At 41.7% G+C, this 144,179-nt stretch overlaps 6 protein-coding genes across 18 annotated transcripts; 2 read left to right on the forward strand and 4 right to left on the reverse strand.

Moving 5' to 3' along the window:
* Positions 1 to 32,083: 32,083 nt before the first annotated feature.
* On the reverse strand, positions 32,084 to 85,809 carry galt (galactose-1-phosphate uridylyltransferase). 3 transcript variants are annotated; one of them, XM_010899068.4, is made up of 10 exons: positions 85,448 to 85,809; positions 84,972 to 85,162; positions 84,164 to 84,288; positions 82,543 to 82,672; positions 82,324 to 82,380; positions 65,958 to 66,080; positions 57,990 to 58,122; positions 55,987 to 56,070; positions 39,139 to 39,293; positions 32,086 to 33,430 (listed from the first exon to the last, which is right to left on the reverse strand). In XM_010899068.4, exons 1-10 carry the CDS (start codon positions 85,482 to 85,484, stop codon positions 33,344 to 33,346), a joined length of 1,122 nt encoding a protein of 373 aa, XP_010897370.2. In that variant the 5' UTR covers positions 85,485 to 85,809; the 3' UTR covers positions 32,086 to 33,343. The 3 variants fall into 3 exon arrangements, with proteins under 3 accessions (XP_019898538.2, XP_010897370.2, XP_010897371.2); XM_010899069.5 differs by having other exon boundaries at positions 32,088 to 33,430; positions 84,972 to 85,141; positions 85,448 to 85,807; XM_020042979.3 differs by lacking the exon at positions 85,448 to 85,809 and having other exon boundaries at positions 32,084 to 33,430; positions 84,956 to 85,128.
* A 105-nt stretch (positions 85,810 to 85,914) lies between these two features.
* Positions 85,915 to 88,783, forward strand: sigmar1 (sigma non-opioid intracellular receptor 1). The gene is made up of 4 exons (XM_010899070.5): positions 85,915 to 86,226; positions 86,739 to 86,939; positions 87,178 to 87,270; positions 87,649 to 88,783. The coding sequence occupies exons 1-4, from the start codon at positions 86,082 to 86,084 to the stop codon at positions 87,876 to 87,878; spliced, it is 669 nt and encodes a 222-aa protein (XP_010897372.1). The 5' UTR covers positions 85,915 to 86,081; the 3' UTR covers positions 87,879 to 88,783.
* A 1,325-nt stretch (positions 88,784 to 90,108) lies between these two features.
* Positions 90,109 to 101,463, forward strand: katnal2 (katanin p60 subunit A-like 2). Of its 4 annotated transcripts, XR_003777873.2 has the most exons (18): positions 90,109 to 90,530; positions 90,819 to 90,889; positions 92,892 to 93,058; positions 93,155 to 93,191; positions 93,291 to 93,420; positions 93,598 to 93,699; positions 93,788 to 93,871; positions 93,961 to 94,038; positions 94,620 to 94,718; positions 95,224 to 95,287; positions 95,377 to 95,495; positions 96,586 to 96,677; positions 98,162 to 98,272; positions 100,115 to 100,277; positions 100,404 to 100,506; positions 100,648 to 100,728; positions 100,857 to 101,002; positions 101,223 to 101,309. XR_003777873.2 is itself a non-coding variant. In XM_029117159.2 (16 exons), exons 1-16 carry the CDS (start codon positions 90,480 to 90,482, stop codon positions 101,360 to 101,362), a joined length of 1,611 nt encoding a protein of 536 aa, XP_028972992.1. In that variant the 5' UTR covers positions 90,112 to 90,479; the 3' UTR covers positions 101,363 to 101,463. The 4 variants fall into 4 exon arrangements, 2 of the variants coding, with proteins under 2 accessions (XP_028972993.1, XP_028972992.1); XR_004575242.1 differs by having other exon boundaries at positions 100,648 to 101,002; XM_029117159.2 differs by lacking the exons at positions 100,648 to 100,728; positions 100,857 to 101,002 and having other exon boundaries at positions 90,112 to 90,530; positions 101,223 to 101,463.
* Positions 101,464 to 101,567: 104 nt separating this feature from the next.
* On the reverse strand, positions 101,568 to 108,268 carry hdhd2 (haloacid dehalogenase-like hydrolase domain containing 2). 6 transcript variants are annotated; one of them, XR_004575243.1, is made up of 8 exons: positions 108,108 to 108,262; positions 107,039 to 107,151; positions 105,071 to 105,279; positions 104,885 to 104,969; positions 103,906 to 104,122; positions 103,439 to 103,502; positions 101,828 to 102,193; positions 101,568 to 101,768 (listed from the first exon to the last, which is right to left on the reverse strand). XR_004575243.1 is itself a non-coding variant. In XM_034290160.1 (8 exons), exons 2-8 carry the CDS (start codon positions 107,137 to 107,139, stop codon positions 102,025 to 102,027), a joined length of 786 nt encoding a protein of 261 aa, XP_034146051.1. In that variant the 5' UTR covers positions 107,140 to 107,151; positions 108,108 to 108,264; the 3' UTR covers positions 101,568 to 102,024. The 6 variants fall into 6 exon arrangements, 5 of the variants coding, with proteins under 5 accessions (XP_034146051.1, XP_028972995.2, XP_010897366.4 ...); XM_034290160.1 differs by having other exon boundaries at positions 101,568 to 102,063; positions 102,123 to 102,193; positions 108,108 to 108,264; XM_029117162.2 differs by having other exon boundaries at positions 101,568 to 102,193.
* A 2,213-nt stretch (positions 108,269 to 110,481) lies between these two features.
* On the reverse strand, positions 110,482 to 113,446 carry ier3ip1 (immediate early response 3 interacting protein 1). Its single transcript, XM_010899061.4, has 3 exons — positions 113,089 to 113,446; positions 111,222 to 111,323; positions 110,482 to 111,126 (listed from the first exon to the last, which is right to left on the reverse strand). The coding sequence occupies exons 1-3, from the start codon at positions 113,177 to 113,179 to the stop codon at positions 111,071 to 111,073; spliced, it is 249 nt and encodes an 82-aa protein (XP_010897363.1). The 5' UTR covers positions 113,180 to 113,446; the 3' UTR covers positions 110,482 to 111,070.
* Positions 113,447 to 113,931: 485 nt separating this feature from the next.
* On the reverse strand, positions 113,932 to 128,543 carry skor2 (SKI family transcriptional corepressor 2). Of its 3 annotated transcripts, XM_020042699.2 has the most exons (9): positions 128,364 to 128,543; positions 127,266 to 127,360; positions 120,010 to 121,876; positions 118,868 to 118,931; positions 118,668 to 118,742; positions 116,732 to 116,896; positions 116,495 to 116,562; positions 114,891 to 114,953; positions 113,932 to 114,577 (listed from the first exon to the last, which is right to left on the reverse strand). In XM_020042699.2, the coding sequence occupies exons 3-8, from the start codon at positions 121,792 to 121,794 to the stop codon at positions 114,894 to 114,896; spliced, it is 2,217 nt and encodes a 738-aa protein (XP_019898258.2). In that variant the 5' UTR covers positions 121,795 to 121,876; positions 127,266 to 127,360; positions 128,364 to 128,543; the 3' UTR covers positions 113,932 to 114,577; positions 114,891 to 114,893. The 3 variants fall into 3 exon arrangements, with proteins under 3 accessions (XP_019898258.2, XP_034145898.1, XP_010897373.2); XM_034290007.1 differs by lacking the exons at positions 127,266 to 127,360; positions 128,364 to 128,543 and adding an exon at positions 123,135 to 123,402 and having other exon boundaries at positions 120,010 to 121,873; XM_010899071.3 differs by lacking the exons at positions 127,266 to 127,360; positions 128,364 to 128,543 and adding an exon at positions 123,135 to 123,402.
* Between the last annotated feature and the right edge of the window lie 15,636 nt (positions 128,544 to 144,179).

Below are 144,179 nucleotides of genomic sequence, written 5' to 3' on the forward strand. Positions count from 1 at the left end.
ATTTCTCTCATGAGATTCACTGTCAGGGCCCGAGTCTGACATAATTGGTGCAGAATATTTAGGTGCTGCTAGAGGACCTCCCATCGGGACAAGTTCAGTATTATAAGAGCACAGCAATCAAATGCATTTTAGAAAGCCCTTTTAATATCCCTTATTACATCAGCAGTTGGATATCTGTAAATCATAAAGTACTTTTACAGATACTCAGCCTGAAACCTCAAAGAGCAAGCAACAACAGAGTTGATGCAAAGTGCCCAGGAAAAACAACCTAGTCTGGTCAGAAATGAAGGGGTGACTAGTCCTCTGCTGGCTGTGCCAGATGATGATTACAACTTTTGGACCACATTAATTTATTTTAATCATCACATGACCAGCAGAACTTTTAATACAGGTGGGCTGTGTACACAATCTATAGGTATAATCCAGATAAGCTGCACAACCAGGGGGACAGGAGCCGAGTAACAGCCCACAAGTCCACAGTAAGAGTCCACTACCTCAACTGCAGACTTTTCATTGAAATACATCAGCTCAATCAGAATCCCCAACTCACTTTGACCATGTAGGGGAAAATCTGTCTTTGCGCCAAACTGTAACAACACTTAGATTATTGTTTGTTTACAAATTATATTATTCCATGTTTTCCCCTGAAAACAGCTATCTATTCACCTGCACAGCAGACCTTCAATAAAGCATGAGAAGACCTTACTTTTGTTTTGTTGGGTTGTCATTAGTGTGTCCAGGGTGTATACATGGCCTGTGGTATTTTGGTAAGATGACAGATTGAAATTTGTTCAGGATATTGTTTTCAGTCTTGGAGTCTGCTGTTGATGATACTGGAAATGATTTTCCAGAGATTATGGTTCATGCAGATTCCCCGGTTTACGCGGTTTTATTTTTTGTGGATTGGGACGATGAGACCATGATTCCAAATGTTAGTGAAAGATGCAAGAGCTGAGAATCACGGAGAATTCAGGAATGGCCATCTGAATGTGATCTACAGTATATTCCAAAGTTCATTTGATCTATATTCCCAATATTCATTTGTGCCACTGTATTCATGTACACAAGACAAAATAATGAATGACAAGAACTGTTCCTATGAATTCTGGAAAAGTGACTATAGAATAAAAATTTACTGTCTATCAATAATGACAAGCTACCTGGTACTGGAGCCACCGGAGAGCTACTGAGGATGGTAGCGGACCACAATGCCACTCCAACCTGCACAGCACTCACACAGATGACTGATGATTGGCCAGAATATATTGATCAACAAAAAAATGGTGGGAGCAGTTCTATTAGATTTTACTGCTGCCTTGGATACCATTGATCATAGTTTGCTATTAGGGAAACTTAAGTGTTTTGGCTTTACTCCATCTGATTTAGCAGGGATAGAAAGCTATTTAACTGATAGAATACAGAAGGTTTCCTTTAATGGAAGCATCTCATATGCAAGACATTCCAAAATGCTTTCTAAGGTGTTACGCTGCTATATTATTGTGCTGGGGGATATGAGGAATGCACTTCCTAACTTTTCTCAGTCTCCTCCAGTTTTACATTTTAGGAGGAGATGAGGTCCTGGTCCACACCTGCGGAGTACCTGGTTTGGGGGGCCCGTTGCTGTCCCTGTCCTTGTCCACTTGATCATACTTTTGACCTAGTCTAGAATCAAATAGACTCTGGATTTAGCCCAGAGAAATGTATTTATTATTCCAATTGGACTCTTAATATCTCACCCGGCACAGCCAGAAGAGGACTGGTCACCCCTCTGAGCCTGGGTCCTCTCTAGGTTTCTTCCTAAAATTCGGCCTTCTTAGGGAGTTTTTCCTAGCCACTGAAATCCAACAATCCTGTTGTTTGCTCCTTGGGGTTTAAGGCCGGGTGTCTCTGTAAAGCACTTTGTGACAACTGCTGTTGTAAAAAGGGCTTTATAAATACATTTGATTGATTGATTGATTTCTAAGGTTAGGGTTAGGTTAGGAATAAATGCTAGTTAAGGTTTGGGTTAGAAATAAGCATTAGAGAAATGATTTAAGGGTTAAGATGCGGGATATGATAGTTACCCGAAAGTAAATGCTGGTTAAAGCTAAGGTTAGGGCAAGGTATAGAATAGGTGTTAGGGAAACGGTTTGGGTCAGGGTGAGGTTAAAATTAAGGGTTTTTGTTAGTACTGTTGGAGGAATTTTAGGGACTTTATTAAATAAATACACACCATGAAATAATTAAATAAAAAGGGAAATACATTTAAATGAAAAATAAAAAAATGCATAGAAAACATGTAACATATTTAATGGTGTATTGCTATATTTAATGACTATGAATATATTTAATTATATCACAATTTCATATCTCACAATTTATTTATTTCATGTTTGCACACTATGGAGGAATTTGAGGGACTTTTTAAAATAAATATGTACACCATGAAATAATTAAATAAAAAAAGAAATATATCATTTAAATGATAAGAATTAATACAAAACATGTAACATTCTATGGTTTATTTCAACATTTAATGATTTATTTCACAAGTTCATATTTCATATTTATTTCATGGTTGCAGTCATTGTGAAATCTGTTATTATTGTATCCATCAATGAATCTGTCACTTTCAAAGTTGGAATGGCAGACTCTACCGAATTCCACAGTACTGTAGATGGTAATTAAAATGGTATTGATTAAGGAGTCTCTACAGACTATCCAAAAAAAAAGTGTTCATTATTTCTGTAGAGTTAGTGTTGCCCCACAGTAAATGCAAGCATTCAGGTATCCTGGGTCTCTGTGCTTTTGGTTGGTGGATTGTGAAAGAAACCATTTTGAACTTCTGAAGAAAGAAACTTCTTATGACGTTACCCATGAATGAACTGTATGCACAATATACATGAAATGTAAGTGCTAAAGTAGACAATCAGATATATGTAGTAGTATAGGAGAAGGAGAAATAGAAACAGAGAGGGGGCACCAGCCTGGGATCAGAGAGGAACTGGTCTGTACTAGCAATTTGTTTTGTTCCCGTACGAATGATTAGAAATGTGAAGACTTTTGTAGAATGACTAGAAATGTGAAGACTTTTGTAGAATGACTAGAAATGTGAAGACTTTTGTAGAATGACTAGAAATGTGAAGACTTTTGTAGAATGACTAGAAATGTGAGGACTTTTGTAGAATGACTAGAAATGTGAAGACTTTTGTAGAATGATTAGACAGGTGAAGATTTTTGTAGAATGATTAGACAGGTGAAGACTTTTGTAGAATGATTAGACAGAAGGGTTGCTCGATATAGACATTTTTAGAAAATAAATTATATTGTGATATTGATCATGAATATTGCAATACCTATATTAATTTCAATATTGTAAAAACTTTGCACTTGCATTTGCCTTCATTGCACATCTAGGAAAACCAACCATTTCATTGCTGTAACTTGTTATTGCAAATGACAAATTAATCTTTTGAATTTGAACTTCAACCCACTTGTACATTATACTTATCAATTTCAGCCCTCTTCTGTTTGTACTTCTGGTTATACACTAACTGAATTTTGTTGTCCTGCAGTTGTAGACTATGCCTCCAAGTTTAGTCTCTACAGTAGAGGAACGCTTGTCAATTCTCAAACAGGGCTAATCACAGGTACTGGATTTTTAGACACGGTACTTAATCACCACTAAAAGAAAAATATTTTTGAAAACATAAAACAAATGATCGCATGGATACAGACTGCAAACAAGCTACACAAAGCTTGTCCGTCTTCACTCACACACTGTTGAAGTATGCTCCATAGAGCATGTTCGTGTAGTAGACCTATGCGCTCACACTTGCATGTGAACACTGAAACGTGGTCATTATATAGCGGTTTCAAACGGGCTCTAACTCAACTAAGCCACACAGCCAAAGGATGTGTCTCTCCACAAAATAAACGGAATATCGAATACTTTCCACAACATTTTCGATATGATATTGCGATAACTGTCAGTATTTAATGCACCCCTATCAGACGGTTCCTCGTCTGTTTTCCAGGGTCTGTGTCTGTATGTGTGATGATACAGACCTGGTGAGATCTGTTATAGTGCACCTCATCCTTTTACCTTTCACTCAGTTGTTACTTTATTCACCTAATCGTCAACCAATCAATAGGTTTCCAAATTACATTTTTTTTTTTTTAAATTTTTTTTACAATCCTTGTCCAACCATTTGATGTGTTAGCTGACAGGTCCAACATACTGTTCAGGTTTTCAGGTTGTCTTTATTGTAGTCATATATTAAGGAGGTTAGTAAGGGCAGCTGTCTATGGGCAGTGAACACATTGTCCTCTCCCCAAGTCCAGGTCCTCCCCCAGCTCCTCTCTCCAAGTCCAGGTCCTCCACCAGGTCCTTTCTCCAGGACACGGTCCTCTCTCCAGGACCAGGTCCCGGTCCTCTCTCCAAGGTCCTCTCTCAAGGACCAGGTCCCGGTCCTGTCTCCAAGGTCCTCTCCCCAGGACCAGGTCCTCTCTCCAGCCCCCCTGTCCTCACCCCCCTGTCCCCCCTCTCTCCCTGGTCCTCTCTCCAGGACCAGGTCCCGGTCCTCTCTCCAAGGTCCTCTCTCCAGGACCAGGTCCTCTCTCCAAGGTCCTCTCTCCAGGAACAGGTCCTTTCTCCAGCCCCCCTGTCCCCCCTCTCTCCCCACCCCCCTGTCCCCCCTCTATCCCCACCCCCCTGTCCCCACCCCCCTGTCCCCCCTCTCTCCCCACCCCCCTGTCCCCCCTCTCTCCCCTCCCCCCTGTCTCCCTCTCTTCCCTTCTCTCTTTCCATGTCCCTTTCCCTCCCTCTTTAGCAATATACATTCATTAAATCCACTTACTTGATTGGTGGGTTTAGAAATCTGGTGACTAACCAAAAATGTTGAAAATAAAGTCAGATGTTTCTGGAATCTAATTGTTTATACTATTTTCAGATGATTCACAAGCATAGTCTACGCTTCAGTCATCAGCTCAATGCACGACTTGGGCCGTGTGCCCGGTAAATAGGAAAAGCTGATTGTCTGTCACTGAGAAGCGTCCAACATTGCCCTAGGTCTACCACAACACTCAATCCCAGGATTAACATGAGTGAAAGGTATTCCAAATGGTTCAAATAATTTAAGCATCAAAATGTGTAGAATTACATCTTGCATTAGAAAGATAGACCAGGACGAATATTAACTCCGCACATATCCCCAGTGAATGGGACGAATATTAACTCCGCACATATCCCCAGTGAATGGGACGAATATTAACTCCGCACATATCCCCAGCGAATGGGCACATATTTACTGAATATCATTGGGTTAGTCAGCGTCACTAAAAAGTTTAGGACAATTATTTCCTCCTCTAGTTGAAAAGCATGTCATATTCTACAATATGCGGCTCCCCTATTCGTAAGCCCAGATTAAATGGTTGTATTCAAGACCTGGTTATTTTTATTGTCAGTGTCGGCCTATTCTGTCAAGACTATGGTAATATCTCCAGACACAGAGCCTTATAGAATTGTATGAATTGAATTTATAAAAAGGCCAACTTTTTTCCTAATCCTCCTCAAATTAATTCTCTAGCTTGGCTTGAGCTACATTTCCAAACATGAATCTCTTATGCTGCTTTGTTGCGGTTTTTAAGGTTGAAACGTGAACACTTTTCTATTGGTCTACAGTAACAATTTCTAATAATAACAATAATAATAATAATAACAGTCTGTAGGTCGAATAACAGTCTGTAGGTCTAATATAGTTTTATTATGTAGGTATATTTTTTATGAACAGTTGTAACGTCTGACAAGAGCTCACATCTCTGAAATGACTTCCTATTTAGTTATGTGGGTTCCAGTTGGTTGTATACCCTTCTAAATTGAAGTCCCCAGACCTCATAAAGCACATCAACACATTTGAACCAATCACTGGAGAGAACACAAAACTGTTAGCATTAGTCCTGCATTCCAAATTACACACTCAATGACATCGAAATACATAATGCAACCCTACTGGCTATGCCCAGAGAATCAAGGCCAAGGGACCAGGGCCAAGGGATCTGGAACCTTCTCCTCATGGTTGGACTGAATCCACAGGATGTTACTGACACCAGACCCACCAAAGATCTGTTTTTTGATGCTGAGGGGGTCAGGGACACAGGGCTACAGTTACCTTGACTTTATTTCGGCACGTGGTAAACAGTGAGAGCTGGCCCAACCAGACTGGAACTGACTGGCCTAAAGGACCAGAACCAACCATGACCAGAACCAACCAGCCCACAAGACTAGATAAGGACAGACAGGAGTAAAAGACAGACAGGAGTAAAAGACAGACAAGAAATGTGTCATGTGAATCATCAGTTCTCACCACACATCAGGTCAGACTAAGGTCAGGTCAGACTAAGGTCAGGTCCTTAGCATGTGAAACACACAACAGAGGATTGATTGATCCCTCCTCCCCTTGAAAATCATTGCAGCCTGTAGGGCCTCTGATCACAGCCCTATAAGAAAAACACCAGCCCAGTGACTCATTTGGGTAATCATGAAGTGCTTTAACAGGTTTGTAAAGGACCACATTACCTCTATCATACTGGACCAAAAGCAACTCAGACGATGCCGCCACGACCCAATGCAGCGCGACCCAACGCAGCGCGACCCAACGCAGCGCGACCCAACGCAGCGCGACCCAACGCAGCGCGACCCAACGCAGCGCGACCCAACGCAGCGCGACCCTACAGGCCAAAATAACTGAATCCTTGTCTACTAGGTTGATTGCCATTGCTGATATCATCAATCAAATGTATCTTAAAAATACCTTTTTACATCCGCTATTGTCACAAAGTGATTATAAAGAAACCCAGCCTAGAAATCCAAAAGAGCAAGGGACAACAAGAGTTGATGTACAGTGGTTCAGAAAAACTCCTTAGTCGGGTCTTAATCTGAGAACTAAAAAGGGGCTGGACCCTGAGAGGAGGTTCTCTTCTGGCGGTGCCGGGTGAGATCATAACAGACCTTTTTGGGCCAACCACATTTTGCTGTAAAGAATCATCAGTCCAAATACCTTTGGGACCTGAAAATGGAAGGACTATGTACAAAACAAGCAGGAATTTGTAAATGGTTCATTCCATATGGATAAACAACACATTCATTGTATCATTTCAAATCAAAAGAGCTGGAACGCAGAGCCAACTAGAACTAAAAATATTCACTGTAGATATTAAAACAAAAATATCATGCTATATTTTGGTTTACCAAAACACTGATTATATATACAGGGTTCAGCTGAAACAGAGAACCTGTTACCCATGTGTTTCAAATTACAAAAAAGATGTGCTGAGTTTGAAAATTCCTGAACTTGGCTTCAACAGCAGAAATCAAAGTGAAATCTTTTTGCCTGATTTGCTCTCCCCTTGCAACGCTGTTTAAGCACACTGCCTGCTGGGGCTGTGCCTTCCTTTCATCTGCAGACCCTGATGACACGGTTACAACTCTTTGTGACACTGATCCATGTCATCAAGGTCTTCTTCATGGCCAAATGTTTTTCTCCACATTCTCACTCCCCTGTTGTTAGAAGCCTTTGATTGTTACCAGCATTGCTAAGGGGAAACAGTATTGGCTGTAGCATTTATTCTCTCATTGGGGTTTGTACCGGTGTGTGAGAGGGAGAAAATGCTACAGAAACACCAAAATCATCAAGCTGAAGGAAACCAAACTCTTAAACTAACTACCCCCAGGCAGTCAGACTGTTATACCAACTACCACCAGGCAGTCAGACTGTTATACTAACTACCACCAGGCAGTCAGACTGTTATACTAACTACCACCAGGCAGTCAGACTGTTATACTAACTACCACCAGGCAGTCAGACAGGTAAACTAAATACGCCCAGGCAGTTAGACTGTTAAACTAACTACCCCCAGGCAGTCAGACAGGTAAACTAAATACCCCCAGGATGTTATACTGTTAAACTACCTACCAATCTACCCTCAAAGCCACCAGACTGATCAAAATGAACTACCTACCTATCCCCAGGCCAACAGCCTGTTAAACCACACACGTATTAACTCACACACAATTAAACATTCAGTCTACGCTCCAGGCCCATGTTAATTGTACAATATTATTGTCATACTGTTGCTCATCAACAGATAGTAATATTATCCACAAACTATCAATAGAACATCTACAGATGGATACTGTGACTCTCAAAATAAAGTATACCCAATGTTTATATTTGTACACAGTTCTACTCGGACTGATATTATGTATAAGCACAGTCTACTATTTGAATAAATAATTTGTACGTTTTATATTTGCCTATTTGTTCTTGTGCAGACTTTCCTGTTTAATGTTAGATATTAGAGTTACTTTATTTAGCCAACTTCTGCTGAAAGTCTGCTGAATCTGCAAAAGAAAACAGACATTACAAAAAGCTGTGAATTCAAATATAACCTGTAGAGTCCTTGGCCCCTACCGTCTATGTAGGGACACTCAAAGAGATGAAGTCAAAGAGATGTGTAACTGACTTGTCAAAGCAGACGCAGCCACATTCCAAGTAGTTTTCCGTAAAGTTCACCAAAGTGACAGCAGCAGAGGCCACTGCCACGTTCTAAAGTAACAATAAGACAAAACCAGTAATTATACAAAAATGCAAATAAACTGCATCGTAAACATTGCTGCTAAATCTGGGTCTTGCTGCTGGTGTGCTGTAAAAGTGACTGCAGCTACGCCCCAAAAGACTCCCTGTGTGCTGGGTAGTACACTACTTCAGACCAGGCCTCATACACCTCTATATTTGGACACAGTCTGTGTGATTATCTGAGTAGCACAGCCCCTCTAAACCAGCCTGTCTATAAAGTCTGTTTCATCTGCTTGCCCAATGTTGGTCAATAAGTGGCACCTCTTCTGACCAGCTCTGTTCAAGGCTTTCCACTTTATTTTACAACATACAATTATTCAGCAATGCTAATGATAAGCATTCGTTTTCCAGACACTTATTTGGACAGAGAACAAGTGTTTAATTGTTTAAAACCCCCAGAATGAGAACTTGCTCTGAAAGTAACTAGAAAATGTTCTGCCTCCTGCCACACAGTGGTGGTGCCAGCCTCTCAGCGCTAAGTCAATACACGTTAGCATAGTGTTTACAAAGGGATTTCCCCTGAGTGTCTGATTAGCAATATTAGCATCAAAGCTGCAGTGATTCCAGACGGAGCCAAAGACCCACAAGAAAACAAACTACGTTTCTCATTAAGAAAGAGAAAATTGGCAAGATTTAACAAGGTCACGAGGGTGTTCAATTCGCATTCAGATAAATCAATATTTTAATAACAAAGACTTAACACTACATGTCATGATCCTAATAAGAGTTCAGGGCTGATTGAAGATCAAGGAGCTTCTCTAAAAATAGGGTGCTTTTAACCTGAAGACTCAGCAACACCGAACACCACTAAACAGAATGCGTTTATCAGGGATCCCCATGCCAGGTCTCCAATCCACATGGCTTTAAACTAAAGTTCCATAATGCTTTGGTCTAAAGAAAACCATTATTTAGGAAATATCTTGGGAAACAGTTATTAATTTAACTTTTTTTTTTGACTTGACAGCGGTTTGGTTTGACTATAACATGACTACATAATACTGTACTACAACAGGACTATAGATTGTACTGTAATACTGCTCTATCCCAAGGCTATGTAATTCTGTAACTATAACACAGATGTCATATTCTTTTGGAGGTCTCAGGTAGAGATGTTGAGTTCCCATGTAAAGATGTGCAGGTCCTATGTAATGATATGGAGGTCCTGGGTGGATGTCCCATGTAAAGATGTGGGGGTCCTATGTAATGATGTGGAGGTCCTGGGTGGATGTCCCATGTAAAGATGTGGGGGTCCTATGTAATGATGTGGAGGTCCTGGGTGGATGTCCCATGTAAAGATGTGCAGGTCCTATGTAATGATATGGAGGTCCTGGGTGGACGTCCCATGTAAAGATGTGAAGGTCCTATGTAATGATATGGAGGTCATGGGTGTATGTCCCATGTAAAGATGTAGAGGTCCCATGTAAAGATGTGCAGGTCCCATGTAAAGATGTGCAGGTCATGGGTGGATGTCCCATGTAAAGATGTGCAGGTCCCATGTAAATATGTGGAGGTCCTGGGTGTATGTCCCATGTTAAGATGTGGTGGTCCCATGTAAATATGTGGTGGTCCCATGTAAATATGTGGTGGTCCCATGTAAAGATGTGCAGGTCCCATGTAAAGATGTGCAGGTCCCATGTAAAGATGTGCAGGTCCCATGTAAAGATGTGCAGGTCCCATGTAAAGATGTGCAGGTCCCATGTAAAGATGTGCAGGTCCTGGATAATTGGAAGCTCACAGCCTGAGATCCAAATAGCACCTTATTCGTTTTGTAGTGCACTATTATTCCCAAAGTAGTGCATTATTCCTCTATGTAGAGACTAATGTGCCATTTGGGACAAAACCCAGATTCTTGTGAAAAATAGAGAGCTTATGTTCTAGTGTTGCTGTGAAAACCATGAACCCAGGGCTAATTGATATGTGATCTGAGGGGGGCTTCTTCTGAGCTGCTTCTCCCAATTGAAAGTGATCTTTCTTCACTGTGAGCTCCAGTCACAGAGGAGTAGTATTGGACCTGTAGTGTTGAATCTCTGCCAGGCCGCAGCATCACACAGCCCACTAAACAACCCACCATGACAATAAAACACAAAAACCCAACACACTAAGCTGCATAGATGACAATTTTGTGCCTTTTTGTTCCATCAAAAGGCTAATATATATAATAATAATAATATTAGGAATAGAATGTTTTGATAAAGCTTTTCTCAAGACAGCCAGTCCTTCACATAGTAACGAGGGAAGCTCACCTGATCAATCAATGATTTGAAGAACTGAGCTGGCAACCAACTTGGGCCAGATAATCTCCCATCAGCTACGGGTTAGAGAGGTTTAAAGGTAAATACGAGTTAGAGAGGTTTGAAGGTAAATACGAGTTAGAGAGGAGAGAAGGTGTACAGGCCAATAGGAATGATTAGGTGTTCATAATGGAATATGGCCATGTTGGGAATTTTCCACGACACCAGGGTTACACAGCAATCTTTTAAATAAATGCAATTGCCCTACGTAGGCCCATGCCCCCTCTGCCCTTACCGGCCCCTCAAACATCTCTCATCCCTGCTTAGATGACAGCCAACAGTGGGATGCAGGTGGCTTTTAACATCAACATTGTACAGTTACGATAAATCTCAGCAGGAGATTAGGCCAATCAGTTATGGGATTGAATATGGCAGGACGGAGATTAGGCCAATAAATTATAAATTATACCACTGTGGCAGGGAGGAGACAATAAATAATTTCCCAAAATGTATTGGGGTGGGGGGACCTCTTGATTTGGGAAGAAAAAAACATTTAAAAAAAAAATGAATTATGATGTTTATATTATTAATTTTATAATTCAAAGAGCTAAATATAAACAAAATTATAAAAAATACACAGGAGTGTTTTTTTCATCTCTATGACTTTCAGAAGCTGTACTGTGTCGTGGCTGTTGTTAAGTTACAGTGAAGTGCAGAACATTTGCTTCAAAACAACATCAATATTCCTAGTTCTCTTAAATTAAACAAAATCAAGGTACTGGTGGGTTAAAAATAATGCATATTAGGTTGAGAACCCCGGCCCTAGATTATATTTCCCAGCCTTTTTTCAGGTTATTGCCTCATTGAGATCTGTTCTTTTGCAAGGTAAACCTTAAATCCTGTTGGGATATTTTACCACCTTCTCATTCAGAAAACCTGTTAGGTATGAGACTTGGGTGGAATATGCCTAGAGCCAACCAGTATTTACATTTTCTCTGCAGACAAACATATAGAAGTAGGTAATGTTACAGTATCTGGGCTGTTTGATACAGACTTATAATGCCAACATGATCAAGCAATAAACAGAGGAAAACTCTGATTGACAAGTGTTGGAGGATTTAAAATACTGCGCTCACTGACAGGATCCGGTAATAAATAAATGCGTAATTAATTTTCATTAACTGTTTTACATGCAACCAGAATCCAGCCATCCTAAGGAAGTGTCACTGAATATAAAATAAAGTTAGTCACTCCCAGCAATTCCCTTTTATGAGAAACGATTGTCATTTCCTCTCACAAGTCAAAATGAAACGACAGTTACCAGCCTGGAAAATTGACAAGGAGGGATGCAAAAACACACCACAGAATATAAAGCATAGTAATGTCACAGTCTGTATTTCTATCTTCAGTTAAACTCCTCAGCATCAGCCCTCCGCCCCTCCTCCCCTCACTCGCTCCTGTTCTCTTACTCTCCCCTTCCAATAAAACAGCCAATATGAAATTCAATAAATCTTCACTTGTGGCAGGGGGCGTCCAGAGCACATTTTGGAAATGTGGAATAGATTGGTTGTCCAGTATTTATTTGATGAATGAGGGCTGCCTGTAAGGTCAGAGCAGAGCCATCTGTTACACAGCAGTCCAGTGTCACTATCAACAGCAGGAGAACCAATCAACAGAACACCGCTAGCTACAAGCGCTACACACTAACACTTACAGACTGGTCTTGACTAACCGGTGTTAACTAACTGGCTGACTGCCAGGTCCTGTGTGACTGGTTTTGACTGACTGGTTCTTACTGGCATGTTTTGAATGGCTGTAACTGACTAGTGGCTGAGTCAAACTAGTCAGTCAGAATTAGTCAGTAAACCCAGTGATTAAATAGTAACTAGTTTCTATTTACCTCTTTCTAAATGAGCCGGTAGATGCGTGTTTGGATGTGTACCCCTGTGAGCCGGTAGATGCGTGTTCGGATGTGTACCCCAGTGAGCCGGTAGATGCGTGTTTGGATGTGTACCCCTGTGAGCCGGTAGATGCGTGTTTGGATGTGTACCCCTGTGAGCCGGTAGATGCGTGTTTGGATGTGTACCCCTGTGAGCCGGTAGATGCGTGTTTGGATGTGTACCCCAGTGAGCCGGTAGATGCATGTTCGGATGTGTACCCCAGTGAGCTGGTAGATGCGTGTTCGGCAGCCATGAGTGGTGTATCTGCTTCTCCTCAATCAATGAGAAATGTCTGTGCTATGGCCAAATTAATCCTATGGTGGTGACGGTTTTAGCACCATCTTGTTTCCTGGCACCTTGTGCTGGTATCAGAATAAAAACCGATGATGCCAATTAGATGAGCCAATTTCCAGGATAGGGTCGGCTAGAGAACAATCAGAAAACAAGAGGAAATGCTTCAGGTTTCTTTTCTTGGTAAGCCCCTGCTGGGTAGATCCAGTCAACTTCCAAGCATTGTATGGCTAAGAGGGATCATTTAAGAGGGAGCATGATGTTGTTTTGATGTTTTCATTTGAGTATTTGTTTTTATGCTATTGTGTTTTTAGATTTTTTCTTTGCAAAAGCACATTGAATTGTTTCTATGTATGAATGGTGCTATATAAATAAACATGCTTGCTTGTTTTAATAAACCGGACCCCACATATGTTGGTCTTTTACCAGCCTTCCTGGAGCCAGGCCAATCCTGCTCATCAGGTGTGGTGTAGAGCTGTACCCCCTACATCGGTGTGGAGTCATGGCTAATTCAACAAACCTGTTGAGACACATCAACTATCTGGAGTTCCTGGTGATTTTCCTGCAGACTGAGGACCAACAAAGGTTTCACACCCAGCACCTTGGGCTTCCTAAGCTGAAACGGTCTCACTGGGTTAGGAAAACTCTCCAAGACAAGTGACAGAAAAAGGCTACAGATACCTCTGTGTTTGCAGGGTTATTGACAGGGCTGGGTAAGCAAAAATGTAATCGGTTACAGTTTCAAGTTACTTTTCCAGTAACGTAACTTTTGGATTACTCAAACGCAGTAAAGTAATCTGTTACATTTTAAGAGACATTAGAAGATAAATACTAACACAACCAATTGAACAACACCTATGTAAGATATTAGCCTTTAGTAAGAACATAGTCGAAAATCACGGGAGCAAGATAAGCTTTTATTAGTTATCGATCTATCTCTACCAAACTTCCGGTTTCACCCCAATTTATAGACATGGCTACCCAGAATTTCACAAAGCAGTAAAGTGACTTCCTGTGAACGAATACAAACAGATGTTCTATTTGTTATTAATTCCAATAATTTTATCTAAACACATTCATACCACTATTCTACATCGGATTAATCAATTTTAAAGTTTACATACCAGGCCATTCATGGATTTTACCATTTTACCTTATGGGTTATTAGTGGCGAACCGTGACAATTGGAGCTAGGCCCTCTTTAGCGGAAACAGATCTAACGTCATACATATAGACAGAGAACTCTGATGCCGGTGTATTCAGAGCATGACTTGAGACCTTTCCTTTGCAGATCTATGTAAGAGACACAATTCTTTGAAGACAGAGTCAAATAGGCCTAAGCCACGCCTCGGCTGTGGCTCACAGAAGAAGCAGATGACTAAACCATATGATCTATGGGTAGACTACTATTAACTCTGTTTTTACCAGCCAGACCCGGAGAAAATTAAACAGGTGTTCCATTGGTCAATAATCGGGTCATGCGCGCCCAACTTTGCTTGTGCGATCACACATACAACCCCTAAAATAAATAAATCATCCAACCTCATACATTCCGCACAGTTATTCTTTTGTTTTATTAAATGGTAATCATAATTTATTTTTTGATGTATCTGTAATGTGATTACAACTTAATGATAACAATAATATTTACTGTTTTTTGTAATCTGTTATTCACCAAGACAAGTTATAGACATAACCTGAAGTTCTCACAACATCCCAAAGACACCCGAATACCCAAGATTCTCGCAAGCGCCATTCAATTTAAACCAGATTATAAGGGTCAAAGTAAAGATGTCTTCACCATAAATATTTGCCAAATAATTGTCCAATTAGCAAGCTGGAGATAGTAAGAGGACTTTAAGCCCATTTTAATTTCAACGTTTTCAATATTGTTTGGGTCAGATTTGAATGTTGAATATTTCCAACAGAGCCAGAGGTGAACTGCCAGCAGCCTGGAGAAATACACTGTATGATAAATCCAATTAGACATTAGAATCTTTTGGAGGAAAGTAGGATCTGTGGTGTGGGCCAAGAATTTAGGCATCAGCAAATAACTTAAGCAGCCTGATGCATCAGTAACAAAAGCAGTGGGAGCCAAGACAGACATGAGAGGGTATTACTTGCCTTGGCATGCAAGCAATTACATTTTATGGTGAATTTGCTTTAGTGTTTCTGAATGACTAGCCCTTCGGACTTCAGTTTTCTTATTCTCTCTATTTCACATGAATTTGTTAGGATGAGCTGGTTGAGACAGAGGCTGCAGTGGGTTCAGGACCATGGACAGAGCTGTGGCTGGTACCAATGTCAGCTACCCATTGCCCACAGCAGCTTGAATCAACGAATGGGCAGCTAGCAGGTTTAAATGGCAACAGAGCAAATGGACGGCATGATGAGCAGGCTAAGGCAGCAACATCTGATTCATTTTGTTGCAGAAGAAATTTGGTTTTTTTATTATAAATTTTTTTCATAAATGTCACTTGGTTATTTTATCACATGGAAGTTTAGAGAACAAATAAATGTTTAACAAGTAATCTGTAGCTAATAACGTTGATATACAGTATACAATACAAATGTAATGATATTAAAACAAACAGGTTAGGAAAAAATAAACATTGGGAAAGCAAAGCTTTAAAATAACTCCTTATGCATGGGGGTGATTCATGGGTAGGATGGTAGGTACATGACCCAACAACAACTGTGATGAGCCTGAATGTATTTCATCATCGTTTCCATATTCCCAGTCACCAACAGGAGATCCATGTTGGCCCCCTATTGGATATCGGGGAGGTAAGTGATCTCAGGATTGTGTTTGAGGGAGCAATGCGAGTCACTGAAGGGAAGTCAAATTTAGGTTGAAGCTCAACTGGGTTAACAAGCAAACTAGCTAGCTGAAACATGATGTTTCAATATAATAAATCCTGGTTCTACAACTACTGATGTAGATATGGAATTGGGAAGCCCTGGATCTGCAGAGGGATCTGAGGAAAGCTACTCTGGTGTTTATGAGCTGTAGCCACATGTGAGGAGAAGGAGGATGTGGTTTTAACTGCAGCACTATGGGTGATATACACCAGCGGGATGTGATATACACCAGCGGGATGTGATATACACCAGCGGGATGTGATATACACCAGCGGGATGTGATATACACCAGCGGGATGTGATATACACTAGCATGATGTGATATACACTAGCATGATGTGATATACACTAGCATGATGTGATATACACCAGCGGGAAGAGTGATGTCAATCTTGCGGCTGAGTAGCTTAGCAACAACTTTAAACAATTTCAAGTCTTTTAAGAGAATTATGTGGTGAAGAGGGAGAAATGGTTGTAAAATAGTTACATCTAATTTATAAACGACCACTAGGTTTGAACGTATAGATTTATGATGTTAACCAGTGTCACTTCCCCATCTGGAGGTAATCAACAGGCCCCTGGAATTCAAACAACCAAATCTGCTTAAATGCAACAGTTACCACAGCAATAAAACTGCCATTGATGACTACATAAAGGAAAGGCAGGCAGAGTGTTGGGAGGTCAGGAATGGCTGCATTCACAGAAGGTTGGACTCATTCCACAGACATCTGAATCAGGTTAGCTTGTAAGGAGCAGATCCTATTAAAAAGAAGAAAAGACAGCCTCCTACTATGATGAAGCTACATTTGATAAAGCCTCCTAGAATATTAATACATTTATAAAGAGGACAAAGGGGAGGAAGCTTCCAACAATTTGACTCTGTGTTCCATAATGCTCTACTGTTTTATTCCAGAATCAAATACTCTTTTACAGAAGGTTTTAATGTTCTATTCTTTTAATGTTCTAGTTTTTAATGTTTTATTCTAGAATGTTCGACTGTTCCATTTTAGAATGTTGCACTATTTTAATGCAGATTGTTCTACTGTTGCATTGCTCTATTCAAGCCAGAAGTCAATGGGTTTTTTTATATATTTTTTTTTAAAGGAGCAAAGTGTAACTCCATATTTATTATTCACAGAGCCTTCCTGCCTGTTGAGATTCAGTTTGTCTATTTATCTAACAGTTCAGTCAGTTGAGCAGCCAATCCAAACAGGGCTACCCATCCATGTAATACTATGAGAATGACTTCTGAACATCTTCTCTCATCTCCTCTGATCCAGTCATTTAGGGAAGAAAACAGGAAATAAGCTATACTTCTGAAGTTTGACTCCAGTGAGTGGAATGAAAGCCTGGGGGGGGGGGTTCTGGGGAGGTCATGGCTGCAGGGGAGTTCATTTTTATAATGTCAGATCTTCATTAAATATTCAGAAGTTTAAAAAACCAACAGGATTAATTCAGATTACCAAAGATCTCTGAATTTATCACCTCGGTCACAACTGAGAGGGTGACCAAATAAAATTATTCATTACATTTATTTTATAAAGCATTTTATATCAACAGTTGTCTCAAAGTGCTTATACAAATACCCAGCCTGAAACTACAAAGAGCAAGAAACAACAAGAATGTATGCAATTTATCTAGGAAAAAAACCCTAGTCGGGTTGTAACCCAGGAAGACAACCAGACAGAGGGGTGGCCAGTTTTCCTCTGGCTGTGCCGGTTGAACTTTAAAAGAGTACATTACATTTTTTGGCGCACATCAATATTTTGCATGTTCAGATAAAAAGTGGGTCAATAAATGGAGATGGGCTGTGACCAGTATCCATAAGCTGCACGACCATGTGGACGAGGACAGGGACGACTAGGTGGACGAGGACAGGGACGACTAGGTGGACGAGGACAGGGACGACCATGTGGACGAGGACAGGGACGACCATGTGGACGAGGACAGGGACGACCAGGTGGACGAGGACAGGGACGACCAGGTGGACGAGGACAGGGACGACCAGGTGGACGAGGACAGGGACGACTAGGTGGACTGTTGGTAGTGACAACAGGAATCATATGACAGTAAATAGATCAGCTACACAAGGAGCGGTCAAGCCAGGTACCCCTGAAGGGAGGTTCAAGGCCTTGGGCCCTCCTACGATCCAACAGGGGACCAGCAAATCTAGAGCTTTCCTACGATCAATCAATAAAATGTATTTATAAAGCCCTTTTTACAACAGCAGTTGTCACAAAGTGCTTTTACAGAGACATCCGGCCTTAAACCGCATGGAGCAAACAACAGTAGTGTTGAATTTCCAATAGGAGACTAGCAAATCTAGAGAGCTTTCCTACGATCCAATAGGAGACTAGAAAATACAGAGAGCTTCCCTACGATCCAATAGGAGACTAGCAAATCTAGAGAGCTTTCCTATGATCCAATAGGAGACTAGAAAATACAGAGCTTTCCTACGATCCAATGGGAGACTAGCAATTTTAGAGAGCTTTCCTACGATCCAATAGGAGACTAGCAAATTTAGAGAGCTTTCCTATGATCCAATAAGAGACTAGCAAATAAAGAGAGCTTTCCTATGATCCAATAGGTGACTCGGCATATGATTCATTGTCTCAAACTAATGCAGAGTAAACAAGTGGGATCTAAGACAGGACAGACTCACCACAGTCCCCCAGTACAGTAACATAGCAGCTTAAAACCTGTTAGTGCCAATGCAATAATTTAATAACTTTAATGTAAAACATCTGTAAATAGTGATTTGTAATAGAATGCTCTGCTTTCATGGTAATAGAGGTCTTCCCCACGTCATAATCAGTGTCTGAGGGTCACCGAAAGGATGTTACAGACACACATACAGACAAGACCGGGTCTCTGTTAGAAACAGACAGAGAGGAAGAGACACAGACTGGACCAGTGGTCTGTTATGTTAGAGAAAGCAGAAACAGTGTCAGGAATGGGAGTCTGTTATGTAATAAACAGTCGGAAACACAGACAAGAAGGCAGATTTGAATAAAGAAATGCCCATTAAGGTATTGGCTGTGTGTCAGTAGTCATTGCAGGTAGAGTATGTTGCCATTAGATGCGGATAACTTCAAGAAAAACATTGCAGATACTTAAGCTCAAGAAACAGAAGCAGTTCAAGACAGCTTTGTGTATAGTTTTGTTTAACAGTGTCTGTAATGGAATACCATAAAAGAGGTCTGTCTGCAGTGGTATAACATTACAGAGGTCTGTCTGTAGTGGTATAACATTACAGAGGTCTGTCTGTAGTGGTATAACATTACAGAGGTCTGTCTGTAGTGGTATAACATTACAGAGGTCTGTCTGTAGTGGTATAACATTACAGAGGTCTGTCTGTAGTGGTATAACATTACAGAGGTCTGTCTGTAGTGGTATAACATTACAGAGGTCTGTCTGTAGAATAGCAATGCTCCCTATTATGACTGTTAAAATGCTCCAAGTTCATCACGTCTATGTTGCATCAAAAGTGTGTACTACTACTCAGGGTTAATGGGTTACAGTAGTCCAGAACACCTTGAATTGGTTATTAAAGTCATGAAGCCAGTTTGGATTCTAGAAATAGAGAGCAACTTCCTGACTGCTGACACTGGCTGGGCTGGCTTTACAAAGATAGTGTCACAGACTGCAGACATAGGTAGGTGTGAGTGTGTATGTGTGTGTGTGTGTATGTGTGTGTGTGTGTATGTGTATGTGTATGTGTATGTGTGTGTGTGTGTATGTGTATGTGTATGTGTGTGTGTGTGTGTGTGTGTATATGTGTGTGTATGTGTGTGTATATGTGTGTGTATATGTGTGTGTATATGTGTGTGTATATGTGTGTGTATGTGTGTGTGTGTGTGTATGTGTGTGTGTGTGTTAGGCTGTTTGGGTTGGCAACATCATTCCATTATCATATTTCATCCTCTCATTGTCTCCATGCCACATCTGCTACCAGATTGCTTCAGGAGAAATATGATGGTGTCACTGGAAGGAATAAAGACATGTTTATAATAGAGACTGACGTTAGACTGGGTCCATATCACAACAAACACACACAAAACACACAAAATTAACACAAACAGAAAGAACGGTTCCAAAGACAAGACAGTGAAATTACAGAGCTTTTTAACCACTCTGACATTCTTTGATGTCAGGTTAATGTCTTGGTGAGAACCAAATATAACCATAAACAAATTTAACCACACCATGAAAACACACACACGCACACACACACCTGAAGAATGCTTCCCAAGAAACTGGCCAGTCAAATTATTCTGCTTTTAACAACTGTGACATTCTTTGAAGTCAGGCTAATGTGTTGGTGAGAAGAAAGCAGATTGGTGAAGTGAATGTGGTCACGTTTTGTACAGGGCCTGGCGTTGACAGGCTGGAGCCTTGGGGAGAGAATGAAATGAAATGCAAATCACCTTTTTATGAGAAAAAATGAAGTACACACAGTGTTTGGTTAGGGATGGTAGTTAGAAAAGCTTTAAATCAGAGGAAGGGAAAGTCAAAGAGAGAACAAGCAAGAGATGGGGAGCAGGAGATGGGGAGCAGGAGATGGGGAGCAGGAGATGGGGAGCAGAAGATGGGTAGAAGAAGAAGACGCAAAAAAGAAAGCCCATATTCTCTTGGATCCAGTCCCAACGACGACCCCACAGCCCATATTCTCTTGGATCCAGGCCCAACGACGACCCCACAGACCATATTCTCTTGGATCAAATCCCAATGACCCCACAGCCCATATAGTTCAGATGGATGTTTCCCATTTATTAAATACACGTGTCAAGTAATGTTTGGAATCTCAAATGCTGATTTGCAAACACTGGAACATAATGAAGGGCCAGCAGTATTTTCTGGCCTTTAAGAAAGTGCTTGACTGGGATTCCATTTGATTGTGACTTAAATCATACACACAAAGCCTCAATACCTCAATACCCAAAATAAAACACATTCCTTCAACTGTACCAGGAGATATCTTTTGTATTAACTGTCCAATCACAACTTACTCCTTTTAAAACCAGTGCTTTGTCAAATCTAACCTATTAAAGCAGGCATTAAATACAAGTCTAAGCAGTTTCAATGGGGTTTTCAGGCAGAAACTAAAGACAGGTTGAAGAAGACTATTGCTAGGAACTGACTTTTTGTTTTCTGGAAACTCTAGAGAAGATGTCCTATCACAGCCAACCTCCCAACATTCTGTCCCATCACAGCCAACCTCCCAACATTCTGTCCCATCACAGCCAACCTCCCAACATTCTGTCCCATCACAGCCAACCTCCCAACATTCTGTCCCATCACAGCCAACCTCCCAACATTCTGTCCTATCACAGCCAACACCCAGCATTTTGTCCAATCCGAACTAAACCCCAGTATTCTGTTCAATCCCATGAAACCTTCCCAGCATTTTGTCCAATCACAGTCAGCGCCCACCAGCATGCTGTTCAATCCCAGGCATCATACAACCTTCTTTCCTGTCCACCAAAGACAATTCTGTCCGACTTACAAGTATAATGTGTGTTTTCTCACGAGACGTAAAGACCTTTACCAAAACTGTGAGACTACCAAGGGGTGAAGAGTGGAGTTCCTCCCCAGAGAGAAGATTGCACTAAGATAGCAGTATTCAGGGAGATAAATGACCCGCAGCAACCAAAGGATCACATTGCAGTATTACTTGCAATCCTAGTCCATCACAGTGTTAATTCCCAGGCAATCATCCACCACAGTGTTAGTCTGGCACAATGCCTAATAATGAGCAATGATCCCAGCCAGACTGTCCCTCTGTCCCACAATCTCTTGCAATCGCACTGCTCTTTCTCCTTTAACTTACACTCAGTTAGAGGGGACATAAAGCCCTGTTAGAAACATTTGACTCATTTTGGCACAAGCAATTTCATCGTCCTTATCCAAATTCAAACAATTTAACCAGGTCTCAGATGAAACAAAAAATGCCAAAGTTTGTTTCATCATGGAATCAAGAAATTCAATATTTGTCATCAAACTTTGCACATTTATATACGACATAACAAGTATTCTGAACAGCAAGGGTTGGCATACGGATTTGCACTGTGCACATCTTTGTTTGTCATCATTGTATTATCCTCTTTGTCATTACTGTAATATTGTCTGTGTTTGTCATTACTGTATTATCCTCTGTCATTACTGTATTATTCTCTTTGTTTGTCATCATTGTATTATCCTCTTTGTCATTACTGTATTATTGTCTGTGTTTGTCATTACTGTATTATCCTCTTTGTCATTACTGTATTATTGTCTGTGTTTGTCATTACTGTATTATCCTCTTTGTCATCACTGTATTATCCTCTTTGTCATCACTGTATTATCCTCTTTGTTTGTCATCACTGTATTATCCTCTTTGTTTGTCATCACTGTATTATCCTCTTTGTCATCACTGTATTATCCTCTTTGTCATCACTGTATTATCCTCTTTGTTTGTCATTACTGTATTATCCTCTTTGTTTGTCATCACTGTATTATCCTCTTTGTCATCACTGTATTATCCTCTTTGTTTGTCATCACTATATTATCCTCTTTGTCATCACTGTATTATCCTCTTTGTTTGTCATCACTGTATTATCCTCTTTGTCATCACTGTATTATCCTCTTTGTCATCACTGTATTATCCTCTTTGTTAGTCATCACTATATTATCCTCTTTGTCATCACTGTATTATCCTCTTTGTTTGTCATCACTGTATTATCCTCTTTGTCTGCGATCAATATTTGCTGTGATTGATTCTGTTGACTCAAGGTCCCTGGACAGACTGGTGACAACAGACTATGTATTTGTTTGTTTTCTTTCACGTTGCTGGTGACAGGGGCTACGATGGGAATATTTATTCAGTTATATAGCTAAATAACTGAATGTGAATTCAGTTAAAATATTCATCAGGTGGTCTGTAGGATGACAGATGTACTGTCTGTACTCTATACTGCATCATTATTAACTTCAAAATGATGATAAATCACCCGGACACACTGGTGCACCAACTGACAGCAAGATCATCAACATGCACAAACACCACAGCCCAATTCTGGAACACGTCTGTCTAACAATTGTAATGGATCAAAATGTGCTGGAGTTCGGAATCTCTGTAAATACAAATAATATAAATATGAGAGACGATAACTAGGTAAATTACTTTGGGAAAAGTTCTAAAGGTTCCTTTATAAACGTGTCTAATAACTGTTGTCGTGGTATAGGGGACGATAGTGCTTAGTCAACCGATTTACCAGGACAGGACACTTCATCCATACCTGATCAATGCTACACTGCAGTGGGGTCTGTCCGTCTCCCTGATCTATGATATACTGCTGAACAGGGAGGAGAGCCCCTCAGACACCCACATGGACGGGCCTCTCTACACTCGCTTTGAATGGATGGATTTCTTCTTCCTCAGTTTGTTAACAAAACACCCTCAACACTTGCTTTGTGTCTGTTCCATGTCTGTTCAACAGATAGCTACCTCATTAAGGTGTGCTGTGCTACCTCACTGTGTTAATGACTGTTTTCTCTTTGGACTAAATAAACAAGCAGTAAAGAAACACAAAATTAAAGCATTCCAAATAATATAAAAATAAACTAAATAAATTGTCTAAAGTAGTATACTTAATAGGGAATAGTGCCATGTGTTCCTGTGAATGTGGGGTTAGAAATGTGTAAATGTGATTTTTGAATACATGAAGCATGAAATGGTTTCTCCAAATCTTATCCCTCCCCTGTTGTCCTAAAGGGTGTGTTTTTCTGAGTGATGGATGGATATGACCACTCTCACTGCTCTGGGTGTGCGTCTGTTTTGGGGTGTGTTTGCAGTATTACATTTGCTGGCTCATTGACCACAGGTGTGTCCATGTGGGGAGAAGGCAGAGAAGGAGGGAGAGATAAACAGAGAACCTGAGTGGTCTCTCCCCCTTACTGTTTCAAAGACACTGTCAAGGACAGCCAGCACCACTACTTAGGACACATTTCACAACTAACATAACCACTACCAGGGACAGCTAATACCACTAACACACATTACCACTACCAGGGACAGCTAATACCACTAACACACATTACCACTACCAGGGACAGCTAATACCACTAACACACATTACCACTACCAGGGACAGCTAATACCACTAACACACATTACCACTACCAGGGACAGCTAATACCACTAACACACATTACCACTACCAGGGACATCTAATACCACTAACACACATTACCACTACCAGGGACAGCTAATACCACTAACACACATTACCACTACCAGGGACAGCTAATACCACTAACACACATTACCACTACCAGGGACAGCTAATACCACTAACACACATTACCACTACCAGGGACAGCTAATACCACTAACACACATTACCACTACCAGGGACAGCTAATACCACTAACACACATTACCACTACCAGGGACAGCTAATACCACTAACACACATTACCACTACCAGGGACAGCTAATACCACTAACACACATTACCACTACCAGGGACAGCTAATACCACTAACACACATTACCACTACCAGGGACAGCTAATACCACTAACACACATTACCACTACCAGGGACAGCTAACAGGACAGCTAACAGATGACCAAATAACTAAACTAACAATAAACAACCACACAATAAATAAATAACCACACAATAACAAACAGGCGGTGAACAAGGGGGCAAGGTCGAGGAGGCGAGGGGGCGGGGGCAGGACCAAGAGGGCTTTCCGCGCAGACGTTAGTGTACTTCAGTCACACCAAACATGAGAAGCGCAGGTGGTTGCATATTACATTTGTTGTAGATTGCATTTATGAATGCTCTGACAGGTAAACAGACTACGCATATAAAGGTTTGTTTACACTTCAGGTCTTAATGCTTAAGTCTGTTTTACTGTTTGAATATCGATTTTCATAACACTGAATGTTCAAAGATAATTTACAAGTGACCAATGAGATTTGTCTACATTCAGTGATGACAGAGCCAACACAGACGTGTCAGAGGTTCATGGAAATGTCACAGCAACGTGAGGGGAAAGATCTCATTAACACCCAACTAATTTGGCCTGCTTTTGACACTTCATGCAAGTACATGTGAGTACCATGCTTTAATGGACGTCAACCCCAATATCTGTTCAGGTCATCATCAACAATTCAGCTAAAAATAACTTTCACTACACCAAAAGATTTCTTTCAGCTAGCTTGCTACCGGCTGCTATGAATGGCATGTAGCTGTTAGCACTCACTTCTTCTCATCCTGAAAAATAAGTTCAGTAAATGTAGTGAAAACAATGAACCATAACAAAATTGAGTAACAATTACTAACAAAAATGAGTAATTACATAATGTGCCTATTTTATTAAGAAAATAATGAAGAATTTGACAAATATTCACTTTGTTGGATCAGAGCTTCTGTAATTCAGTCAGCTTTCCATGGTTGTTGTCATAATTAGGAGACTCCACAAACGGTCTTGTTTTCGACCAGTGATCAAGTTGAACAACAATGTTACATAGCGACAGACAAAAAAAAAAACTTAACACCAAATAAATCTGATGAGACATCAGATAGTTATACCATTTAATACCACCCAATGTGGTGAGAAAAATGGCTTGACATCAAATTTCATGAAGTTTACCTGTTCAGACTACAGGAAATTAAACTGATTGCAAAGTTATATGGGGTAAACATTTTAGTCAATTCAAACTGCCAGTGTGAACAAGAATTGTATTTCGTATACTCTGACATGGACTAACAATCCGACAGATGCTCAAGCTCATGTACTTAGTATGGTGTTTTGTTACCTGCGACTGGAGACGCACACACAGAGACACAGACAGACAGACACAGAGCACCGCTCTACTGACGACAGTCACACAGAGCACCGCTCTACTGACGACAGTCACACAGAGCACCGCTCTACTGACGACAGTCACACAGAGCACCGCTCTACTGACGACAGACACACAGAGCACCGCTCCACTGACAAAAGACACAGAGCACCACTCCACTGACAAAAGACACAGAGCACCGCTCCACTGACGACAGTCACACAGAGCACCGCTCTACTGACGACAGACACACAGAGCACCGCTCCACTGACAAAAGACACAGAGCACCGCTCCACTGACAAAAGACACAGAGCACCACTCCACTGACAAAAGACACAGAGCACCACTCCACTGACAAAAGACACAGAGCACCACTCCACTGACTGACAAAAGACACAGAGCACCACTCCACTGACAAAAGACACAGAGCACCACTCCACTGACGACAAAGAGCTGCACTCCACTGACGACAAAGAGCAGCACTCTACTGACGACAAAGAGCAGCACTCTACTGACGACAAAGAGCAGCACTCTACTGACGACAAAGAGCAGCACTCTACTGACGACAAAGAGCAGCACTCTACTGACGACAGACAAAGAGCAGCACTCTACTGACGACAGACAAAGAGCAGCACTCTACTGACGACAGACAAAGAGCAGCACTCTACTGACGACAGACAAAGAGCAGCACTCTACTGACGACAGACAAAGAGCAGCACTCTACTGACGACAGACAAAGAGCAGCACTCTACTGACGACAGACAAAGAGCAGCACTCTACTGACGACAGACAAAGAGCAGCACTCTACTGACGACAGACAAAGAGCAGCACTCTACTGACGACAGACAAAGAGCAGCACTCTACTGACGACAGACAAAGAGCAGCACTCTACTGACGACAGACAAAGAGCAGCACTCTACTGACGACAGACAAAGAGCAGCACAAAACCACTCTACTGAAACAGGAGATGATAACAGAAACAGAGAATTAGAGAAAAAACAGGAGAGGAGAGTTGAATGCTGAGACATGGCAGCTAGAGCAGTCCTCACCAGTGACAGGAGATCAGAATGATCGATCAGTATCAATACTCAACCTCAGAGGGCATCATCCATGACACAAGCACGCACGCACGCACGCACACAATCTCTACTGCAGTATTTTAATGAGAAAAAGGTCCCCGTTCAATAACTCTGAGTTGAGTGATAAAGGCAGACTAAAGTCATCAGGTCTCTGACTGAAAGGTTAGATCTGTCCGAAGACCACAAGGACCTTGACAGCGATACTGTGCATGGTGAATGAATACACCCAACCCTGACTACTACACCACCTTACAATGGAGACATAGCAGGCACAATGCAAATTAAACTATTGTATAACGATACACAGCAGATCTAGAAACAGGGATAATCCATTACACCACACATGACAAGCCGAAAGACATGGGCCACACAAAAGCATCCTGGAGTTTGACATCCAAACAAACTAACTGGGCAAGAAAGGCCTTGTGCAGAGAGAAGACCAAAAACACAAAGGTCTCCCTTACAGTGTCAGAATTTACACCTGGATTCTTAGGTTAAATGTCAATGTGGTCAGCAGCCAATGATAACCAATTATCTAACTTTTCTGAGGTCCAGAACAGAATAACATGGCCTACCTGTCCGCAGTTGAGGTGGAGGCATCAAACAGAAATCATGACTCGTCATCCATGGGCAGAGTGCTTGCGGAAACACCTTTCCTCCTCAAGTATCGTGATAAATTCCATGTTGTTTAATCTTGAAGGAAGCGCCATGTTACAGATAGCTGTTGACAGATAATAGCCTAATCACGTAAACTTAAACTCTAATCTTAAAACAGTAAAAAAATAAAACACTAGGTATCGCCCACTATTGTTTTGAGGCGTCCATAATAGAATACTGAATCACAATTTGAATGGGTAATCTAATATTAACGTTGGCATACTCTGGTTTTACCAGCCAAAACCAAGGAAAATTAAACAGGTATTTTCTTCGTCACTATATCCGGTTATGCGCGTCCACCTTTACGCGCACGATAATCGCGGTGGACACCTGAGGCTCACAATTTCTTGGTTTGAATAATAATGTTTTAAAACCAAACATTTTTTATATGCAACGTGTGATAATATTTCGCGCACTTAAAGGTTTTTAATTAAATAATAAAAAGTCAGTGTAACCCGATTACATTTTTCTGCTAATGTTACAGAAAACACTTATTTTTTAATCCGTTACTCGCTAAACTACCGCACTAATCCGATGAAGACATACAGCACTAATCTACTGCAGACATACGGTTTGAGTCTTCGTCTGACCCTGTTTTCTGTGTATATTAATGATGTTGGGCTGGCTGCTCTCAACACCTAACATAAACCATAGCTACTCACTGAACACTGTGAAGTCTACCCCACAAAAATAACCAGTAAGCTTTCTTTGCCCCATCTACTTCTTAATACTAACAAACCTTAATGTGTGCTCTTCAGTTGGAGCCTACCTCAACCACAGAGCCCCTTCAACACACAACTGTCTTTTGATCTCTGGTCACTTGGCCCTGTCCCCATACACAACACCACTGACTTATACTAGACTCACTGTGCCAAATTGTTGGTAAGTAATTAGCCTCTTTGACTTGCTATAAATAGAACAGTGTAATTTAATGATTATTTCCTTTTTATGTAGTTATATTTGTAGAAATATTTGCACATTAGTATTTGGTTCTGTGTGTTGCACTATTGCAGTTCTTGCCTTTCATTTAATCAAACACTAAAATGTATTTTATAAAGACCTTTTAACATGAGCAGTTGTCACCAAGTGCTTTTACAGACACCCAGCCTGAAACCCCAGAGAGCAACTGGGTTGTTGCACTGTGGCTACAAAAATACTCCCTAATTGATCAGGACTTAGAGGAAGAAACCTAGAGAGGAACCGGATTCTAAGGGATAGCCAGTCCTCATCTGGCAGTGTTACGTAAAGATTATGAAAGTACAAGATTATAATAATTAATAAATGCACATGAGCTGTGTCCAGAGTCTATGAATCCAAGTCAGCTGCATGACCAGATGGACAAAGACCGGAACAACCAGGTGGACAAAGACTGGAACAACCAGGTGGGATGAGAACAGTAGCAGCCGGAATCGACAGGCAGCAACTTGGCCCACTGAAAATGACTCTCAAATACCTTACCTGGTAAATAAGTGTAAAATAATTAACAATGAAATACTACTGAGACCAAGACCTCTTTTCAAATGGAGCCCAGGATGTACACAAAAGAGAAAAACTAACCATACAGTATTTAAATTAAATTTAAGAGAAGAAATAACATTTCAACATAAAATCTGATTTTTCAAATGCAGGCCAATTCTGATATTTTCTTTGACTTGGTGCATATTTCCTTAATTCCATAGTGATAAATATGTCCACTACTGTTAACCATCAGTATGAGTCTAGACAGTTCAATGTCTATAATAAGACATCTTCTAACTTACAACATACTGGTTGGTTTTATAACAGACTGTTTCCCAAAACAAACAATATTTATAGAGCACATTTCTTAGGGCTTAAACAAATAAAATACGAATAATAAAAACATTCATTTGTATAAATTATTATTTGAACAGTTACATATCAGGTACAATTCATAGTCAAACATTTTTGGTAAATGTGAAGAACATAACAGCCCAGAAACTCTTGATGGTTGAGTTCCACTGCCCTGATAGTGCCCTTACACAGTCTGAACAGATGGGCCACACCATGACACACACACACACACACACAGTACTGCTAGTGCCAATCAGCCCCTCTGAAACCTTGTCTGTGGCATAAATGGCCCCTACCCACTATGAGCACAGAGCAGATGTAGCACCCTGTTCCAACTCTTGAGACAAAATGTCTCAAGAGTTGCTTATTTTCATCTTTGAAACATTGCAAAAATCTAAAACTAATGCAGAAAAACTAGTCAATGCTTTTGTTACTTCTAGATTAGATTATTGCAATGCTCTTCTTTCCGGTTACCCTGACAAATCAATAAAAAAACTTCAATTAGTGATGCACACAGCTGCTAGAATCCTAACTTGAACAAAAAAATGTGAACACTACTCCAGTACTAGCCTCTTTACATTGGCTGCCTGTTAGGGTTAGGGATTTTAAGGTTTTATTGGTAACCTATAAATCAATACATGGACTTGCTCCTACTTACTTTGCTGAAATGATCCAGCCATACATACCTACACATGAACTTAGATTGCAAGATGCAGACCTTTTAATTGTACCTAGAATTTAGAAAAGAAACTGCCGGAGGCAGGGCCTTCTCTCACAGAGCTCCACTACTGTGGAATGATCTGCCAATTAAGATTAGAAATGCAAACTCAGCGCAAACTTAAGTGTCTACTTAAGACTCATCCCTACAGCATGGTCTATGATTAGGTGTAGTCTGGCCCAGGGGTGTGAAGGTGACCAGAAAGGCTTGATACTGTCCACCCTTGCTGTCTTGCCAGGTGGGTTCTCATTGCCACTGGGATGCCATCTCTTCAATGCCATTTGGGGGCGGAGTCACTGGCTTGTTGTTCTCTCTCTGTTGCACACTTGTGCAATTGGGCTGTACTTAGCTGGCAATACTCGGCCCTCATTCAGGGTGGTTGCGGTTGGTGGGTATCCCTTTGGTTGATGCTTGGCAATGTGGGTGGATTGATTTCCTGCCTGTTAGGCCTTGTCCGGCACCTCCCTTGGATAGGGCCACAGTGTCGCCGGACCCCCCCATCTCAGCCCCAAGGTTTTACGCTGCTATATTATTGTACTGGGGGAGTAGGGTCAGTTCTCCTTCTCCACTATAAATCCTTGTAGATATAAAGAATGCATTTTCAAAATGTACCCTGTCTCCTGCCATATTAAACTTAGGAGGACATGAGGACACCTGAGGAGTACCTGGCTTGAAAGACCCGTTGCTGTCCCTGTCCAAAGTCCTCCTGGTTGTGTTGCAAATCGAGACAATGCCTGACGATTTCAGCTGCCACTGTGCTGACACCTCCCCCCTCCCCCGTGTTGTCCCTGTCCTTGTCCATCTGGTCATGCTTCTGACCTGGACTAGGTTTAAATAGACTCTGGACTCAGCCCACATGCAATTATTAATTATTACAATTTGTACTCTTAATATGTTCACCCAGCACAGCCAGAAGAGGACTGGTCACCCCTCTGAGCCTGGGTCCTCTCTAGGTTTCTTCCTACATTTTGGCCTTCTTAGGGAGTTTTTCCTAGCCACTGAAATTCATAATTACTGTTGTTTCCTCCTTGGGGTTTAAGGCCAGTTGTTTTGTAAAAGCACTTTGTGACAACTGCTGATGTAAAAAGGGCTTTATAAATTTGATTGATTGATTGATTGATAGATAGGACGTCTGCTTTCCAGACTGAAGGAACACATATTTTTTGTTCTACTGGACGTTCTGTACTGGACAGGTGCCTCTGAAGCTTTCTGTCCACTAGTGAAGGGTGCATTCATACTGGAATCAGGGAGCAGGAATCCAGGATCCTCCAATCAGGATTTCTGGAAAACCAGCAGGTTTTCATTTCAGGAACGTTCCCAGATTTGTACGATGCAAAAGAAGTTTGACCTCTAAAATTAACCGTTATATAAGATAACTGAAATATAAAAAAATTTGCAGTTAGTTAGCTGCACCCAGAGGTAACTATTCAGGAATTACCAGTGGGTTAATTTTCCCATCATCTTGTCAACACATACCACAAAATGGAGCCTAGGGTTCCCACCCAAGGAACAATAGTAACTTAAAATGCATGTCTCATGATATCCCAGTAACCTGGTGGTTCCTAGAGGAGAAGCCAAGAAAGCATCCAATATTCAATACATTGCAACATCCCAATTAAAAAGGTAAAATATTCCTTAGGCCCTATTATTTCAATTACTTAGGACTTTGCGTTTAATGGGAAATTATTGCAAGTACACCATTAGCATCGCCTCTATATATCACTTCTTTGTAATCATGGCCTCCTCTTGGGAACCTGACCAATATAATTTCCTGCATGGAGGGAGGGATCCATGTTCTTTTTGATATTGTGGATGACTTCACCCTACGACCTGGTTCTTTTTTTTCTATTTGCAATCGTTCTGCACTGTGTGCTTATGAAGTCCGCTGGGGCCCTGAGTCAGTTTGTCATCCAATCCACAAGATAATGACATCAAGGAGAGGTAAGGCCAGTCTCAACATTATACATTTACTTAAAATCAACACTACAATGACTACCAATTCCTTTAAATTGGAAAAACAGTCCAACATTACATTATCATCAAGAAACCCAAATCACCAAATGACATATTATAATTTCATACGACTTACCTTACCTCCCAAAAAACTATTTCAGATGAACATAAACACAACCTCTGCTTGTATGCTTTGCACCCAGCGTATTCCTGGAACTATTATTCACATGGTTTGGAATTGCCCAGAGGTTTTGTCCTTTTGGTGCTTTGTGACATCTTCATTGACTAGTATCTTGACTAAATGCATCCCAAATCTGCCTTATGTAGTCTTGCTTAATGATGATTCCTCATTTAATTTAACATTCAAAGAAACAAGGATCTAAAAAATGCATGTTTCTGCAAATCTACACATGAACATATCAATGTTTTGTCATTTGACCACAGATAAGACAGTTAAAAAAACACTATGGATATTCACTACCAATAAGAGTTTAGGTATTCATGCCATGCTGGTCTCATACATACTAAGACATCATTACAACACAACAATTGACCAGAGAATAACAGACTGTAGGCCTGCAGTATAATAAACATGCTGTAATACAGAGCACAATGATAAATATTACACTAAACATAATAGGGCTTTAGGAATGCATACTGCAGATAACAAAGCGCAGAAGGCAGGGTCTGGTATATGCCTAAATACAAGTGGAGCACTGTAAAGGACACAGTGTGCTATTTGGGACAATATATCACTATGATACCATAAGAAAAGGCAGAGACAGAAAGATTGACAACATGATATATACACAGACTAGAGGTGAAAATAGATTTTTGTTGTAAATGTAAAAATTTACATTATACATGCTTTGTCAACTTCTTGGGTAGCCTAAAGTAATGTAAAAATAAGTAATTAAACCTGAAACCACTTGAAGACATAAGACATTGTTATATACATGATTTTTTTATTATTTCAGAAACATTTCATTAATGAAGAAAAGCTATTATTCTGGAAGTCCCCCGTGGAGAAGTTGTGTAGCAGAAAAAGTCAGGCTAGCATTAAAAATGAATAATTACATTTCCCCTTCAGATTTTCTCCATCAAATGTTATTATACTGAAAGCCACTCAGTTATTCATACATTCAGGTGTCGATGTCACAGGCAACTTAAATAATCATCATGTGATCAAATTCAAATGTAAGGTTGCTTTCCTGGATTCACTGGATGGCAGGATACTCATCCCTTCTCTCCTCACTCATCTTCTCATCCCTTCTCTCCATTCTTCTCTCCTCATCCCTTCTCTCCTCCTCCTTCATTTCCTCTTCATACTTTTCCCTTTTCTTTAATTTCTACTTCTCCCCAACCGTCTCCACATCTCCTCCCATCGCTTGGGTCTTGTAGTGTTCTTCTGGGAGGTCCCGGAGTCGTTGAGCTGCCTGAGAATAGGATCCCCAAACACAAACTTTTAAGGGGACATCAGAGTTGATTGCCATTTAAAAATCTAACTTTTACTTAACTTAACATAAACCTAACCTTAACTTAAACCTCACCTCAATAACATAAAATGTATGCCTAAACTTAAATTTGTCCTTTCAACTGTAAGTCCCCATTATATACAGTACAGGCCAAAAGTTTGGACACACCTTCTCATTCAATGCGTTTCCTTTATTTTCATGACTATTTACATTGTAGATTCTCACTGAAGGCATCAAAACTATGTGGAATTATGTACTTAACATAAAAGTGTGAAATAACTGAAAACATGTCTTTCCAACAGCCTTGAAGGAGTTCCCAGAGATGCTTAGCACTTGTTGGCCCTTTTGCCTTCACTCTGCGGTCCAGCTCACCCCAAACCATCTCGATTGGGTTCAGGTCCGGTGACTGTGGAAGCCAGGTCATCTGGTGCAGCACTCCATCACTCTCCTTCTTGGCCAAATAGCCCTTACACAGCTTGGAGGTGTGTTTGGTGTCATTGTCCTGTTGAAAAATAAATGATGGTCCAACTAAACGCAAACTGGATGGGATGGCATGTCACTGCAGGATGCTGTGGTAGCCATGCTGGTTCAGTATGCCTTCAATTTTGAAGAAATCCCCAACAGTGTCACCAGCAAAGCACCCCCATACCATCACACATCTCCTCCTCCATGCTTCACAGTGGGAACCAGGCATGTAGAATCCATCCGTTCACCTTTTCTGCATCGCATAAAGACAAGGTGGGTGGAACCAAAGATCTCAAATTTGGACTCATCAGCCCAAAGAAATCTCTTCTGCTTGTTGCCTCTCCTTAGCAGTGGTTTCCGAGCAGCTACTTGACCATGAAGGCCTGATTTGCGCAGTCTCCTCTTAACAGTTGTTCTAGAGATGTGTCTGCTGCTAGAACTCTGTGTGGCATTCAGCTGGTCTCTAATCTGAGCTGCTGTTAACCTGCGATTTCTGAGGCTGGTGACTCAGACTTATCCTCAGCAGCAGAGGTGACTCTTGGTCTTCCTTTCCTGGGGCGGTCCTCATGTGAGCCAGTTTCGTTGTAGCCCTTGATGGTTTTTGCGACTACACTTGGGGACATATTCAAAGTTTTTGCAATTTTCCGGACTGACTGACCTTCATTTGTTAAAGTAATAATGGCCACTCGTTTCTCTTTACTTAGCTGATTGGTTCTTGCCATAATATTAATTCTAACAGTTGTCCAATAGGGCAGTCGGCTGTGTATCAACCTGACTTCTGCACAACACAACTGATGGTCCCAACCCCATTAATAAGGGAAAAAATTCCACTAATTAACCCTGACAAGGCACACCTGTGAAGTGAAAACCATTTCAGGTGACTACCTCATGGAGCTCTTTGAGAGAAAACCAAGGGTTTGCAGTGCTATCAAAAAAGCAAAGAGTGGCTACTTTGAGGAATCTAAAATATAAGATATGTTTTCAGTTATTTCACACTTTTTTGTTAAGTACATAATTCCATATGTGTTCATTCATAGTTTTGATGCCTTCAGTGAGAATCTACAATGTAAATAGTAATGAAAATAAAGAAAACGCATTGAATGAGAAGGTGTGTCCAAACCTTTGGCCTGTACTGTAGTTAAGTCAGAAACACACACACAAACAAAAACATGTAGTAATATAGCTATGAGGACCAACATGTTAACCAATAAAAACTAAATTCCCCAACCTCTTAACCCTTTATCCTAACCTGCATCTATCATGTCAAGACAGAAGAGGCCCCCAGAAGTTGCCCTGTCACCTCAAATATCAACCTTAAAGAAATGTTACAGTGTTAATACTAGCAAAATATTTAGAAGAAAACCATACATAAAAAGAGTAGTCTGAACAATACTCTCATGTCTGCTGTATTCCAAAATTGTTTAGGTAAAGTGTCATTTGAGTTAATATGGGCTGTCTAGAAAACAGCAGCATATTTTAACCTGTCAAACCTGTCAGACCGTCCTACTGAGTGTCTAAATGTAAAACATGTTTTCATTCACTCCAGGAAATAGTCTATGAAATAATTGTGCTGCACTATAAAACTAAGATGAAATACACCACTATGTTGACTGTAGAAGAGGAGGTTGACAACATGAGGAGGTCATTTGATGTCCAGTGTGTAGAAGGAGGAGGGTTCATGACCCATGAAAATGTGACTTGGTGAATAGACAGAAAAGGGTTTAGAACTGGGCTTTCTGGTTTCTCAACCAGATTGTGTCTGTTCTCTCAGTTCTGAGACTCAGCCACAGAGTAAGTGTGTTTAATAACCAGACAGAGGGGGTAGGAAAATGGACAGTTTCAGTAATATGATGGGAAGGTGGGGGCTTATAATTACTATAATTTGTTTTTCTCCCACCTAGCTATCAGTAGGAAGTATTTAGCAGAAGAGACCAATGATAGTACAAAAGTAGATAGCACAGTGGGAGAGAGGGCAATGACTGAATTGAGAGTGTGAGGGGACTGGGAAATAGTGAGGTCCAAAGAGGAGAGGAGCGGAAAGAAAGAAATTAATCTACGGCAGACATCGGGAAGTCCTCTTGTACTATGAGTGGTTTGCTATTGTCAGGAAATTAGCTTATCAAGGTGCCAAGCTCATTGAGGAACTCTTCAAGAATCCCTGGTGGGTGACAGAAAAAAACAATGTTCAGCTAAGTGGACAAATGACGGCATGGAATTTAAGAGACAGACAGGTGGGACTAAACAGCCCGGAGCCACCACCAGGACAGATGACGAAACAGGGAACTGGAACAACAGTAGCTGGGGTAATCCAGGTCTCAAAAAGTCAAAGGATTGAAGGGCTGCAAAATGAGGTAAACTCTGCCTTGTTAACAGCAGTTTGACAGTTCTAATCTGTGCCGAAGACCAGCAATCAAATGGGTTATCCAAACAGGGACCTCATCAAGTGTTGTAGCTACGGTCTGGGGAGAATTTGGGAGGGGAGTGATCAGGAAGAGAAAACACACAGATTTTGGTCCATTCGATATTTTGATCTATTCTTGATTTTGGTCCATTTGTCTTGGCCGATTGGCTCCAGATCATTCAGGGGGGTTGGTCAACAGCATTTTGTAAATAGTGCCGCAGATTCTCAATTGAATGGAGATCAGGACTATGATTGCGACACTATATGATATTCAAACTTTTGTAATTGAGGCAAATAATATTGTTTTAGCAAGTATCAGCATTTTAGTGGATGGAAGAAAGTTCCCTTGCAAGATGCCCAGTCCATCCTGATGAAAAGCATCCCCTCAGGATGGTACTACAGACTGTACTTCACTTCACGTCTGCAGACATGGGGACGGTGTGTCTGCAGACATGGGGACGGTGTGTCTGCAGACATGGGGACGGTGTGTCTGCAGACATGGGGACGGTGTGTCTGCAGACATGGGGACGGTGTGTCTGCAGACATGGGGACGGTGTGTCTGCAGACATGGGGACGGTGTGTCTGCAGACATGGGGACGGTGTGTCTGCAGACATGGGGACGGTGTGTCTGCAGACATGGGGACGGTGTGTCTGCAGACATGGGGACGGTGTGTCTACAGACATGGGGACGGTGTGTCTACAGACATGGGGACGGTGTGTCTACAGACATGGGGATGGTGTGTCTACAGACATAGGCGGTGGTAGGATCGCTTGACACTGTTTTTTTGCCTGAAAACCTTGATCTCATCCAAACAGCACAGCTGTCACTTTCATGCTTTCTGTCATACTCCAGAAGATGTCACACTTAAGATGTTACTTAAGTAATGGAAAATGTCATGCCACCCTCCCATACAGGCCAGTGGTATGCAGAACTCTTGATATGGTTGACTGGTGTACCATTACGCCACTACAGTGACTGAACTCTGTAGCTCCTTGAAAGTGATTGTTGGACCCTGAGGCTTCTCTCACGTCTCCTTGGTGTTTCTGTTTTAATGGACTAAGGGTTTTTGGTAGTACTTGGGAAGTGTGATTCAGCTTCCACTTGATCAATGTTTTTGATCCAGCTGGGCTTTTGGTATTATTATTAAAGCATGTTTCTGAGATTGATGTCTCTTCTAGATCATGCAGCAGGTGTGCAGTAGCAGACAGATCAGCTCACACATACGCTTAAACTCACACACATACATGTGCTCTCTCTTCCCCACACACACACACACACACACACACACACACACACACACACACAGTTCAGCTCCCAGCAGTAGCCTGACAGGTCCAGGATGGAAGAGGAGAACTTGATCAAGCTATCAATCAATATCTCATCCACAACCACAATCAAGAATGGAAGGCTAGGAGAGAGAGACAGAAGGAGTAAGGGAGAGAGAGACAGAAGGAGTAAGGGAGAGAGAGACAGAAGGAGTAAGGGAGAGAGAGACAGAAAGAGTAAGGGAGGGAGAGACAGAAAGAGTAAGGGAGGGAGAGACAGAAGGAGTAAGGGAGAGAGAGACAGAAGGAGTAAGGGAGAGAGAGACAGAAGGAGTAAGGGAGAGAGAGACAGAAGGAGTAAGGGAGAGAGAGACAGAAGGAGTAAGGGAGAGAGAGACAGAAGGAGTAAGGGAGGGAGAGACAGAAGGAGTAAGGGAGGGAGAGACAGAAGGAGTAAGGGAGAGAGAGACAGAAGGAGTAAGGGAGGGAGAGACAGAAGGAGTAAGGGAGGGAGAGACAGAAGGAGGAAGGGAGAGAGAGATTTCAATATGGCTGTGAATGAGCTGAGAGACAAGGCTAGGAGGGCTTTTTATGCCATAAAAAGATCTGTCCAATTTGCCATACCACCTAAAACATGGTTTAAAATATAGTAAATCATAGAACCAATAGCACTGTACAACAGAGAGGTGTGGGGTCCCCTTATCAATCAAGACTTTGACAAATGGGATAAACACCCTATAGAAACGTTACATACTGAACTGACCTTGAATGCTATTTGGATCTAAATCGACAGTACACAGTGGCAGACTACCTGAACACTGTGTCTGATCAAACCAAAGAAAGACATTGATGAGGTACAGACACAGTGAGCACAACCATAGAAACAGGCAGACACAGACAGAACTGGCTGCCCAGGGACGAGAGGGTATGCCCACTGTGCCCTCAGAGAGAGGTGGAGACAGAGCTGCACTTTCTATTACATTGTGACCAATATAAAGAAATGATTCCCCAAAATGCATAAGAAATACAAATAATTTGAGAGCCGACCAGATAAAGAAAAAATGCAATTAGGAGAAAAACCCAACTGCTCACTTTTAGCAGCCAAATATGTGACAACCTGCCACAACCTCAGGGACAGCCAGCTCACTTAGGGGTGTACTCACTTTTGTTGCCAGCAGTTTAGACATTAAAGACTGCGTGTTGAGTTATTTTGAGGGGACAGAAAATGTACACTGTTAAACAAGCTGTACACACACTACTTTACATTGTAGAAAAGTGTTATTTCTTCAGTGTTGTCGCATGAAAAGGTATATATGTATAAAACATAATATTTTTCGAAGCTGTATATTATTAAGGGACCACTGCACCTTTTTCTTTCCTTTATAAAAAAGTTGAAAAGAAATGTTTTGAGTGAGGAACAGAAGCGTTCAATTTGCAGTGGCCTCTTAATTTTAACCCTTTTTAATCCTCACCCAAAACCTTCCTTTTGACTTTTTTGGAAAAGAAAGAAAAATGTGCAGTGTAGGGGTGTAGTTACCTGTTCAGGTGTGAGGTCCCTCTGCTCCTGGGCCAGCATCTCATAACCCACCATGAACTTGCGGATGGTTCCGGAGCGCAGCAGGGGGGGGTAGTAGTGAGCATGGAGCTGCCAGTGAGACTGGTCCTCTTGAAGGTGGGGCCCAGTAGGGGCACCTGTAGAAAAAACCCACAACATAACGTCAACATTATCTAGTCTAATTAAATCCAGTCTAATGAAAACCACTGGTTTAATGAAGACCAGTTTAATGTAAGCAACTGGTTTAATGAAGATACTAGGTAGAATTTTAATAGGAAGCTAATGTGAACTACTGGGTTAATGAAAACTAGTCCAATGAAAACTACTGGCTTAATGAAGATTAGATAATGTGACCTACTGGGTTAATGAAGATTAGATAATGTGACCTACTGGCTTAATGAAGATTAGATAATGTGACCTACTGGGTTAATGAAAACCACAGGCTTATATATTTATATATGCACTAGGCAGGATTCAGTAAAAAAGTTTTTCAGCATCACAGACATTTCTGTGTCAGTGGAATGTCAATTTATATTTTTTGGAGCATGCCGCTACTTTCCAGACAGTTCTGTTTCAGCAATCCCGTTCCAGCCAATTGCCTTCTGCGAGGCGGGCCTTCCTCCTTGGCTTATTCTGAGAAAGCACACCTTACCTTGAAGATATATATAGCATAAGTACGCCATAGTTTGCTTACTATAAGACACTACAATGGAAGCTTAGAGACCAGGATGACAAACCGCCAATTCCTCCCTTGTCTACTACAGCATACACTACGAAAACTGCAAAGAAACAAAAGAAGAGTAGCTCTCTAGCAAGCAGGAACCCTAAAAATAACTGAACTCTTAGTTTTTCTTTGAACAGTTAATTCTATTTTTCATATTATGATTTAAACTTATTTCCCTATCGGCACTGGTGTGGAACCGCTTCAGCAGTAAAAACATTAAGACAGCTTCAGCAGAGGAAACATTAAGACAGAGGTAAAACATTAAGACAGAGGTTCTGCAATAGAAACATAAAGACAGAGGTTCAGCAGAGGAAACATTAAAAAAGAAGTAAAACATTAAGACAGAGGTTCTGCAATAGAAACAATGACAGAGGTTCAGCAGTAGAAACAAAGACAGAGGTTCAGCAGTAGAAACAGTAAGACAGGTTCTGCAATAGAAACATTAAGACAGAGGTTCAGCAGTAGAAATATTAAGACAGAGCTTCAGCAGAGGAAACATTAAGACAGAGCTTCAGCAGAGGAAACATTAAGACAGAAGTAAAACATTAAGACAGAGGTTCTGCAATAGAAACATAAAGACAGAGGTTCAGCAGAGGAAACATTAAAGGTCCCATGACATGCTACTTTTTGTAGGCCATAGTGGTCCCTAGTACTGTATCTGAAATCTTTTTTCAAAAATTCAGCCTTGCTGCAGAATTATAGCCACTACAATACAGTCACAGAATGAGCTTCCTTCAAACGGCCCGTATTGGTGTCTGTGACTTTAAATTTTAATGAGGATGAAAAAGGCGGGGAAAGGTGGTGGGTGGGCGTGGCCTTTACTATCTTGCGGCAAATGTAACGTGCATGTTTACCGGTATGTCTGGATCATATTGCAATGGCACGAAGACACATTGAAGCATTTCAGTTTGACCCAGAATCCGATCCAGATGGAGAAGCAACGGATGAAGAAGTTGCAACTCAGCGCCTCCAGAAGGATGTTTCCGAATGGTTAGTTAAAAATATTATGTCTATATGATACTTTGTTAGGATGTCTGATTATCATGTAAGTTAAAGCTAAAGCTAATCTGCTTTTGCCTTTTCATGTTTCTCTGATTTGTGATGATTTTAAAGCTGTGTTTGCATCTATATCAGTAAATATTCTAGTTTAGAGAAGAGGGTTTTTTTAAATGTAAAAATTCTCCCTTCATATCATGAAGTCACGTTACACAAGATATATAAAGCCTATATATTTATGTGCGCGCAGGAGTAAATCATTTTGTTGTGTAACATTATGTACATAGTCGTCGGTGAAATGTTTGCCACAGACATGCAAAACTTTGGGAAGCTGTGTCGGCGCTTTTCCGGAGAAAATGAAATCATTCCACTGGTTCTTCTGTGGCATGTACGAAGGAAGTAAAAAAAGGCTTCATTGCTCATCTCTACATCCTATTACAGAGCAATTATTGTGTTTCCTTCGCTCAAAAGCCATGATGCCCCTCCTCGTCGCGTAGACAAATTGAAGTCGCGCTCACACACGTGTGCCTCACACCTGGCTCTATTTAAATTCTTTCTCTGGGCGGGCAAGCAGAAAAAGGGGAGTTACCATGGGAGTTAACAATTTCTCCTTGCGACGTCACAAAGAGACGGGTCCAGATCAGCCTGTTTGATTCTCCGTTTTCTCCAAGTCAGAGAAAGATAGAAAATGCTCAATTTACACCGAATGGAATTTTTAGAAAATTTGGGACCATATATAGGTTAGGTGAACTCATATTAATGTTAGAAAACCTCACAAAATGAAAATTTCATGTCAGGGGACCTTTAAGACAGAAGTAAAACATTAAGACAGGGGTTCTGCAATAGAAACATAAAGACAGAGGTTCAGCAGAGGAAACATTAAGACAGAGGTTCAGCAGAGGAAACATTAAGACAGAAGTAAAACATTAAGACAGAGGTTCAGCAATAACATTTTAGTGGAAGGACAAGCATCAACTAAGTTATGAGAATTAATAAATGTGCTTCTGGATCTTTAGAATTAATCTATACCCAAGCAAGTCCAGAATGACAACAGATACAGAAACACACAAAAATTAGGTGTGTATGCTGGGTTTTTAAAACAAATGAACAACCACAAAAGACTGAAGAAAATGAGTAAAGTTGATATATTTGATACAGGGTTAGCTATATAATGTAAAATGCTATTATGGAGACATACCATTTAGAATGTATTTGTTATTATAATGTGCTTTATGCTGTGTGGTATAAAGGCTTGGGCAAGAGGCTCCATGGATATAAATACCAATTGGAGAGTGAATTTTTCTGGACGAAATATGCAAAGAAAATACAACTGTATTATAATGAAAAAGTCATTGATTTTAGGTTTATTGGAACGAAAACCAAAATGTTTTGTTTGGCCAAATGAATACACCCCAGGCTCAACAGTTGTTACTTAATTTACTTTTATAAAGTCCAGACACATGGAACATAATGACCTAATTCTGTGTCCAAATCCAGGAGGCGACTGCTCTAAACTCTCCCAAATGTTACTGAACTCCACTTAACAGAACTGTACTGATCTCAATGAGAGGAAGGCTTCACTTTGTGTTTACAGCCCTGGCAAATAAAGGCTCTAAAATGAAATAGCCACTGACACTTCTCACCTTTAAACAGCACTAATTAAGGATTAGTTCACTGTCCCTAACAAGCACACCAGCTCTATCCTGGGTACTGAGCCTCCCTCCCCGTAAAGCTGTTAAGCCGCAAACGAGACGGACCTGTGATAATTAACACTCGGGACATTAACCAATAACTCACCGCTGTAGACATCAACACTGGCACATACAACATTACAGAGAGATTAGAGCTGCCAATTAACAGAGGATGAAAAGGTCAACTGGCTCAAACAACAATCCTACCTAAAATGTGCATTTGATCAGTGGTGAACCATGTGGCTGTTGGATCTAAGCCTTCTGTAAGTATGAAAGACCTCCAAATGTTTATACTGACCAGCTATAATGGGAGCCAATCAAACAAGACTATGCATTGACCAACCATTCAGAGAGACAACAGTATCTGTATAATGTGCCCAGCAGAAACAACCAGTCATCACAGTCCCTATGGGGGCTGATATCACCAGTCATCACAGTCCCTGTGGGGGCTGATATCACCAGTCCTTATGGAGGGCTGATATCACCAGTCATCACAGTCCCTATGGGGGGCTGGTATCACCAGTCATCACAGTCCCTATGGGGGGCTGATATCACCAGTCATCACAGTCCCTATGGGGGGCTGATATCACCAGTTATCGCAGTCCCTATGGAGGGCTGATATCACCAGTCATCACAGTCCCTGTGGGGGCTGATATCACCAGTCCTTATGGAGGGCTGATATCACCAGTCATCGCAGTCCCTATGGGGGGCTGGTATCACCAGTCATCACAGTCCCTATGGGGGGCTGGTATCACCAGTCATCACAGTCCCTATGGGGGGCTGGTATCACCAGTCATCACAGTCCCTATGGGGGGCTGATATCACCAGTCATCACAGTCCCTATGGGGGGCTGATATCACCAGTTATCGCAGTCCCTATGGGGGGCTGATATCACCAGTTATCGCAGTCCCTATGGAGGGCTGATATCACCAGTCATCACAGTCCCTATGGGGGGCTGATATCACCAGTCATCACAGTCCCTATGGGGGGCTGATATCACCAGTTATCGCAGTCCCTATGGGGGGCTGATATCACCAGTTATCGCAGTCTCTATGGGGGGCTGATATCACTAGTCATCAGTCCCTATGGGGGGCTGATATCACCAGCTTCTGCACGGACCAAGGTGAGTTACAACAATGACAAACCCTGGTTCACAGCTAAACTTGTTTGGAAGAGTAGGCGTTCAGAGACAGGTTCGGAGAGGATAAATCCAGCTTTGGTAAGTCAGTGAATGAAGCCAGATGCCAGTATGGACAGAAATTAAAACACAGTTCTCAGCCAACGACTCAGCTTCTGTTTGGAGAGGCCTCCAACAGATGACCAACTACAAGCCAAAACCTCCACTCCATTAATGAACTACAACTTCCCAAGGACTTGAATGAGTTCAACTGCAGATTTGAAAAACAAAAGGGCAGTCCTCAACAACATACCTTCTCCCTGTGTCCAGCCATCCACACCAACCTCCCCCCACCACTGGGGCCCATTCATATTCACCCATCCCAATCATCTTCAACACCTCACTGGAGACATGCTGCATCCCGGCTTGTTTTAAGTCCTCCATCACCAGTCTCCAAGAAGTCAAGGATCACATGACTTAACGACTACAGACCCAGCCCTGACCTCTGTGGTTATGAAGTCATTTGAGCACCTTGTGCCGTTCCACCTCAAGACCATCACCAAACCTCTACTAGATCCACTAAAGTTTGTTAACTGAGCCAACAGGAAGACACGGTCAACATGGCTCTTCACTTCATCCTCCAGCATCTGGACTCCCCTGGAACCACAAGAACAGTTTCTTTGCTACAGCAGTAGGCCTCATGAACATACCCCTGGGAACCAAACTGAAAACAGCCCGCTACTCACATACATACACGACCCTCAAGCAGACAAATCTATAACCCCTCCCCACATACACACACAACCCTCAACTGGACAAATCTATAACCCCTCTCCACATACATACACAACCCTCAACTGGACAAAATCTTGCACCTTACATCTTTAGTAATTTATTAAGGCTCAATCTGCTGTTTTTATGCTCAGTCTTAAGGTCTTTTTTGTTTTTATTAGTTTTTTATAAATTGTTGAACCAACAGCCAGAAAGAAATTCCTTGTTTGTTGTGAAACTTGGCATAGAGACTCTTTCTGATTCTGATACATTACAGAATGACATGGTAGAAAATGTCTTTTAAACAAGCTCCCACACAACAACACTTTTTTTTTTTTAAACGTTGTGACTACAGTACCACAGAGTGACACATCACAGAATGTAAGTCTTAACGACTTCAACAGAACGCAGGAGAGAAAAGCTGCTCCACTATCTCCTCAGTAACAGTGTTGGGTTCATCCTGTTGCTGCAGTCTTCATTATGAGTCAGGAGCATCATTTATAAAGAGGCTGTAAAGCGCTGTCAAGAACCAGAGAACCCTACTCCCTTAACGAGCTTACAAAAGGTCCTTAATTTTGCAGATATTTAGGCATTAGACCAGGAACGCTCCCAGTCTCCCCTCAGAATGACAGGGTTTCATTTAGACCAGGAACGCTCCCAGTCTCCCTACAGAATGACATGGTTTCATTTAGACCAGGAACGCTCCCAGTCTCCCCTCAGAATGACATGGTTTCATTTAGACCAGGAACGCTCCCAGTCTCCCTACAGAATGACATGGTTTCATTTAGACCAGGAACGCTCCCAGTCTCCCTACAGAATGACATGGTTTCATTTAGACCAGGAACGCTCCCAGTCTCCCTACAGAATGACATGGTTTCATTTAGACCAGGAACGCTCCCAGTCTCCCTACAGAATGACATGGTTTCATTTAGACCAGGAACGCTCCCAGACTACGGATGATAAACAGCCACAATGAGATGTGATGCAACCAGTGTTTAACATGCTGCAGCTGACGGTGCATCGGACATCAATAAGAAACCCTGGTGTCCCATGCTTCATCATCAACACTGCAGCAGGTTCCTATGAAAACATCTATTCCCTGTCTTCAAGTGCTTGTCCTGCTGGCCACCAACGTCCCAGCATTGTGCTTCCATTATTGATCGGGCTGATCACTTGGACACAGGGCTGCCAATAACACATCCAGACCTCTATCCCTATGCCAGCCTTAGACAAACATATTACCCACCACAAATAACCATTTGAAACATATTTAGTATGACAGGTTTCACATTAGCTGTTCCAGGGCTCTACATTGGGGACGGTAATTCCTGAAACAAAATAACTTGTTAATTTCAAAATATACACAAGCACTACCTAGTATTCCACCAAGTCACAGTTCCAGAAAGTTAGTGTTCCAGAGAGTCACGGTTCCAGAGGTGAAGAAGAGACAGGTGAAGTGGAGACTCAGGAGTGAAGGCTGGAGAGGAAAAGCGGAGACAGGTGAAGGGCGGAGACAGGTGAAGAGAAGAGTGATGACGGGTGGAGACAGGTGAAGTGAGGAGACAGGTAAAGAGGAGACGGATGATGGGTGAAGACAGGTGCAGAGTGAAGACAGGTGCAGGGTGGAGACAGGTGCAGGGTGTTGACAGGTGCAGGGTGGAGACAGGTGCAGGGTGGAGACAGGTGCAGGGTGGAGACAGGTATGGAACTCTGGTTTCAGAGGGAGAGCTACATGTGTGTATGGGGACAGAGTGTTTCCACTCCCTCCTTTGCATTTTATGGTCTGTAGAAAATGCTAATTTGAAAAAAGTTATTCTTCAATTCACTAACAGAGTAATTATAACATTATACACCATTACATCGGATTGTGTCCTCTAGGATCCGCTTAGGCAGTATTTATTGCTACCTGGACGGATGATGAACCAACATCTCTCAGAGGAGCATTTTCTAGACCAGGTGTTTGGAAAGAAATTGGAAAAAAAGTGCAATTACCACTAATAAATGAAGTTAAGACAGTACATTTTGTTTGATGTAAAATGTATTTGTTTTCTGCCTAAAAATGTGCCTTATACATTTTAACGGTATAAACTATAACATATCATATAACCCTAACCCATCTACTGACAGATAAGACTCAAAATAACATGCCTTATGTTTCCCTCAGAACAGAACCAGATGGTAAATCCGGCTGGGGACAAAAACCATCCTCAATAACGGAGTTCTTGAACACAGAATATTATAAACAGTGACAGCCAAAATACTTTACTTTAGAAAAAAATATTAATAGTAATCAGTCTAAAACCATTTTTAAACAGACTGCCATAACTCATGATCAGAAAGTAAATTTTTTTTTTTTTTTATACATTTGTTTTTATGAAAAGGCAATGAAAAAAATGAAACAACTGTTTATCAGCTTATTTTACATTGAAAATGAGAAACAGCTAACCTTTCATGTAAAACTGATAAAAGAAAAAAGAAATTGTTTTCTCAAAAACATCCACTCCTGAATTAATTGAAATGATTGGACGTGACTATTGGCATCCCTGCATTTACTACTTCACACATCCTCCCCTCGCCAGGACAGTAACACTGAGTCTTCTATTATTTAACATGCAATTGGAAAACACAACTGATCAGAGACCAGTCCTCCATGCAGAATCGTCCCGGACACAGTCCTTGGTCCTCGCCTGTGGACTCTCTTCTTATGCTCACTACACAGAGTAAACTTGTATTTCATCTTCCAAATAAACACCATAATAATGGAGATGGGTATTTCTTGGTCCCTCATTACCATAGATGATAAAGGGAGTTTGGGGTGTGTGGAACATTTATTTTTCTAAAGAACATTTATTTTAGTACTGTGATTAGTCCTTGAGAGTCCCTGTTATTCTGTTTACCTAATGCACTATGAATGCATTGCCATGTATTCCATGGTCAATGACTTTTCCTTCTCTGTATCCAGGCACATTGTAATGAATGGAATGTCAGCTGAGCAAGGCTTCTAGTCTCCATCTGTGTGTGGAAGGCTTGGCCTTGGGCCTGTCAGAAACCACTAAATGTCTCCATCTACAGTGGGGAGAGCAAGTATTTGAGAACCTGCAAAATCGACAATGTTTGCCACTTACAAAGCATGTAGAAGTCTGTACTTTTTATCATAGGTACTCTTCAACTGTGAGTGACAGTATTTCACATTGTATGATTTTTAAGAAATTAATTTGCATTTTATTGCATGACATAAGTATTTGATACATCAGAAAAGCAGAACTAAATATTTGGTACAGAAACCTTTGTTTGCAAGTACAGAGATCATACATTTCCTGTAGTTCTTGACCAGGTTTGCACTGCAGCAGGGATTTTGGCCCACTCCTCCATACAGACCTTCTCCAGATCCTTCAGGTTCCGGGGCTGTCGCTGGGCAATGCAGACTTTCAGCTCCCTCCAAAGATTTTCTATTGGGTTCTGGTCTGGAGACTGGCTAAGCCACTCCAGGACCTTGAGATGCTTCTTACGGAGCCAATCCTTAGTTGCCCTGGCTGTGTGTTTCGGGTCGTGGTCATGCTGGAAGACTCACTCACGACCCATCTTCAATGCTCCTACTGAGGGAAGGAGGTTGTTGGCCAAGATCTCACGATACATGGCCCCATCCATCCTCCCCTCAATACGGTGCAGTTGTCCTGTCCCCTTTGCAGAAAAGCATCCCCAAATAATGATGTTTCCACCTCCATGCTTCACGTTTGGGATGGTGTTCTTGAGGGTGTACTCATCCTTCTTCTTCCTCCAAACACGGCGAGTGGAGTTTAGACCTAAAAGCTCTATTTTTGTCTCATCAGACCACATGACCTTCTCCCATTCCTCCTCTGGATCATCCAGATGGTCATTGGCAAACTTCAGATGGGCCTGGACATGTGCTGCAGGATTTTAATCCATGGCGGCGTAGTGTGTTACTAATGGTTTTCTTTGAGACTGTGGTCCCAGCTCTCTTCAGGTCATTGACCAGGTCCTGCCGTGTAGTTCTGGGCTGATCCCTCACCTTCCTCATGATCATTGATGCCCCACAAGGTGAGATCTTGCTTGGAGCCCCTGACCGAGGGAAACTGACAGTGATCTTGAACTTCTTCCATTTTCTAATAATTGCGCCAACAGTTGTTGCCTTCATACCAAGCTGCTTGTCTATTGTCCTGTAGCCCATCCCAGCCTTGTGCAGGTCTACAATTGTATCCCTGATGTCCTTACACAGCTCTCTGTTCTTGGGCATTGTGGAGAGGTTGGAGTCTGTTTGATTGAGTGTGTGGACAGGTGTCTTTTATACAGGTAACGAGTTCAAACAGGTGCAGTTAATAAAGTTAATGAGTGGAGAACAGGAGGGCTTCTTAAAGAAAAACTAATTCTTACTGGTTGGTAGGTGATTAAATACTTATGTCATGCAATAAAATGCTAATTAATTATTAAAAAATCATTCAATGTGATTTTCTGGATTTCAAAGTTGCAGTGTACCCATGTTAAAAATGACAGACCTCTACATGCTTTGTAAGTAGGAAAACCTACAAAATCGGCAGTGTATCAAATACTTGTTCTCCCCACTGTATGTGTGGAAGACTGGGCCTTGGGCCTAACAGAAACCACTAGAAGTCTCCATCTGTGTGTGGAGGACTGGGCCTTGGGCCTAACAGAAACCACTAGAAGTCTCCATCTCTTAACAGTTACTAATGAATCAGAAGAATTTTAAAAAATATATTGTGGGAAGATACTGCTTAGATTTTATTCATAAGCATTTCTTAGGGTGCCAATAATCGTGGCAATAATTTTGAGTTGATAAAAGTTAGATTTCTGTCATTACATCAAGTTGATAAACAATCTCTTATAACAACAATGATTCTTTTCAGATGTTTTTGTTCATTTTTACCAATGAGTCCAATAGTTCTGAAGGGCAGTGTCTATAAAAATAGGGAAACAAAACAAAAACATTTGAAAGCCCTCCTGTAGTGTGTTTTCTGCAGAGCTCTCTGGTTTCATTTCATTCAATAACATAGTAATGTAATGCATGGAAAAAGACAATCAGATTGCAGGTGTACTTTTAGGACAGTAATCTATCACCTATTACATATGCCAGATCCCATATGCCCTACATTTGAAGCCTGCTGCTGGTAATAAAAGGCCAATAACCGCAACAACAGAAGTCAGTGCTCAGGCAGAATGAATCGATAAATGTTAACATTCCCATCATATGGTCTAATACCTGCATCTCTTTATTCATGATCAACCTTGAGCCCAACAAGGTGATCATTATCATAATGCACATGAGGTTTTCTTCACACCTATCTACATTACATTATCATCCTGCACATAAAGTTCTAATCCAAACTATATTACCGGACTGCATGACTTTCACCTTCCACCCACCCACAATTCATTATCATCCTACATGTGACTCACCTCAAACCATCTACAATACATTATAATTCTGAATGACATAACACGACTTAAATATTGTTGCAATTCTGTTACAAAATTGTAAACGAAAAAATATGTAAAAATGAAATGTATGTTCTAATAACTCCCAGCAAGCTACACTATCATACTGAATGTGACCTTCACCTCCCATTCACCTACATTACATTATCATACTGAATGTGACCTTCACCTCCCATTCACCTACACTACATTATCGTACTGAATGTGACCTTCACCTCCCATTCACCTACACTACATTATTGTACTGCATCAGCGACAACAAGCTTATGTACATAAAGTGGATATAAAAAGTCTACACACCCCTGTTAAAATGCCAGGTTCTTGTCATGTAAAAGAATGAGACAAAGATAAATCATGTCAGAACTCTTTCCACCTTTAATGTGACCTATAATGTGAACAATTCAGTTGAAAAACAAACTGAAATCTGAGAGGAAAAAACAAAACATAAAATCACATTGATGTTGCATAAATGGGCAACTTTTTTTGAAGCACCTTGTGATAGTATTACAGCCCTCAGTCTTTTTGGGTAGGTGTCTATCAGCATGGCACATCTTGACATGGTAATATTTGCCCGCTCTTCTTTGCAAAAGCGCTCCAAAACTGTCAGATTGCGAGGACATCTCCTGTGCATAGCCCTCTTCAGATCACCCCACAGATGTTCAATTGGATTCAGGCCTGGGCTCTGGCTGGACCATTCCAAAATGTTAATCTTCTTCTGGTGAAGCCGTGCTTTTGTGTATTTGGGTGTGTGCTTTGGGTCGTTGTCATGCTGAAAGGTGAACTTCCTCTTCATCTTCAGCTTTCTAATGGACGCCTGAAGGCCAACATTTCCGGGTATTTGGAACTGTTCATAATTCCCTCCACCATGACTAAGGCCCCGGTTCTAGCTGAAGAAAGACCCCAAAGCATAATGCTGCCACCACCATGCTTCACTGTGGGTATGGTGTTCTTTGGGTGATGTGCAGTGTTTTTGTGTGTGCCAAACATACCTTTTGGAATTATTAATTCAACCTTGGTTTCATCAGACCATAACACATTTTCCCACGTGCATTTGGGGGACTTGATGTTTTTTTGACAGGCTTGGATGTTTTTCTTTGTAAGAAAAAAAACACGTCACAATACGTGCGTGCATTCAATTTATTTCACGTATATATATTTATTTGGTTGAAATAAATAGACTTAAATGTTATTTTTCTAAATACTTTAAAAATTCCAAGCTAAAATGCTTACACATGACTATATATCATGACATTTTAAAGTATACTGTTTAAAGTTGTTTTTATAACATGAGCTCCTTCACATGTGTTTGTTGTTTACGTTCCTCAATCAAAGTGGTAAAGTGTGTTCGGGCCCAGTCAGTCAGAATGACGCAACATATACTTCTTAGCTAACTGTTAGCAAGTGGATGAAAGTCAAATAATTCAAGGGAAGATGTAATATATGTACTGAATTAATGTTACCTCCGGAAAAAATATTTGGCCACAAAGCGCTACATAAAGTTCAGCTGTGGAATCGAAAGGCAGTTAAGAGTGCAGAAAATGGTGAGTTAAGCAAATACCATATAGCTGGCTAGCTTAGCTAACTAGCTTCTCTAGACTCTTCGATCCAATAATCTCAATGTTGTGTGTTGATTAATATTGTCTTCTACTGTCCTTCATGCGTTATGCATTAGCGCTTGTGGTATCGGTAGTTTTTTTTAAATACTACTCAAATGACACATACTATTTGGATAGTAAAATATGGTCCAATGCACATCCCTAGACTAAACCAGACTAGAATGGACCAGAAGCAGGACACAACCCAACCCAGGACTAAACCGGACTACAGTATATCATTAATCACCCATTATCCTTAATATGGTCTGGAGAGGGAGAAAAAAAATTGTCAGAGAGAGAGAAAAAGAAAAAGACAGAAAGAGATAGATAGAGATGGACAAAAACAACAGAGACCAATACAAAGAGAGTGACAGAGAAAGACGGGGGGGAGACAAATATAGACAAAAGTAACAGGCAGAGAGAGACGGGGGGAGACAAATATAGACAAGAATAACAGGCAGAGAGAGACGGGGGGAGACAAATATAGACAAGAGTAACAGGCAGAGAGAGACGGGGGGAGACAAATATAGACAAGAGTAACAGGCAGAGAGAGACGGGGGGAGACAAATATAGACAAGAGTAACAGGCAGAGAGAGACGGGGGAGACAAATATAGACAAGAGTAACAGGCAGAGAGAGTGAAAGAGAGGAAGAAAAATGTAGATGAAAAAACTTTTTAAAGCTTGAGTTTGTGTGTAAACTTAGAATTGCAGATTGTTATTTCACTTTGGTTTATCTTATTTTTCTTTTGGCAGTGTAAAAACATGTTTCCCATGGCAATGACAGCCATTTGAACTGAAATTGAATTGAGAGAGAGAAGGGTTGAGAGCGCATGAAGAAGAATCATTGAGCTGGATAATGATGAAGACATCAAAAAGCATGTGGCCTCAATTAATCATACTGCCAAATATCTATCAGACCGACTGTGGAGAAGGGTGTGTGAAGGGTGTGTTTGTGTGTGTGTGTGTAGGGTGTGTGAAGGGGATGACGGAAGAGTGTGTGTGTGCGCATGTGTGTGAAGATGGTGTGTGCCTGTGGGGGGGGGGTAGATTTAAGAGGGCTCCCATTCCACCCCTCTAACGTAGAATGCAGTAGTCCCATCTAGCTGGTACAGCCCAGTGCCTGCAAGGCCAGGGTCAGGTGTTTCACTCCCTTGAGGGCCAGTACAAAAATATATGTAACTCACTGAACACAACTCAGACGGCTGCATTTGGAAAAGGAGGAGGTGTTCAGGAGTGGGGACAGAGACGGGAACAGAGAGGATAAATACAGGTTTGGTAAGGCAGTGAAGGAAGCCAAGTGCCTGTATGGAGAGAAATTAAAACAACAGTTCTATTCCAACGACTCTGCATCTGTTTGGAGAGGCCTCCAAAAGATTACCAACTACAAGCCTAAATCCACCCACTCCAATATTGACCTACAACTTACCAAGGACCTGAATGAGTTCAACTGCAGATTTGAAAGACAAAAGGGCAGTCCTGACAATATACCTTCTCCCTGTGTCCAGCCATCAACACCATCACCCCACCACTGGGGCCCATTCATATTCACCCATCCCAATCATCACCACCATTGGGGCCCATTCATATTCACCCATCCCAATCATCACCACCATTGGGGCCCATTCACATTCACCCATCTCATGAAGCTGGGGAAGCACTTGTCTGACCCCCAGACCATCAACACCACCTTCCCTCAAGGCTGCGTTCTGTCCCCACCACTCTTCTCCTTGTAAACCAACAGCTAAACCTGCAGTCACCACTCTGTCAAGCTCCTGAAGTTTGCGGATGACACCACCCTCATCTGACTTAATTGGGATGAAGACAAGTCCACTTACAGGTGGGAGATTGCCCATCTGGTGTCCTGGTGCATTCAGAACAACTTGGAGTGAAACACCCCTAAAGACTGTGGAGATGACAGAAGACTTCAGGAGAAATCTGACAGCCACATCACCTGGTGTGGCTCCCCAGTCAACTCTGGAGTCCTTACGCTTTCTGGGCACTGCCATCGTCCAGGACCTCATGTTGGAGCTGAACTTCACCTCTCTTACAAAGAAAGCACAGCAGAGAATGTATTTCCTGCGGCAGCTGAAAAAGTTAAACCTGCCAAAGACAATGATGGTGCACTTCTTCAATGCCATCAGAGTCCGTCCTGACCTCCTCCATCACCGTCTGGTACGCTGCAGCCACTGCCAAGGACAAGGGCAGGTTGCAACGCATCATCCGTTCAGCAGAGAGAGTGATTGGCTGCAATCTACTGTCTCTACACAACCTACACACCTCCGGGTCGCGGATGTGAATGGCAATGACGGGGGCTCATCCCTCTCCCCCTGGAAATGGACTCTTGGACATTCCAGCACGACAATGACCCTTGACCCTCCAGTGGTTATAGCAGTAAAAGGGGAAGGTTCTGGAGTGGCCATCACAGTCTCCTGACCTTAATATCAACAAGCCACTCTGGGAAAGACTTTGCATGTCCTGGAGGCATTTTGCCAAGTTGATTGGGCAGCTATGGTGGTTATGGTGGCGGGGGCCTCAGAACAGATCTGTCAGGGCCGGGGTTATGGTGGCGGGGGCCTCAGAACAGATCTGTCAGGGCCGGGGTTATGGTGGCGGGGGCCTCAGAACAGATCTGTCAGGGCCGGGGTTATGGTGGCGGGGGCCTCAGAACAGATCTGTCAGGGCCGGGGTTATGGTGGCGGGGGCCTCAGAACAGATCTGTCAGGGCCGGGGTTATGGTGGCGGGGGCCTCAGAACAGATCTGTCAGGGCCGGGGTTATGGTGGCGGGGGCCTCAGAACAGATCTGTCAGGGCCGGGGTTATGGTGGCGGGGGCCTCAGAACAGATCTGTCAGGGCCGGGGTTATGGTGGCGGGGGCCTCAGAACAGATCTGTCAGGGCCGGGGTTATGGTGGCGGGGGCCTCAGAACAGATCTGTCAGGGCCGGGGTTATGGTGGCGGGGGCCTCAGAACAGATCTGTCAGGGCCGGGGTTATGGTGGCGGGGGCCTCAGAACAGATCTGTCAGGGCCGGGGTTATGGTGGCGGGGGCCTCAGAACAGATCTGTCAGGGCCGGGGTTATGGTGGCGGGGGCCTCAGAACAGAGCTGTTCGCTGAGTTGTGAGCCTCCATTACCCTGGTGGGAATGTAGAATGGCAGGTCTGGTGACAGCTGTCTGCTTGGGAGGAGGCCCTTTATCTTCCAACCAGCTACCCCACTAACACACACGGCCTGCAGCCCAAATGGTGCCCTAGTCACTACACATTGGCCTAGAATGACAGAGTAGTAGTGAACAGGAAAGAAGTAAACAGGAAATAGGCTTCCATCTGGAGAGGACTGGGTGGTTGTGCTGCTGTGACCCATCTCCTATGACAAGAACTAGACTGCACATTAAACAGCCTGGATGTTCCTCCCTCCCCAGCCGCCCCCACCCTCCCTTAATCCCCCTGTTCCACCCTACCACCTCTCTGAAGTCCACCCCCTCATCCCCTGATGAGAAGCGGTTGCTAAATGAGCTTCGGACCTGCAAACATATCCATACCTCTCTCCGCCTGTCTCTCCATTCATTTACTCAATCACTCTATCCTCACGGATCCCTCTCCATCCATTTATGCTGTCCATCCCCTCTCTCTCTTTATGGATGTTCACCCCCTCGATGAATCCTTTGACACACAGAACATTTAAGAGCTGTTTGAGATTCATGAGGACATTCAGGGAATATAAACTTGGTCTATCTATGCAAATGGTCTCTGTGTGATAGTAGAGAGATGTGTCACAGCCACCCTCTGGAACACATCGCAACTTGTGGTGATAAGAAAATAATATTATACAAGCAATACAGCTGGCATTATGTCTGGTAAATAATAGCATAGGTGCTTTTGCCTTGCCATTTGGTTTCATCATATTCTTTCTTCATATTCTCTAAAATGGTTTCCACATCAGACGATCTAGGTAGATACATAGACACAGACCAGAATGTGAAATTTTTACCCTCATGTTTCTAGGTAAGGTGACAGAGAACACATTCTCAATAGCATGTTCTCAAAAAAATGTGTGTTAACTGCCTATTTTTAGGACAGACTTGATTTGCTCTGGATTTAATTTAGCATCCATTTTGGTTACATTAAAATAATCTACTTCACTGTTATATTTTCCAGTGTTCCCAGATTTGAAATGTCCAATAATTAATTAGAATGAGTGAAAAGGTTTTTCCTGAAATGTTAAAACGCAGCTTTCCTTTGTTTAATTGTGAGGATGAAACCCAACAACACAATGATGTGGTAATACATGTGCAAGTGATGAAAAGCAGTATAGGGTCAAATTGTCTTAATATTAGGGAGAGGCTTAGCAACTCAAGTCCTTGCTCCTCCCATCCATCCAACCACCCACCATTCCTTCTTTATTGTAGAAACAAGACACTGGCACCCTGAATACACCCACATGAATGCCCCTCCCCTTAACTCTTACCGTGCCAGCCCATGGAGTAGGGGAAGGACATGTGAAACAAGTTGTCATATTTAGTCAGGAGTTGCTTCATAATGGAGGCCAGTCCTTGAAGGAAAAAAACACAATGTCTTAAATTAACACCAATAAAAATAGTTAAGCATGGACTAATACAATAATGTCTGCTTAAACTAATATAATTACTTTTCGTTCTGACTAATAATTAATTTAGGAGACTAAGTTTAGGACAAAATAACTGAACGACTTTAGTTCAGACATGTACAGATTTCTGCCATATCATACCAGAACTCCCTTCTCTGTAATATTTTATACGCAGGACACACCCACCGGGGTCACATTTCCTCACTGGGTTTGTACATTTGTGAGGATTTCTGTTACAGTAACACACATCCACAAACAGAAAGACACTCACACACAAACCCACTTCACTCGAGGTTGCATAGTTTATTTATCCTATCAACCTGCAAGCAGCAACATTATTTCCCACTATGATCATTCAGCTGATATTTGGATCAAATTAGGTTTGTCCCTTCAAGGACACCCTAGTGCTAATGGAAAAAACAAACAAATCCACCAATATGGTTCCCTGACAACAAAACAGCTGGCTGTAATTTAAAAACAATGACAATGAAAAGAACAGAGGAATCTGTGAGGAAACACCTCACTTGCTCCCAACAACAGATTATAGACTCAAAGTCACATTCAGGCTTCAATACGCCCATCTGGAGAGTGTGTCCATGATGACACTAGGACAGAACTGAAAACATTACCCAACCCAATATTAGTCAAACATTATATAGTGTTCTTAAATTATGTTTCTTAGTTAAGAGAACAGAAAAATGTATTACATTAATAAGGAGCAAGAGTGTAAATGTCAGAACTGCTTGATGTCTGGAGTGGAAGAGAAGCATTAATCACTGTATTCTAAAACATCTGCTCTCCATCTGGTTCACACACCTGGCTGTAGTATTCCCTCTCTACCAGGATGGTGACCGGCCGGTGTTACAGGTGACCTGCTCTTTAATCAACCTGAAATATGTTTACATTCAGGATTAAAGCTGTCACCCTGGATATCACCTCGGCAACAAGCCACACACATTCTGTCACCCTGGATATCACCTCGGCAACAAGCCACACACATTCTGTCACCCTGGATATCACCTCGGCAACAAAGACACTCAATCTGCCTGACAGAGACAAAAAGGAAGACAGGAGATGCACAAGAACTCAAGAGTAGATGCATGAGGAGGCTAAACGAAGCACACAAAGCGTCAAAAGGGGACAAACAGGAAGTGATTAGGAGACAAAAGGGGAGTCAAGGGGTGACAAAGAGAGGGCCAAGAGAAAATAGTGGCTGAGTATTTATGCACTGCTTCAGACTGCTTTTACCTACACGTCTCAGGATGTAGATTCAGAAGGATTTCAGATGGGTTCAATCAGGGAGGGGCTTTAGGAGTGACCTGCCATTTCAGGTAGGTTTAACCAGGGAGGGGCTTCAGGGAAGACCAGCCGTTTAGACTGGTTTAACCAGGGAGAGGCTTCAGGGAAGACTGCCGTTTCAGGTTGGTTTAACCAGGTAGAAGCTTCAGGGAAGACTGCCAGTTCAGGATGGTTTAACCATGGAGGCTTCAGCAAAGACTGCCATTTCAGTTTGGTTTAACCAGGGAGAGGCTTCAGGCAAGACTGCCGTTTAATGTTGGTTTAACCAGGGAGCGGCTTCAGGGATGATCTACCGTTTCAGATAGGTGTAATCGTGGAGGGGCTTCAGGGAAGACTGACATTTCAGGTAGGTTTAACCAGGGAAGGGCTTCAGGGAAGACCAGCCGTTTAGACTGGTTTAACCAGGGAGAAGGTGGGTCTCAAAGGTCAACGGTCACAGAGAATATGGCAGAGTGATTGAAAGCATAGCCTATAGTTAGAGACTTGAGCTGTAAGTGTTATGGGTGTAATATGGTAGGTTACAGCAGCATCAGGGGTTAAATGTCAGGCGAGGTCAGAGATCATACCCTCTTTCTCCTGGCTGGTGAGGTCTGTTAGTCTCAAGACGTGTCTCCGCGGTAACAGCAAGGTCTGGAATGGCCAGGTGGCCCAATATGGAACCACAGCCAGCCAATCAGAATTCTGGACCACCACACGCTCCTGGAAAGATAGAGAGATCAAAATAAGGAGGATTAAGAAAAAGGACATGGTTCATCAGAATTCTGGACCATTCTGGGGTGAATACAATCACTCAGCCTCAATAACCATCAGCCTTCCTTGGAGACAACTGAGGTGAAATAATCTGATGCAGTATCCTTGGCATCCTCCACTGTACCATAACCTAAAACAACAACAGACCAACAGTACCATAACCTAAAACAACAACAGACCAACAGTATCATAACCTAAAACAACAACAGACCAACAGTATCATAAGCTACAACAGACCAACAGTACCATAACCTAAAACAACAACAGACTAACATCATAAGCTACATCATAAGCTACAACAACAGTATCATAAGCTACAACAACAGACCAACAGTACCATAACCTAAAGAAAACATACCAATATTAACATAATCTAAAACCACAACAGATCAACAGTACCATAACCTAAAACACCACCAGACCAACAGTACCATAACATGCAACAACAGACCAACAGTATCATAAGCTAAAACAACACCAGACCAACAGTACCATAACCTAAAACAACACCAGACCAACAGTACCATAACCTAAAACACCAGACCAACAGTACCATAACCTAAAACAACACCAGACCAACAGTACCATAACCTAAAACAGCACCAACAAACCAACTGTACCATAACATAAAACAGCACCAACAAACCAACTGTACCATAACATAAAACAGCAGCAAACCCACAGAACCATAACCTAAAACAACAAATCAAGAGTACCATAAACTACAACAAAAAACAAACCCACAGTACCATAACCTAAAACAACAAGATCCCCAGTACCATAACCTACAACAACAAACCCACAGTACCACAACCTACAACAAAAACAAACCCACTGTACCATAACTTCCCTGGCAATGCTGTTAATGCTGTTGTACATTTGGCAGGAAGTAAAGTGCAAATCTGTGTGCAACGCATTGCCTGGATAGTATGAGGGCCAGCTCTGCTTCAGGCAGCTTGATAGCAAGTCCATTCTCTGTGAGTCTGTACATAGTCAAGGCCATGATCACGGAGTCTGTACATAGTCAAGGCCATGATCACGGAGTCGGTACATAGTCAAGGCCATGATCACGGAGTCTGTACATAGTCAAGGCCATGATCACGGAGTCTGTACATAGTCAAGGCCATGATCACGGAGTCTGTACATAGTCAAGGCCATGATCACGGAGTCTGTACATAGTCAAGGCCATGATCACGGAGTCTGTACATAGTCAAGGCCATGATCACGGAGTCTGTACATAGTCAAGGCCATGATCACGGAGTCTGTACATAGTCAAGGCCATGATCACGGAGTCTGTACATAGTCAAGGCCATGATCACGGAGTCTGTACATAGTCAAGGCCATGATCACGGAGTCTGTACATAGTCAAGGCCATGATCACGGAGTCTGTACATAGTCAAGGCCATGATCTTTAGATAAGGTCTTTGTTATGGAAGGTTGGAAAATCAATTCTTATGAGTATTGGGTATTATCCAAATTCTCTCTGCGTGCAATATTTTGGTTTGGTGTTGTTGATTCTGCATGCAGAATCTCAACTGGAAGTTAAACTATTTTGTGAATTCCTAGTGGGTAAGTGGACTCCAGACAAAGTCACAGAGGACAGTGAGTTCTATAATGGAGTATTTAAACCAGATTAGAGAGGACAGTGGAATATGTAATGTTGTATTTAAACCAGATTAGAGAGGACAGTGAGTTCCATGATAGAGTATTAAAAATCAGATTAGAGAGGACAGTGGGTTATGTAATGGAGTATTTAAACTAGATTAGAGAGGACACTGGGTTTTATGATTGAGTATGTAAACTAGATTAAAGAGGTCAGTGGGTTGTAACTACTTGGTGTGTTTAAAGATTCTGCGTTATTTGTTTAAAATGGTGTCTGGCTGGAGTTTATATTTATGGTCCTTCGAAGAGATCCTGGTGGCATGTTGGGTAGGTATGGGTCAATTAACTGCATGTTATTTATTGTAGGCAATTTAGACTCTTCATTGAAGTGATAGTAACTAACTTTATTGCTCTGGATAAAACTGACTCCTATATTACTGAAATGTAAAATGCAATTTCTCATGAAGAGTCAATCTCTTATCAAGAAAGAGAAGCAGGTGTGTTGCAGTGTTTCCCCTACTTCATTTCCCATCAGTGGTGGGGGTTTGCACGCCGACATCAACATCACAAAATGCTCAATGTATTGCTACAAATGTGTTTTTAATGTACTGGAAAAACATCCAGCTTGGGCACCAGTCTAGCTTGCTTGTCAACTTAAGTTTCTTAACATTATTTGACAATTCTTTCTTAAAATCATTCCCTAATAATATCCTTCAGTACTCCCCTCCATTATCCTTTCTCTCTAACTGTTAATGGATCGCCTCTCAGAGTCCTAATAAAAGCCACTAGCTACTAACATTATATTTCTAACTTAAACTCTCCTGAGTATTTCGTACAAAACATTCACTACGGCACTGAATAGTTTTTTCCGCAAAAAGTATCCCTTGTACATTACGGAACGGAGGTGGAAAATATATTGTGGTTCGATTTATAACAATCCCTCTCCAAAGCTAATGAGCACCAGCAGATTGGTGGTTCTAGTCAATATGGGGTGGGGAGTAAGGAGGATTCTGAGTGCCCATGATGAACAGGGGCACTAAGAAATTATTAGAACATTGGGTTAAAAAATGTCAACATTAAATTATTAACCTATCCACCTATCCTATTTCCTTCTCTGAACCAGCCCTACTCCCTGTTTGCCCATCCCATACCCCTGAACCAGCCCTACTCCCTGTCTGTCCGTCCCCATACCTCTGAACCAGCCCTACTCCCTGTCTGCCCATACCCTTGAACCCTAACCTCACACCCTCCCAAACCCTAACCTCACACCCTCCCAAACCCTAACCTCACACCATCCCTAACCCTAACCTCACACCATCCCTATCCCTAACCTCACACCATCCCTATCCCTAACCTCACACCATCCCTATCCCTAACCTCACACCATCCCTATCCCTAACCTCACACCATCCCTATCCCTAACCTCACACCATCCCTAACCCTAACCTCACACCATCCCTAACCCTAACCTCACACCATCCCTAACCCTAACCTCACACCATCCCTAACCCTAACCTCACACCATCCCTAACCCTAACCTCACACCATCCCTAACCCTAACCTCACACCATCCCTAACCATAGCCTATAACTCATTTACATTCTCTTTTCCTCTCCCTCCCCCAAACGATTATACCTCTCCTCTCATTCTCTCATCATCATCTCAACTCTTCTCCCCTTCTCCCCTTCTCTCCTTCCACAGTCTCCACCCCTCCTCCCGCTCCTCTCATGAGGAAAATAGGAAATAGATAAATTATTCAACTGTTCTAGGACTGAGAAAATAGTAAAAGTGAGGTGTTGAAAAATATAAAGGGTGAGTAAATGATAAATGGAAGAGTAAAATAAATTATTTATATTGTTGGTATATAATAAGCAAAGGAAATTATTAAACACTTTTTTTATATTTAACGATCCTTTTAAATAATTTACTAATCAAATAACCTTTTTATGACGTTTGTCATTCCTGGGATTACATAGTTGGGATTAACAACTATGACTTGATGAAAGTTTTTCTCTGAAACTAGGGAAATAATGTGTGCGTGTCTGTAGTGTGCGCTTGTGTGAGTTTCTGGCATAGCTGGGTGTGTGTCTGTAGTGTGTGTTTGTGTGTGTTTCTGGCATAGCTGTTTGTGTCTGTTGGAGCTGGGGTCTAAACAGAAAAATCCTTCAGATTAGACACAAACACTGGTAGAGCTTCACTCAGACTGACAGTCAGACCTTTTCTCCTCCCCAGGCACTGCTTCCAGACAGTCCTTTTAAGCGACAGTCCAGCTAAGCGACAGTCCTTGTAAGCGACAGTCCATCTAAGCGACAGTCCTTCTAAGCAGTGTGCGGTCATGTGCTTGTGTGTGTTGCTGCACTGACATCTGCTTAATAAAAAGGGGTCATAAAAACAGCACTCAATCAGTTTAACACAGAGCAGATACATTATGTATTTGGCTAAACTACATAGATTATTTAAAGAAAAAAAAATATTACAAATGTGGGAGGGCTAAAGTATTCCGTATTTTGACAGGTTTGAAATCAACCTGTTGATGATTACTGCCGGTAGAATCCCTACAAGTCCATATGGCTACAACTGTGTTCTCTTCAGGGTGTGTTGTAATAACGTAGTTCAGTTCTACATACAGACAATGGCAAAATATGCTGTGTTAATATTGCCTGGCCAAGTTGATAATTGATGGGGCCATTTTCCAAATTACATTTAACAGTTTTTAAATTGTATAGAAATGCAGTAAATGGGCATCAACAAAACCCATAAGCAATTCATTTCTGTCAGTCTAATTTCTGCCAAAATTATTATCCAGAGGTAGAGCTCTCTGATTGGATCACCCAGCTGTGTCCTTGAGCCTCTTTAAAGTCCTCTAATCAGAAGAAACAACACCTGCTGGACATCAAAAATCTATTCAACTTGGCTCTCTCTCTCTCTTGCTCTCGGTTTCTTTCGCTCTTCTCATGCTCTCCGCTCGTCTCTCAAGCTTCCCTCACTCCTCCCTCTTCCCTCACTCTTCCCTCGTTCCTCACACAATCCCTCCCACTCTGTCCCTCTTCCCTCGCTCTCCCACACACTCCCCGTGTCCTTCTCTCTCTCTTCATTCCTGGCATCAACTGCTTCTGTTGTTGATGCTTATTTAACATTCAGTGTCAGAAACCTTGTCCAGTCTGTAAATACTCGTCTAGCTAACGAGCAGGAGAGCACTTGTGATTAAAACGAGCAGAAATAACTGCACATTTTAAAATTATTTAGCTAAATATTTTTTGCTTCAATGAGACAGACGGCCAAAGGAGACAGAACAATCTCCCTGTAGCTCTCCATCTAAAAGCTCTAATGTCCTGTCATCTTCAAGCTGGATGTCTGTCTGCTCTAATATCGGTCTACTGTATCCTGTCTGTCTGCCGTAGTCTGCCTTTGGTGTTCAGTCCAGGGAGTGTGGAGGGCATTATGCTGTTAAACCAAGTAGCTTCTTGGTACCATGGGGAAACATGACCGGGAGGGACATGTCCTTTGCGTCACACGTTACCGGAGCCTTCTATCTTTCCAAGTTTAAGATCACCCAGAGTACCACGCTGACCGCAGAGCTGTGGTTCAGTAGATCACCCCGAGTACCACGCTGACCGCAGAGCTGTGGTTCAGCAGATCACCCCGAGTACCACGCTGACCACAGGGCTGTGGTTCAGCAGATCACCCCGAGTACCACGCTGACCGCAGGGCTGTGGTTCAGCAGATCACCCCGAGTACCACGCTGACCGCAGGGGTGTGGTTCAGCAGATCACACTGACTGTGACTGGCTGTTCTCGCTTGCCGCCATTATGCTGTCACTAAATTTGCTCAAAGTTCCCTGAAAGTTCCAGTTGCAGTGTCACAAGATCTGCTGAACTGTCATGAAATGTAAATACAGCAATTAATTCCGCTGTCTTGATTTCAAATAACAAGGGGCACCCAAACAACCTGTTGTTTGCAGGGATAAGTGCTTCATAATAAATGAGTTTCTCAAAATGAATACATAAAAACTTGTCTTGCACAGACATCCACAGTGTGACGGTAAACACAGAGCGTTATTTCAGAACAGGGCAGAATGATTCAACAGTGGATGATTTCACTAGCAAATTTCACATTTGAAAATAGATAAATAAGCAGAAATAAGGTAGCAGATGTGAACAAAGATTTAGATATATCACTGTGTGTTTCTGGATATTATGATAAATTATATAAATGGAAGTTTGTACCATTTGTACTGCATTTGCCTTCATTGCACATCTACACATTCCACTGGTAATGTACATACAGCTCCGGAAAAAGACAGCTGAATCCTGAAAATAAGAGACCACTGCAAATGAATGCTTCTGTTCCTCACTCGTAACTTTCCTTTTCGACTTTTTTGGAAAGGAAAGAAAAAGGTGCAGTGGTCTCTTTTTTTCTGTAGCTGCGTTTTTTTTTCTGTAGCTGTATGTACATTACTAGTGGAATGTGTAGATGTGCAATGAAGGCAAATGCAGTACAAATGGCAATACTAAATGTGCAGTTACAGCAAATAGAGGAGGGCAGATAAATGTATAAGTATTAAGTATAGTGGATGTTACAAGTGGGATAACAGTTGTTTGGGTACAAATGGCAGTTCTAAATGGCATTCTAGATGTGCAAATTGAAGGAGTAAGGAAGCATGTGCACCCGAGATGCAGAGATAGCAACAATGAGGTCCCGAGGTAGACATGCGTGTGTAACAACGGAACAAATGCAAGTACGATGGCAATTAAAAATGTACAGAGGCAAACTGAATGTACAAGGTGAATGTGCAACTGAAATGGCAGGGCCCCCCGTGGTACGGGCTGCTGCTAAACCACACTGTGGCCCAGTTTGTCAGAATGTCTTCGATTGTGCAGCGGTAGAAGTTCACAAGGATCTTGGAGGACAGGCGGCCTTTCTTCATCCTCCTCAAAAAGTACTGGCGCTGCTGCACCTTTTTGACAAGGGCTGAGGTGTTGAGGGTCCAGGAGAAGTCCTCGGAGATGTTGGACACATGCTCCACCTCAGTACCATCAATGAGGACTGGGGCATGGCTGCAGCCATTAGACTTTCTGTAATCCACAATGAGCTCCTTGGTTTTCTGTGTGTTGACGGCCAGGTTGTTGTCAGCACACCATGCCGGCAGGCTGTCATTGTCACTAATCAGGCCTACCACCGTGGTGTAGTCTGCAAACCTGGTGGTGGTGTTGGAACTGTGTACAGGAATGTAATCGTGGGTGAAGAGGGAGTACAGGAGGGGGCTCAGCACACAGCCTTGTGGAACATATTGTAAATTCTTGAACTAATATACATTAAAGAAATGTCTGCTTTTCTATTACCTGGTATGTAACTCTGGTCTTTGTTTGTGACTCACGTCTGCATAATATCAGAGGATCATTAGGTACTCTGACCATCTGTTTGTCTGCCTAAACCAATAAGGGTATCTATCCTTTGTCCCTTGGGAATGTGGTCCTTGGGGGAAGTTGGGGCAATTGGCTCATTTGGGTAAACATTATGGCAGGAAGGATAAGGTGGCTTGCCTGGTTCCTTTTTATTAACTCTACATTTATGGGGAAAAAGACCTAAAAGCACTAAAGCCACTTAAAGTTGTTGTTAATGAAGCATGCGACAAAAACACATTGATTATATTTATTTTAGTAACTGAGATCTCTAATAGCCGGGGTAGCCAAACTGTTAGGAAGCTGGGCCTCACCAGCATTTGTATAAATGACTCTAAGCATGAAAGGATGTTAATTACACACGTTATATACTTGGTATTCCATTATTAAGTCAAGTGTTCCATTTATTTGGTTTGCTTCCATGTAGTTCACCAAATGACCCTGGGAATGACTATTAGATATACTGTGTTACAGGCTGTGTTAGTTGGTTAGTGCTGTTCGTTTTCCCTCCGCTTGATTATTGTAGTCTATTATCAACTACAATAAACGGTAATAGACTACAATTCATTGTACTCTACTAAGGTCATTACGGTAATGTCCACTGCCTGATGACACTGTCGTATTACTCATAATAGAAGAGCAGTCAGGACTGTAACGTCATATAGCTTTCCGCTGACAGATCAGAAACAAAAGGGTCTTAAGACAAACACAAGACCACCCAGAAGTTATTCCTGGCTAGTGAACATCTGTAGCAGGGAATTATGGGTAGTGTAGCCTTACCTGACTCTCTGCCTCCATCTTAGCATACTGTAACAGAAGAGGTTCCCCATGGTTTTTCAGGTATTCTCTCTGGCAGCGGTCAGACAGGGAGGCCTCATTTGGCAAGAAGCTACTGGCCCACACCTATGCCATCAAAGGAAGTAGAAAACACTGGATAAGCAATAGACCTAAAGCCTAACACTGCTGGATCCTAAGTCTAACAGACTATTGGACCCAAACCCTAAAAGGCCATTGGACCCAAACCCTAACAGATCATTGGAACCAAACCCTAACAGACCATTGGACCCAAATGCTATAAGACTAGGGCTAAGATAACTGGACCCAAATGCTAAAAGACTATTGGACCAAAACCCTAACAGATCATTGGACCCAAAATGCAACAGATCATTGGACCCAAAATGCAACAGACCATTGGACCCAAAATGCAACAGACCATTGGACCCAAAATGCAACAGACCATTGGACCCAAACCCTAACAGACCATTGGACCCAAACCCTTACAGACCATTAGACCCAAACCCTTACAGACCATTGGACCCAAACCCTAACAGACACCTGGACCCCAACACCACAGACATTTTATTTATTTTTTAAATCACAGAAAAGCAAAAGTCATTTTTATCTTTTTTCTCAACAAATGTTTCAGTATCAAGGTTTATTTGTGAAATGCACCAAACAACACAGCGTCATCTTGCACAATGAAATTCTTTTGAAACGGCACCCGCCAATCACAGAATTAAGAAGGAAAATATGTAAGCATTAATATAGCAAAACAAAAAAGATATGACGATATTATGGGACAGCCCCATTTCCAAAAAAGTTTGGACACTGTGTAAAATGCAAATAAAACCAGAATGCAATGATATACAAATAATTTATCCTTACATTTAATTGAAAATAGAACAAAGACAACATATCAAATGTTGAAACTGAGAAATGTTGTTGTTTTTGGAAAAGTACATGCCCATTTTGGATTTGATCCCAGCAACATGTCAAAAACGTCGGGGTGTGCATATTTACCACTGTGTTTGCATCACCTCTTTCTTTAACAATACTCTGTAAGCATTTGGGAACTGAGGACACCAATTGCTGTAGTTTTGAAAGTGAAATGTTTCCCCATTCTTGCTTGAAATAGGATTTCAGCTCCTCAACAGTTCAGGGTCTCCTTTGTCGTATTTTTCGTTCCATAATGTGCCAAATAATTTCAAAGGACGACAGGTCTGGACTGCAGGCAGGCCAGTTTAGCACCAGGACTCTTTTACTACAAAGGCATGCTGTTGTTATACATACAGAATGTGGTTTGGCATTTTCTTGCTGAAATAAGCTAGGCCTTGCCTGAAAAAGACATTGTCTGGATGGCTGCATATGTTGCTCCATAACCTGTATATATTGTTCAGCATTAACGGTGCCTTCACAGATGTGCAAGTCACCAATCCCATGTGCAGTAATACACCCCCATACCATCACGGATGCTGGTTTCTGAACTCTGGACTGATAACAAGCAGGATGGTCCCTCTCATCTGTTCAGGATCTTCAAAAATAATTTCACATTTTCATTTGTCAGATCACAGGACAATTCCTCACAACTCCTCAGTCCATCTTAAATGAGTTCGGTCGCAGAGAATGCATCGTCGTTTCCGGATTTTGTTTATATATGGTTTCTTCTTTGCAAGGTAGAATTTTAACTTGCATTTGTGGGTACAGCGACGTCTGAGGGCCCGAAGATCACGGCCATCTAATTTTAGTTTTCGGCCTTGTCCCTTGCATACAGAGATTTCCCTGGATTCTTTGAATCTTTTAATGATATTATGTACCGTAGATGAGATCTAACTCTTTGCAATTTTACATTGAAAAACATTCTTAAATTGTTGCACTATTTGCCTGTACAGTCTTTCACAGAGTGGTGAACCCGTCCCAATTAATACTGCAAAAGAAACCTATATTAGAGCCTCTACACTGCAGTACATATACAGGAAGGTCCGGAAATCATTGGATACTGACATAAGTTTTGTAATTTTGGCTGTTTACCAAAATATATTAAAGTAACAGTGTAGAGAATTAAATAATGAATATGACCTTAAAGTGCAGCCTCTCGCTTTAATTTGAGGGTATTTATATCTTAATTGGTGAAGGGGTTTAGGAATTACAGCTCTTTAATATGTAGTCCCCTCTTTTTCAAGGGACCAAAATTACTTGGACATTTGACTCAAAAGCAGTTTCATGGACAGTTGTGGGCTACTCCTTCGTTATTTCTTCATCAATTAAGCAGGTAAAAGGTCTGGAGTTGATTCCAGGTGTGGCATTCACATTTGGAAGCTGTTGCTGTGACCCACAACAGGCGGTCAAAGGAGATCTCAATCCAAGTTCAATAGGCCATCTCCTTAGGCTGCAAAAATAAAGAATCCATCAGAGAGATAGCAGGAACATTAAGAGTGGCCAAATCAACAGTTTGGTACATTCTGAGAAAAAAAGAAAGCAATGGTGAGCTCTGCAACACAAAAAGGCCTCTTCTCTCTGGTTATCCAGACAAATTAATAAATAAACTTCAATTATTGCTGCACACGGCTGCTAGAATCCTAACTAGAACACATTTTTTTTAACACATTACTTCTGTCCTGGCATCCTTACACTGGCTGCCTGTTAGGGTTAGGGCTGATTTTAAGGTTTTACTCTTAACCTATAAATCAATACATGGACTTGCTCCTACTTACATTGCTGAAATGATCCAGCCATACATACCTACACGTAACCTTAGATTGCAAGATGCAGGCCTTTAATTGTACCTAGAATTTCTAAACAAACAGCTGGCGGCAGGGGCTTTTCTCATAGAGCTCCAATCCTGTGGAATGAACTGCCAATTAAGGTTAGAAATGCAAACTCAGTGCAAACTTTCAAGTGTCTACTAAAAACTAATCTCTACAGCACAGTTTATAATTAGGTGTAGCCTGGCCCAGGGGCGTGAAGGTGACCAGTAGGCTTGATACTGTCCATCCTTGTGGTCTTGCCAGGTGGGCTCTCGTCACCACTGGGATGCCCTCCTTCCAATGCCTTTTGGGGGAAGAGTCACTGGCTTGTTGTTGACTCTCTGTTGCGCACTTGTGCAATTGGGCTGTATGCTGCTAGCAATATTCGGCCCTCATTCAGGGGGGTTGCGGTTGGTGGGTGTCCCTTTGGTTGATGCCTGGCAATGTGGGTGGATTTTCAGTCCCCTCCAGTTTTACATTTTAGGAGGAGATGAGGTCCTGGTCCACACCTGCGGATTACCTGGTTTGGGAGGCCCGTTGCTGTCCCTGTCCTTGTCCACCTGGTCATACTTCTGACCTAGTCTAATTTTAAATAGACTCTGGACTTTGCCCAGAGAAATTTTTTTATTATTCCAATTGGACTCTTAATATCTCACCCGGCACAGTCAGAAGAGGACTGGTCACCCCTCTGAGCCTGGTTACTCTCTAGGTTTCTTCCTAAATTCAACCTTCTTTGGGAGTTTTTCCTAGCCACTGAAATTCAACACTACTGTTGTTTGCTCCTTGGGGTTTAAGGCCGGGTGTCTCTGTGAAGCACTTTGTGACAACTTTTGTTGTAAAAAGGGCTTTATAAATAAATTTGATTGATTGATTGATTGATTGATGTCCACAGAAGACAACAGTGGTGGATTATCTTTGGATCTTTTCCATGGTAAAGAAAAATCCTTTCACAACATCCAGTCAAGTGAAGAATCCCCAAGAGGTAGGCAAATCTTTATCCTAGTCTACTATAAAGAGAAGACTTCATAAGAGCAAATACAGAGGGTTCACCACAAGGTGCAAACCATTCATTAGCCTCAAGAATAGAAAGGCCAGATTAGACATTGTCAAAAAACTTTAAAAAGCCAGCTCAGTTCTGGAACAGCATTCTTTGGACAGATGAAACGAAGATCAACCTGTACCGGAATGATGGGAAGAAAACAGTATGGAGAAGGCTGGGAACAGCACAGGATCCGAAGCATTCCTCATCACCTGTAAAACACGGTGGAGGCAGTGTGATGGCATGGGCATGCATGGCTTCCAATGGCACTGGGTCACTAGTGTTTATTGATGATGTGACAGAAGACAGAAGCAGCCGGATGAATTCTGAAGTGTATAGGGATATATTGTCTGTTCAGATTCAGCCAAATTCAGCAAAGTTGATTGGGCGGCGCTTCACTTCACAGATGACCCAAAACATACTGCGAAAGCAACTCAGGAGTATTTTAAGGCAAAGAAGTGGAATATTCTGCAATGGCAGAGACAATTACCTGATCTCAACCTAATCGAGAATGCATTTCACTTGCTGAAGACAGAACTTCAGGCAGAAAGACCCACGAACAAACAACAACTGCAGTCAGCTGCAGTAAAGGCCTGGCAAAGCATCATAAAGGAGGAAACCCAGCATTTGGTGATGACCATGTGTTGGTTATGACCATGCCTTCCAGACTTCAAGCAGTCATTGCCGGCAAAGGATTCAACAAAATATTAAAAATGAACATTTTATTTATGATTGTGTTCATCTGTCAAATTTCATTTGAGCCACATATGATATTTTTATCATATTGTTCACGAGTGAGGGAACAATGGAGTGAGGGAACAATGGAGCGGGAGATTGGCCGAAGAATCGAAGCAGCGGGGGCGGTGTTGCATTCGCTTTACCGCACCGTTGTGATGAAAAGAGAGCTGAGCCGGAAGGCAAAGCTCTCGATATACCAGTCCATTTTCGTTCCTACCCTCACCTATGGTCATGAAGGATGGGTCATGACCGAAAGAACTAGATCGCGAGTACAAGCGGCTGAAATGGGTTTTCTCAGAAGGGTGGCTGGCTTAGGGCGAGAAGCTTGGTCATCCATGAGGAACTTTGAGTAGAGCCGCTGCTCCTTAGCATCGAAAGGAACCAGTAGAGGTGGTTCGGGCAGTAGAGGTGGTCTCGTCCAGCTGGGAGGAGACCTCGGGGTAGGCCCAGGACTAGGTGGAGAGATTATATTTTGACACTGGCCTGGGAATGCCTCGGGATCCCCAGGCAGAGCTGGCAAATGTGGCTCGGGAAAGGGAAGTTTGGGGTCCCCTGCTGGAGCTGCTGTCCCCAGATAAGTGGATGAAGATGAATGAATGATATTTTTGTTCATCCATCCATCTTCTTCCGCTTATCCGGGGCCGGGTCGCGGGGGCAGCAGTCTAAGCAGAGATGCCCAGACTTCCCTCTCCCTAGACACTTCCTGTAGCTCTTCTGGGGGGGGACCGAGGCGTTCCCAGGCCAGCCGAGAACATAGCCCCTCCAGCGTGTCCTAGGTCTTCCCCGGGGTCTCCTCCCGGTGGGACGGGACCGGAACACCTTCCCAGGAAGGCGTTCCGGAGGCATCCGAAACAGATGCCCAAGCCACCTCAGCTGACCCCTCTCAATGTGGAGGAGCGGCGGCTCTACACTGAGCTCCTCCCGGGTGACCGAGCTTCTCACCCCATCTCTAAGGGATCGCCCAGCCACCCTGCGGAGAAAGCTCATTTCGGCCGCCTGTATCCGGGATCTTGTCCTTTCGGTCATGACCCAAAGCTCATGACCATAGGTGAGAGTAGGGACGTAGATTGACTGGTAAATCAAGAGCTTCGCCTAGCGGCTCAGCAAACTCCCATGAACCCTCCAGCACCCTGTAGAGGGTATATTTTTGTTCAACCCCTTGAATTGAAGGCATTGAAGTCTGCACAATTACATCTCGGTGGTTTCATTTCAAATCCATTCTGGTAGTATACAGAGCATAATTATGAAAATTGTGTGTCCAAATATTTTCTGATCTAACTGTAGATATTGGAGCCTCAACACTGTAGTACATTTATGGTAAAAACCCTGAGGAACAGAGCCTCCATCTTGCTGACACAACATATTTGGACTCTGGGCTAATTACTGAAAAAAGCTATTGTTGATGCCTTAAATCACCACTTTATTGTAGCAGGCAATCAAAACATCCAAACCTACCCCAAATAGCAGAAATATATTACAGAGCAATAAAGTATAATTGGGTAATCAGGTAGGAACACTAAAAAGCCATGTTCAAATATCCTTGCGCTTTGCTAGCTATCAACTAAAAACAATTTCATGGGTTTTTACTCAGAACTTCAGACTAACATTACAACCTAGTTGGGTAAGATCCCTTCTGAACACTCTTAATGGGAAGCGTAAATAATGACCCCATTTAACCCCTGCAGCTGAGCAGAAAGTAACTAAATAAATAAGTAGTGTTTACAGAAGAGGAACATGGAGCACTCACCAGCCAACCCTATTCTGCACCACCTTAAACCCTATTCTGCACCACCTTAAACCCTATTCTGCACCACCTTAAACCCTATTCGGCACCACCTTAAACCCTATTCGGCACCACCTTAAACCCTATTCGGCACCACCTTAAACCCTATTCGGCACCACCTTAAACCCTATTCGGCACCACCTTAAACCCTATTCGGCACCACCTTAAACCCTATTCGGCACCAACCCTATTCTGCTGTGTGTGTCGTCCCCCCCCCCCCCACTCTTCTCCCTGTACACCAACAGCTACACCACCAGTCACAACTCTGTGGTTTGACACTTCAGAGGTTTGCCAACTGGACAAATCTATAACCCCTCCCCACATACACACACAACCCTCAACTGGACAAATCTATAACCCCTCCCCACATACACACACAACCCTCAACTGGACAAATCTATAACCCCTCCCCACATACACACACAACCCTCAACTGGACAAATCTATAACCCCTCCCCACATACACACACAACCCTCAACTGGACAAATCTATAACCCCTCCCCACATACACACACAACCCTCAACTGGACAAATCTATAACCCCTCCCCACATACACACACAACCCTCAACTGGACAAATCTATAACCCCCTCCCCACATACACACACAATCCTCAACTAGACAATTCTATAACCCCTCCCCACATACACACAACCCTCAACTGGACAAATCTATAACCCCTCCCCACATACACACACAACCCTCAACTGGACAAATCTATAACCCCTCTCCACATACACACACACACACACACACACAACCCTCAACTTGACAAAATCTTGCACCTTACATAAGTTTTAGTAATTTATTAATGCCCAGTCTACTATTTTTATGCTCAGTCCACTGTTTCCTATTTGTTACTTCGCTTATTTATTTTGAATAGATTGATGCACCACCAGACCAGAACAAATTCCTTGTTTGTTGAGAAACTTGGCAATAAAACTTGTTCTGATTCTGAACGTCTCCTCTGTCTCCTCTGTTTCCTGTCACGCTCAGTATAATAGCAGGTACAAGTAACATGTTGCTGTACACTGCATAGTTTGTACATGCCTTCAGAGGAATGTTCTTTAATGTTCTACACAATATCTAAGATCCACACAACATACAAAGTCACACCTCTTTGTACTGGTCCAGCTCTGTCTGTTCTGTTTCCATTGTAAAGGGCCACAGTTAAACCCGTTAAAAGCCTTATCCAGGGAGGCTGAACAGTTAAGTCCATATTCCTCTGAAACCATAATGACCTCAGAGAGAGTGGGAGAGAGAGCACAGGAGAGAGAATGAGATGATGATGGTTGTGTAACTCTTCAAAGTGCATCTATAGTCCAAAAAGTAAAGAATGATCGAAACTGTTCAAGGAAAAGAATACTGAGAATATAATTTTACATTTAAAATTGTGTAGCTAAGCAGCTTAATTTAGGAACCTCAATAACATGTTCTTCCTGACCTGTTTTTATGCACAATAAAAATCAAATTACAGTTGGAAAATCAAGGACTTGTTTTACAAGCTGGAGACCAGAGTAATGTGTCCAACAAACATCTGGAAGTGAGCAGAGCTTTTGTTTGTTCATGCTGATTCTGCTGTTCAAGGCTGAGGGCCAACGTGTCTGAGAAGCTATACGCAGAACTGTTTACAAGAGAAGAGGATGGAGAGAGGAGAGGTTAAAGAGAGGAGAGGAAGGACATTTTAACTAACCCTAAACCTTTTTACTATGATACTTTATAAATTAACCAAAATCTTAATAACATGAGAGAATAACTATCCTACATTCTGGTTGATTAAGAACCAATTCTTATTTTCAGCAATGACCTGGGGGGAATTTTAAGGGGGAGGAGGAGCAATTAGAGTTACCTGTCTTGCTCAGGGACAGAACAGCATAGCTTTCACCGTAGGGGGATTAGATGCAGGGGGATTAGGTTCAGATACCCTTACCACTACCCATCTAATAACATCACAGCCCTGAACACAAACTACACCACTACCCATCTAATAACATCACAGCCCTGAACACAAACTACACCACTACCCATCTAATAACATCACAGCCCTGAACACAAACTACACCACTACCCATCTAATAACATCACAGCCCTGAACACAAACTACACCACTACCCATCTAATAACATCACAGCCCTGAACACAAGCTACACCACTACCCATCGAATAACATCACAGCCCTGAACACAAGCTACACCACTACCCATCGAATAACATCACAGCCCTGAACACAACCTACACCACTACCCATCGAATAACATCACAGCCCTGAACACAAGCTACACCACTACCCATCGAATAACATCACAGCCCTGAACACAAGCTACACCACTACCCATCGAATAACATCACAGCCCTGAACACAAGCTACACCACTACCCATCGAATAACATCACAGCCCTGAACACAAACTACACCACTACCCATCTAATAACATCATAGCCCTGAACACAAACTACATTCCAATTTCTACATTCTCTGGAATTGCTGCTAGTTTTTGTTATGTATAATTTTCCTATTATTTTAACATTATATTTTTCTTAATGCCTACTGTATAGATATAGTCACACAAATTTCACTTCACAGAATTAAGCTATGTTATTGGGTGGATGTGACAAACAAAATACTTGACTAAAATGCATTACTAAAAACATCACAGTCCTCAACACAAACTACACCATAAAAAACATCACATCACAACATCTGACTGGTTTTAGGCAGAGCAATAAGGTTCCACTAATATGTCCCATTAATTTAGTTACTTTGGTTTAGTATTACTGCAGAGTAATAGAAAGCTATGATGCTACTACTGTTGCATTAATCATTGGGTCCCAGTTTGTCAGAAACATGAACTGAATGGAAAATTATCTGTCTGGAAATTGAATTAGTTATCTCGCTCTGAACTATATGGTCAAAGTGTTCAGATCCTTGCATTTAATGTCCAACCTCCTCTAAATGTGAATCTCTAGGAGGGAGCCACGTGGAATCTACTTGAACCTGTAACATTTAGTAATCTGAGGTCATATCTGGTCCACGCCTGCTGCCCTCCATCTGACTAACCCTAACCAGCCTCCTGCTACTGAAAACGAGCAGTAAGAGCAAAATTATATTTCAGTATGAATGGAAATTAGACTGTAAAACCTCAGTATGAGTGGAGATGAGGGTATTAAACCTCAGTATGAGTGGAGATGAGGGTATTAAACCTCAGTATGAGTGGAGAAGAGGGTATTAAACCTCAGTATGAGTGGAGAAGAGGGTATTAAACCTCAGTATGAGTGGAGATGAGGGTATTAAACCTCAGTATGAGTGGAGATGAGGGTATTAAACCTCAGTATGAGTGGAGATGAGGGTATTAAACCTCAGTATGAGTGGAGATGAGGGTATTAAACCTCAGTATGAGTGGAGATGAGGGTATTAAACCTCAGTATGAGTGGAGATGAGGGTATTAAACCTCAGTATGAGTGGAGATGAGAGTTCAGATGATTCTCTGCCAGGCCTGTTTTGCAGCCATCTTCAGTTGTTTGTTTAATTTCTTTCTCCCATAAATCTAATTTAAAGGAAAGTTCATTACGATTTGACTGGCTGAAGTCCACCCCATTGGTTGGATGTTTCATCCACCCTAACTTTCACTACTTCTTCAAGTTTTACATTTTCCTATTGATGCCTCAGTAGTAGTACAATACATCACCAGCCATATTATATGCTTCTGATAAGTAATCAAGCTCTGAAATGCAATAGGCAAGATTTCAAAACGTATTCATGACCTAATTCCATTTCATAGCCCAATGATGATTCTTGTTCAATTCCAAATGGCTGTAACGTGGCACTTATGATGCACTTTATAAAGAGCGACGTACATGCTGGATCGGGATACGGGCGTAAATCCACCATAAAGAAAGTCCACCTTAAGGCTACGTGCATCGTTAAACCGTCATAAGTGCCTCGTTATCGGGAAACTGGGCCCAGATCTGTTAATGATCAGACATTTCTTTCTTCTTTCTAAGTTATGGTAAGCATTGTTCAGTCGTCCACTGAAGAAGTCTATGGTATTGCTGAGCTCACCAGTTCTTTCCATCTTTGTAATAAAAGTTGTTGGTCAAACATTTCCATATTAATTAAACTATAACCTCATTGTATCATAAGAATGTTCAAACCCAACCCTCTAACAGACCCCAACCCTCCAACCCACTACCCTCTAACGGACCCCAACCCTCCAACCCACTACCCTCTAACGGACCCCAACCCTCCAACGGACCCCAACCCTCCAACCCACTACCCTCCAACGGACCCCAACCCTCCAACCCACTACCCTCTAACGGACCCCAACCCTCCAACCCACTACCCTCTAACGGACCCCAACCCTCCAACCCACTACCCTCTAACGGACCCCAACCCTCCAACCCACTACCCTCTAACGGACCCCAACCCTCCAACGGACCCCAACCCTCCAACCCACTACCCTCTAACGGACCCCAACCCTCCAACCCACTACCCTCTAACGGACCCCAACCCTCCAACCCACTACCCTCTAACGGACCCCAACCCTCCAACCCACTACCCTCTAACAGACCCCAACACTCCAACCCACTACTCTCTAACGGGCCTCAACATCACAACCGCTCTAATCTCTAACAGGACTCAACACTGTAACCAAATACTCTCCCTGAAATCCCTTTCCTGGCACACAGCAATGTACATCCACCTGAGAGGAGTAAGGATCAATAATAATGAGAAATAAAAGCACTGAGGTTTGTTTAGCTGCCGGTGGGACGGGTGAGAATGGCAGGTGTACCAGCCGGGAGGACGGGTGGGAATGTCAGGTGTACCAGCCGGGAGGACGGGAGAGAATAGCAAACACACACACGCTGCTTCCAATACTTACATCACACTGGCAGGTGCCTCAGGCACACACTTTCAAATCATTCTTGTGACGGGAGCAGTTCAGGTACACAGACTATTTAAATGACTACTTGAATGTAGACTCCTCCCAACTTCGGGCTCTCTGCTCTCCTCCTCTGAGTGTGTAACTCGCACCCCTTATGGAAGAACTCCAAAAGAACACTGACTCTAACTGTCCTTATTAAGTCTTTCCATACTACATTCTGTTTGTCCTGTACGAAAAAAAGCCTTTGATCCCTAGGCTGATTGCAAAGTGACTTCTGATGTTAGGGATTCAAACCTTATTGTTTAAGCACCTAAATGAATAATTTTATTCAGAAGAGACATTGAGGCTTGGCCTACCTGAGGACTGCTAGGTCAAATCAACACCATTTTAATGCAGGGCAGCTTGAACATCTCAAAATATTATTTCTTTACAAATTCCTTATCAAATAGTCCCTCTTACAAGGCTGTAGGATAAATAAGTAATACATTTCAACACAATTCAATACTAATACATTTCAATACAACATCAGCTACCTGGCTTTTCCCTTTCTGGACTCTCAGGAGATTAGAGAAACCACCACTTCAGCATCAAATTCTGAAAAAAAAAATTTATGCTGAAATTTTCAAAGTTTTCTAATAAATATGAACAAGGCTAGGACAGGGATAGTAACAGGAGAACAAGAGAGAGAAATTGAGAAAGTTGAGATGGGAAGCTGAATATTGGAATATTATCCATTCTTTCTCTCTCAGATCACCCCTGGCATATAACCCAATTCCTTCATTTGTTCTTTAAAGCCACCTTGAAATTCTGTTTCAGGCCTCTGCTTTAGGAACCGGTTTCACTCAGATATTCAGTGTGTTGTGTATCTGTGATGGAGTAACCATCTTTCAGTTCTCAATGAAAGTACAATAAATGAAATAGAGTTATAGGCTTCCTAATTCAGCTTCCTACTCCTATAGACATTAATTGGCTTCCAAAAAATTAAGTGACTCTTGGTGAAAGACTTAAATATTCTAGAAGTATAGTAGTCTAGTTACCTTACTAATATAGTAGTTTGGTATTTACCAGTATAGCAGGTACCCTAACAGTATTGTAGTCTAGTAGTTATCTTAGCAGAATTGTAGTCTAGTATTTACCCTAGCAGTACATTAGTGCAGTATTTACCAGATAACCTAGCAGTATAGTAGTGTAGTAGTTATCCTAGCCATAGATTTGTATTTATCAGTATAGCAATTATCCTAGCAGTGTAGTAGTCTAGTTACCCTAGCAGTATAGTAGTCTAGTTACCCTAGCAGTATAGTAGTCTAGTTACCCTAGCAGTATAGTAGTCTAGTTACCCTAGCAGTATAGTAGTCTAGTTACCCTAGCAGTATAGTAGTCTAGTTACCCTAGCAGTATAGTAGTCTAGTTACCCTAGCAGTATAGTAGTCTAGTTACCCTAGCAGTATAGTAGTCTAGTTACCCTAGCAGTATAGTAGTCTAGTTACCCTAGCAGTATAGTAGTCTAGTTATCCTAGCAGTATAGTAGTCTAGTTACCCTAGCAGTATAGTAGTCTAGTTACCCTAGCAGTATAGTAGTCTAGTTACCCTAGCAGTATAGTAGTCTAGTTACCCTAGCAGTATAGTAGTCTAGTTACCCTAGCAGTATAGTAGTCTAGTTACCCTAGCAGTATAGTAGTCTAGTTACCCTAGCAGTATAGTAGTCTAGTTACCCTAGCAGTATAGTAGTCTAGTTACCCTAGCAGTATAGTAGTCTAGTTACCCTAGCAGTATAGTAGTCTAGTTACCCTAGCAGTATAGTAGTCTAGTTATCCTAGCAGTATAGTAGTCTAGTTACCCTAGCAGTATAGTAGTCTAGTTACCCTAGCAGTATAGTAGTCTAGTTACCCTAGCAGTATAGTAGTCTAGTTACCCTAGCAGTATAGTAGTCTAGTTACCCTAGCAGTATAGTAGTCTAGTTACCCTAGCAGTATAGTAGTCTAGTTACCCTAGCAGTATAGTAGTCTAGTTACCCTAGCAGTATAGTAGTCTAGCTGCTCCTTAGTCCTAGGGCGTCTGATGTTTTCTTTCCAAAACTATGCTGCTGTGCTTTATATTTTCCACAGAGGGCTTATATCAGTACTATATCTGTGGGCCAGACTGGGCTGTTTTCCACAGAGGGCTTATATCAGTACTATATCTGTGGGCCAGACTGGGCTGTTTTCCACAGAAGGCTTATTTCAGTACTATATCTATGGGCCAGACTGGGCTGTTTTCCACAGAGGGCCAGGCAGCAGGAACAACACCAAGGAATCACAAGTGTAGCTCTATTTAAGGTCTATTACTGCCCTCTAGTGGTCTGTCGAGAAGCTGCAGGACTGTCACCACCTGCTGAGCACATAGCAGCTACATACATAAAGAGGTGGGAGATCCTTAGACATCTATACATAACATATACAAACCTAAACAAAATATACTGATCAATATATAAATTATACAAATCTACGTATAACTTATACAAATGTTTGAGTAACTTATTTTTAGAGTTCAGCACATTAGTCCATCACACCTCTTCCTGGGTTAGAGTTAAACACACTAGTCCATCACATGTCCTCCTGCTCCACAAACCCTGGTCCACCAAGAAATACTCCTTCCTGCTATAGTGATGAAGATTTTCTGGCCATTTGAACACTTCCTTAATGAACTGAACAGAGGTTGCTAAACTTGGCCTGTTAAGAGGTTTAACAAAGCATATTTCCTGCAACTCATAAAGACGTAGCCTTTGTTTCCCAAAAACCATCCCACAGATGTAAGTAGGTTTTGGTACCAAAGTGTCAAAGCACGGCACAGCTGATCATGGCAAATAGCTTAACATTAATAATTATTCCACATTACTGACCAGGGACCAGCTCCTGGGACCAAAGCAAATAATGAGCTAACTACTATTAATGTACCATTTACTCTAATATTAATGATCCATGCGCACCATCATTTCTTACCATGTTCATGCTAAAATATATTGATGCCACTAGCATTAGTAAAATGTGACCCAACTGTATGATATTATTAAAAGATTATGAATTGGATTTTATAGGTCTAGGCAATAGCCCATTATTTTATTTCAGTCTTCTCAGTTTTCAACTGAAACAATGAGAAATGTATAATCTACTATAATCATCATCATCATCATCATCATCTACCGCTTATCCGGGGCCGGGTCGCGGGGGCAGCAGTCTAAGCAGGGATGCCCAGACTTCCCTCTCCCCAGACACTTCCTCCAGCTCTTCCGGGGGGACACCGAGGCGTTCCCAGGCCAGCCGGGAGACATAGTCCCTCCAGCGTGTCCTAGGTCTTCCCCGGGGTCTCCTCCCGGTGGGACGGGACCGGAACACCTTCCCAGGAAGGCGTTCCGGAGGCATCCGAAACAGATGCCCAAGCCACCTCAGCTGACCCCTCTCGATGTGGAGGAGCAGCGGCTCTACTCTGAGCTCCTCCCGGGTGACCGAGCTTCTCACCCTATCTCTAAGGGATCGCCCAGCCACCCTGCGGAGAAAGCTCATTTCGGCCGCCTGCATCCGGGATCTTGTCCTTTCGGTCATGACCCAAAGCTCATGACCATAGGTGAGAGTAGGAACCTAGATTGACTGGTAAATCGAGAGCTTCGCCTTGCGGCTCAGCTCTTTCTTCACCACGACAGACCGATACATCGACTGCATTACCTCAGAAGCTGCACCGATCCGTCTGTCAATCTCCCGTTCCATCCTTCCCTCACTCATGAACAGGACCCCTAGATACTTAAACTCCTCCACTTGAGCCAGGCACTCTCCACCAACATGAAGTGGGCAAGCCACCCTTTTCCGACTGAGGACCATGGCCTCGGATTTGGAGGTACTGATTTTCATCCCCACCGCTTCACACTCGGCTGCAAACCGTCCAAGTGCATGCTGAAGGTCCTGGCTTGAAGGGGCCAACACGACAACATCATCCGCAAAGAGCAGAGACGAAATCGTGTGGTCCCCAAACCTGACACCCTCCGGCCCCTGGCTGCGCCTAGAAATTCTGTCCATAAAAATTACTACTATAATATTATAATCTATTATAACCTCCACCAAGACATACAAACCTACTCATTCAATGTTTAGCAGGGATCTTGTGTGTCAGTAGGTGAAGCAGAAGGGGAAAACTGAACTTACGACATACATGTTTAAAATGTGTGGGCAGTCAATAAATAAGGAAAGGTTTTGTTTTAGGAGTGGTCTGGGCAGTCTTTTCAACTTTAGTAACAATGGCTTCTGAAAACAACTCACAGATTTAGATGAAACCCCTGTGAATGTTCAAACAATAAACTTTCCCTACGCCTTAAGACGGAATCAGAACGCTGGTCTGTCCTGATCCTCTCTGTCTGAGAAATACCAGACAGCCTTCCTTCATAAATAGTCTCTGCCCGTCCAGACAGAGCAGCCCCGGCCCGTCCAGACAGAGCAGCCCCGGCCCGTCCAGACAGAGCAGCCCCGGCCCGTCCAGACAGAGCAGACCTGGCTGACACAATTCACTACGGCAGAGGACTGAGGCAGCCTATCAGTTAGGAGTATTGTGTCAAAATATGGTTGCTGAATACGTTTACTATTTGGGGAAGAAAATGTCTCTCTCAGTGAAGGAAGCAATGGCGATCTCGACCCCTCTGAGGTCAGGTTGAGCGTTACTGACCCTACTCTCTAGGGAGCTACATCTGCTGTCTCTATAGCCATTATTTATTCACTATCATTTAAATGAAATGTAAAAGTTTGTTGGCAAGTGTTACCACAGAAAGTGCCTCTCTTCTCAGACACAGTAACACACAGTAACAGGGTAGGTATCTCTCTCAGACAGAGTAACAGGGTAGGTCTCTCTCAGATACAGTAACAGGGTAGGTCTCTCTCAGATACAGTAACAGGGTAGGTCTCTCTCAGATACAGTAACAGGGTAGGTCTCTCTCAGATACAGTAACAGGGTAGGTCTCTCTCAGATACAGTAACAGGGTAGGTCTCTCTCAGATACAGTAACAGGGTAGGTTTCTCTCAGATACAGTAACAGGGTAGGTTTCTCTCAGATACAGTAACAGGGTAGGTCTCTCTCAGATACAGTAACAGGGTAGGTTTCTCTCAGATACAGTAACAGGGTAGGTTTCTCTCAGATACAGTAACAGGGTAGGTTTTCTTACTTGACAGTGAGGATGGGGGTTGGAACAGCCCATCATGGCTCCTTTATTTTCAAAAATCTGAAACACAGTTAGAGATAATTGTAAATAAACAGGAGTAAATAATCAGGCATTAATGAACAAGCATGAATAAGCAGGTATTAAGTTAATACATATGTATTAAAGAACAGGTAACAGGTGTTAATGAACAGGTGTAACTAAACTGCAAATTTCAATACATACCTGGACCCAGGGGTAGGTAGACCCTAGATCCACCATGAGCTCTGCCCACTTGTCAATCACTTTGATGATGTCAGGTATGGCCATGACAGACAAGGTGACATCCGACCAGGGATGGAAACACATCACCTTGCTGACAAACAACAACCACACATTAGACCCTCTTTATCTGACCCCCAATACACACATTAGACCCTCTCTATCGAACCCCAACCACACATTAGACCCTCTTTATCTGACCCCCAAACACATTAGACCCTCTCTATCGAACCCCAACCACACATTAGACCCTCTTTATCTGACCCCCAATACACACATTAGACCCTCTCTATCAAACCCCAACCACACATTAGACCAGGGGAGGGTAAACATCAGTATTTTGAAATTAAATGGAGGGCTGCTTTTGTATAAGTTGTTAATCATAAATGATTTGCAGGCCAGAAAAGGGCATTCATAAAAATATTTACACAGTATGTCCATTATAATGTCTAAATAATTTTAATTCTGATTCCAATGTACAAGAATGGGCTGGTGAGTTGTTTTACTTCCCCTCAAAACTATTATAGTTTGCCAACCCCTGCATTAGACCCTCTCTATCGAACCCCAACTACTCTGGCACACCAAGCCCCCTAGTGGAGACACTGCAGAAGGTTGACTACTGACACACCAAGCCCCCTAGTGGAGACACTACAGAAGGTTGACTACTGACACACCAAGCCCCCTAGTGGAGACACTACAGAAGGTTGACTACTGACACACCAAGCCCCCTAGTGGAGACACTACAGAAGGTAGACTACTGACACACCAAGCCCCCTAGTGGAGACACTGCAGAAGGTTGACTACTGACACACCAAGCCCCCTAGTGGAGACACTACAGAAGGTAGACTACTGACACACCAAGCCCCCTAGTGGAGACACTGCAGAAGGTTGACTACTGACACACCAAGCCCCCTAGTGGAGACACTACAGAAGGTTGACTACTGACACACCAAGCCCCCTAGTGGAGACACTGCAGAAGGTTGACTACTGACACACCAAGCCCCCTAGTGGAGACACTGCAGAAGGTAGACTACTGACACACCAAGCCCCCTAGTGGAGACACTACAGAAGGTAGACTACTGACACACCAAGCCCCCTAGTGGAGACACTACAGAAGGTTGACTACTGACACACCAAGCCCCCTAGTGGAGACACTACAGAAGGTAGACTACTGACACACCAAGTCCCCTAGTGGAGACACTGCAGAAGGTTGACTACTGACACACCAAGCACCCTAGTGGAGACACTGCAGAAGGTAGACTACTGACACACCAAGCCCCCTAGTGGAGACACTACAGAAGGTAGACTACTGACACACCAAGCCCCCTAGTGGAGACACTGCAGAAGGTAGACTACTGACACACCAAGCCCCCTAGTGGAGACACTGCAGAAGGTTGACTACTGACACACCAAGCCACCTAGTGGACACTGCAGAAGGTTGACTACTGACACACCAAGCACCCTAGTAAAGCAACACTTTGGCCTTGTGTGTATTTTTACTGAATGTATGTAAACGCTTTGTAGAATTGTCCGTTTTGAAAATAATCCAATATCCTCCTTATAATAGAGAGTAGTGACTCCTCACCAGAGGCCCCGGGCTGCTTTGGACTGGAACAATGGGTGTTGATCTGAGCCTGGGTCTGGACCATCGGGCTGAAGGGCTGGGAAGTCATTCTCAAATACAAAGGTGCTCTCATAGTCTGGGTTCACCTGGAATTAACACACACAGTTCATCATTAGCTAATACATTTTGTGCATGAACTATGAAGAGCACAGAAACATGTGAGGAATGTCTGTAGCTATTAATACTAGGAAACAACCAGACAGAGTGCCTCCAACCTTGAACCTTCAAAACCAAAGTGGCAGACCTGAAATATGCATTTATTAACCTTGGGTTACCTCAGAATTCCCTTCTTTGAAAGAGTGTCCTCTCACTAGCCTATGACTCAATATCTCACAGAAACATGCTCACAGGCTAAGAACACACTGCAATATGACATCTGACCCCTGTGTAATGAAACAGGCAGGGTGGTTCTAACCAGCTGAAAATCACCCTAAGCAGGTGAGACCAGAAGCAGCTGGAGGAAGGTATTGGAGGTCTGATTGGTCCCTTTCAGATGGAATGTTATGAGTGTTCTGACTGTCTGTCGTCACCAAAGATCCCATGGTACTGATAATAAGACTGTAAATATGAATGTCTTTTAGTCAACCAACCAGGTAAAGTAAGGGATATATAAATAACTTCCCAGTCAACAGCCTTGCATAATATTAACTGTGCCACATATACAGCTTTAAGTGAAAGAGATTGTATGAACACACATATCCAGGTTTGATGGATTAAGAGTCCCTTGAACATGATTTCAGATGTTTACTCAACATTGTGTGTTCCGCACCTCTCCATTGGCTCTGGTGTTCCCAGGACAGAGGGGGTTGTTTGGGTCATGTCGGGGGACGTGGAGTTCCTCCTCCTTCTCCACCTGGCCGCTCCAAGGCCTCTTCATCCGATGGGCCGATACCAGAACCCACGTGTCCCGCAAGGGGTTATAACGCAGGTGCTGGTGTTCTGATACACACACACACACATCTAATTTTATGAATAAGCCCAAGTAGTTCAGACAAAAGGTAGAGTTAAACCGGATGAGGTTCCGTCAGGTTAACCTTAGAAACAACACAGGCCTAACACGGCCAGCAGGTGGCGACAAAGATCTATACAGGTGTTTGTTTTCTACCCGAACGCCTAAACAGGAACTGAATCACGGGATTTTTTCTTGCTGACTATCATATAAGACCAAATACACACAAAACATCTTGTTAGAATGTATTCTGGTTGTGTCAAGCAAGTCCTTTTCCAAGAAAGAGATATGTTTACCTTTTGGATCAAAGCGGACTTCAGTATTGCTGAGCATTGCAGGGGTCTTTGTGAAAGTTGTCCTGTGAAGTCAAAACCTCTGAAGCTACAAACCGGGTAAATCTAATGCTGTTCTGAAACCTCAATTTCTACTAAAATGTGCGAGTATCAACGCTGCCCATACGAACGCATAATACTGTTGGGGGAGGCATGTACCGTGGAGATAAAAGCGCGTTCAGCACAACAAGTAGGTACCGTTTATAGTATGTATAGTAGTTTATACACCTTTAATAGTTAACAACAACACGAAAGCGGTTTCACGCTATCTTGCAGACTGAACACAAGACACGTGACATCGAAAATCCGGCGTCCTCGCGCGAAAAGCAAACGCACCTTCTATATTTGTACCGCCCATTCTGACCCTTCCTGTCTCCGCGCATATTGTTACACGATTCCGATTGGGGGATATATTTTAAATTATTGGTTTGTCATTGGGTCCGTCAGTTTGTTTAGCCTATGGTTCAGCCACCTTCTGATGAGTACATAGGTGAACGTTTAGACGCCTTGTCCATGTTTACCATAGTCTACACTCGAGTGTGGACTGCTGATTTCCGGTTTTTGTCGTCGTGGTTTGCTACAACAAAATCTCAGAGCCATGTCTTTAACGACTAAAGTATTAAAGTTAATCTTGCTGGCTGGAGTATCTGTGTTGATAGTTCTTTACCTGCGACATTGGATGGCTAACAAACAGTATGTATTCACCAAGGAAGATGTGGCTATTCTGGCCAAACAGTATGCGGGTAAGTTCACAGCTACCGTTAGCAAGTCTCAAATGGCTATCTTGGATGGTTAATTACACTTTTCACTCTGAGTGCTGCTAACCATTTTAATGTTATGCAAGCTTTTCAGCTACTGCTTAGCTAGCTGAGAAAATAATGGGATTTGCTTGCTATCCCAATAAAACCCACACAATAGTATTTGATTTTACTTGGAATTAATCACGTGTCATTTACAGGGAGTTCATATAATGATGAACTTAGTCGCTTAATAAGTTTAATGGACTGTACATGATGATATCACAACTTTACATTTGTTTGGCATATTTTAACACCCATATCTGGCCTGACGACATGCTGCTATGCTTCAGATGCTGAAATTCAACACTACCGTTGTTTGTTCCTTGGGGTTTAAGGCCAGGTGTTTTGTAAAAGCGCTTTGTGACATCTGCTGTTATAAAAAGGGCTTTATAAATAAATATGATTGATTGATGCAACGGAATTATACTGACCTACCAGTCATGTAATGTCTTCAGGACAGGACCATGATCAGGCATTCTCCAAGGTGGTGGTGGAGTTGAGGAAGAAGTACCCAGGCCACATCCTACCAGACGAGGACCTGCAGTGGGTGTTTGTTAATGCTGGCGGCTGGATGGGCTCCATGTGCCTCCTCCACGCCTCCCTCACAGAGTACGTCCTGCTGTTTGGGACAGCTGTCGATACAGGAGGACACTCAGGTTAGGACCTCTCCTGGGCCACATGCCTATCATAAGGAATTGGGGACAGTTAAGATCCTAAGTTGTTCCTGGAAGACACTTGTCAGGTCTGTCCTCCATCCATCTCCCAGACTCTGTTTACAGAACCACAAGGATAGGAGGACCTGTTCACAATGACAGTTCCCCTCTGACTTTCAGCAACAGCGGGCAGTAGAATTTTGGTAACCTGTTCAGCTATAATGTTTTTATGTTTTCTTAGGTCGTTACTGGGCAGAGATATCAGACACCATCATCACAGGGACCTTCAGGCAGTGGAAGGAAGGATCAACACACAGTGAAATGTACTATCCAGGTCAGACCACTGATATTATATAGACATCTCTAAGACCATAACCATTTGCTGAAGGTTTAAAAAACAAACCACGAAAGAAACAGCTGAAGATGGCTTCAGGATCGGTCTGGCAGAGCATCTCCAAAGAAGATACCCAGTGTTTGGTGGCTTTATGGCTCACAGACTAGGCCGTAACTGCATGCAAAGAATATGCAACCAAATATTTAAAATGTGTTGACAAGTGTTTAGTTTGAACATTATATTAGTCTTTCAAAATACATTTGGTGCAGTGAAATAAGGATAATAAGTTGAAATAAGTCTTGTGTGGGGGTTGAAATAAGTCTTGTGTGGGGGTTGAAATAAGTCTTGTGTGGGGGGTGTATTAATCCGTCTTAACAGGGGACACCATAGTCCACGGGGTTGGTGAGGCCACATCAGTCCAGTGGAGTTCTGGGACGTGGATGGTGGAGTATGGCCGAGGGTTCATTCCCTCTACCCTGGCGTTCGCCATGGCAGACACGCTGTTCAGCACACAGGACTTCATCACCATGTTTTACACAGTACGGGTCTATGTGAAGGGAATGCTGCTGGAGGCCAATACACTACTTACTGAAGCAGGAGTCTTCTGAGGAACTTAACTCCTGACCCAGGAAGAACTGTCAAAGTACTGAATGCTTGGAAATGGTCTATGTTCTTGGACATTGTAGGATAGTTTATTTTAAAGGAGATTAGTCTGGACTGGTCTTCTTCCCTTTAGGATGCCAATACCTGTCTGGTAACACTGCTGATTACATCAGTTTATAAAGGTGGCACAGCTTGGTGACTCTAGATCTACTGGGGCTGGTAACCAGATCCTATTGTTGTTTTCACAGTCAGACCTGGACATCCAGGCTATTGAGCAGAGACTCTTTGGATCAGATGTCTTGAATCCAACACCAGAACTACTGTTCAGTGCTACTAATACGAATCCTACATGATATTAACATACAATATTACACATTGGAAGGAAAGCCACTGACAAGAGTTGGTAGAACACAAAAAAAAGAAATATCTGTCATCCATCAGATTTAATTTTTGCTTTGGGAAGTTTTTTGGGAGGGACATGGAGGGTTGTTTTTTTACATATACATTTCACAGGTTGTGCTAATTGTATTCTTGTTTAGCTCAACAAATTATTTACATAAATGCTCCAAAATGCAACTGGTGGAAAAACCCTGTTTTCATTTGGTCATACACATAGTCACTTTGGCATTGAAAGGAGAATGCATATAACTGAGTTCAATCCACAACCGGCCGGAATTTAGGCAACTGGTAATAAGACTGTTCTTAGCAGACTTACACAGTAAAATAACAGTTTAAAACATAATCCCATACATGCTGTACCATCATCCTTCCAGTGGTATGGTGCACAAATTAATGGAAACAAAGAGTGACAAAAAAATCTACACTTTGTATTTGTAATTACAAGAATGTTTAATTTTGGTGGATTCCCTTGAATCATTAACAAATAAATATATTCCACAAGAAAATTATAGATCATGATTTGTGTTTTTTGATAGTAAACAGCCTTTTTTGTTTGTCTTGTCTGTTAGGCTACTTTTAATCTGCACAATTTCCCCATTGATGTAGATGGTTTGTTTCAGTTAATTCGTGTATATAAATGTAAAATTAGATACTTTTCTGACTTTCTATAGTAGAAACTGGTCAAACGTTTTCTCACTGTCAGGCAGATTGAGTGTCTTTGTTGCCGGGGGTGATATCCAGGGTGACAGAATGTGTGTCTTGTTGCCGAGGTGATATCCAGGGTGACAGAATGTGTGTGGCTTGTTGCCGAGGAATAATGGTTTATTATAGTTATTCTACTTAAAGATGCCCAAATAACAACATTACATATCCAGGCCAAAATGGGAGGTGTAAAGAAATATTTTGTTAATCGCAAATCTGCTTTAAATGCCTGTTTGACTAGGTTTTATTTTCCGTTGTAGTATTGGTGGCCGAATTGGGGGGCTGCATTTCAGCCTGCGGTAAACCACATCAGGAATGAGTAAAAATCAGTTGTTAGATTATGCATTTTCTTTGGAATACTGAAACTTCAACATACGGACAGTTTGGAGGCTGCATATCACTTTTATCAACTTTATCCACCATTTACACGAGCTCATGCTGATTGTCACACAGCGATAATTGGTCCCGGTTGTATAGCTACACAGCTTCGACAGTAGCTCATGCACATAACGTTACGTAAGTTTACAGTTACATGAAACTTATTGGGGCTAGGCAAGAATAGCTCTCGTTAATAAAGGCCTTGGTATAATCTTCGTGGACTCCACGCTACCATAAATACACCACCATGAATGTGTTCCTTGATCAGTCACAGAGTTTAAAAGTTGGATGACTTTGCTGTACTACTGTAGTCTAGTTTGTAGTTATATGTAATTACCTTTTTTGTAAACCCTTGTAACTCGTGAAATGTTCTGATTAGTCATGCTTATAAACAAACTATATTATTGATAATACGTTTTGCCTCAGTTTTAACATTTCCCTGTCTTGTAACCAAATAACAAAACGATGATTTATCAAGCCAACGGACCCAATTTTATTTCAAGTAAGCACTGTGAAATCATATCAACCATGTCCCGATGAAAAGGTGGAAATTGCATTTAGGCCTATCTACCTTTATTGTAGAACATGCATGGGCTGCAGAGGATTACTTGCTTATTGGACAATTAAAATAGTTGGCCATCAGATCATTAGAAAATAATGCCGGTTAAGGTTAACATTTCTGAAATAATACGATTTTTTGTGCCAATTATGGATAGTCTATTTTGTTTAGTTTAGTAGATATGCCTAAACATTTGGATCTGTCACTTACATTTGGAAACAAATGTAAATAAACAATGGATTTCCGATTGGATTCATCATGTTTTGACGGAGGACGTTACAGTGCGCTTCGTCTTTTATAGACACTAGTATAGTGAACGACACGGTGTCGTGAACTTCAACAAACGCAGATGCCGAAGTATACAGACGGGGATAATGTGATCTTGGCGTGGAAAGTGTCCAATACAGTGTTGTGTGTATCACATAATTTATCTAATCTTTGTGAACATTCTACGTAATGAGTTTCACATGGTTTGATGAATTTGCTCTGTTCATTAGCTAGCTTATTTCCGAGGACAAGAACCACAATTTTTAGCTAGCAATCGAAAGACAAATTGCTTCATGACACAATGGAACTTTCATATAAATTCATTAAAACCTCAAATCAAGCAAGAGAGGCGGTAAGTATTGTTTCAATTCATATGGTGCGACATGCCCAGGCATAAATCTACTTACGCACCATGTTTCTATGAAGTTAGCTGGCTATAGCTAGTTAACTTGCGCAATGTAGCCAGCTAGCTAACAGTAGTTGCACGCATCAGTGGAGGCAGTCGGCGTCCATTGTTGCCTAGGCAATCTGAAGTGGCGCGGCGTCGTGAATACTGCGCCACCTGCTGGTAGATATTCTTGGTTGTAACAACATATCCCGTGGAAAGTCATTTTACGAATTATTGTTTTACTACATTTAGGATGAAATGAGAACGGAGTCCAGAAGACGAAATCTGCTCATTTTAATCTTTCATCATTTAATGGAGGAGGGGTAAGTCTATGATATTCTACAGGGCTATGCTTCTATACATGGGCGTGCACACTGCACACACAAATACAGTGGGCAGAGCAAGTATTTGATACACTGCCAATTTTGCAGGTTTCCCCACTTACAAAGCATGTAGAAGTCTGTCATTTTTATCATAGGTACTTTTCAACTGTGAGTGACGGAATCTAAAACAAATCCAGATAATCACATTGTATTATTTTTAAGTAATTAATTTGCATTTTATTGCATGACATAAGTATTTGATACATCAGAAAAGCAGAACTTAATATTTGGTACAGAAACCTTTATTTGCAATTACAGAGATCATAGCAGGTTTGCACACACTGCAGCAGGGATTTTGGCATACTCCTCCATACAGACCTTCTCCAGATCCTTCAGGTTTGTTGCTGGGCAATACGGACTTTCAGCTCCCTCCAAATATTTTCTATTGGGTTCAGTTCTGGAGACTGGCTAGACCACTCCAGGACCATGAGATGCTTCTTACGAAGCCACTCCTTAGTTGCCCTGGCTGTGTGTTTCGGGTCGTGGTCATGCTGGAAGACTCAGCCACGACCCATCTTCAATGCTCCTACTGAGGGAATGAGGTTGTTGGCCAAGATCTCGCGATACATGGTCCCATCCATCCTCCCCTCAATACTGTGAAGCCGTCCAGTCCCCTTTGCAGAAAAGCATCCCCAAAGAATGATGTTTCCACCTCCATGCTTCACGGTTGGGATGGTGTTCTTGGGGTTGTACTCATCCTCCTTCTTCCTCCAAACACAGTCAGTGGAGTTTAGACCAAAAAGCTCTATTTTTGTCTCATCAGACCACATGACCTTCTCCCATTCCTCCTCTGGATCATCCAGATGGTCATTGGCAAATGTCAGACGGGCCTGGACATGCGCTGGCTTGAGCAGGGGGACCTTGTGTGTGCTGCAGGATTTTAATCCATGACTGCGTAGTGTGTTACTAATGGTTTTCTTTGAGACTGTGGTCCCAGTTTTCTTCAGGTCATTGACCAGGTCCTGCTGTGTAGTTCTGGGCTGATCCCTCACCTTCCTCATGATCATTGATGCCCCACGAGGTGAGATATTGCATGGAGCCCCAGACCGAGGGAGATTGACCGTCATCTTGAACTTCTTCCATTTTCCAATAGTTGCGTCTACAGTTGTTGCCTTCTCACCAAGCTGCTTGCCGATTGTCCTGTAGCCCATCCCAGCCTTGTGCAGGTCTACAATTTTATCCCTGATGTCCTAACACAGCTCTCTGGTCTTGGCGATTGTGGAGAGGTTGGAGTCTGTTTGATTGAGTGTGTGGACAGGTGTCTTTCATACAGGTAACGAGTTGAAACAGGTGCAGTTAATACAGGTAATGAGTGGAGAACAGGAGGGCTTCTTAAAGAAAAACTAACAGGTCGGTGAGAGCCGGAATTCTTACTGGTTGGTAGGTGATCAAATACTTATGTCATGCAATAAAATGCTAATTAATTATTTAAAAACCATACAATGTGATTGTCTGGATTCCGTCTCTCACAGTTGAAGTGTACCTATGATAAAAATTACAGACCTCTACATGCTTTGTAAGTAGGAAAACCTGCAGGATCGGCAGTGTATCAAATACTTGTTCTCCAAACTGCATAGATGTAGAAGGAAAACACTGTAAAGCTATCACAGCCAGAATCATTCATTTTTCTAAGGGGTGCTGTGCCCTTAAACAAATGTCCCGGTCACACTGAAAAATATGAAGGTACAGTAAGTAGAAATTACATATACAGATGTACATAGTGATTTAAAATAGGTGCTGTAGAGTCTTGTGACGTTTATCTGAGTCTCAATAGTTGCCTGAATACAGTGGAAAGGTTACACAAGGGTTGACCAGAACTTAACCTTTATGTCATTCACTAGAACATATCCTATATGTCATTCTCCAGAACATATGCTATATGTCATTGACCAGAACATATGCTATATGTCAATGACCAGAAGATACTGTATCCCGTTGACAGGTATATGGATGCAGCTTGTGCTCTGGAACAAGAGACCAGCGTTGCCCTGCGGCAGTTTGAAGTGTGTGATAATATAGACTTGGACACAGTGTTGATGGAGTATGAAAGTTACTATTTCATCAAGTTTCAGAGATATCCCAAACTCACCAAGAAAGTGCCTGAACCAGGTTGGCAAAGCAACAATTGTTTTGATTTACTTTCACTCTATGATATGTGTTTTGGGTATAGTCACACACTTATTTTTTATATTTTGTTCTATCTAGTTGAAAGCAGACTTGCAAGAAGTTGTGGTAAAAAGAGGTGAGACTTCTTATAACAAGAATGAGATGACTGATTTCTGGAACGCTGTGATGTCATGTTTTCTGTATAATCTGGTGTGTCTGTGTGGGTGTTCTTTAGGAACCCATGTACTGGAGCCCAGCACCTGCCCAGAATAAACTCCTTCCACAGACCTCCATCACAAGGTGGTGTCAAGAAGACAGAATCCAAGTTGAATGCCATCAAGGAAAATAGCAGCAGAGCTGCTAGTGTAGGTTCTGACAACGCTGTTAAAACATTCCATTGTGATGACTGACTGTGCTCACATTCCTCATCATAGACAGGGTTTTTGCTCCCAGTGATCTTTGCACCATGTTGACTAGGTAATGTAATATTGGGAATAGGGGGGAAACACAGCCATTTGAGCTTATGTTGTTCCTGGTTTTAGGAAAACGAGGTCCAATCCTCTACTCCAGAGTCAACAGAATTTGGCCTAAATGTTTCCCCAATCATCAGGAATGGAGGAGAGGGAGGAGGACCAATGAAGAAGGTAGGGAAAATACAGTCTCATTTTTTGATGTTAGATTTTTGCTGTGTTGATAATAAAATGTTTTGGTGGTTGGTACTCTCCTGGTTAGCTGATCAACTACAGAGGCCTCATCCAGGACGCCATTAAAGGGACAGCAAGCGAAGCGGCGTCCCACAGTCTGTCAGACCCTGTGGTACAGTACTCTAACCACTGACCCTTAACCCTGAGACCCCACAATGCATTGCCAAATCTCAGTTGATTCAGGCCATCTCTCCTCTCCAGGAACGTCTTCTGAAACCCCTCAGCGCCTTCAGTGGGATGAACAGTGAGATGAGAGAGCTGGCTGCTGTTATTAGCAGGGTAAGAGCTGTTAGTAGCAGTTTAAGGGGTGTTATTAGCAGGGTAAGGGGTGTTATTAGCAGGGTAAGGGGTGTTATTTGCAGGGTAAATGGTGTTATTAGCAGGTTAAGGGGTGTTATTAGCAGGTTAAGGGGTGTTATTAGCAGGTTAAGGGGTGTTATTAGCAGGGTAAGCTGTTAGTAGCAGGTTAAGGGGTGTTATTAGCAGGGTAAGGGCTATTAGAAGCAGGTTAAGGGGTGTTATTAGCAGGTTAAGGGGTGTTATTAGCAGGTTAAGGGGTGTTATTTGCTGGGTAAGGGGTGTTATTTGCTGGGTAAGGGGTGTTATTTGCTGGGTAAGGGGTGTTAATTGCAGGTTAAGGGGTGTTATTAGCAGGGTAAAGGGTGTTATTAGCAGGGTAAAGGGTGTTATTTGCAGGTTAAGGGGTGTTATTAGCAGGGTAAAGGGTGTTATTAGCAGAGTAAGAGCTGTTAACAGCAAGGAAAAAGCTGTTAATAGAAGGATAAGAGCTGCTAGCCTTGTATTATGAAGTGCATGTGTATTAATGAAGGTCTACGTTCCATCACTCTCCCTTTCTAAAGGACATCTATTTACACAACCCTGCGGTGCGCTGGGACAACATTATAGGCCTGCAGGCTGCCAAGCGATTAGTCAAAGAAGCTGTCGTCTACCCCATTAAGGTACAAGCCGCTAAGCAGCATGCTCTTTCTCTTCTGCCGCCCCACTTCGATTCTGAATGTCTCCATTAAAGGCTGTGTTATTCCTTAAGGTGACATTAAATCCATACTTTAATACCACCCAATCAGCCTCTAAAACACTGTCCTTTAACTTCCTATCACAGTGTAATGACAACAAATACCAGATCCTATCCTGAGACAGGAACACAGAAACATTAAATATGACAACAAATACCAGACTCCATTCCGACCCGGATACACAGAAATATTAGGCCTGAACATTGCAAATACCAACCCCATCCTGACATGGATATGCAGAGAAATTACATTATTACTAATTTATGTCTGGTACTACTATCTATGTAGCAGTCAGGTTCTGGTACTACAGTAGGTAGTTGTATTGTTTTGATGTAGTGTATTCTGGATGGTGTATTCTGGGTAGTGTTGTTTTGAGGATATAGTGTAGTCTGCGCAGTGGTTGTGTAACATTCCTCCATTTGGTTTCCAGTATCCTCAGCTGTTTACTGGCATCCTGTCTCCATGGAAAGGTCTGCTTTTATATGGACCTCCAGGTAACACGCGCTGACACACCCTCTAATAGTCTCTGAATCAGCCCATGGGAGAATGACCTCTCTCTGACCCTACGGTTGGGTATCATCAGGTACAGGAAAGACCCTCCTGGCCAAGGCTGTTGCTACTGAGTGTAACACCACCTTCTTCAACATCTCGGCCTCCAGCATCGTCAGCAAGTGGAGAGGAGACTCTGAAAAGCTGGTCAGGGTATGTAGTGGTCTGCCATAGGACCTTACTAACTTGACTGATTTGAATATTGACCTGAATCAGTCAATCAAATGTATTCATAAAGCCCTTTTTACATCAGCAGTTGTCACAAAATACTTTTACAAAACACCCAGCCTGACACTCCAAGGATCAAGCAACCACAATGTTGAAGCACAATGGCTACGAAAAACTCACTAAGAGGGGTCAAAATCTAGGAAGAAACCTAGTGAGGAACCAGGCTCAGAGGGGTGACCAGTCCTCTTCTGGCAGTGCTGGGTGAACATTTTAAGAGTACAAGTTGTAATAACGAGTAAATGCATTGTGGGCTGTGTCCACAGTCTATGAAACCTAACCCAGGTCAGAAGCATGACCAGATGGACGAGGAGGGGGACAACAGGGTGGAAGGGAGGGGGGATATCAGCTGGGATACTCAGGCAACGTCTTGATCTGCAACACAGCCAGGAGGGCTTTGGACAGGGGCAGCAAAAAGTCTTTAGAGCCTGGTACTCGGGAGGTCTGGGCCAAGAACTCATGTCCTCCTAAGTTTGAACAGAGCAAGAGACAAGAAAATATGGAGAGTGCATTCCTTAGGTTTACAAGGATTTACAGTGGAGAAGGAGAACTGACCCTACTCCCCCCAGCACATTAAAATAGCAGCATAAAACCTTGGGACTGAGACAGGGGGGTCCAGTGACACTGTGGCCCAACAGGCAGAAAGTCTATCCACCCACATTGCCAAGCATCAACCAAAGGGACACCAACCAACCGCAACCACCATGAAATGAGGGCCAAGTATTGCCAGCAGACTACACCCCAATTGCACAATGGGCACAAGCCATTGACTCCGCCCACGAATGGCATTGAAGAGAGGGCATCCCAGTGGCGATGAGAGCCCACCTGGCAAGACAGCAAGGGTGGACAGTATCAAGCGTTTGTGGTCACCTTCACACCCCTGGGCCAGACTACACTTAATCATAGACCATGCTGTAGAGATGAGTCTTAAATAGACATTTGAAAGTTTGCACTGAGTTTGCATTTCTAACCTTAAACACCAAAACATACCTAGATGTGGTGGTCCTCCTCTCCCCAGGTGCTGTTTGAGCTGGCTCGCTACCACGCCCCTTCCACCATCTTCCTAGATGAACTGGAGTCAGTGATGAGCCAGAGAGGGACTGGAGGGGGGTGAGTCTGTTATAATGACATATAAAGGGACTGGAGGAGGGTGAGTGTTATAATGACATAGAGGGACTGGAGGAGGGTGAGTGTTATAATGACATAGAGGGACTGGAGGAGGGTGAGTGTTATAATGACATAGAGGGACTGGAGGAGGGTGAGTGTTATAATGACATAGAGGGACTGGAGGAGGGTGAGTGTTATAATGACATAGAGGGACTGGAGGAGGGTGAGTGTTATAATGACATAGAGGGACTGGAGGAGGGTGAGTGTTATAATGACATATAGAGGGACTGGAGGAGGGTGAGTGTTATAATGACATAGAGGGACTGGAGGAGGGTGAGTGTTATAATGACATAGAGGGACTGGAGGAGGGTGAGTGTTATAATGACATAGAGGGACTGGAGGAGGGTGAGTGTTATAATGACATAGAGGGACTGGAGGAGGGTGAGTGTTATAATGACATATAGAGGGACTGGAGGAGGGTGAGTGTTATAATGACATAGAGGGACTGGAGGAGGGTGAGTGTTATAATGACATAGAGGGACTGGAGGAGGGTGAGTGTTATAATGACATAGAGGGACTGGAGGAGGGTGAGTGTTATAATGACATAGAGGGACTGGAGGAGGGTGAGTGTTATAATGACATATAGAGGGACTGGAGGAGGGTGAGTGTTATAATGACATAGAGGGACTGGAGGAGGGTGAGTGTTATAATGACATAGAGGGACTGGAGGAGGGTGAGTGTTATAATGACATAGAGGGACTGGAGGAGGGTGAGTGTTATAATGACATAGAGGGACTGGAGGAGGGTGAGTGTTATAATGACATATAGAGGGACTGGAGGAGGGTGAGTGTTATAATGACATAGAGGGACTGGAGGAGGGTGAGTGTTATAATGACATAGAGGGACTGGAGGAGGGTGAGTGTTATAATGACATAGAGGGACTGGAGGAGGGTGAGTGTTATAATGACATAGAGGGACTGGAGGAGGGTGAGTGTTATAATGACATATAGAGGGACTGGAGGAGGGTGAGTGTTATAATGACATATAGAGGGACTGGAGGAGGGTGAGTGTTATAATGACAGAGGGACTGGAGGAGGGTGAGTGTTATAATGACAGGGACTGGAGGAGGGTGAGTGTTATAATGAAAGGGACTGGAGGAGGGTGAGTGTTATAATGACATATAGAGGGACTGGAGGAGAGTGAGTGTTATAATGACATATAGAGGGACTGGAGGAGGATGTTTCATAGGGAGACAGTGTTGTATAGTCTCGAAGAAGAAACAACTAGGAAAATACTCAGTAGTTTTACACAAGGAATCCTACGCTGTCATGGGAACCATAGTTCTAGGTAATCTGACGAGTTATCTGACCTCCTGACTGTGTTTCCTAATAAATACACAGATCATGACAACTACCCATTCTCTTATAGATTCTGTCCTCTGAAGTTGCTAAGGCTGTTCTCTGGCTGAGTGTATTTCCCTGTTTCAGTGGAGAACATGAGGGAAGCAGAAGGATGAAGACTGAACTATTGGTTCAGATGGATGGACTGGCCCGCTCAGATGACCTGGTGTTTGTTCTGGCTGCCTCCAACTTGCCCTGGTGGGTCTAAACCTCTCTAACCCTAATCCTCACCTTTGACCATGACCCTGGTGGGTCTAAACCTCTCTAATCATATCCATCACCTTTAACCATGACCCTGGTGGGTCTAAACCTCTCTAATCATATCCATCACCTTTAACCATGACCCTGGAGGGTGTTGGCTTATGGCTCTTTTTGTAGAACCCAAGTCAGGGGGAGAAGCGTTCCTTGTTGTTTATTCACAAAATATAGTACATGTCTTTCTTAGATGTTCTGTCTTCTTCCGATCTCTCTCTTCATGGTCTTCCCAGATGTCTCTGTGCTTCTCCAAATGTCATGGTCTTAAACAGCATATATATATACACTAAACCAAAGACCAGTACATCCTACTTTCTGGACGTCTGCCAATCATATAGATGTGTTTTACATATGCATCCTAACCTTGTTTGGTATAGTGTCCATTCTTGAGTCCTGGTGCTCCTCTAATAATAGACAACAGCTGATAACTATGTGCACCTCATATAGCACCTACTCAAACATTCTTCCTCTGTGTTGTGTGTTGTTTAACTAGAGTATAGGATTATCATACATTTAAGACATTAGGAAAAGACATGCTTTCTCACAAGGGTCTAAACCTCTCTAACCCTAATCCTCACCTTTAACCATGACCCTGGTGAGGACTTGCAGAAGGAAGAATATGATAGGATCAATGACTATGGGTATCCTAATATATATTATGTGACACCTGATGACTATGGGTATCCTATATATAATGTGACACCTGATGACTATGGGTATCCTAATATATATAATGTGACACCTGATGACCATGGGTATCCTAATATATATTATGTGACACCTGATGACTATGGGTATCCTAATATATATTATGTGACACCTGATGACTATGAGTATCCTAATATATATTATGTGACACCTGATGACTAATATACACTCACCTAAAGGATTATTAGGAACACCTGTTCAATGTCTCATTAATGCAATTATCTAATCAACCAATCACATGGCAGTTGCTTCAATGCATTTAGGGGTGTGGTCCTGGTCAAGACAATCTCCTGAACTCCAAACTGAATGTCAGAATGGGAAAGAAAGGTGATTTAAGCAATTTTGAGCGTGGCATGGTTGTTGGTGCCAGACGGGCCGGTCTGAGTATTTCACAATCTGCTCAGTTACTGGGATTTTCATGCACAACCATTTCTAGGGTTTACAAAGAACGGTTTGAAAAGGGAAAAACATCCAGTATGCGGCAGTCCTGTGGGCGAAAATGCCTTGTTGATGCTAGAGGTCAGAGGAGAATGGGCCGACTAATTCAAGCTGATAGAAGAGAAACTTTGACTCAAATAACCACTCGTTACAACCGAGGTATGCAGCAAAGCATTTGTGAAGCCACTCATCTCCACTACAAATAGGGAAAAGAGGCTACAATTTGCACGAGCTCACCAAAACTGGATAGTTGAAGACTGGAAGAATGTTGCCTGGTCTGATGAGTCTCCATTTCTGTTGAGACATTCAGATGGTAGAGTCAGAATTTGGCGTAAACAGAATGAGAACATTGATCCATCATGCCTTGATACCACTGTGCTGGCTGGTGGCGGGTAGAATTCAGCCACGTAGAATTAAGGCAGTTCTGAAGGCGAAAGGGGGTCAAACACAGTATTAGTATGGTGTTCCTAATAATCCTTTAGGTGAGTGTATATTATGTGACACCTGATGACTATGGGTATCCTATATATATTATGTGACACCTTTTAACTCTCCGCTCTTCTACACTTCTACTCTTTTCTGCATCTTTCTATCTCTTCTGTTTTCACTCCTTACCTCTCCCCACCTATTTCTTCTCAGGGAACTGGACCACGCCATGTTGAGACGCCTGGAGAAAAGAATTCTGGTTGGCTTACCATCTGGCCCGGCCCGAGAAGCCATGATTTCACATTGGCTGCCTCCATTCAGCTGTACTGGAGGGGTGGAGCTACGTACTGAACTGGCCTATGACACTTTAGCACAAGTAGGGAGGAGGAGCCTGAGGAATCTCATCAGTCTAATTCAGGGTTTGATTAACCTGGTTTGGGTGCTGCTGTGTAAGATGTCTTGTTAATATATTTAATATAATTATAATGTCTCTTTGTTGTAGAAGACAGAGGGCTACTCTGGGTCCGATATAAGGCTGGTGTGTAAGGAGGCAGCCATGAGACCAGTAAGAAAGATATTTGATGCTCTGGAGAATCACAAAGATGGTAAGATAGCATTTCTACTCTCAACTAAGACGTTGAGAACTGCATTCATAACCCAATGGGAATTGGGAAATGTCGTAGTAATTAACTGCCATTTCAGTTGATCAATCTGTACAACATATATGGGGGAAAATCTTTAACCAGGTCTTTGAAAGCCAAGGAGGGCTGGAGTCAACCTGAAACCCCATGGCTCAACCCTAAGCACACTGATCCTGCTCTCTTCATGTAATGGATCATGCTTTTCTACAAATAAAATTAGCTCATAGCTTGAAACAATATTTTCTTACGTCTTGGTGGATGTGCACTCCTCAGTAAGGTACTGTCATCCCCAGTCCACTTTCTTCCTCTTTAAGGATGGCGACAACCCTTGAAAAATGTGCTGGTGCTGCCTTGCGGTTCAGGAAAAGTGTAGAAGCATGATGGACGCTGTTTAAAGGACTGACTAAGGCTGAATGGCGGGACCCTCTGGTCTACTCCAGCCCATATTGGTCTTGAAAAGGTGTAATTTAATCTTTTCAAGTTCTGATCATGTTCCACCATATGTGTCATACCTCGGAACCAGGGTAATACACATCATCTAACATTATCATGGTAATTTCCTTGTTAAGTCCAAGACAGGACCAGCTGACCAAATGCTTTGGGGAGTACCAAGGGGGTGGCTAACACATAAAATCAATTAAATCATGTGAAATGATGGCCGATGTTCCCTCCCCACACAGATAGCTTCAACATGCCTGCTATTCATCTGGAAACTGTGACAACAGATGACTTCTTGGAGGTGATAGCTCACACCAAACCCTCAGCCCGGAACCTGACCGACAAATACACAGCTTGGGAAACGGAGTACGAATCTGTCTAACACTGCACACGTATACAGATTCACAGACACATATTTATAATTAATTCATAATAAACAATATTTGTGGAATCCTGCTTCATATATATTTGGTTGTAAATGTTTTATTTCTGCATTCAAATTTCAGTTTAGTTTCATTATATCTGTTGTGCTGTTAGGTCTGAAATATTGTCTAAAATGGTAACATTACTGCAAAGATGTACTGAGCTGTTTCATAAAGTTGTATTTATTTGCCTTTCCATTCAATATGAGCAAATGTTGGTTATCAGGTTCACTGTTTATTAACATAATAATCTATAATTACATGGCATGGGGTTTGATATTAATTAAAAAATATATATTGGCATTTCTCAGAAACATACTAGTTGTCATATTTTTTTTATAAGGGACCATTACCATGGTCTACAACCTGAGGGAGGCTGTCACAGGTCAGTTACAGGTGAGGTGTTGGAGGATGTGGTCTACAACCTGAGGGAGGCTGTCACAGGTCAGTTACAGGTGAGGTGTTGGAGGATGTGGTCTACAACCTGAGGGAGGCTGTCACAGGTCAGTTACAGGTGAGGTGTTGGAGGATGTGGTCTACAACCTGAGGGAGGCTGTCACAGGTCAGTTACAGGTGAGGTGTTGGAGGATGTGGTCTACAGCCTGAGGGAAACTGTCACAGGTCAGTTACAGGTGAGGTGTTGGAGGATGTGGTCTACAGCCTGAGGGAGGCTGTCACAGGTCAGTTACAGGTGAGGTGTTGGAGGATGTGGTCTACAGCCTGAGGGAAACTGTCACAGGTCAAGTATGGTGGAGGATTAATTTTACCTTCATCACCCAATCTGTATTTACCTGAAGGACAAAATAAAACATCATGATTAGACAACACAATCACAAGAATCAAGATTAGTAGGGACCAATAGTAGTACACCAATCCAATATGGGCACTGGAAATTTGACAGATACTGGCCCAAAATACGGGGATCGGCTACAATGACAACAATTCTATGTAATAAGCTAAAAACAAGAAACAGAATGTAATAATGTTTGGAAAACGCTTTGTGAATTGTTGACGGGTAGACTGGAAACATCACCCATATGGCAAGTGAATAATTATGTATGCAGCCTGGAATTACGTTACACTTGAAACAGCCACTAGTAAAACTAGTAGTTCCAAATTTTGCATGCAAGTGTTTCAAAGCGTGACAGTAGAGAATTTTTTGCTTGCTAATTAACGCTAAGTAATGTTAGCTTATTTGGCTAACGCTATATAACACCAGCTAGTTAACCGCAGACAAATTGAAAATACATAATCTCAAAACCTTTCAGATTCATAGCCAAATAGTAAGCCTACCCGTTTGGTGATGTACATTTCCTTTTAGCTATCTCGTAAAGAGCGTAACATTATTCTAGTGCTACTCATTAACAGTATGCCGAACTATCATAGACGCATCATAGGGGCATTCCCGCTTAATCATATACGGATTCCCTCGGACTTGCCCGCATACTGTCATTAAAAATTGCCCAATTGTCGGCAACCCTCCGAATTTGCCAACACTGATCAAGTGTTGATCAGTTGGGCGACTACAAGCCAAACGTGCCAACATCGAATTTAATGATTTTAAACAAACACAAATTTGGAAAAATGCTTCTTTAAAGAACATTGTCAGTTTGTTGACAGTTTTCACCGATTTGTCTAGTTTTCACTGCTGTGATTTATTTGTCCAATACATATCCACTTTCACATTCTACACAGCAAGAGAATTTCCACAAATTCTTGGTGCTACCTTGAGTGTCTTTTAACATATTTTATAATATATGTTGTTAAAATGGTTTAAGTTTCATAATCTCACCTCAACAAAATGAAAATAGCAGTATCAGATTGGTACTTGGTATCTGCAGATACTCAAAGTTCAGTACTCAGAATCGGTATCAAAGTTCAGTACTCAGAATCGGTATCGACAATGAAAAATGTATCAGTGCATCCCTTATGATTAGGCAACACCATCACAATTAATAAGCAGAATAACACAATTATTATGAATAATATCATTAGAAAATAAATAATGTATGGAGTTCTGACATCATGTTTCTTACCAGTTCTGACTAGAATTCCCAGCATGCCAGTGTTCTGAGCCCCTCCAACATCATCTCTGGCATCCTGTGGAGGGGATGAGGGGGCAGGAATCGGGGCATCGATATAGAACAATACTGTTATTTATTTAAAACAATTATATAATAAAACTCTTGATGTGTCACACTTCATTATTTCTGCCTCAAGCAACAGTTCATGTTGGTACTGACTTGGATATTAAAAAGACACAAGACTGTCTGTTCTTGAAAGGTGTGGCTGCACGGTATATTCAGGACATGACTATAAACCCTATATGGGGTAAGGGTTAGTTATACTTCCAAGGTTATTGCAGTCCTAACTGTCCATTTGTTAATTGTATATTTCTATTGATTAATAATGTGGTTAATGACGATGAAGGACCCAATAGTGCACTACTTCCCTACTATACAGGGTTAGGGTGCCACTTGGGACTGTCAAGAGTGTGACTCACATCTCCGATCATGAGGGCCTCTTCGGCACAACAGTCCATGTCTCTCAGAGCCTCCAGGAAAAAGGTCCCCTGGGGCTTCCCCACCACGGTGGCCTGGCAGTCTGCTGCATACTCTAACCCAGTCACAAAAGGCCCAGGGCCCAGCGCCAGACCATCCTTCCTCTTATAGTACCTTGCCTTATGGATGGCGATGAGGGGGGCCCCATCTAACAGCAATCTGCAGGGAGGAGGAACAGTTATGGTTGGATTTCATGTAGTTTATGAAAGCTTAGTGTAGAATAACATACAAGAAACCACATATCAACATACCAAGATACTAAGAGCAAATCCAAGAGGAGTTGATAAGTGTTTTGGCACCAGATGGGTATTCCAGAAAGATGGCTAAACAAATTCAGGGCTACCTGAACACACGTTTTTTGGTTCTAGAATGGCTGGCTAATTTAAAACATTTGTGCATGAAATAGACATTCAAAAATGTACCCAAGACCATGACAAAAACTTAATGGACATGATGCAGTCAAAAGACAGAGCACAATATTTTGGTATTTATTATTGTACAGTAGATTTATCATGTAGATATTTCTTCCCAAAATGATTTTGTTCAATGTCCTTATGAAACCAAATTGGGTTACACTGGATATGTAGGGGTTGAGGAAGTTTGGCAGAGAAATAACTGACTGGGTGGAAGAACTATGAGGCCATATAGACAGAATTAAATGCTATGGGTGGATGAGCTGCATTTTATTCTCTTGGACAGGACAAGATAACCTAGAAGGTAACAGGTTTGGTATAGAGCATTTGTCGCTATGGTTTCTGATCAGGCAAAACTTCAATCTCTCTTCCTGGAAATAAAAATGTAAAGCTTGCTCAAGTTCTCGTTTGAAAGGTCTCCTTAAATTACTTGTCCAGCTTTGTGGAAAACCCCTAGGGACCACAAACTGCTGTCAGTACAAGTATGAAAATAAATGCAGTTCACTACCTGAAGGCTTCATTCATCGTGTGGTAGTTGAAGTGGTCAGGAGCTAAACCTATCACCACAGCGTTGGGCTCAGATATCTCCATACCTGCAGCACCAATAAACAAAATAGATGTTTTATACAGTTAAATCTACAGTATATATTGACCCAAAATTACAGATTCTCATTGCAATCCCCGTGTTTTTAACCTGAGAAGTCCTCCAGGGCACTGTCCTCCACTAGCAGCAGGGGGCGTAGTTGTCTCTGCTCCACCAGACTCCTGGCTGCGGTCAGGGATGTGAAGATCTCATGCTCCTTGATGTCAAAGTTCAGACTTATCAGACGTGCCAGCAGGTTCCTTTTACACTCTTTAGTGGTGTTGGTAACAAACTTAACGGCTACGGAAGCCTGACGCAACCTAGTGAAATTCAGAACATGGTGTTAGGATCAGAACATGGTTTTAGGATCAGAACCTGGTTTTAGGATCAGAACCTGGTGTTTGGATCAGAACCTGGTGTTAGAATCAGAACCTGGTGTTAGAATCAGAACCTGGTGTTAGAATCAGAACCTGGTTTTAGAATCAGAACCTGGTTTTAGGATCAGAACCTGGTTTTAGAATCAGAACCTGGTTTTAGAATCAGAACCTAGGACCATATTCACAAAACATCTTAAGGCTAAAAGTAGCTCCTAACTTGGTGATTTAGGAGTAACTCTTAAAAGAATGGGTGTGTCAGTCTGAACTTAAGGACTCCCATATTTTTGGTCTATGAATATTTCACAAAGCATTTAGCACTAAAACCAGCTCCTAAATCTGTGAAAAGTTAGGAGTAGTAAAGAGGACTCCTAAGTCACTAAGACCAAGTCGTGTAGAGTCCTAGAAGGGCTGCTGCTTTATGTATTATTTATACAGTGCACTCAAAACACCATATATACATAAATAATACTGCACTTTCAAGGCAGCTTTACCTTTATGCAAAACACAGCCAAAACCTGGGTTTAAATACCATTTTAAATGTCAAATACATCTGTGCTTGAACAAGCTCGCCTTGTCTCATGGTAAAATTTGATTTAAAATACTTAGACAAATCAAGCGCACAAAAGTATTTTTTTCCACTGAGTTTTTAAAAGGGTATCACCTTAATCACGAGGGTATTATGATCATAGTAGAGCTAATCATTGATGCAGTCAGTTAAACAACAAACAGAAACAACCAAATAACATCGGTGATCCAGGTTGTGACAACTTAATATGCTACTTGGCCACAGGGAAAATGCAGCTATGCAGCGCAGACGAACCATGTATATCTCTGTCAGTAGAATATTACATCAAACTATAAATGCCCTCTCCAGACCCCATATTGTGCAAGAAATCATTCAGTTTCCTCATGATGTTTGCCAACTACAAAGAAACAAAGTTGACTTCATGGCCATAGCTGGACAACCCAGTGTAGTTGCTGCTATAGATGGGACACATAATTGAAAGAACTATTGCACCGTCAAAAGATGAACGCGCATTTCTTTACAAGCTGCCAGACATGTAAGAGGCTGACAATTAGCTGAACATATCTTAACTAGTCAGTATGTCGTTCTTGGTTTCATTTTTAATCAGTGAAACGCTGCCTACATTTTTGTTTGAATATATTTATTTCAATTTTGCATCATGACACATCCTTCTACAGTGTTGCTATGATGAATTCACTGACCGACCCCTCCTCCCCTATCAGCCAATCAGTGTGAGAATAGTAAGTTAACTTGTTCGTGGAACACAACATCATTCATAGCAACAAGGTCAACCGTGCCCTTTCTTTTAGCTTAAGATTTCTCCCCAATCCTTAGTCAAAGTTGGTTTTAGCAGCTTTGTGAATAGGTTTTAAGAGGAAACTCTTAGCTAGGAACTTTTAGTGCTGTTGAGGTGTCCTCCTAGTGGTAAGATAAAATGTTTTGTGAATACGACCCCTGGTGTTAAAATCAGAACATGATACAATGATACAATGTTGAACAATCAATTAATGGCCAGTCAGTGGCATGTTTTCATTTGTGCCAAAATTCAAAGTTAACACAATAAGCAGTGCTGTTTCTTTTACTAGAGGTTAGAATTCAGTGTTGGGTTAGGGGACTAACCTGTTGAGAAGGCTCAGGATCACAAGTTAGAGGTCAGTGGTGTGTTAAGAGACTGACCTGTTCAGTGCTTCCTGTGCTCCAGGCACAGCTGTGTCTTCTACATGAAGAGTTCCACTCAGGTCAATAAGTACTGCCTTCAAAGCCCGTTTGGTCGCCATCACACCAAGTACCTGTACAGTACACAGTTACCGTAGTGATTATTGGGAATCAGCGATGAATGAACAGATATTTCAACATGAGCTCAGATATAACATTTTTACAGAGATCCAATTTAACAGTCCTATGCGTAATTCTAAGTGCACACCTCCCTATCTCACGGGTCCTTTCGGTAATGATGCGTTTTCTTTAATCATATTACAATATTTAATGTCAATTTAAGGGATTTTATGTTACACAAACCCCTACATGGAATCCAAACTCAGCTGGGATCCCTTTATTTAGAGATCTGGAAGGTAGTAATGTAGTTATTAGTGATGTCATATAGTTATTTTATCAGTGCTGCAATTCAATGAAAGCTCTTACAAAATAGAGGATTAAACACAACAGGAATAAATAAACAAACCATGGCCGTGTTGCTGCCAGGACATGCATTGGATCCAACATCAGTGGGATTTAGCAGTTTTGTAACAATTATGCCAACAGAGTGGTTTAACCTAGCTTATACTAATATATCTACTGTAATGACCTAATACAGATCAATGTATTTGGCTCGATGTGCAGGGACTGACAGGCAGGGGGGATAGTGGCGGAATAATGCTAGCTAGGACGGGATGAATCCAAGCCAGCGTGTATCGTCCAATCACGATGCATAGCCCACTAAGAATTAAGGTTCTGCGTATAACTAAGAAAACCAGTACATAAATAAATAAATACCGGCTATCTGCTGTAGTGACACATCCCGGTAGAGGACATGAATGTCACGACGTTTTTAGTTCTCTGCGTCTCAAGAACATATATTGAAGCGCTTCAGCTAGCTAGATAGCAGCGAGCTTGAGAAAGACTAACAACTAGTAATAACGTTATCGAAAAGCCGTGGCTTTATCTATATAACCATTTCAGCAACAAAACATTTTATGTACATGAACAAGAAAACTGCAGTACTTGGGAATTTGCATTCGGCGCTTACAGATTGTCTATATTGCGAGGTCCTTCCAGGTGACAGGAAACATGTTTTTGCCGCCTGTCAAACTGCCTGTTTCAAAAAGGTTTTTCATCGTAAACTTCAAAACAATAACAAATACATCACCATAGTAATATGGTGAGGGAGATGAAAAACCATCGCCCACATACATACAAACACACTCACATACGTTACTCTAACATTTCCCATTAATCATTTAAGAGGGTTATTTGAAACAGATCAACACTCATTAACAAGAAACATATGTAGCGCATCTCAGTAACAACTAGCAGATGTAGCGCATTTGCATGTATTTTTTCATAAATAGGTTTAATATTGTAGAACGAATTTATAAAGCCTAAAAACCCATTTTGCACAGTATGCCAGTGTATAAAGAATAAGCCTCTTTCTGATTCTGAACACTGATTCTGCTTTAAACAAATTCAGTATCTAAAAACATTAATATTGTTGTCAAATATTTTTCTGAAGTGCTTGTCATGCAGATCTAGCTGGTTACGTGACACACATATATCAGTGCATATCAAACCACATTACCTAAAGACAAAAGACATGCCCGGAATGATCAGACACATTGTGGTTATGTTACTGGTTATTTATGGTACATAAATATAAATTTTATCTCCATTCATATAGGGATAATTGATACATCACACTGCTAACTATAAGAAACTAGGGCCAGTTTCAAGCAAATGCGCTAAGTGCACTACTTTTTGGCTGGGTCCATTTGGGGAACACAGTGGCATTTGGGATGAATTTAACGGCCCATGGACCTGTGATACCGCAGACCTGTGATGCTACCCAATGTGAACAACTAAGGGCACATCACCAACCGACAAGATTATAGAGAACTAATCTTAGATAAAACTGGCTTTGAGGTCTAATCCCCCTGATAAACATATGGTGATAATTCCATAAAATATCCTCCCTTCGTGTATTTAGGATCAACCTACCGGTAATAAAATTCCTCTCAGGGTCAATGTGACAAACACAGCTGGTCTGAAGATCACTACCAGAGATCAGCACAAAGACACTAGTGTAACAAATCACACAACAAAATAAACTTTGAACCAATTTATGCAATTAAAGGGAACAGAAATGCAACCAGAACCAGTGGAAACCTACATGGGACAGATCGTTCCACCAAATGAAGGCCAAGAGCTGACTGAGCCTGTAAGAACCCCAAGGTAACATCAAGCTGTCTACTGGCCTGTCTTACCACAATCAATCATCAAAATGCATGCGGCAACTGTTAGAAAGAGACTGCACCAACTTGGCCTACATGGTAGGTCAGGAAGAATATCAAGACATGAGTAAACTCCAAAAATATTTGCACTCCTTATCAAGTTCAGCAAAAAAGGAGTTATAAATCAAACAATAGGTAACGACCAATATGTGGAATATATTGTACATTACTGTAAATCAAGGGGATCAACCAACAAGTTCTGAATTTCGTTCTCCAACATAACATGTGAAGATTATTCAATCAAATAAATGTTATAGACCCCTTTTTACAACAGCAGTTGTCACAAAATGCTTTCACAGATACCCAGCCTGAAACCCCCAAGGAGCAATCAACAAGTTGATGTACAGTGGCCAGAGAAAACTCCCTAGGCCAGTCAAAACCTAAGAAACCTAGAAAGGAGCTGGACTCGGACTGGGAAACTATCCTCTGGCAGTGCCGGCAAAGATTACAGGAATACATGTCCACATCAAGACAGCATGTTTAGATGACCAGTAATTCAATAATTATGGACTCCCTTATACAATTCGAATCACAGGTTGTCAGTGGGATTAAAGACTTTGTGGTCAATTAACCATTTCTTTGACTGGCTTCACTGACATGTTAGGTTTCAGCTTGGCAGAAGCAACCAAGTTGTTATCAAAACTACCCTGGTACTGCCTAGCGTTTATGAAGGCAACTATAACAGCAGTGACAGGATCAGTGGAAGCCAAATAGACCCAATGACATCAAAGATCCAGCTGCTTATTGTACAGTAGAGATGTAGAGTTAGTTTAGGCTCATGTATTCTCATTTTGACTCCAACACATCTACGAGGGTGTTTGACCAAAGAGACAAACAAAAACATGTGGACTAAATTGCATGGACACTAGGATTCCCACCTGTGCTTTGGTCAGAACAGGTCAACAAGTAGTACTGTAGGTTGGGAGGGAATTTATCCTTTAAGACTTTTCCCTTGTGATTGCCTTGTATCATTAGTGAAATACAATATATTACAATTTGGGAAAAGTACAATATAGATGACTGTATGTCAGACATGCAGTGTTCTACTAAATTATAAGAAGTGACAAGGTACGCAAAATCACAGCAGATTAACAGGAATAATTAACAGAAAATATGTACTTCTGCTGTTTTTTTAATCTAATTAAAAGTGGAAGTACTCATCAAACTATATATTCCAGTACTAACACATTCACACATGGCACTAAACAAAACAATATTTTAAGGTGACACAGAGGAGTTTACTTAATAACAACAAGCTTGAAAAAAATGTCAATAACAAGAAATAGCATCAGATATAAAACAAATACATATGTACAAATGTCTCGTTTATGATAACCCATTATAAGAGCAGAACAAAGTTATTACAGCTGAACTATTTTAGGTCATATTAGGACTAAAGCTGTATACTTCACATACATACAGATGAATTACAACATGACTTAGAACCAATCTATGAAACGTCTGTAGTGCCCACAGTGTTCCCTGTGGTAAATCCCTTTCATGGGGTTTACAATAGGTAATAACAGTAGTAATATGTACTGGTCAAACATCTGCTTGTTATCAAGACAATGCAACATTTATCATAGTTAAATGAACTCCTTAAGCTATTTCAATCAGTTGTTGTAACATTCAAACCCATTGTTTTGTATTTTTTCAGTTTAAAAGACTGCTGCCTTGTTGTCTCTATCTGCCTCTCCAGACTCCTTCAGCCAAACAGCAGTAGAAGGACAATGCACACCGAGTTGACCAGTATCAGAGGTACTGCAGAAAACAGGGATAAAACAGACATTAATACAACCTCATAACAACCACCTCAACACAACCCCCACACTTCAATAGCGTCTTCAGTTACATACCTCTCATCACGGTTCGGATAGAGCGAATCAGAGTAAGAATCTGTGCTTTGACGTTTGGATCATCTCCAAATCCTCCAACTCCCTGGTCCACTCCCCAGCCAACTGTCAAGACAAAAACATTACAGCATCAAGTAAACTCTGAAAGTATTTATAGAGTAAATGTTTTTGGGCTTTTATTACATATTGTATTGAAATGGTACAATAATTATGTAGATACATGCAGATTGTCAGCTTTAATTCAAGGGTATTTTCATCTATACTAGAAAATTAGGCCTTTAGCATGTTTTACCATGCTAGCGTACCAACGTATTTGGAAAATTGGCTTGAAAGCTGTTTCTCACTAAAATGTGTGTTTGCATCATTAGTTCAGGCACAAAAGAGTTGTCAATGTCTAGTCTTGATTTGAGGCTTTGCATTTAGAATCTCTTGCTGACAACATTAGGACCAAAGACTTGTGAACGACTGACTCCATGTATTTAATAAGGCAAATAAATCTGAATAACTCGATCAGACACATTAGGCCAGCTATTCCAAAATTATCTTGTACATTAAATGGAAGAGAGAAGACATTGATGAACTGTAAAAATGATCAACAAATTGGTAGAGAATAGAGGATGTGATGTAAACAGTACCATATGCACAAAAGTACCAGAGTGACGGAAAGAGGAAAGTGTACAGAAAAACAGAACTTCCCATGGTCAGAAGTATACAACCTGATCTGTGAAACAAAACAGAAAGTTTTATGGCTTTGGATATATGGCTGTAACTGGTGTTTACTTGTTCTTTGATGATGTGACAGTAATAGCAGGATGGATTCTGAAGAGGACAGAAATGTCTTGTCTGCTCAAATACAACACAATGCCTCTAACCTGGGATGGTACTTAATAATGCAGCAAGGTAATCACACCCAACACCCTGCTGTACCTACCAAACAGTTTTTCAGACCCAAACTGTTCTTGACTGGTCAAGTGAATCCAACTGAGGATGAATCAGGAACTGAAGCTGGCTGCAGTACAGGCCTATCACCAGGGAAGACTGGGGTAAACTATGTACAAAAAGTGTTGTGATTTCCAACTAAAGTTGACTGAAGAAGCTCAGGGTCGAGCTAGAACAAATGCAGAGTCTTCTGATTAGATAGCTCCCTTCCATACTGCACAAGCCAATGGCATGTTTTTAGGGATTTAAAAGGGTAGGTTTAGAGTTTTCAGTGGAACTATTTTCAGTTTCAGGTGCTAACAAGGTGACACTACTTATTTTTTGGATGATCTAGTGACTTTTCCAACTACACTAAAATTCAATCCAAATCCATTAGGTACATTTCTTATTTAGAGCAACAGCCTGGGAACAATTAGGGTTATCTGTCTAGCTCAGGAACAGGACGCTCAGAAATTAGAACCAGTCACTATTCATGTATTGGCCTAACGTTCCTGACTACTAGGCTACCCTGTGGTTGTGGTCTGGAGCATACATTTAGAGTCGGTGTGCGAGATGTTCTCACTGTTGAATTAGTTAACTATGACAAGCCTTTGAAGTTGTTTATAAAAAGCTGATCAATACACGTTCAGTGTTTTAACCTGACGCTGAAATGTCTTGGCAGTATTCAAATTAATAGACTGAAGTAGACTGTCGTTTTGGTTAAGAGCGAATGCTAGATTAACTTGTAAATGTTAACTGGTTGCGAGGTACAGTACTGTTGTATGAAACGGATTGTTTTTTTTTAACGCCAAAGTGTTGGCCTAGCTACAGTACATGGATAACTAAGCTTGTGTTCAGCGTTTTTATCACGCTACGGAGAGAAGTTGGCTGAAGGAACATAACCAATACACGGTGCATATTATTTAAACACAAAAACAACAATGCCACTTACTTTTGCTTAGGAACCTTTCTTCGTGCAGAATAGCAACAGCATTGGTACATAAGATAGCGGTTTGAATCAGAGCGTAGAGCGTGAACGCCATGCTGGCAATTTCTGTGACGTAGCCAGCTGCCGCTAGTACTGATGTGCAGGTTGCAAACGATTCGTAGCTTCCTTTACTATGAGGATACCCATAGTTTTTGCCCTATATGAAAAAGTACACTAAGGTTTTGTTAAAAAGACTCGTGAACTACTGACTCGAGCGATTTCATTTTTCATTTGAACGACTTTTTCGTTTATTCGAACGGCTCATTTGTTCTACACAACAAAATACTGGCAGGATTCGTCCACTTTATGCTGCGCCCAACAGCTGTTTGGTTGACGTTGGCAAAAAAGAAACATCAAGCCAGCCTCATTATAAATACATGTTTATAACTTTTGATTGGACACATGTTGAAATAATAAATATCGTTTGTTTATTATTGTCATAATATAAACAGATTTTAAAAATACACCGATGGTAAAAAAAAAAAAAAATCTCGTTAAATGTCGTTAAATTGTATTACTCATTTGAAAGATTTGATCTTCTTTCTCAAAAATGTGTTATTTTGCTGAACGACTCGAAAATATCCGAATCAGTAAAAAGTGTCCCACTTCCCCATCCCGCTGTTGAGGATTTTAGAAAAATAAACACTTTTCTAAATTTACCTCAAATGCATTTTTTAGTCTACTGAATTAGAAACAATGGATCTTAACAGTCTATATTCTCACCACAAAAATATTGTTAACAATGAATAACAGTAAATCAACAGAAAACGGTTTAATTATTATATATACTTTTTTATTTGTCCACATAAATAGTAGAGAAACTACAAGAACATATTTAAATACATTTTAATTAACAACTTGTAATAACATTATTGATTTTGTATTAATGACAATTCAATTATTATATCTTTGTAACAAGGAAAAATTTGAGTCTGTTTTAATGTTCCCTTGTGACATGTCAGTACCCTAATAATGTACAGTAGTCAGACTGAGTGAAAGAAACAGGTGCCTGGTTCACTGTTCAAGTACAGTAAGTAATGTACAGCTGAAACATATTGCATTGCCAGTAGATCTCTCCCAGTGCTGATGGGTCAGTATGTATTCACAGAGTATATTTACAGGTGGATGGACTGTGGCTACAGTACTATCAATGAAGTACATTTGGACACTGTTCTCAGTTTGGACTTTGGGTCAGTTTAATGGATTTCTGCCCACAGTCTGTATTTCTGCCCTATGATTCTCCATGACAGATATGATGCAGGTTTGGGGACGAGGTCATAATGTTGTATTGTTAAACACTTTTACTAAAATGTCCTTTTTTTTGTCCTTTTTTGTAGCTGTCCATTTCAGATTGTATTAATCCTCCATTTCAGATTCTGTTATGGTTTTATTCCTAAGGTTCATAGAAACTCAGGTTGTTTTTCAGATGTTACAGGAGAAGCTTCCACATTCCCTGGAAAGGGAAAAGTATCATGAAATTACTATCAGATTAAATCATGGGTGTTTAATATTTAGTATTATTAGTAGATTAGATTCAACTTTAATGTCATTGAACAAATACAAGTACAGTAGAACGAAATGCAAATAGCATCTAACCAGAAGTGCAAATAAAAGCGGGCAGAAAGTATAATTAGTAGTTAAAATATTACACATTTGCAACATGACAGCAAAACCCCAACATCACCTACTTAATGAACAACAAAATCATTGATTGGTATTGATTTAGATATTATCAAATAAATACATAAATGCTGGATTGGACTTACAATTTAGCTCTTGTTGAGATGCGATGCAATCTTTTCTTTTCTGATGATGTTTGCATATGGAATCTAAAGTATGAGACAAAGCACATCTTTACATGAATATAGTGTAGCTACATTTCACATTTGATTTGTATTGTACTATTTACCCTTAATTTAAAACAGAACACAAATACTCATAAAACAACCTCATGCTGTCTATACATTTCCATTCTGTTACCCCTCCTTCTTAGTGTTCTGTCCTATCATCCCTCCTTCTTAGAGTTCCATCCTGTTACCCCTCCTTTTAGTGTTCTGTCCTATCATCCCTCCTTTTAGAGTTCCATCCTGTTACCCCTCCTTTTAGTGTTCTGTCCTATCATCCCTCCTTTTAGAGTTCCATCCTGTTACCCCTCCTTTTAGTGTTCTGTCCTATCATCCCTCCTTCTTAGAGTTCCATCCTGTTACCCCTCCTTTTAGTGTTCTGTCCTATCATCCCTCCTTTTAGTGTTCCATCCTGTTACCCCTCCTTTTAGTGTTCTGTCCTATCATCCCTCCTTTTAGTGTTCTGTCCTATCATGCCTCCTTTGTGGTGGTCCATCACTCTTTATTTTGTATATTCAGACTTCATACTGTGGACAGATCCATTACGATCATCCTAACTGAAAGAGGAGTCTGAGGGACAAAAGGTACACATACTGTATTAATGATTCTGGAGTCAGTCTGGTTCTGGAGTCATAACAGGAGTCTGTCTGGTTCTGGAGTCATAACTGGAGTCAGTCTGGTTCTGGAGTCATAACAGGGGTCTGTCTGGTTCTGGAGTCATAACAGGGTTCTGTCTGGTTCTGGAATTATAACTGGGGTCAGTCTGCTTCTAGAGTCATAATTGGAGTCTGTCTGGTTCAGTCATAACAGGGGTCTGTCTGGTTCTGGAGTCATAACAGGGGTCAGACTGGTTCAGTCATAACTGGGGTCAGTCTGGTTCTAGAGTTATAACATGGGTCAGTCTGGTTCAGTCATAACTGGGGTCAGTCTGGTTCTAGAGTTATAACATGGGTCAGCCTGGTTCAGTCATAACTGGGGTCTGTCTGTCTTAGTGTTCCATCCTGTTACCCCTCCTTCTTAGTGTTCCATCCTGTTTTTCTTTTGAAAACTAAGATTTCCTAAGTGACCCCAAACCTTTCAACGGTAGTGATTATATGTATTCTAGAATGAACATATTAATCAAAATGATATACTGTAATAACTATATACTGTCCTAATTATATACTGTAATAACTATAAACTGTACTAATTATATACTGTAATAACTATATACTGTAAAAAATATTTATAATAATAACATTCATAAATGTTATCCTATGGTTTAATTATGTTCTGTCTATACGTATTTAAATAACTGAATATTATTTCATATATCATGTATGTATATAATGTACTTATATAATTGTACATATATACATGTATCACTATATGTAATGCCTGCACATTACTGTAAACAATTGTATATAGGGTTGTATGTAGATAATGTGTGTATATAACTGTATATAATTACACTTTAAATACAAAATAGTTGTATGTAAATAATGTGTTTATTTACTTCTATATATAATTGCAGTAGGTGGTCTTACCATCTGTAGTTGCTGCACCATCTCCTCTCTGTATGCCAGCTCTCTTTTCATCTGGTCCTGGAAATTATCTGCAATGACAAAACATTCAAACATTAGACTCTTATATGCACCATTTAAACATTAGACTCCTATATGCACCATTTAAACATTAGACTCCTATATGATATAGAACTGCTTATAGGAAGTAGTGTGTAGGGTCTAAAGGGTTAGGGAGTAGGTGTAAGGGCGCATACTTACGGAACACAGGAAAGGAGGAGTTGCCCTTCAGAGCGTTGAATTCCTGTTCAAGTCGTCTCCGTAGATCAATCTGTTCCAACAGAACCTTCTGGAGCTCCTCCTTCTCCATGTTTTCGACATCCTTCTTTAGTGACACTGGGGAAGTTACATCTTGAGTCTGATCACCTGGAAAGTATAGAAGAAAATGGATGTTGAATAGGATTTATTCAATAGATATGGACAATTTGTATTGTTTTCCCTTCAATTGCTAATGCAGTCCAATGACTGCAATGAAACCATTGGCCTCTAGGTGTCAGTCTAACTGTATATTTATAGCTGTGCATTAACAGAGAAAAGGGAAATTTTCCTGGTGTCTTTTCAGTGAATCATGTTATTAAAAACAAAACACGAAACAAACAGTACATTCTCACTAGTCACTGCATTCTGTCAAATTAGGAACCACATGCTTCTACATATGTCTTTATAAAAATGTCAATTAGCTATAACATCATACTCATTCTTTTTAACTTGAAACTACAAATAAGACACTTTAAAAGTTGCATTATGCCTAGCTCAGGACCATTAAATCATAATGTAAAGTGGAATTTATAATGAAATTACATTGATAATATATTTTCTACCTAATTGTTCAATAATAATGCATTAATAAAATAAAGAAATATAATTCACATAAAGCAATATGCTGCCTGCCTCCAGTCAACCTGAAGTTCTGGATGCAGTTTAAAGTGTCAAGCCTCGCAGTGTTTTTGGAGTTGGTTTGTATTACTGTAGTTGCGTAACTATGGTAACCATATTGTTCTATCACTGTTCTGCGTTCACAATGTTAGCATCATTTCCATTAAGAGACACTTTTCTTCCAGGCATTTATGAACCTGAAAATGTGTTGTGTGTCCATCTGAATTCTTACAATGTGGCAAATCAAATGGCTTAAATGAAGCGATCCAGTATATTTGTGTATATAATCTCCCCCCTCTTTCCCTCTCAATATATAATCTCTCCCTTTCTTTCTTCATCTTTCACTCTTTCTTCATCTTTCACTCTCTCTTTCCATCATTTCTTCACTCTCTCTCATCCTCTAGTCATTTCATGTCTTGCCTCCTTAAGCCTTGCAACCCTTTCCTCATTTGGAACGGTGTGCTTGCTCGGCTCTCTCTCCGCTCCTCTGTCTGTCTCATTTGACAAGCAAATCAGCAGACACTGCCTGAGGATAACAACCTCGTTTGACAGTCAATTAACCGTGAATAGTCAAAGCCAAAGCAGTTTGCATTACATAAATGGAAAATTAGATTATTTTTCTCCCAAGAAACAGAGCTCTCTTTAAGACAGAGCCTGAGAGTCTTTGGAATCAGAACTTCTAATCACGTCCCCATCGCCCAGGGAGACGTTTAGCAATCAGACAAAGGTGGTCTCATTTAATTTGTTTCGTGTAATTTTTTGAAATAAATTCTACATTGTGAGGAGATCATTATGGGCTAGATAATACAAATGTTTCCATACATGTCATAAAACACTTTTAATGTCTCTGTGACAGATATAAAAGGCAATAAGCTGTGATCTTTGTAATGGAAGGCTTTGCCAAGGAAAAGGCAATTATATGGGTCTGATATTGTTGAGATGGAGATTGTCACCTTCCCTGTGTTGAGCTGATTGTCCTGTTGAACTGAAATGGCTCCCTGTAGAACATTCCGGAAGATATTGGAACATTGGAACCAGCCGTTGTTCCATTCCACAGTCCATCTATTCCATCTATTTATATCATTATATTAATCCCTAAACCTATGGTCTGTGAGAGGAGAATGAGTCTTGTTTTTCTTGTCCTGATAAACAGTTAGCCATGATAGTAGAGTTTATCTGTCTTGATAAACAGTTAATCATGATAGTAGAGTTTATCTGTCTTGACAAACAGTTGGAACTGTAGATTTTAATAGGGTTTTACCTAACGTCTCTCTCCAGTACTCTGTGCCAAACGAATCAGTCTCTGAGACAAAGCTGCTGGCTTCTTTGTTTTCATCTAAGAGGTTTAAGGTAGAGAACAGAAGGACATTAATTAGTCTGGTCATGTTGGAGATTATTTGATGGCAAACTTTTAGAAAGGATGTCTTTAAATAAGTCTAATGGAAAGGTTATGCCACTTACCAGTTAAGTTGGAGTTATCTTTGGTTGCGTAAACAGGGAGTCCATCGTCTCTGCTTTTATGAGTCTGACAACAGAGAAAGGGGTTCACTTTGACACTTACACATTCAGATTCTACACATTCAGATTCTACACATTCAGATTACACACATTCAGACTCTACACATTCAGATTCTACACATTCAGATTCTACACATTCAGATTCTACACATTCAGATTCTACACATTCAGACTCTACACATTCAGATTCAGACTCTACACATTCAGAATCTACACATTGAGATTCAGACATTACATATTCAGACTCTACATATTCAGATTCAGTTCAGATTCAGATTCTACATATCTAGGAGGGCTGATAGCCCAGTGGTTCGTAGGCCAGTAACTAAAAGGTCGCTGGTTAAAATGCGCAAGATAACAAGATCTCTTGTTTTGCCCTTGCAAGATACCAAGTCCTAATATCTACTGTAGTTGCTCCTGTAAGTAGTAAAATATACCCCCTGTTAAACTGCTTCAATGTAAATATAAGACATTCACAACATCTAGATATCAGAAAAGGGAGTGCTGGACCATGAAAGCGTCCTGTGAAAATGTTTGATACACCATATTAAAACACCTAGTTGTTTTCACAGCCTTAGGGCACTGGATTGTATCAACAATCTTTTTGGCGTCATCTTGGTAAAAAATATAAGTAGACATAGACACTGTGTTAGGTCCAAGAGGTAAGCTATCTTTTCTAAGGAATTTCCTTAAGCAGAAAGCATCTATTACTGAAGCATTGGATTTAGCTCTATAACTGACTGTGTAGTGAATGGTACTGTTTTCATGTGAATGTCTTCTCTCTGATTAGAACAACAGAATTCTCCCTCCCAGTTTGTGAGCCCACCTCCTTTACCCTTGTTAATGTGGACTCGACAGGTTAAAGATTAAAAAAGGCTAACAGGCAGGAAGTGACAATGAGAGAACAGACCTAATGTGGCTATTAAACAATACAAGGCTGTTCTTATTAGTAGAGATCAGAGTGCTGTGACTGTTTCATTTCTTCAGGGAGCCCCTGCTATCAATCTCTTTATGCATAGCAAATCAGCCAGCCTACAGCGCCATTTAAATAATAATTAGTTAAAGTGCCTTAAGGGAATATTTACATTTTTGTAGGCCTGTTCCTCCAGTGGCAGTGGGGTGTTTGTAGGACTGGGGAGAGACATGCTGGCAGGAGGAGCAGGTGGGGAGACAACCAAGCTGCTGTGGTTCTGGTCGGAGCTGTGATCAGCAGGACTGCAGGGGAAAGCGAGAACCTCTTTCCCTCCCCTGTCCCTGGGTCTGGATCCTTCTCTCAGACCGCGGAGGTGCAGGTTGTGTGTCTGTGCCGTGGGACTGTTGAAGCTGTCCTCCTCATCCTGCTTTGTTTCTACATCCACCTCCCCTTCATCCTCACTCTCTCCCACCTCCCCCTCCCCACTCTCGGAGGCGTAGCTGCAGCTGGTGGCAGGAGATAGGTGGCGTTCTGACCCGAAATCATCCAGGTTGCCATGGAGCTTGGCGATGCTCTCTAAGTCTTTGACAACGGGTCGGAAGGCAGAGTGGTAAGATGCCTTCCTGGCCTGAAGAGAGGGAGCGTCCAACAACTTCAGCCAGCCTTCAGAGGTCACGGGGCGTCGATCAGAGCTCAGGGTGGAGGAGTCGGGGTCAAACAGTCCTGATCTGGGTGTAGCCCCAATGCCTGGCCCCGACCCTGGTTCAGCGGGTTCCGATAGATCAAGGAAAGCCTGTCTGAGGGAGGGGCTCTCAGTCAATGAGGACAGAGCGTTGACAGAAGGCTGTGGTTGCAGGTAGGTTGGCACCGGGAGGCCTCCAGCGGCCCTAGGGGGCCAAAACATGCAGAAGGGAGGGTAGAAGGTGTCTTTACGACCAGGCCAAAGCAGACCTGACAGACCACCATTCTTCGGTCCTCCAGCCGTCTCACTGTCATCTTTCTTCTGCTGGCAGAGGCTGAATGCAGGGAAGGAGTAGGGGCTGGGGAACAGTGATGTTGGAGGGAACTTCTGCAGCATACCAAACCCTTTACTAGGCACAGGGATAACTGGGTAACTTCGAGCGTTCTTACGGGGAGACAGGCTATTTCCATCCAGGTCCTCCTCCTCCTCATAGCGACTCCTCTTCTGGCCCAGGTCAGGGGTCATCATGTGTGGCAGACCGGAATCTTTCCCAGGTCCCATGGGGGAGCAGTGTGTTGAGGGCAGTGCCCGCTTCCTGCTGCCACCATTAAACATGGCCTTCACGTCCTCCCAGGCAAAGGCCAGGTCATCAGGGGGGGTCTTATCTGACAGCTTTAGGTGTCTTCTCCAGGAGTTGAAGTTAGCCGCGTCTGGCTGGGTGTACTTGGCGTCCGGGGTGCGGTGGGAATGGAAGATGAACTTGTTTGGGGAGAAGTACATGTTGCAGTAGGAACACTTGATGCACTTAGCTCTGCTGCTGTTGTAACGTGCCGGAATGAAGTTACCACGACTACCCCAGGCACACTCATGGGACACATCGAAGGCAAAGTTGTCAGGCAGTTTGGGCGGGTTGTTCTCTCCAAGGAAGGACTTACACAGCCTCTCCGCCTCTCGCTTGGTAATCATGCCGCAGCGCCGGGATGAGATGGGCATGGCGCCCGCACGCCGAAGAATCTCCAGCTGAACAGGAGTGCACTGAACACAGGTGATGCCCAGCGCCACACGGCGATTGTGGATCTCGTTGTAGCTGTAGTTTTTTAGCAGGGTGTTGGAGATCTGGGCCAGACACAGCCGCTCTTGTAGATCTATCACCAAGGACACGATTGGTACCCCGTAAAGAACCACCTGACCCACCTGGTTGGGCTTCAGAGAGGCATGTGATTGTCTAGGGGGGGTTAGGGGCTCCTGCTGGAATGAGCTGGGGGGGGTTGACATGTTAATGCTGGTGTTGATAACCAGGAAGTAGGTTGTGCTGTTGTGAAGTCACTCCGTCTATCTCTGACTAGATGATGTTCTTCTGAAAAACAAACATAGTAACATGAGTCCACATTTTAGTTTTAACTTTAAAATATTAACATGAGTCCACATTTTAGTTTTAACTTTAAAATATTAACATGATTCTGAGTTCTAACTGTAAAACAATAAAGTCACTGAGTTCTAACTGTAAAACATTAACGTGAGTTCTAACTTTAAAAAATAAACATATGATTCTGAGTTCTAACTGTAAAGAATGTACATGATTTTGAGTTCACAAAATGTAGACTGACATTCAGATGTAATGAAGATGTGGATGATGATGATATTAATAATTGGATGTATAATAATTGTACGTAATTATCAACATATCATATAGGTTGAAGAAATTGATTACGTTATGATTCGATGACAAAAATGTTCATATTTCAAATGATCTTGCATTTTGCAGAACAGGTTTAATGCAACTCCACTGGTGTTCAACGTGAATTCTTAAAGCGATTATATAATATCAAAGAAAACAAGTAATATGTTATCAAACCAGTCTGGAAAAATATACCTTATTAGGCTGGACCAGTAAAAAGGAGCCACCAATAGAAGATATCATTTTGAGGAATTTCATTAATTGCTTACAAATGCCTAACGACACTGAAAACATGTATACAACTGTAACGTACCATGATGAAATTATATATTTTTAAAACACTACAATTTAGCTGAACTTTAATTTCTCGGAAATGTTTATGCTATTGAAATATTTTCAGGCCAAAGCGCTGGAGGCTATAGTCAATATGGCCGCTAAGCAGCATTTTAACTGTATGTATGTAAACTTACTATTATATTATAAGTGGGTTGATTGGTTGGAACTCTACTGAATAAATGGACACCTCAGGCGTTATAGGGCTAAATCGGACAGGTTGACCAGCAGAGATCAAGGTGAGAGAAATTCTGTCCGGGCCTAAAAACGACACGACATGGCTACTGACTGGATTGTAAACTAACAGATGGAAGGTATATTACTATCCTAACAATTCTAAAATAAAACAAAATTTGCGGAGTAGTAAACAACAACAAAAATCCTTATTAAATTCAGAAAAATGCCCATTGATGCCGATAATCACAAAACCAACAGTAATAGTCTAATAATAATAGCCTACAAATACTACTACTAATAATAACTTTATAAAGACAGCATAATACGGCATAATACATAGAAAATGTTACACATAAACTCTTAAACGCATGTTGGCAAACTCGTTGTATTTACAGACATTTCTTACACTGAGGACAAAATATCTTACCTTCTCTATAGCGTGATGAGAAAAAGACAAATGTTACGAAAATAAAAACATCCCTTATCTCATGCCCAAAACAACCGATACGCTACATTAATAAAGTAAGCACCTTATAAAATGTCGATTAAATACTGCAGTAAATTAAGTCAATATACAGAAGATAATGTATGTTCCTCTATCAAAGATAGTTAACAGTCAGTGAAGAGTAAGTGCGCTGCGCGCGCCGGCTTATTCCCTTTAAAAGAGACGGCGCGTGTCTGGAGAGCAGACAGTGTTGGACTGGACTTGATTGGCGCGTGGCTCGGCTGCTCTTCTAGTTGTACAGCTCCAGACTTTCCGCTAGGAGCCAATGACGTTTCACTAACTGACACTCAACAATCTAAAGAGACTAGAGCCTGAGCCAAGCCCCAGGCTAACAGAGGGTTGTACACCTCCAATCTGAATAAGGAGAAACACTCACAAACCCAAAACAGCAGATATACTGCAGTATGTAGCAGGCTTACCAACAATGAGAAGAGCAAAAAGTAGGTCGATTGCACCCACTAAAATGCTGCATGGCCTATTTTAAAACGTGTTAGTGCCAAATCACAGGCCTATCGGCTAAATCAAATGATATGCCTAACAACCTGAAATGCTTTGCTTAAAGGCCACCTATACTTAACCAATAGTATCAATACCTAAGCTGTTAATGTAACCTATAGAATAAAGCTTTAGATTTTTCTTAAGCAAATTTGACTTTTGAAAAGGTTTTTCTATCAAAGAAAACTAAAAACGTTTGGTCTAAGTTACTGGTCTCAGACGTTTTGCCGACCGTGATGAAAAGTTCTTACGGAATCGGATAAATAAAATAACTCAAAAATAAAAAGGAGGTCCGTATTAGTGTTCAAAATAATAAATAAGTGCGTTTAAAATAATACATAAGTCCGTATCAGTCGGCCAACAATATATAAAACAATCAACATAATCATCCAAACAGAAGTAAGCATGTAGGTAATATACGACCAAAAATACGAACATTTTGTGAACCGGATTTAAACACATGGAAAGTGACCATTGTTCAGTTCAGTTAACATGGATTAGCAGCGTGAACTGAATTTTTGGGTGCTTGTAGGTGAATGTGTGTGTGTCTATGTCTCTGTGTACGTTGCATGTTGGTGTGGGAGTGTGAGAGTATTAGTGAGAGACACTGCGTATCCCTGGGGAGTGTGTGTGTGATTGAGTATATTCGCGGCGTGTGTATGAATGAGCTGGAGTGGGTGTTTTGTGTTCTGTGTGTCTGTACGATTGTGCAATTCGCCTCTAAGGTGCAGATCAGAGAGCAGGGCAGATGGGTAGTTTAACAATCTGATAGCCTGGGGTATACATGTTTTTCAGTCCTGGTTATGAAGCTCCTGAATCGGCCTGCAGACACCAAAATGTCACACACAGGCAGTTATCACAACATCTAATAGGCTAAACTAAATTGGTCTGTGGCGAACAAGGAAATTAACATGAACACAAATAGATGCAGGAAGTGTAACCTTTCCGAATGTCCAAGCATGGATAGGCGTATGAACCGTGTACAACTAGCCTACGACTTAGTTGTTCCAGGTAAATACACTTGTATTTAAATAGTATATCCTGTCCATCTAACGCCTTCTGTCAGATAAAACAACGTTAAAATATAAATGTAATTTTTTTTAAATGTGATGGTTAAAACCACCTAACCAGTTTCCTCGGTACTAACGTGAATTTCTTTATATCTTAGTCTTGAATACATAATTTCAAGGCTTAGGAATAGATAACATTACAAGAAAAACATTAATCAAGTTTCCAAGCAGAGAGGGGAAGGAGGAGAGGCTAGGAGGGTGATATTTCTTCATCATTAGACGCTGCATATGTTTCATCATATGTCTCCCATCACTAACAACATGCTGAAGACAGAAACGGATCAAACAGATTATGTGTTTGTAGACTGAACACCTAATCAATTACCTAAACTGTTTATTGATGCAAATAGTATAGATATATAGTTACAAGATGCCATCAACACTGGAAGCAAAATGATTGGAAGTAAATATATTTCTCGGATGAATTTATAAATAACGACCCAACGATTCAGACTTGTTTCATATAGTCAATGCGATTTGAATAAGACTAATAAGTGTTTACAAAAAATCCCCTTCAGTATTTAGAATAAAATAATACATATTCAGTTCCTTTCATTGACAAAACACTTCTATATTTAGAATATGACTCCTCCAAATCTTATTTAATATTTTGTTAATAAAATTCGCTCAATTTAATATTAAACATTGCAAGGCTTACAGAAAGATTTTTTCTACCAAAATTGACTTTTCAATGTTCTTTTCCAACCTTTGCTTTGATCCTCTTAATAACTATCACAGGATCTTTTTGGCCTAAACAGCAAGCACCTTGAGTCCCATCTGTTTCTCTTCAGACCAAATTAGATGTCATTGCTCGCGCTTTTGTCTCGCCTGGGCAGAGGCACGGGAGCACGCGGCTATAGAGGCATCAACTGGGTAGCAGGAGCTTCCCACCGTCACGCACGTACACCCGCACATACACGCACACAACACACACACACAAATACACGCAACACACCCACACAAATACACACGGAGACAGTTGGAAAGTGTGTATGGAGCAGGATAAATTGTGAAATAAAATTATAAGTATTGAGACAGACAAAAATGCATGTTAAATAAAAGGAGCATTAAATAGGCCTATAGTATACAAAAAATACGAAAGTATATCATCAAATTAATCAACTAGACTAATTTTAATACAATTATTTTGACTATATTTACGAATGTTATATGGGGGTCAGATAATGTGGCCTGTCGGTTAAGGTATATGACCAGTGACTAAAAGGTTGCTAGATCAAATCCCTGCGCCTTTCCTGAGAAACACAGTTAACCCTAATCACGCGATAAGAGTCTGCTAAGTTAAACTGTAAATGTAATTATTTGTAAAATAACATATTCATTGAATAAATATCAGATAGTGTAACTGCAAAATAATATTTATTATTTATGGCACAATAGGTTATGAAATGTTTCTTAAAATGTCCTGTCAATGAACGAACATTTTCATTAATTGGGCAAGCTACCAAAGCGTTTTGCACCATTACTAGAAGTGGTGGAATCTTGTGTCAACAAATACCAACGAAGAAACATAATTATACAACACCAATATTTTATTTTATTATAAACTGGACCAATTGAAGCGCGAAATTCATTGTCCATTTTGATAATGCATGACACGTCATGTTAGTGACGGTCACCCTACTGTGAAATTAATAATGCGTTTAAAACAGAATAGCATGGGTGACCTTAGGGTCAATAAGAAACAACGTTATAAATTAAGAGCTACAAGACTAAGTGAAGCGTAGACGTTTAACATCAAATCCGTCAAAAAATGAACGGCGCCCCGGGTGGGTCATTATCATATTGAAATTCATCATCTGATCTCCTCCATTTTATTATTAACATCTGATGCTGGTAGATTAGGCCGATTGTCTTTAGCTACATAGCGGCGCGAGGGAGCCGTGAATATGCAACATTTAGTTTTTGTTGAAGAATTATAATGTAGACCTTATTTTTCAGCGAAATGTCATATTTTTGCTATTTGATTTGCAGAAGTAGGCCTATCTGTAGATTATGTCCTGGCATTATGATGTAAATGCTCGCGTCCTGACCTGGATTTTAATCCTTATTTAATGCTGTGTACTATCACTAAATTACAAGACCATGTGTGTCTTCATCTGTGAAGATTTATCCCGCTATATAATCTACATTCATCTAATCATTTTTTTCATTGACAAAAGTGTGTCTTTTCTCCAGATACCCTTTTCCATTATATTTATTATTATTATTGTCATTTTATTACGAATTATATTAAAGTAGCCTTTTATAAGCTGTGATTTCTGGCACTTAAAGACCCGACCTTGTTACACATCCAGATATCAACGTTGAATTACATCTAAAATAATGTTGGTTCGAAAAATACAATATTAACTTGCCTGAAACCTTTTGGGGATTTAAGAAATGCATGAAAAGATGTAACCTACAACTGACTTGAAAAGTAGGCAAAGGAGCAGTAGATATAGGCAATTTAGTAAAGAACACGTCCCACCGCCACATGTAGATGTTCTGCATTAGATGGTACCCCTGCCTGGTGGTAGAAAAGCGTCCTTTAAGGCAGAAGAGTTTTTGTTCTTAGTCAGAATTCTGTTGGTGAAAGGAAACACAAAGCACATAGCAAATTACAACGGATCATAAATCAACCTGAAGAAATTAATTAACAAATCAGAATAAAAATTTTGCATGACTTTTGAAAGTGGTATTACACAATAGTCACTGTTGACTGTATAGACGGTATTGTCTAACACCATAGGCTACAATGGTATCACGAAATAACGTTTTTAAAAACATCTTGGCGCTGCATATTTAACCTTTTTTTTTTATAACCTGAAGAGCAGAGAGACAAGGGTTAATCAATGAGACATGTCCCATGATTATAGTGATTTACTGACAGTCCCGTCGGAAACTTCTAACTCCTGAAAGTTTTACTATAAATAAATTAGAGACACCAGACAACATGGCAGGGAGACAGGTTGGAGAGGACATTCATTATGTTTTCGAGGTTGTCATTGTTTTAGAATGTCCATAGAATTTGGTTAATGTGTTTCTTCCTGACTCAGATTGGCAGGCAGGATGTGAAGTTCCAAGCTCCAGCAGAGCGGAGAACTCACCACCCACGTGTCTGCAACACCCTCAGTGCCTGCTGCAGGTGCACACAGATACTGAAACTTAACAAACTCCGGTAAAGTGCTAGGATGGATCGTGCAATGTAAATATGAAATGAAACTTTCTCTAAAAAAAAATTGAAAACACGCTGTTTTCTATTTTGGATTCCAATTTCAGGTAGAATTCGCATGTATGTTTGTCCATCAATGCCCATAATTACCCTACCGCAATAGGCTGATTGCCGCTGTCAAATGAACATGCTAAGGTCACAAATCAATTATATCGATTCAAATGGTTTCATGTCAAAAAAGATCTTAAGTTGCCCAATTAATCTGGTCATTAAATAGAAACCCACCAATTCAAAATAAAATAACCAGTCCAGATATGACAGAACTTAAAATTATTTGTCTATCCAGAATCTAATGTTCATATAAAATGTATAAAAATAATTTTTGCTTTAATAAATACATACATATTAACTTACCTTATTTTAAGTCTTCCGATCTATATTTGTGGTCTCCATCAGAAGGTCCCACACCCGTTCACCTCTGTCCCTCTACCAGGTGCAGGAACGTCAGGTGTATAGCGTTGGTACAAGAAAACTAGTTTAGATCATATATTGTTTCAAGTGACAGGTTTTCCTTTTCTTTCCTATACAGGTGAACTAACGAACGTTGTACGGCAGGGAGAGCGCGATATCTGTGAAATTACTCAGCGCGCGTTCAGACAATGGGAGGTTCTATTGAGTAGAAACATATTGTTCAGCCAATAGGCTTCTATTATCCCGCACAGCACGACACCACCAAACCCACAGAATTACTACATAGCGATATCTCTACACTCAACCCGAAGGCTGGGTGGTAAACAGGATCATCTTTGATCTGGTCAGGTACAATTTGTTTTGCATGATGCACTTTTCTACACAGCATATCAGAGGTAGAGCAGCTACTTGTTGAGTAAGAAAAAACAGAACACGAAATAAACGTCTTATTTCATAGTTTAGCAACAATCAAAAGCAACAATCAAAACATGATAGCAGATTTCTGTCACACAGAATAGAGTAGATAATACAGTTGTTTTTTAGTAGTCGTTTTTTATTCGTTTATTACTATCATAGATGGCAGAAGGAAAAATATAGGACATTTTCACCTTTTTCTACTTGTTCTTTAATAGGAAAAGTATTTGGGTTAAGATAAACTATTTACGGTTCTGTTTTCGTTTAACAGTCAACATTACAAACTTTAGGCACACTAGTTAAAAAAAAAGAAAAAGGCAATAATCAGGGCATTTGGGCATGTTTGTTTTTTAATGGCCAAGTGAACTTTAAGTAACATCAAACCAAATGTGGAGTAGTTTTTAGGTGATTTGGAGGTAAGCTATTGTATTAAAAATAAACTATTATACATGCTTACAGCTCTGATTACTTTCATTGATCTGTACCTTGTTGGATATAACGTTAACTGAAGTTTTTAATGACTGTTTAAATAATGAATCATGGATTACAGTTTACTTTGGCCCCTATTGACTGGTTGGCTGGTAGTAAAAAAATGAAAAAGGCATGAATGGCTGAGGGCTGTTTTTTATGATTAGTATTTTTAATCATGTCACATCAGTGCTAATTTGGTTAAAATTAGTTAACTAGCTTACCAGCAACTGTAACGATGTAATTGCGAGACAACATTTGATCATTGTGGAATTGGATTCATATTTTCTTTTGACCAAATATATTTCCCTCCACAATACAATACATCATCTTTATTTATAATAAAAAAAACGATAGAACATTTATATTTGTATTCATTTTAGTCCATTACCTTTTTGCATCAGACTTGTCCTGGTCCATGGCTCTAAACCAAATCAAAGTTTATAGACAATGACCCGCAGTTCAAATGTCCCTGCAATTGGTCCCTGTCCATGATGCCAGCATTCCTGTCCATGATGTCACAGTGTTTCTGTCATTGATGTCACAGGGTCCCTGTGCATGATGTCACAGTGTCCCTGTCCATGATGTCACAGTGTCCCTGTCCATGATGCCAGTGTTTCTGCCTATGAAGCTCCAGTGTTCCTGTCCATTATGCCAGTGTCCTTGACCATGATGTCACAAGGTCCCTGTCCATGATGTCACAGGGTCCTTGTCCATGATGTCAGTGTCCCTGTCCATGATGTCAGTGTCCCTGTCCATGATGTCAGTGTCCCTGCCCATGATGCCCCGTGTCTCTGTCCATGATGCCCCGTGTCTCTGACCATGATGCCCCGTGTCTCTGACCATGATGCCCCGTGTCTCTGTCCATGATGCCCCGTGTCTCTGACCATGATGCCCCGTGTCTCTGACCATGATGTCACAGTGTCCATGTCCATGAATGTCAGTGTCCCTGCCCATGATGCCCCGTGTCTCTGACCATGATGCCCCGTGTCTCTGTCCATGATGCCCCGTGTCTCTGACCATGATGCCCCGTGTCTCTGACCATGATGTCACAGTGTCCATGTCCATGAATGTCAGTGTCCCTGCCCATGATGCCCCGTGTCTCTGACCATGATGCCCCGTGTCTCTGTCCATGATGTCACAGTGTCCCTGTCCATGATGTCAGTGTCCCTGCCCATGATGCCCCGTGTCTCTGTCCATGATGCCCCGTGTCTCTGACCATGATGCCTGTGTCCATGTCCATGAATGTCAGTGTCCCTCTCCATGATGCCGCAGTGTCCCTCTCCATGATGCCAGTATCTCTTTCCATGATGCCAGTGTCTCTGTCCATGTCGCCAGTGTCTCGGTCCATGATGCCAGTGTCTCGGTCCATGATGCCAGTGTCTCTGTCCATGATGCCAGTGTCCCTCTCCATGATGCCAGTATCTCTTTCCATGATGCCAGTGTCTCTCTCCATGTCGCCAGTTTCTCTGTTCATAACGCCAGTGTCCCTGTCCAGTGTGCTGGAAAGGACACAACTGCAAACCTTTGAAAAACAAGTAATTCAAAGAGAAAGTCAGTAGAAAGTGATGTCATCAGAGTCCCACATATTCAAAAGACAATAAATCAGCAACACATACGAAAGAAAAAAACAGCATTTGCAATGTCATGACATACATGGACCACATAATTGAATTAGACCAGGTGTTAAATTAGTTGAAAATGAGCATGAAGTGCCTGTTTAATCTATTCATACTGCATACTCTATTCCTACTGAGGTCTGTCCAATCATTGTAATAACTTATCACGTTCTGGTTTGGTGGAATAATCGACCTACAGCCACAGTGGTTCTACCGGTCAGTGTGCTGTTTGATTGGCCAAAGCAGATGGGGTTTGATCTCCAGGTCATATGGGGTTTGATCTCCAGGTCATATGGGGTTTGATCTCCAGGTCAGATGGGGTTTCAACTCCAGGTCAGATGGGATTTCATCTCCAGGTCAGATGTTGTTTCATCTCCAGGTCAGATGGACAGGAAGGTTAAACTAGATCACAGCTATCAAATGGTTAGAATCCTAGTGTGCCTTAATGAACCTGTTGGGTTAACAGCCAGTTATGTGTCATTCTCAGTGTGTCCTGCCCTGATGACCTCACTGTACTGTTAAAAGAATGATGAGGTGTTCGCACGGCTTGCAAAGTGACAAGAGGACATCTTGCTCCCTCTGAGTGCTCTCTCTCAGGTCCTGTTCCCCCACCATGGCCTGTAAACAGCTTCTAACCCTAATGGAACTGACTGTAATGAGGCTGTTAGCTGGTAGTGACAGGACTCTTAGTGCAGCCAGACACTAACGACAGGAAGCAGAGAAAACAGCCTGTTGTTCATAATTCATGAGGAGGTTAAGCTACTGCTTAATCACCTTGGTGCTCTGCTGCTGTGGTCAGAAGGAGAGAGGTTAATGAACGATTCAAAGGCACTTACGCTCTCGATCAGAAACCAGCCTGAATGACAACTCTTAATGAAGCAAGTTGAGTTCCTCCCATTTCTCAGGCATGACGTTTTATACCTAGTCAATCAGGGAGTACAGAAGGAATGGTTATGTGAAGGTGATCCTGACATATTTAGTCTAACCGGAAGTATTTAGACTGGGGTTAACCTGATGTATTTAACCTGGAGGGTTAACCTGATGTATTTAACCTGCAGGGTTAACCTGATGTATTTAACCTGGAGGGTTAACCTGATGTATTTAACCTGCAGGGTTAACCTGATGTATTTAACCTGCAGGGTTAACCTGATGTATTTAACCTGCAGGGTTAACCTGATGTATTTAACCTGCAGGGTTAACCTGCAGGGTTAACCTGATGTATTTAACCTCCAGTGTTAACTTAATGTATTTAACCTGCAGGGTTAACCTGATGTATTTAACCTCCAGTGTTAACATGATGTATTTAACCTGCAGGGTTAACCTGATGTATTTAACCTCCAGTGTTAACATGATGTATTTAACCTGCAGGGTTAACCTGATGTATTTAACCTCCAGTGTTAACCTGAAATATTTAACCTGCAGGGTTAACCTGATGTGTTTAACCTGCAGGGTTAACCTGGTGTGTTTAACCTGCAGGCTTAACCTGATATGTTTAACCTGCAGGGTTAACCTTATGTATTTAACCTGCAGGGTTAACCTGATGTATTTAACCTCCAGTGTTAACTTGATGTATTTAACCTGCAGGGTTAACCTGATGTATTTAACCTCTAGTGTTAACTTGATGTATTTAACCTGCAGGGTTAACCTGATGTATTTAACCTCCAGTGTTAACATGATGTATTTAACCTGCAGAGTTAACCTGATGTATTTAACCTGCAGGGTTAACCTGATGTATTTAACCTGCAGGGTTAACCTGATGTATTTAACCTGCAGGGTTAACCTGATGTATTTAACCTGCAGGGTTAACCTGATGTATTTAGACTGCAGGGTTAACCTGATGTATTTAGACTTAATTAGATTAGATTCAACTTTATAGTCATTGAAGAAGTACAATAAAATGCAGTTAGCATCCAACCAAAAGTGCAAATTGAAGAGGGCAGAAAATGTACAAGTATGTTTTTACAAGTATTAAGTATATGTATATTACAAGTGGAATGTGTAGATGTGCAATGAAGGCAAATGCAGTACAAATGGCAATACTAAATGTGCAGTTACAGCAAATAGAGGATAGCAGATAACTGTATAAGTATTAAGTATAGTGTATGTTACCAGTGGGATAACAGTTGTTTGGGTACAAATGGCAGTTCTAAATGGCATTCTAGATGTGCAATCAAGGCAAATTGAAGGAGTAATGTAGTAGGGTAGCATGTGCAACCGGGATTCAGAGACAGCAGCAATGAGGTTCCCGCGGTTGACAAAGGGAGTATTGCAACAGGGTCCCTGAGAGGCAGGGGGGTATGGTTAGTGATGGATCATAGAGTTCAGCAGGGTAACAGTGGATGAATAGAAACTGTTCTTGAGCCTGCTGGTGTGGGAACGGAGAGACCTGTACCACCTGCCTGATGGAAGGAGGGCAAACAGTTTGTGTCATGGATGTGAAGGGTCCCTGGTGATGCCGGGTGCCCTGTGCAGACACTGCTTGTGCTGGAGGTTTACGAGGGCTGGGAGCTGGGCACCAGTGATGTCCTGGCCGGTTTTCACCACCCATTGCATATGTATATTACAGTATTACATTACTTGTAATATACACTCACCTAAAGGATTATTAGGAACACATGTTCAATTTCTCATTAATGCAATTTTCTAATCAACCAATCACATGGCAGTTGCTTCAATGCATTTAGGGGTGTGGACCTGGTCAAGACAATCTCCTGAACTCCAAACTGAATGTCAGAATGGGAAAGAAAGGTGATTTAAGCAATTTTGAGTGTGGCACGGTTGTTGGTGCCAGGCGGGCCGGTCTGAGTATTTCACAATCTGCTCAGTTACTGGGATTTTCACGCACAACCATTTCTAGGGTTTACAAAGAATGGTGTGAAAAGGAAAAAACATCTAGGTCAGAGGAGAATGGGCCGACTAATTCAAGCTGATAGAAGAGCAACTTTGACTGAAATAAACACTTGTTACAACCGAGGTATGCAGCAAAGGATTTGTGAAGCCACAACACGCATGGGCTACAACAGCAGAAGACCTCACCAGGTACCACTCATCTCCACTACAAATAGGAAAAAGAGGCTACAATTTGCACGAGCTCACCAAAACTGGAAAGTTGAAGACTAGAAGAATGTTGCCTGGTCTGATGAGTCTCGATTTCTGTTGAGACATTCAGATGGTAGAGTCAGAATTTGGCGTAAACAGAATGAGAACATGGATCCATCATGCCTTGTTACCACTGTGCAGGCTGATGGTGGTGGTGTAATGGTGTGGGGGATGTTTTCTTGGCACACTTTAGGCCCCTTAGTGCCAATTGGGCATCGTTTAAATGCCACAGCCCACCTGAACATTGTTTCTGACCATGTCCATCCCTTTATTACCACCATGTACCCATCCTCTGATGGCTACTTCCAGCAGGATAATGCACCATGTCACAAAGCTCGAATCATTTCAAATTGGTTTCTTGAACATGACAATAAGTTCACTGTACTGAAATGGCCCCCACAGTCACCAGATCTCAACCCAATAGAGCATCTTGGGATGTGGTGGAACGGGAGCTTTGTGCCCTGGATGTGCATCCCACAAATCTCCATCAACTGCAAGATGCTATCCTATCAATATGGGCCAACATTTCTAAAGAATGCTTTCAGCACCTTGTTGAATCAATGCCATGTAGAATTAAGGCAGTTCTGAAGGCGAAAGGGGGTCAAACACAGTATTAGTATGGTGTTCCTAATAATCCTTTAGGTAAGTGTACATATACTTAATAACTACATTTTCTGCCCTCTTCTATTTGTTTAAATGCTAACTGCATTTTGTGTTACTGTACTGGTACTTGTTCAATGAGAATAAAGTAAAATCTAATCTAATCTATTCAGACTGAGGTTAACCTGATGTATTTAGACTGCAGGGTTAACCTGATCTATTTAGACTGCAGGGTTAACCTGATGTATTTAGACTGCAGGGTTAACCTGATGTAGTGGCCTGTCTCTCTCTCTGGTTGTTGACTAGCCGAGAGGTTTGTTTCGGATCAGGAAACTTCCCATCTCTGCTTCCCAGACTAGAAGCATTAATTGTGTAATCCCATGATCCACCAGTTATCCCCTGAAATATATAGAGAATTCAGATTATATTGTTTACTGTACTTATTGTTCTGGTCCCATAGAAAAACAAAAGTAACAACTGATGGGGAAGAAGATTATTTTGAGATGATTCCACAGACCCTTCCCCCCCCTGGCAGCTAGATGTTAGAGGTGGGGTTCACATTATATTGTTTGTACTGGAACATAATCAGATGAGTGAGATGAACATTTATGTTTTCATGAAGCTCAATCTATCTGATACATGTTGGGCCAAATCATTTAAATATACCAGCGATAGTGAAAGTATAATTAAAAATAAATTAATATTCTATCAAATTAATATTTTCATTAGTGTGCGACAATATTAATTTGTCTTTTCATTTGTAGTTATTTGATATTTCTGTTAATTGTATTTGTCCTGAAGAGCCTGTCACTGAAGACAGTAATGTGTTGGAGTGGGGCCACGAGGGGAACTCGTAAACATCTTGTCTAATAGTAATAATTATTGTTCAGCGTTTGGCTGTAAATTTCCATACGGACATTATTAAATAACTCTGTCATCCAGCTGTCTTTTTTCCCTGTCGTCTGGGAAACAGCAAAGTGAACAGCGGTTATCTGACCCCCCCCATCTCCCTGACAACAGAACAACATACTGGACAAACATGATCCTGTGTGTATCATATGGGGATATGGGTTGTTGCTTCTCATTCTAATCCACTGACATCATGCAGCATCACAACGCAACCTCAACATCAAAACAGAGCCAAATAATTCCGCTATTTATCCTATTCACCCTTCTCTGGGACTGTAAAGCCTGGATAAACATCTGACTGACAGGAGAGAGAGAGCCAGATCTATGATATCCCTGGATGTGTAGTTGTTGATATAGAAGGGGACACAAACAAGCTGTTATGATGTGATTAGGTGATACTAGATCATGTTAATAACAGCATAACACTTCTTAAAATTTGAACGATTTCACAGAGACATAATCCATTCATCAAAACATCATAAATTAATACCACAACTATACCTGTTTTTACATGGTTTATTGTATTTACATGGTTTGTTGCGTTTACATGGTATATATATATATATATAGGTCCGGAAAAAATGAAGAGACGACTGCACCTTTTTATTTCCTTTCCAAAAAAGTTGAAAAGGAAAGTTTTGAGTGAGGAACAGAAGCGTTCAATTTGCAGTGGTCTCTTAATTTTAACTCTTCTGTTCCTCACTCAAAACCTTCATTTTCAAAATTTTTGGAAGAATAAATAAAGATGCAGTGGCCTCTTAACTTTTTCCGGAGGTGTATATATATTATTGTTAATTATATATGGTTAATTGTATTTATATGATTAATTGTAATTACATGGTTTGTTGTATTTACATGGTTAATTGTATTTACATGATTTGTTGTATTTACATGGTTAATTGTATTTACATGGTTTAAAAAGCAGCATATAAAAACATGACCAGTATGTGATTTGTTACGTACAATTTCAAATAATTCCTAGCATATAAATATATGTTTGGCAAAGGTTATTCACTGAAGTAGGATCAGAGAGGTGGGGTAGAGTACAAAATGTAACAAAAGTATTTATGATGCATGTACAGCAGTTTGTTTCTGGTGTTGTAAACAGGGTGGAGTGTGTTTCTTGTGAGACTGTAAACAGGGACTAGTTTGCTTCTGGTTTTACAAACAAGGTGAAGTGTGTTTCTTGTGGGGCTATAAACAGGTACTAGTGTGTTTCTGGTGTTGTAAACAGAGTGGAGTGTGTTCCTGATGTTGTAAACAGGGACTATTAGTGTGTTTCTGGTGTTGCAAACAGGGTGATGTGTGTTTTTGGTGTTGTAAACAGGGTGGAGTGGGTTTTTGGTGTTGTAAACAGGGTGGAGTGTGTTTTTGGTGATGTAAACAAGGTGGAGTGTGTTTTTGGTGTTGTAAACAGGGTGGAGTGTGTTTTTGGTGTTGTAAACAAGGTGGAGTGTGTTTTTGGTGTTGTAAACAAGGTGGAGTGTGTTTTTGGTGATGTAAACAGGGTGGAGTGGGTTTTTGGTGTTGTAAACAGGGTGGAGTGTGTTTTTGGTGATGTAAACAGGTTGGAGTGTGTTTTTGGTGATGTAAACAAGGTGGAGTGGGTTTTTGGTGTTGTAAACAGGGTGGAGTGTGTTTCTGGTGTGGTAAACAAGGTGGAGTGTGTTTCTGGTGTGGTAAACAAGGTGGAGTGTGTTTCTGGTGTTGTAAACAAGGTGGAGTGTGTTTTTGGTGTTGTAAACAGGGTGGAGTGTGTTTCTGGTGTGGTAAACAAGGTGGAGTGTGTTTCTGGTGTTGTAAACAAGGTGGAGTGGGTTTCCGGTGTCGTAAACATGGTGAAATGGGTTTCTAGTGATTTAAACAGGGTGAAGTTTGTTTCTTGTGGTGCTTACAGAATTGTTCTCTAAGTAAAGCTCAGTAAGCCGCTAAACTGACAGATGTTTTTTTGTAGCTTTCTGACATGGTTAGACAGTTTTAGTTTTTCTACTAAGGCTCTGTCATTAATGATAGTTGCACTCAGTGATTTGCAAATGGAGATTAGACATTTCCAGTAGACTATTAGCACTATGGAAGTGAAGAGAGAGAAAAACATGTTTAGTAAAAACATATGCCACGCATTAGCATGTCTGTCTACAGATGTTACCATCGCAGGTTGCCTTGGTAATCCTGTGTCCACCGGCTGACTCTGATTGGCCAGACGTTTAATCATGAGAATCTAGAATGTTTCTGACAATATGAAATACTTCTGTACTTTTACTGGGGGAGTAGGGAAGTCTGCAGTCGTAAGAAGATTAAAACAAATATTTTTTCTGATAATTATAAGTATCCTGTATAGTTGAGATCGCTGAATCGTGTCTTTCTATTTCAGATCTCTACATTTAACTATGCCTCGATTCCAGTCCATCAGACACATCTGTTGATAATTAATCTGGTATATCGAAGTCAGAAATAAACAGAGGGAGTGAGAATGAAAGAGAGACCTTCTCATCTGGGAGGTCTGGAACTATCCTTTGCTTTCTGCTCCATGCTCCCTGTTAGCCTGCAGATTTGTTCTAATTGTACATCAAAATGTATCTATACACTGTATTGTTTTTATCTAACCATTAATAAACAAGGGTTATTGTCATTATTAATTAAGGCAGAGGACAGAAACACATAAAGAATGTATATAAGAACATAAAGAAATATAAACTGAAAATTGCACCAGAAAATACACATCCAGACAGATTTGATGATTCAGTGAGTGGACTGTTCAGTTGTTTAATTAATACGTTTGTGAGTGTATATCTGTGAAATTAGTAGGTTTAGAGGGACATTAATTAGCATCAATGCCAAATTCACCCTCAACCCTTAGAATGCATCTCTTCATAACAAAGAACCGACTGATTACCAATCAGTTAACCACCTTCAATAATCAACCTCCTGTATAGTCACAAGCCCTGTCACATTATCAATGACCAAATCCCAAACAAACCTCATCTATAAAGGTGCCTGGCTTATGTAAACATTAACATATTGTATTTACATTAAGAATGACGGTGCCTGCCGGTTGAAACATTTTCCCTGTCGAGCCAAAACAGGACCCTGAAAACTGTACTGATGTACTGATGTCATGTATCTGTATATTTGTGTATTATGTCATCGAAACCATTCATGGCTAACAATTGGTATGATGCTGATTCTACTTCCAGATTATGCACATACACTTATATTTACACAATATTTGAACACTGGCTCACTTTTCAGAATTTTGACTCTGCACATCATCAGAATGGATTTAAAATGAAACAACAGAGATGCAATTGAAGTGCAGACCTTCAGCAATAATTCAAGGGGTTGAACAAAAATATCGTACAAAACTTTAAGGAATTGCAGCCATTTTCATACAGTCACCTTATTTCAGGGGCTCCAATGTACAGTGGGGCAAAAAGTATTTAGTCAGCCACCAATTGTGCAAGTTCTCCCACTCAGAAAGATGAGAGAGGCCTGTAATTTTCATCATAGGTACACTTCAACTATGAGAGACAAAATGAGAAAGAAAATCCCGAAAATCACAATGTAGGATTTTTTTTCCATTAGTTTATTCATTTTCACTGCACTGAATTACTGGTCACGATTTGTTAGCTAGCGGGTTGCTGACGTTTGCTAGCGGTTAGCTGACGTTTTCTAGCTAGCTACAGTTATAAATCAACCAACTTTTGCAGCTCTTAGAATTCGAGTCAACGAGAGAAGCTTGCATTGCAATGCATGTAGTGTTCCTAACCTAGCAAGGTGACTGTTCAAATTCTGGAATGAGTTCAAATGCTGTAGTGAGTACTGAAGTCACGCGCAAAAAAACTCTTTGGGGGGTCGGTAAGGAATATTTGAAACTCACGCATGAAAAGGTTAATACAGGTAATGAGTGGAGGAAAGAGGAGCCTCTTAAAGAAGAAGTTACAGGTCTGTGAGAGCCAGAAATCTTGCTTGTATGTAGGTGACTAAATACTTATTTTACTGAGGAATTTACCAATAAATTTATAAAAGATCCTACAGGCCTCTCTCATCTTTTTAAGTGAGAAAACTTGCACAATTGGTGGCTGACTAAATATTCTTTGCCCCACTGTATTTGGACAAATTAACGCACGGTGCACTGTGGCAACGTCCGCTGAGCCACCGGCCGGGGACGGCAGGACCCAGCCAGAAAACATTTTACCAAGGGATGACTAAACACTCCATTGAACCCTTCATGACACGTCAAGATTGCACATGCGTACACCTTGAGTGTGCCAGGGCATCTTTGCTGATCAAATAGACGCTGTAGGAACGACAGGACACTGCCCACGTCACAACAGAGGGGATCAATGGGCAAAGATCCTCCAACGACCAGCACAGCAAGCCGACGTGGAAGCCGCCCTCGCACCCTGAATGCTCTTGACTACCTCATTTGTCAGTTCTTGCCACAGCAACCTGGCCCTCTCAGGAGCAAGGCCTGTAACGGCTGACCCAGAACAGGGAATGCTCAGATTGAGCCGTTCGCCAGTATCAATGCCCCGTGGCGGTAAGGGATCGGCCATGGCATCCCCATCTGGGCCGCCTCCACAAACCACAGGGCACCCGGACGAAAAGGGGCGATCAGGATGAGCGACAGCCCCTCCGATTGCACCCAGGACATGACAGGGAGAATGCACTGAAGAGTGATGAAATTTGTACAGCAGTACTCTCGGCCACGGCCTGTGAGCCAACGCGTCCACACCCAACAGTGGCCTGTCTTGCGCTCAAAGAGAAAACCACAGGGAGCAGTGCGTGACCCTAACCTCCCCAAGACAGCAAGTTCGCGCCCACATTGAGCTTTCCAAGAATGTGAAGGGCCCTCAGAGACCTGAGGTGCACTTTTGCCCATTTCCAGATCTGCACCGCCAACAGGTGGAGGGGCAGAGACCTGACCCCACCCTGCCTGTTTGTCTGACCACACCAACACCTCGCGACCCCACAGGGTCGGTGTGAAGTGTAGCCGCACGCGTCTGATTGGGTAGGACCACAGCCTCACCGGACCCCCCCGTCTCAGTTCCAAGGTCTTACGCTGCTATACTATTGTGCTGGGGGATTGGGTCAGTTCTCCTTCCCCACTAAGTTCTCCTTCTCCACTATAAATCGTTGTTGATATGAGGAATGCATTTTGTGAATTTTCCCAGTCTCCTCCCGTTTTAAACTTTAGGAGGACATGAGGTCCTGGTCCACACCTGCGGAGTACCTGGTTTGGGGGGCCCGTTGCTGTCCCTGTCCTTGTCCATCTGGTCATACTTCTGACCTAGTCTAATTTTAAATAGACTCTGGATTTAGCCCAGATAAATGTATTAATTATTCCAATTGGACTCTTAATATCTCACCCGGCACAGCCAGAAGAGGACTGGTTACCCCTTTGAGCATGGGTCCTCTCTAGGTTTCTTCCTAAAATTCAGCCTTCTTAGGGAGTTTTTCCTAGCCACTGAAATTCAACACTACTGTTGTTTGCTCCTTGGGGTTTAAGGCCGGGTGTTTCTGTAAAAGCACTTTGTGACAACTGCTGTTGTAAAAAGGGCTTTATAAATACATTTGATTGATTGACTGATCGTGTCCAATTCCAGCCAGTTGATGTCTGGCACGTCCCGCCCCAGCCCGTCAGGAATGCGTCTGTAAAAACCGGGACCCGAACCGGCACTCATGTTCCCATGGGAACCCCACGTAGCAGAGTGCGCAGGGTCTCTCCAGTACGCCATGTCTGACTTCAGAGAGCTCGGGACCTTGACCAACCGCCACCGGTGACGCACTGGATCCAGATGGGCCCGCAGAGTGGCCTCTTCCAGGCTTCGGACATGCGCACCCTCATAGACACTGTGGATAACTGGAGACCCAGAAACACCACCAGTTGACTGGGCTGAGGAGCGCTCTTTTTCCAGAGCTGAGTCACCAACCTGGTCCTAATCCGCTGCAGCGCGTAACCCTTCCTCAGTGTGCATAACCCTTCCTCAGTGTGCATAACCCTTCCTCAGTGTGCATAACCCTTCCTCAGTGTGCATAACCCTTCCTCAGTGTGCATAACCCTTCCTCAGTGTGCATAACCCTTCCTCAGTGTGCATAACCCTTCCTCAGTGTGCATAACCCTTCCTCAGTGTGCATTACACCCGTAACCACGGAGAGCTCCTTTGACTGCATGTTGTGGATTCAGAGCAACAGCTTCCAAATGTGAATGACTGGAATCAACTCCAGACCTTCTACCTGCTTCATTGACCCATAGGTCTACATCTTAAAAACCTGTAATTCCTAAATCCTTCCTCTAATTTGGATCTGATTACCCTCAAATCAAAGTTGAGAGACTGTACTTTAAGCCCATTATTTATCTGTTACTTGAATATATTTAGGTAAACAGCCAAAATAACAAAACTTGTGTCAGTGTCCAATTATTTCCCGACCTAACTGTATAAAGAACATATTAAACATCCAGATCAACATTTCTAACAGTACACCTACAGTTTACCTTTCATCTCTTTGCACAGCATATAGGTAACCCCTCTGCCTTCAATAGCCAATGTAAAAGAGTATCATAATGACATATGACAAAAAAACACACAACAACAAAGTACTCCGCCCTCGAGAGCCCATATAAAAGAGTATCGTAACGTCATATGCAAGGGGCACCTTAAAAAGTGAACTTATGCCTAATGTCTGCCTGATGTCTGCCTGTTCCTGTCTGCCTGATGTCTGCCAGTTCCTGTCTGCCTGATGTCTGCCTGTTCCTGTCTGCCTGATGTCTGCCTGTTCCTGCCTGCCTGATGTCTGCCTGTTCCTGTCTGCCTGATGTCTGCCTGTTCCTGTCTGCCTGATGTCTGCCTGTTCCTGTCTGCCTCTTCCTGCCTGTTCCTGCTTGCCTGATGTCTGCCTGTTCCCGACTGCTTGTTCCTGTCTGCCTGTTCCTGCCTGCCTGATGTCTGCCTGCCTGATGTCTACCTGATGTCTGCCTGATGTCAGCCTGTTCCTGTCTGCCTGTTCCTGTCTGCCTGATGTCAGCCTGTTCCTGTCTGCCTGTTCCTGTCTGCCTGATGTCAGCCTGTTCCTGCCTGCTTGTTCTCTCCCTGTTGTGTATTTGCTCCTCTGCAGAGTGGTGAGTTAGCATGCTATGCTACTACTGCCCACGCTCTATTGGCATTGTTAAAACTAAATGAAACAAGCTAATTACCTTGTTACAATTAAAGGGACTCGACTGGATAAATTGTAATCACCCGGAATGAAGTTGGGCTTCCCTGCAGGTTAGGCCAAGCAGCTGAGCAGCCTCATTTGCATAATTAAAATATACAAATGATAATGGATTTTGTACTCAATATCCAGCGGCTGTAGAGAGAAATATGAAATTACAATAACACAGTTGCCTTGAGGAAGGAGGGGTGATACATCACAGAGGATGGAGGGATGGAGGAGTAGGTGGAGTGATGGAGGGGTGGAGGAGGAGGTGGAGTGATGGAGGGATGGAGGAGTAGGTGGAGTGATGGAGGGATGGAGGAGTAGGTGGAGTGATGGAGGGGTGGAGGAGTAGGTGGAGTGATGGAGGGTGGAGGAGTAGGTGAGCTGCAGCACCACTAGAAAATTAGGGGAAAAAGAAAACATTCAGAAAGCAATATTAGTTAATAACACCAGTGGAGTGAGGATAACAAGAGAGAGATGGAGACAGAAAGGGGAAGGAAAGGTGGACCAATTACATTTGCAAATTGTGAGCTGCTGGTGGTGCTGGATGTACCCTATCTCTAGGGAAGCCTTCTGCCTGATTACATGAAATTGGGATTGAATTAAACATCTAAAGGGTTGTCCTAAGACAGAATGAAATGAAATTAGACTCAGTCTTTTTGCTTCTAGCTCCCAAACGCAGTGCAGCACAAGGAGAAAAAGACCCAGGAATTTTGCAATTAGGTGAGGGACAATGTCATGAAATTACGCCTTAGAGCTTTTCCCCATTTTCCTAGTTTGGCCATCAAAAGTTGGGCTCAGAGCATCTGGCTTCTGTTTTGCTGTTGTCTAATAGGCATTGAAACACTATGAATCCCATTGGGCTTGGAGTCCATGGTGCTTGGGTGGGGACTCAATCCTATGGCAACCAGTATGACACTACCCCAATATGACAACTCTTCAGAAAACAGCTGCAAATATCTTTTGAATTATCTTATGGAATGAGATTTGTTATCGGTGCTGAGTTGTATTACGTTGTGTTATGCTGTATAATTCCATTGGGTATGTTGTTGTGTTGGTTTGTATTGTGTGTAAGGATGTGTTGTGTTGTATTGAGTTGTGTTGTATTGAGTCAGGTTGTGTGACTCACAAAATGACTTAATACCATGTTGTTCATTACACAATCAATGATTCATAACATTAAACAGTGGACCAGGTCAGACACTCAGACCAATGATTTATTACATCAAACAGTGGACCAGGTCAGAACCTCAGACCAGTGATGCATTACATCAAACAGTGGACCAGGTCAAACCCTCAGACCAGTGATGCATTACATCAAACAGTGGACCAGGTCAAACCCTCAGACCAGTGATGCATTACATCATCAGTGGATCAGGTCGGAACCTCAGACCAGTGATGCATTACATCAAACAGTGGACCAGGTCAGACCCTCAGACCAGTGATGCATTAC

This window comes from Esox lucius, chromosome 23 (assembly GCF_011004845.1).
Source record: "Esox lucius isolate fEsoLuc1 chromosome 23, fEsoLuc1.pri, whole genome shotgun sequence".
In the NCBI taxonomy this organism is placed as follows: domain Eukaryota; kingdom Metazoa; phylum Chordata; class Actinopteri; order Esociformes; family Esocidae; genus Esox; species Esox lucius.

Excerpts from the sequence above, each read along its gene's own strand:
- hdhd2 (XM_034290160.1), bottom strand. The coding sequence starts at position 107,139 with ATGGCGACCAAACGGGCTTTGAAGGCAGTACTTATTGACCTGAGTGGA. Across the intron at positions 102,194-103,438 it reads GGGAATTCTAGTCAGAACTG|GTAAATACAGATTGGGTGAT; the intron begins GTAAGAAACATG and ends TTTGTCCTTCAG. Across the intron at positions 102,064-102,122 it reads CCTGTGACAGTTTCCCTCAG|GCTGTAGACCACATCCTCCA; the intron begins GCTGTAGACCAC and ends AGCCTCCCTCAG.
- skor2 (XM_020042699.2), bottom strand. The coding sequence starts at position 121,794 with ATGTCAACCCCCCCCAGCTCATTCCAGCAGGAGCCCCTAACCCCCCCT. Across the intron at positions 118,932-120,009 it reads AGGAACAGGCCTACAAAAAT|ACTCATAAAAGCAGAGACGA; the intron begins GTAAATATTCCC and ends CTCTGTTGTCAG. Across the intron at positions 116,563-116,731 it reads CTCCTCCTTTCCTGTGTTCC|ATAATTTCCAGGACCAGATG; the intron begins GTAAGTATGCGC and ends TTGTCATTGCAG.
- katnal2 (XM_029117159.2), top strand. The coding sequence starts at position 90,480 with ATGGAACTTTCATATAAATTCATTAAAACCTCAAATCAAGCAAGAGAG. Across the intron at positions 96,678-98,161 it reads CAGAGAGGGACTGGAGGGGG|TGGAGAACATGAGGGAAGCA; the intron begins GTGAGTCTGTTA and ends TCCCTGTTTCAG. Across the intron at positions 100,278-100,403 it reads CCTATGACACTTTAGCACAA|AAGACAGAGGGCTACTCTGG; the intron begins GTAGGGAGGAGG and ends TCTTTGTTGTAG.
- sigmar1 (XM_010899070.5), top strand. The coding sequence starts at position 86,082 with ATGTCTTTAACGACTAAAGTATTAAAGTTAATCTTGCTGGCTGGAGTA. Across the intron at positions 86,227-86,738 it reads TCTGGCCAAACAGTATGCGG|GACAGGACCATGATCAGGCA; the intron begins GTAAGTTCACAG and ends TAATGTCTTCAG. Across the intron at positions 87,271-87,648 it reads CAGTGAAATGTACTATCCAG|GGGACACCATAGTCCACGGG; the intron begins GTCAGACCACTG and ends CCGTCTTAACAG.
- ier3ip1 (XM_010899061.4), bottom strand. The coding sequence starts at position 113,179 with ATGGCGTTCACGCTCTACGCTCTGATTCAAACCGCTATCTTATGTACC. Across the intron at positions 111,324-113,088 it reads AGAAAGGTTCCTAAGCAAAA|TTGGCTGGGGAGTGGACCAG; the intron begins GTAAGTGGCATT and ends TTGTCTTGACAG. Across the intron at positions 111,127-111,221 it reads TATCCGAACCGTGATGAGAG|TACCTCTGATACTGGTCAAC; the intron begins GTATGTAACTGA and ends TGTTTTCTGCAG.
- galt (XM_010899068.4), bottom strand. The coding sequence starts at position 85,484 with ATGCTCAGCAATACTGAAGTCCGCTTTGATCCAAAAG. Across the intron at positions 85,163-85,447 it reads AGTCCGCTTTGATCCAAAAG|ATGTGTGTGTGTGTGTATCA; the intron begins GTAAACATATCT and ends TCATAAAATTAG. Across the intron at positions 33,431-39,138 it reads GGGACCTCACACCTGAACAG|GCAGCTCAACGACTCCGGGA; the intron begins GTAACTACACCC and ends TCCTATTCTCAG.